The 144179-nt window shown below is 45.5% G+C and overlaps 2 protein-coding genes and 2 long non-coding RNA genes across 6 annotated transcripts; all 4 read right to left on the bottom strand.

The window, feature by feature from the left end:
• Positions 1-30407: 30407 nt before the first annotated feature.
• On the bottom strand, positions 30408-78963 carry LOC142729739 (uncharacterized). Its single transcript, XM_075849320.1, has 6 exons — positions 78819-78963; positions 55241-55305; positions 54944-54992; positions 54508-54593; positions 54145-54384; positions 30408-30530 (listed from the first exon to the last, which is right to left on the bottom strand). Exons 1-6 carry the CDS (start codon positions 78961-78963, stop codon positions 30408-30410), a joined length of 708 nt encoding a protein of 235 aa, XP_075705435.1.
• Positions 78964-79351: 388 nt separating this feature from the next.
• Positions 79352-81260, bottom strand: LOC142729740 (uncharacterized). Its single transcript, XR_012878452.1, has 3 exons — positions 80045-81260; positions 79748-79796; positions 79352-79418 (listed from the first exon to the last, which is right to left on the bottom strand). It is a non-coding gene; the product is annotated as an uncharacterized LOC142729740 (long non-coding RNA).
• A 12321-nt stretch (positions 81261-93581) lies between these two features.
• Positions 93582-99015, bottom strand: LOC142729742 (mitotic checkpoint serine/threonine-protein kinase BUB1 beta-like). Of its 3 annotated transcripts, none has more exons than XM_075849321.1 (4): positions 98951-99015; positions 96189-96334; positions 94790-94849; positions 93582-93831 (listed from the first exon to the last, which is right to left on the bottom strand). In XM_075849321.1, exons 1-4 carry the CDS (start codon positions 98978-98980, stop codon positions 93669-93671), a joined length of 399 nt encoding a protein of 132 aa, XP_075705436.1. In that variant the 5' UTR covers positions 98981-99015; the 3' UTR covers positions 93582-93668. The 3 variants fall into 3 exon arrangements, with proteins under 3 accessions (XP_075705436.1, XP_075705437.1, XP_075705438.1); XM_075849322.1 differs by lacking the exon at positions 98951-99015 and adding an exon at positions 98622-98761; XM_075849323.1 differs by lacking the exon at positions 98951-99015 and adding an exon at positions 98622-98761 and having other exon boundaries at positions 96189-96331.
• An 8572-nt stretch (positions 99016-107587) lies between these two features.
• On the bottom strand, positions 107588-108168 carry LOC142729743 (uncharacterized). The gene is made up of 2 exons (XR_012878453.1): positions 107883-108168; positions 107588-107791 (listed from the first exon to the last, which is right to left on the bottom strand). It is a non-coding gene; the product is annotated as an uncharacterized LOC142729743 (long non-coding RNA).
• Between the last annotated feature and the right edge of the window lie 36011 nt (positions 108169-144179).

Genomic DNA, 144179 nt, shown 5'->3' with positions numbered 1-144179 from the left:
TGAAATCCATGTCCCAACGGGTCAGAGCTATTATGGCAGCACGAGGAGGACTACACAAGGCAGGTGGTTTTAATGTTATGTCTGGATGGTGTATATGTTAGTAATTAATTTCTATTCATTTGTACATTGATGGAAATTAGGGTATGTTCACACGCATACTCAAAAATATCTGAAAATACAGAGCTGTTTTCAAGGTTTTCAGCGTTTTTTATGGCCGTTTTTGGAGCTGTTTTCAATATTGTCTAGGAAAAACGGCTCCAAAAGCGGCCCAAGAAGTGACTTGCACTTCTTTTGTGAACATACCCTAAAAAAAGAGTAACTTTTCTGTGCTTTTTATTTTTACAATTTATATCAATCACCCTAAATATTGTAATCTTGGGGCCTACATTGCTCCTATGTAAACATGGGAACGCCACCATTCTCACCAGTTTTAAGGCGTAATGTAAGTCTTAGGCCAAAATGTAGTAGTAGTTGAAACGCCAATCCAACCGAGATGGAATATGAAATATCCAAGATAGAAGGGAGTCCCAGGCATAAAATAAGATAAGATAACTTTATTAATCCCCGAAGGGAAATTCCAGTATCACATAAATGGATTCTGGGAAACGGCATCAGGGATCTTTTATTATTAGGTCTCTGTGCAGATTGAGATTCTGGCGTCCAAGGTGAAGATGATGAAGAAGACTAGGTGGTACTGTAGACAAAACAAAAAATAATCAGACCAGACGATAATCACTCAGCAATATACTGGTGCCGAAGCTCCAGCCATGATTTCACAAAAATACTATAGATGTCAGTGATCATACCTGTACTGCTGGTGTTTCTTCTGTACCACAGCTGTTGGTACTTATCTCCTCCTCTTTCTTTGAAAGGCATGGACGCGGCACAAGGGACAGCGTGGATTTGTCGGGATCCAATGTGCAATACAAGGCAGATGGAATATGTGAGAACATGGCAGAACGGTGACTTGCTCTCCAATCTCATAGTCCTCTAGGCATATAGTGCAGGACTGGATGTCTTCGTTTTCAGTAAAGGTTCGAGATGGGAGTCTATCAATCTGCCTGCCTCTCCTGCCTCGCCGACGTTGTCTTCTCTGCACAGGTCTGCTGTCTGTGGTCTCTGTTGTCGACTGTTGGTTGGTAAGCAGCTGACTGGTGCTTGGTGTTGGCTCCACCAGCCTGTTAGATGTTTGCTGAGGAGATCTGCTTCCTTCTCTGGATGGCTGCAGGTTTGGTAGCGGCTCACTGGTGCTGGGGTCTTGTGTTGGTTCCTCCAGCCTTTCGGATCTCTCCTGAGTAGTTGATGGAGTAGACCCAGGCTGGGATTCTCCAGGAATTCTGAGCTCGGTCTCACTATTAATACGACGGCCACTTGTCGTTTCAGACTGTTCTATTGGCTCAGGTCGTAATGGGGACCGGCTTCTGTCCGCTCCTTCTTGCTGCAACCTACGGCGCGGAGGAACTTGACCACGTCTTCGTCTCCTGTCGGGGACATTGTCATGGTCTTCATCCTGCTCCACACTCTGACGCCTTCTATGTCCAGATCTTAATCTTCCATCAGCAATGCCTAGATGTGAAACAATGTGTATAACATATATTAATTATGTACAGAAAAAATGGGAAAAAAGATCAATACCAGACAATTCCTATGGACTCGCGTGGCCTTCTTTCTAGAGGAAAGCTCCCATGTTTTTCTAATCTTGGACAACCGTTTTGATACTATGAATATATACACAGTCGAGTCACATTATTATAACTACTACTAATATCCAGAGTAACCGGCGTGTGCAGCACGGACAGCAGTAGACGGGCTGGGAGTGACTCAATAAGGTGCTGGTCAGTGGTCTCATATGTGGAGCCTCGCTGACTCCATACATCCCACATTTACTGGAGGGTGCGTGGGGGAGGATCCATAAAGCGAACAACACGATTGACGTGGTCCCACAGATGCTCAATTGGGTTCAAGTCTGGAGAAATAGGGGGCCAGGGAAGTACTTGGAAGTCTTGGTCGTGCTCTTCCAACCACTGTCGGGCATTTATAGTCGTGTGACATGTCGCATTGTCTTGCTTTAAGATTCCATTTGCTCCAGGGAAGACAATCAGCATGTATGGTGTATGTGATCTGTAACGATGGATTCATATCTAAATCGGTTCAGAGCCTTCCATATGGATGAGTGGCCCAGAGAATGCCATGGAAAAATACCCCAGACGCTGACGTCGCCGCCAGCTTTTTCCAGCAATGGTTGTAAAGTCCATCCTTTCGATGAAGCAGAAAACGTGATTTATCCGAGAAGACAACACTTTGCCAATCATCGGTGCTCTGAGACCAATACTGCCGTGCAAATTGAAGCCATTTTCTCTGATGCACCTTAGTTACATAGGAGCAGTGACCATCCGTCGGGTTCGGAGCCCCATACGCAGTCGGGTTCGCTGAACTGTTGTATTAGACACACGTCTGGTAGCCACCGTTCACCTCTCAAATACATGGCACGTGGTGCTCTGCAGTTTCCATGTCCGTTATTCCCAATGGTGCCATTTGTCCACTCACGATACACTGTCACCACAGCAGCACGCGAACAGTTCACAAACTGCGCTGTTTGAGAAATACCGCCACCCTTGGTCCGAAAGCCAATAATCATCCCTTTTTGCAACTGAAAAACGGTGCATTTTTTGCGGACGCAAAACGGACATGTTTGTGTGAAACTAGCCAAATGTATCGGATATAACAAGTTCCACTTACCTTGATTTATCCGGGAACTTTCGTCTATTGCAAGCTGCAAGAGTTCTCGGTAACTCATTGTTCCTTGTAGCAGGCGGCTTGATGTTTAAATTCAGGAACAATGGAAAAACGGGATTCCTCAAATAAGAGGGAATCTACCACGATGTTCAGAAGTTGCACTGGTGTTTAAGTGCTCTGAACAGATGATGTAGTAGTCGCTTTGTAGTACAAATTCGCTCTTTGAAAAACCAAGTGAAGTTTCAGCATCAGCATCAACTCGAGATATGGCACTGATGTGACCGCGCTTGGGGTCCTTAGAACTTCACGCCATTGTGATGTCACTGCTATAGATGCCACAACCTCCATTGTTCTGATGACATCACTGCCTGCAGTGATGTCATAATGCTTACGGTATGTCATAAACGGTCCCCTGCTCTGCATTATACCAATCACTGCAGCAAAGCCTCCAAATAAATAAATAAATATATATTAAATTTTTTTATATTTACATATTGCAGCTGAAAATCTCTATTATTTGTTTGGTAAATGTTTCTCTATAATTGTTTAGTAAATGTTGTAGCACACAATTCATCTAAGTAAAAGTCTAAGTAACAGATTACCACAATGGAGAGGTGGAAATGTAACTTTATTTTTCTAAAACGAGATGGTTCTGGAGTAAATAAGAATCCTTTATAACCTAAAGAGGTTGTCTGGTATAAGAAACCCATTGTAAATACCCTATTGGGGAATTCTAAGTTAAGAAAGGACAAGTCTCCTATTGATTTCACTGTGTAATGCTTAGTTTCTCCTGTGGTGGCGCTGCAGGGGAATTCAACACTTCTCAAGTTCCATCACAGATTAAATCTGATCGCTGGGGGTCACAATCAGCGACATTAAGCTGCACTATCTGGATGTACAAATTACACTGGATGAGGGCCATATTGTGACAGACATTTACACCAAACCAACTGACTGAAAATAACTTTTTAATTTTAGCTTTCAACCCAAATCAGCACAAAAATAAAATTTCACAAAGCCAACTACATAGTGATAGAAAATGCCGCAGAACTTCGCATATAAATGAGACGGATATGTGAGAGGCAGATAGATAGGGCGTGCTCTAGCAAAGTAAAAAATGAGCCCCCCATTACTTTATTTTTCTGATCTCAAATGCCAATATACAATCCGGTTAGTAAGCCCTAAATATACACCTCCTGCAATGAGCCATAATACAATTGTGGGGATCAGACCTTAACCACTTCCTGCCGCAGCCATTTTGAATTTTTTTATTTTTGTTCTTTCCTCCTCACCTTCCAAAAGCCACAACTTTTTTATTTTTCTGTTGATATATCCATATGAGGGCTTGATTTTTGCAGGACGAGTTGTAGTTTTTTATGGCACCATTTATTGTACTAATGAAATGGGAAACTGAAAGAACTTTCTTTGTGGGGTGAAATAGGAAAAAAACAGATTTCTCCATTGTTTTTTGGGTTTCGTTTTTATGGAGATCACCGCGCGGTTTTGTTTCGCCATTTTCTGAGAGCCATACGTTTTGTTTTCTTTCCGTCGCTGCAGCAGTGTGAGGGCTTGTTTTTTTGTGGCACGAGCTGTCGTTTTTATTGGTTCATGAGACTTTTTGATCATCTTTTATTCCATTGTTTGTGGGAGATGAGATGACCAAAAAACAGTGATTCTGCCCTTCTGTTTGTTTTAATGCATTCACCATGTGGGTTAAATAATGTTATTTTGTTATAGCTCTGACTTTTACGGACGTGGCAAAACAAGTTATGTTAATTTACTTTTTTTACATTGATTTTTTTTAAACTTTTAATATTTTAACTTTATATATATATATATATATATATATATATATATATATATATATATATATATATATATATATATAAACTTCATTTAACTGTATTCTACTTTCTTTACTTGCCCTCTAGGGGACTTAAACCAGCAATCATTGGATCGCTTGCAGGATATACTGCAATACTAATGTATTGGCGTATATCGTGTTCTTTACCTGCTCTTATCAAGCCTTGCCAGGGGTGCAAAGATGGCAGACCTGAGGGTCTACATTAGTCCTCCAAGCTGCAATGACAACCATCGGCACCACGCAATCGCAGGGGGGCAATGGGCCGTCAGAGATAGCCACCCCCATATTTCTAATGGCTTAGTTACCGCAGTAACTATTGACCTCAGCATCTAAGGGGTTAAACGAGTGGGATCGTAGTAATCTACGATTTCGCTCGTCGCAGTGAACTGTCAGTTATAACATACAACCAACACCAGCAAATTATGGAGTGAGCTCAGTCCGTGACCCCACTCCATACTTCCCTCCTGGCCTACACCGTATATATACATGTTGGTTGTCATGGAAGGGGCTAGGCAGCATTGAAGGGTTAAAAACTAATGACGTTTTGGCAACCAAAGGTGCCCACCTCAGCATCAGAGCCCCATAGCAGCTTCTATGGCTACTAGGGCTATAGTTATGTCCATGTACAGGGGGAAGATTTGACAGTAACACTACAGGTGATGTATTATCACAGTATACATCTAGTATTAGGATAAAATAGAATGACGTACCAGTCCCCAGACATTAGTAGATACGGGTCACTAAGCAAATCATGGTGGTTCCAAGTACCAGGCTCAGGACCAACACCTAGAAGAGGAGGAGAGAGAATAAGGAGGTTAAAACGTGGCCAGGTGCGGTGGATTCACTGCTTGTACACAATGCATCTTAACCCCTTAAGGACGCAGCCTAGTTTGGGCCTTAAGGCTCAGAGCCCATTTTTCAAATCTGACATATTTCACTTTATGTGGTAATAACGTCGGAATGCTTAAACCTATCCAAGCGATTCTGAGATTGTTTTCTCGTGACACTTTGGGCTTCATGTTCGTGGTAAAATTTGGTCGATATATTCAGTCTTTATTTGTGAAAAATTGCAAAATTTAGAGAAAATGTACAAAAAATAGCATTTTTCAGAATTTAAATGCATCTGCTTGAAAAACAGACGGTTATACCACCCAAAATAGTTACTAGTTCACATTTCCCATATGTCTACTTTAGATTGGCATCGTTTTTTGAACATTCTTTTATTTTTCTTGGACGTTACAAGGCTTAGAACATAAACAGCAATTTCTCATATTCTTAAGAAAATTTCAAAAGCCTTTTTTTGAAGGTGCCAGTTCAGTTCTGAAGTGGATTTGAGGGGCCTATGTATTAGAAACCCCCATAAAACACCCCATTTTAAAAACTAGACCCCTCAAAGTATTCAAAACAGCATATAGAAAGTTTTTTAACCCTTCAGGCATTTCACAGGAATTAAAGCAAAGTGGAAATTAAATTTGCAAATTTCATTTTTTCTGCTGAATTTCAATTTTATTCAATTTTTTTTTAGTAACAGAGAAGGTTTTACCAGAGAAACACTACTAAATATGTATTGTCCAGATTCTGAAGTTTTTAGAAATGTCCCACATGTGGCCCTACTGCGCTCGTGGACTAAAACACAAGCCCTAGAATCAAAGAAGCACCTAGTGCATTTTGAGGCCTCTTTTTTATTAGAATATATTTTAGGCAGCATGCCAGGTTTGAAGAGGCGTTGAGGTATCAAAACAATGGAAACCCACCAGAAGTGACCCCATTTTGGAAATTACACCCCTCAAGGAATTCATTAATGGTTTTTGTTATCATTTTGACCGCACAGTTTTTTCACAGCACCTATTTGAATTGGGCTGTGAAATGAAAAAAATGATATTTTTTCCAATAAAATGTCATTTTTGATCAAATTTTCTTATTTTCACAGGGAACAACATACCCCATTTTGTTGCCCAATTTGTCCTTAGTGCGGCAATACCCCATTTGTGGTGATAAACTGCCGTTTGGGCCCATGGGAGGGCTCAGAAGGAAAGGAGCGCTATGTGTTTGTTGGAGTCCAGATTTTGCTGGATTGGTTTTCGGGTGCCATGTCGCATTTGCAGAGCCCCAGAGGTATCAAAGCAATGGAAACCCACCAGAAGTGACCCCATTTTGGAAACTACACCCCTCAAGGAATTCATTTATGGTTTTTGTTATCATTTTGACCGCACAGGTTTTTCACAGCACCTATTTGAATTGGGCTGTGAAATGAAAAAAAATATATTTTTTCCAATAAGATGTCATTTTTGATCAAAATTTCTTATTTTCACAGGGAACAACATACCCCATTTTGTTGCCCAATTTGTCCTTAGTGCGGCAATACCCCATTTGTGGTGATAAACTGCCGTTTGGGCCCATGGGAGGGCTCAGACGGAAAGGAGCGCTATGTGTTTGTTGGAGTCCAGATTTTGCTGGATTGGTTTTCGGGTGCCATGTTGCATTTGCAGAGCCCCAGAGGTATCAAAGCAATGGAAACCCACCAGAAGTGACCCCATTTTCGAAACTACACCCCTCAAGGAATTCATTTATGGTTTTTGTTATCATTTTGACCGCACAGTTTTTTCACAGCACCTATTTGAATTGGGCTGTGAAATGAAAAAAATGATATTTTTTCCAATAAGATGTCATTTTTGATCAAAATTTCTTATTTTCACAAGGAACAACATACCCCATTTTGTTGCCCAATTTGTCCTTAGTGCGGCAATACCCCATTTGTGGTGATAAACTGCCCTTTGGGCCCATGGGAGGGCTCAGAAGGAAAGGACCACCATTTGGCCTACTGGAGCTTTTCTGGTGCTAAGTCATGTGTGCAGAAGCCCCTGAGGTACCAGTACAGTTGAAACCCCTGAGAAGTGACCCCATTTTAAAAACTACACCCCTTAAGACATTCATCTAGAGGTGTAGTGAGCATTTTGACCCCACAGGTACTGTGTAAAAGATAATGTGCAGCAGATGGTGCAGTGTGAGATTTGCAATTTTATATATGTATATGCCATTTCAGTGTCCAATATAGTGTGCCCAGCATGCGCCACCGGAGATATACACCCCTTAAATTGTAATGTGGGTTCTCCTGGGTACGACAATACCCTACATGTGGCTGTTATCAGCTGCCTGGGCATACGGCAGGGCTCAGAAGGGAAAGATGAGGGGGGTAAGCTGTGCGGAGTGCATCAGGGTAAATTGAAAATCAAGGGATGTATGATACATTTTAAAACAATCTTTTATACAGAGCCCTGGTTTTTCGGGACACGTGTCACATTGGTATATTGTGTTCTTCCTTATCCCCCTCTTATAGCAGACTCTGCACCTCTTTTGACTCTTTCCCTTTCCACCGGTTTGGGGACCTTCTCCTGGAAAGTGTTGCCCTGGTACGATGCGCCCCCCCTTCCTGGTCCCTAAAGATTAGATCTTGAAATTCCAGGAAAGTTCCCCTCTGGCCTGCACATCGACGTAGCACATACGCATTGTACAAAGCCATCTGTATGATGTGCCCGGCCAGCTTCTCATACTACACCGCATGGCGCTGTAGGGCTTCAGGACTTGATTTGACAAGTCCATCCCTCCCATGTACCTATTGTAGTCCAGGATGCAGTCTGGTTTGGGGGTGGCCTTTCCTTCATATATCCTAAACCTGTAGGTATACCCTGATGCACTCTCGCACAGCTTATACATCTTCACGCCATACCTTGCCCTCTTACCTGGCAGGTACTGGCGGAATTGAACCCTCCCTTTAAAATGTACCAGGGACTCATCAATAGAAAAACACTTCTCGGGGGTGTATGCTTGGGAAAACCGGGCACTGGAACGGTCTAATAGGGGTCTCCGTTTATACAAACGGTCAAAACTGGGGTCATCTCGGAGTGGGCACGGCTCATTATCAGTATAATGTAAGAAGCGAAGTATTGCCTCATTTATTTATTTTTTTAGGTTCCAGTTCATTTCTGAAGTTGCTTTGAGGGGCCCATATATTAGAAACCCCTATCAAACACCCCATTTTAGAAACTAGACCCCTCAAAGTATTCACAACAGCATTTAGAAAGTTTATGAACCCTTTAGGTGTTTCACAGAAATTTAGAGCAAAGTAGAGGTGAAATTTACTCTTTTTATACCATTTTTTTTATAACACAAAAGGATTTATCAGAGAAACGCAACTCAATACTTATTGCCCAGATTCTGAAGTTTAGAGAAATATCCCACATGTTGCCCTCGGGCGGTAATGGACTGAAGCACCGGCCTCCGAAGCAAAGGAGCACCTAGCGGATTTTGAGCCCTCTTTTTTATTAGGCACCATGTCCGGTTTGAAGAGGTCTTGTGGTGCCAAAACATTGGAAACCCCCCAAAAGTGACCCAATTTGGAAACTAGACCCCTTGAGGAATCCATTGTAGTTTTCATGGGGTGCATGCGGCTTTTTGATCAGTTTTTATTCCATTTTTAGGTGGCGTGGTGACTAATAAACAGCAATTCTACTATTGTTTTTGTATACTTTTTTTTTTACAGCGTTCACCGTGCGCTATAAATGATATATTAACTTTATTCTGCGGGGCGATACGATCACGGCGATACCAGATGTTTATAGTTTTTTTTTATGTCTTATGGCGTTTGCACAATAAAATACGTTTTGTAAACAATCATTCACTTTTTGTGTTACCTTATTCTAAGAGCCATAACGTTTTTATTTTTCAATCAATAAAGCCGTGCGAGGACTTATTTTTTGCGTAACGAACTGTATTTTCCATCAGTACCATTTTTAGGTACATGCGACTTTTTGATCTCTTTTTATTCCATTTTTTGGGAGGTGAAGTGACCAAACAATTGTGATTGTGGTACGGTTTATTAATATTTTTTTTTACGGCGTTCACCGTGCGGGATAAATAACAAAATAATTTTGTAGTTCAGGCCGTTACGGACGCGGCGATACCAATTATGTATAGTTTATTTGTTTGTTTATATATTTTTATTAATAATAAAGGCCTGATAAGGGAAAAAGTGGGACTTTTACTTTTATTACTTTTAAAACTTTTATTTTCTTATTTTTACACATCTTTTTTTAACTTTTTTTTTACTTTATTACTTTGTCCCACTAGGGGACATGAGGGCAGGAGGCCCTGATCGCTATTCTAATACACTGCACTACATGCGTAGTGCAGTGTATTAGAACTGTCAGCTACTCACTGACAGCAAGCATAGTGGGTCCTGACGTTGTCAGGACCCACTAGGCTTCCGTCTATGGCATAGCCGGACGCCATTGTTTGGTGTCCGGTTGCCATAGTCACCATCGCCGGCCGCTATCGCGTAGCAGGCCGGCGATGGCAGCTTAACCCCTAAAAAGCCGCGATCTCTATAGAACGCGGCTTTTAAGGGGTTAATCAGCGGGGACAAAGCGATCGGTCCCCGCTGTAGGAGCTGTGACAGCTGCTGAACAAGACAGCAGCGTCACAGCTCCTGTATGTGTCGGGAGGACGGCCGAAACGGCCGTTACTCCCGAGACGTACTATTACGGCATGGAGCGCGAACGATACAGCTGCCATGACGTAATAGTACGTCAAGGAGCGGGAAGGGGTTAAAGGGGTTATGCGGGGACTAAAAATTATTAGCAGTGTTCTCACTGAATTATGTGATGTCACGGTTTGTGGGTATGTGGACCCACCAGGCCGCACCGCCATAGCAGCGAGGCAGCTGGCCAAACAACAGGGAACCCCAGAAATACAAAGTCCCGCACAAGGGTACCAGGATAGTCCAGACAGTGGCCGCAGCTCTGGCACGGATGGAGGTAGGTAACACAGGACGTGGCGGATGACACAGGTGCAGTAGACACGACTCCAACTAGTAGGCACAGGAACAAGAACACAGTACGGGATACAGGAACGGGTAACAGGGCAAGGGTAACAACTGGAACGGGAAACAGTAAGGGACCATTTGAAAGACAGACTTGGGGTATACTAACAATGCTCAGGCAAGGATCAGATGGGTTGGGCCCTTCTTATAGTCCAGGAAATCATGTGTGTTGATGATGGCGATTTCCTACATGTGCGTGCGCTGGCCCTTTAAGAGAGGGCACGAGCGTGTGCGTGCACCCTACGGGACAGAGCAGATCATAGCAGAAGTAAGCACTGACGTCTCCTGGGAAGGAGATGGGAACCAGCGCTCACAGATCCATGGCTGCGGGCGTCAGGTGAGTGGACCCGATGGCCCTGGACGCTACAGTATCTCCCCCTCTTACGCCCCCTCTTCTTGGGACTAGAGCGAGAGAGGAACTTCTTAACAAGAGCAGAGGCATCAAGGTTCTCCTCCGGCTCCCAGGACCTCTCCTCAGGACCAAACCCTCTCCAGTCCACCAAATAGAAAGTCCTTCCTCCTACCCTTTTGCAGTCCAGGATCTCCCTCACCTCGAACACATCAGAAGAACCGCTGGGAGCAGTTGTGGAACAGGAAGTCTTGCTGTAGCAGTTCAGGACCACTGGTTTCAGGAGAGACACATGAAAGGAGTTGGGGATTCTGAGGGTAGGAGGCAGCCGCAGTTTATAGGAGACAGGGTTAATCTGTTGCCGAATCTCAAAAGGACCGAGAAACCTGGGAGCAAACTTGTATGAAGGCACCCTCAAACGAATATTCCATGAGGACAGCCAGACTTTGGTACCTGGAAGATACTGCGGCGGCTCTCTTCTTGTATCCGCTTTTCGCGTCATGCCCGGGTCTGTTGCCAGATTTACAGGAAGTCCCCAAATGCAGAGTCAGCAGCGGGTACCTGAGAAGTAGTAGACACTGGAAGAGCGACTCTAGGATGTTGACCGTATACAATGTAAAACGGAGTGGAAGTGGTGGACTCGCTTGTGTGGTTGTTGTACGAGAACTCGGCCCAAGGAAGAAGCTGTACCCAGTTATCATGCTGTAAGGAAATGAAGTGACGGAGATAATTCTCCATGATCTGGTTGATCCTCTCGACTTGCCCATTGGACCGGGGGTGATAGGCTGTGGAAAAGTCCAATATCACATCCAGGAGTTTACAGAGAGCCCTCCAGAACCTCGAGGTAAACTGAAACCCCCGATCGGACACAATGTGAAGGGTAAGCCATTCAAGCCGTATATGTGCTGGATGAAGAGATTCGCCATTCGGGGAACAGAAGGTAGGCCGGTCAGCGGGATAAATTGTGCCATCTTCGAGAACCGGTCCACCACCACCCAGACAGTGTTGCATCCTGCTGAGGGAGGAAGGTCAGTGACAAAGTCCATCACAATGTGCTGCAAGGTGGAATTGGGTATAGGCACAGGTTGATGGAGGCCAGCAGGCTTGGAGTTAGTAACCTTGTTAGAAGCACACACCGTGCAAGAAGAGACAAAGTCCACAACATCCTTGGGAAGCGTGGGCCACCAAAAGTGACGAGCAATCAGTTCTCGGGTTTTACGAACACCAGGGTGCCCAGCCAGTTTAGAACTGTGTCCCCATCGGAGAATTCTTCTCCTGCCAGCTAATCGAACAAAAGTACTCCCCGGAGGGATGTCTCTAACCTGCAAAGGATTGGCAGTGATAATGCAGGACGAGTCTATGATAGTTTGAAGAGACTCCACCGTGTCATCCGTTTCAAATGACCTGGACAGGGCAATGGCCCTCACATTCTTGTCAGCGGGACGTAGTGGAGCACAAATTGTAAACGGGTGAAGAACAGCGGCCACCTGGCTTGACAGGGATTTAGTCGTTGAGCGGACTGAAGGTAGGTGAGGTTCATGTGGTCGGTGTAGATTAGGATGGGGTGAGCTGCGCCCTCCAGCAGATGTCTCCACTTCTCCAGAGCCAATTTGATGGCCAGTAGCTCCTGATCCCCAACAGAGTAAATGCGCTCTGCAGAAGAAAAAAGTCTCGAGTAGTAGCCACATACTACTGCCTTTCCTTTGGGGCTCCTCTGGAACAGAAGTGCGCCTGCACCAACATAAGAGGCGTCCACCTCCAAAGAAAACTGTATATATACGTCAGGATGATAGAGGATTGAGGCAGAAGTAAAGGCTTTTTTGAGACTAAAAAATGTGGACTCTGCCTCTGGGGTCCACACCTTGGCGTTCACACCGTTCTTGGTAAGGGTGGAAATAGGAGATGTCAGTGATGAGACGTTTGGGATAAACTGCCGGTAGAAATTGGCAAATCCCAGGAAACGCTGTATGGACCTCAGACCTTGAGGACGTGGCCACTCCAGGACAGCTCTCACTTTCTCAGGATCCATCTTGAGACCTTGATCCGATATGATGTAGCCCAGGAAGTGCAGAGAACTCCTCTCAAAGACGCACTTCTCCAGCTTGGCGTATAAATGATTCTCCCTTAATCGTAGTAGAACTTGACGGACATGCCTCCGATGAGTCGTCGGATCTGGGGAGAAAATCAAAATATCATCGAGATAAACAACAACACAGATATAGAGGAGATCTTGGAAGATATCATTAACGAGTTCCTGAAACACTGCAGGAGCGTTACACAGTCCGAAGGGCATCACTACGTATTCGTAGTGCCCGTCACGGGTGTTAAATGCCGTCTTCCATTCGTCACCCTGGCGGACCGGAGCGGAAGTGAGATGGGGACCAGCGCTCACAGATCCATGGCTGTGGGCGTCAGGAGGTGAGTGGAACCGACGGCCCGCGGCCATAGATGCTACATGTGAGTAAACTCGCTAATATACATTCCCGTCCCCCTTGGTGCTGTTTCTGAGATTTTCATAGATTTTTATAGCGCTGATGAGGAACCGGAAGTCTAGTTGTACAGTCTTCTTTGGTGACGACACGACTCTTCGTCATGTGATCGGCCCCGCTGTACTCTATGTACTCGCTGTACTACTGCTCCTGCAGTATACGGAGCACAGCGCCGCACTCTGAGAGGTTCCTCTGAGAGGTTCCTGTTGTTTCTCCTTTGCTTTATCCAATGCTAAAAACTAATAATGATTTTTTTTTTTTTTTAAATGCAAGCCCCTCAGTTGGAGTCACTGGGACCCAACACTAGAATTTCATCTGATTTGACAGATTATGGCACAATTTTCTATGGGGAATTTATGGTGGTTATTTTGATATTCCCATACTGTTCTTTGACACAGACCACCTACCTAAACATTGCTACAGACAAATCCACCTCTTCATGGTAAAGGTATTCTCTAATGTCAGTGCTGTCTTACAGCAGGATAATGCCCCCGCCACACTGCAAAAATCGTTCAGGACTGATGTGAGGAACATGACAAAGAGTTCAAGGTGTTGACCTGGCCTCCATATTCTTAATTCAATCGATCATCTGTGAGATGTGCTGCAAAAACAAATCCAATCCATGGAGACCCCTACTCACAACTTACAGGACTTAACCCCTTAATGACGAAGCCTAGGTTGGGCCTTAAGGCTCAGAGCCCATTTGTCTAATCTGACATTATCTAAGGGGAGACATTTCCTCTACCTGTTGCAGGAAAAAAATTTTGGGCCAGTTTGTGGAAGACCCAACTAGAGGTGAAGCTCTGTTGGATCTGGTCATTTCTAATAATGCAGAGTTTGTTGGGAACGTCAATGTTCGTGAAGACCTCGGTAACAGTGATCACAATATAGTTACATTTTACCTATACTGTAAAAAACAAGACAAACGCAGGCTGGGAGGGCAAAAACATTTAATTTTAAGAAAGCCAATTTCCCCAGGATGAAGGCGGCAATTCAGGATATAGACTGGGTAGAACTAATGTCAAATAATGGGACAAATGATAAATGGGAGATTTTCAAATCTACTTTGGGTTATTATAGTGCAAAATGTATTCCTATAGGTAACAAGTATAAACGACTAAAATTTAATCCCACATGGCTTACACCTTCTGTGAAATGGGCAATACATGACAAAAAAAATCTGAGGGTACATCTGAAGCCTTTGTAAAATATAAAGAGCTTAATTAAATCTGTAAAAATGTAATAAAATTAGCAAAAATACAAAATGAAAGGCAGGTAGCCAAGGATAGTAAAACAAATCCCAAAAAATTCTTCAAGTATATAAATGCTAAAAAGCCAAGGTCTGAACATGTAGGACCCCTAGATAGTGGTAATGGGGAGTTGGTCACAGGGGATCAAGAGAAGGCAGAGTTACTAAATGGGTTCTTTAGCTCTGTATATACAACTGAAGAAAGAGCAGCTGATGTAGCCGGTGCCAGTGCTGTTAATATATCAGTTGATATATTGAATTGGATGAATGTAGATATGGTCCAAGCTAAATTAAATAAAATAAATGTGCACAAGGCCCCGGGACCAAATGGGATACACGCTAGAATTCTTAAAGAGCTTAGTTCAGTTATTTCTGTCCCCCTTTTCATAATATTCAGGGAATCTCTAGTGACTGGAATAGTGCGAAGGGACTGGCGCAGGGCAAATGTGGTGCCTATTTTCAAAAAGGGCTCTAGGTCTTCCCCGGGTAATTATAGGCCAGTAAGCTTAACATCCATTGTGGGAAAAATGTTTGAGGGGCTATTGAGGGACTATATACAGGATTATGTGACAAAAAATAGTATTATAAGTGACAGCCAGCACGGTTTTACTAAGGACAGAAGTTGTCAAACTAACCTAATGTAAAGGATCTGCCAGGCACAGCTTCGGGGTTAACGCCCATAGGTAATCAGTCTTCACCTGAGTCTATGTCTCTGAGACTGACTCCAGCTTCCACCACTCAGGCTGGCAGGCTTAGGAGTGGGAGAGCCTATCGCAGCCTGGCCAGACTCAGCTAGCTCCCGCCCTCTGTCTATTTATACCTGCCTTTCCTGTTCCTCCTTTGCTTGTGATTCTTCTCGTGTGGTTTCCTGGCCCAGCTACAGCTTCTGACTATTTGATCCTGCTCCATATTGACCCCGGCTTACTGACTACTCTCCTGCTCTGCGTTTGGTACCTCGTACACTCCTGGTTTGACTCGGCTCGTTCACCTCTCTTGTTGCTCACGGTGTTGCCGTGGGCAACTGCCCCTTTTCCCTTAGCTTTGTGTACCCTTGTCTGTTTGTCTCGTGCACTTACTGAGCGTAGGGACTGTCGCCCAGTTGTACACCATCGCCTAGGGCGGGTCGTTGCAAGTAGGCAGGGACAGAGTGGCGGGTAGATTAGGGCTCACTTGTCCGTTTCCCTACCCCTATCACTACAGGTATGCTGTGTAAAATAACCATTAGCAAGAGGAGTGGAGTCGATACCCACTACCGGGACAGGTTTAGGCAAATCAATCAAAGGCATAGCTAGAGACATAGCAAATTCCACAGACATGATATTAGCAGAAGACCCTGAATCCACGAAGGCACTGCCGGTAGCAGACCTACCACCAAAAGAGACCTGAAAGGGAAGCAAGATTTTATTACGTTTCATATTTACGGGAAATACCTGTGCGCCCAAGTGACCTCCCCGATGATCACTTAGGCGCGGAAGTTCTCCGGCTGCATTCTTACGCTTAGGACAGTTGTTCACTTGATGCTTGACATCCCCACAGTAGAAGCAGAGACCATTCTTCCTGCGGAAATCTCTACGTTGTTGGGGGGACTCGAAGGCCCCGAGTTGCATAGGTACCTCTGAGTCTTCCGGGGAGGAACGAAGCAACGGAACCTCGGGAGGCATCATGGGGGAGTCAGAGGAGAAAACATCAAGACGTTCAAGTCGTCGTTCCCTGAGACGTCGGTCAAGTCGTACCGCTAAAGCCATAACCTGGTCTAGGGAGTCAGAAGAGGGATAACTAACTAGCACATCTTTCAGGGCGTTCGACAGACCCAACCTAAACTGGCACCTTAAGGCAGGGTCATTCCACCGAGAAGCTACGCACCACTTAATAAAGTCAGAGCAATACTCCTCAACAGGTCTCTTACCCTGACGTAAGGTCACCAGCTGACTCTCGGCAAAAGCAGTCTTGTCAGTCTCGTCATAGAGGAGTCCGAGAGCAGAAAAGAAAAGATCAACGGAGGAAATTTCAGGGGCGTCAGGAGCCAAGGAGAAGGCCCATTCTTGGGACCCTTCCTGGAGCCGGGACATAATTATACCAACCCGCTGGCTCTCAGAACCTGAGGAGTGGGGCTTCAAACGAAAATAGAGCCTACAACTCTCCCGAAAGGAGAGAAAAGACTTCCGGTCCCCTGAGAACCGGTCGGGCAACTTGAGGTGGGGTTCAAGAGGTGAGGTGAGGGGGACTACCATGGTAGCATCAGGCTGGTTGACCCTCTGAGCCAGGGCCTGGACCTGTAGGGAGAGACCCTGCATTTGCTGAGCCAGGGTCTCCAGGGGGTCCATAGTGGTGTCAGGGACAAGGGTAGACTAGGTATGGCTTGTGATTATGTAATGACGGGGGTGGGGAGACAGACAAGTGAGCCCTAATCTACCCGCCACTCAGTCCCTGCCTACTTGCAACGACCCGCCCTAGGCGACGGGGTACAACTGGGCGATGGTCCTTACGCTCAATAAGTGCACGACAGACAAACAGACAAGGGTACACAGAGCTAGGGGGAGAAAGGGGCAGTTGCCCACAGCAACACCGTGAGCAACAAGAGAAGTGAACAAGCCGAGTCAAACCAGGAGAGTACGAGGTGCCAAACGCAGAGCAGAAGAGTAGTAAACAACCGGAGTCAAACCAGGAGTGTACGAGGTACCAAACGCAGAGCAGGAGAGTAGTCAGCAAGCCGGGGTCAATATGAAGCAAGGACAATAGTACAAGAAGCTGCAGCAGGGGCAGGAAACCAAACAAGAAGAATCACAAGCAAGGAGGAACAGGAAAGGCAGGTATAAATAGACAGAGGGCGGGAGCTAGCTCCGTCTGGCCAGGCTGTGATAGGTTCTCCCACTCCTAAGCCTGCCACCCTGAGTGGTGGAAGATGGAGTCAGTCTCACAGACATAGAAGCAGGTGCAGACTGATTATCTATGGGCGTTAACCCCGAAGCTGTGCCGGCAGATCCTTTACACCTTTCCAGAACACCTGCGGCATCTACAGGTCGTGTTGGAACGAATGGGAAAGTATGGACTCAAACTAAAACCCAGTAAATGCCGCCGGCAGATCAAGTACCTAGGCCATGTCGTGAATGCAGCAGGAATTGCACCTGACCCAGATAAGATCAAAGCCGTACAGGAGAGGCCCATTCCGCAGAACACCACGGAAATACGAGCTTATCTCGGATTGGTCGGTTACTATCGGAGATACATCCGAGACTTCGCAAAAATTGCGAGTCCCTTGAATCAGCTCCTCTGTGGACAACCCACACAAAAGAAGGGGAGTCGAAGCCCCAGGGTGGGGGACCATAGGCAAGAGCCACAACAAGCGGCATTCGAAGCGTTGAAGACTCGGCTGGTGACAGCACCCATCCTCGCGTTTGCAGACTTCACCCAGCCATTCCGACTGTACACTGACGCAAGTCTAAAGGGACTGGGAGCGGTCTTGGCCCAGCAGCAAGGAGATGTGGGGCGCGTTATCGCCTATGGTAGCCGTAGTTTGCGACTGTCAGAACGCAATCCGACCAATTACAGCTCATTCAGGCTCAAGTTGTTGGCCATCATGTGGCCTGTTACCGAACGGTTTGCCGAATACCTGGTCGGGACTCCAGTGGAAATCTACACGGATAACAATCCTCTGGCATATCTTGGCACGGCAAAACTGGGGGCGATGGAACAACGATGGATGGCCCGACTGGCTCGATTCAACTATACCATTCGTTACAAACCCGGTAAGAACCATACCAACGCCGATGCACTCTCCCGACAGCCGTGTGAGACCCCGGGCGGAGAGGTGGACGATGAACGGGTGGAAGTAGAGATACCCCCACTACGCGTGGTTCATCCCCCAGTGCAGCAGCAACCGGTAGTGACAGCCATACAAGGGATTGGAGATTTGACTGAAATGTATGGTAGGGCCAAGTGGAAGAAGCGGCAACATCAAGATCCAGACATCCAACTAGTCGATGAGTGGGTGTGTCGACCGGGAAGGCCTACGGCAGCAGAGCGAAGCAGGTTGTCAGCACCAGCTAAAGCATTGGTTCGGCAGTTGGAACGACTAAAACACCATGATGGAGTGTTGTATAGAAGAGTGTGGGCCCCATGGGAACATCGTGACATATGGCAATTGGTCTTACCCATAGCAGACGTGAAGCCAGTGTGTAAGTGGATGCACTAGAACCAAGGTCATTTTGCAGTGGAAAAGACTGTACAGATCATCAGGAATCACTTCTATGTTCCAAACCTGGAATAAGTAATGAGAGATGTCTACAAGGAATGCACCGAGTGCGTCCTACACAAGGCAACAGTACAGTCGGAGAGACCCATGACCATTGTGACGGGTGAGCCACTAGAACTACTGACGGTAGACTTCTTAACAGTCCAGGAAGTTACCTCGGGGCACGGATATGCGTTAGTATGCTTGGACCATTTTCAAAATTTGCCGTGGTGATACCTACGTGGGATCAGACCGCTCCGATGACCGCAGCTGTGTTCTGGAAGCATGTTATCCGTCCGTATAGGTGCCCCAGACGCATCTTGTCAGATCAAGGACCGAATTTTGAGTCGGATCTCTTCCGTGAGCTGTGTATTTTACACGGAATTCGAAAATCCAGAACGACTCCGTATCACCCACAAGGGAATGGGGCTTGTGAGCGGTTCAATCGCACCTTGCTCGGACTATTAAAGACCATGGGGGACGAACGGCAAGAACGGTGGCCTGAATATGTAGACGACCTGGTATGGGCCTATAACAACACTGTGCATAGAGCTACCGGGTATACACCATATAAATTGATGTTCGGCCGACCCAGCTGGGTTCCTTTGGATCTTTTGTTAGAGACGCCGGAGGTGGAAGTCAACCGTTCCCCATCGCAATGGGTACAGGAACACCAACGGCGGTTGAGTGCAGCGAAGGGCGTCATGGAAAGAGCTAGGCCCACGGAGAGCCTGCCCCCTATGGAAGAACGCCAGCGAGCATTTCATACTGGGGACCGAGTGTTGGTGCGGAATCGCAGGGCAGTACTTGGCTGTAAGCTGGAGCCCCAATGTGAGAGGGAACCATATGTGGTGATAAACCGCGTCGATCCCGGGCTTCCTGTGTATGAAGCGCAACCAGAGAGTGACCAGGGACCGAGCCGGAGGCTGCATCGCAACCTGTTGCGGCCATGTACCTTTCTGACACCAGAAGCAGTTATGTCAGCAAGACAAGAAGACCCGCAGAATACGCCACCGACAGATACTGACGGAGATTGGTGGTTGATGGTTCCATCCAACGGCCCTAGTGTAATCTGCGAACCACTACCGACAGAGACAGGCCGTCCAACGGAGTGGGCGGAGATCCCTGCAACGGAAGTGAATCGTGAATTGCGTTACCCTCAGAGGTGTAACCGCAACCGACAACCGGACTATTTGCAAGACTATGAAGTTTAGTGCAGAGAAATGCACTTGATAACCAGGGGGGAAGTGTAAGGGTGCACCTGTACTTACCTCTCCCCGGGGGCCAAAGCAGGGACACGGGCTTGCCAGGTGGCTCGGGAGTTTGGCTCCGGAGCGGACGAGCGTCTTGGGCGTCATGGCGACGGCCGCACTGCCGACAGCCATGACGCATGCGCCCAGCAGTGAAGCAGGGCGAAGTCTCGCGATGCCGGGACTTGGGGAGGAGGAGGAGACCGGATGAAGAGAGAGGACGGGAGAGGCGAGCGGAAGTTAGGGAGCGCGGCTGGAGAGAGTGTGGAGGAAGGAGCAGGGGAAGCCAGAGCGAGAACGCTAAAAGGGGGAAAGTAAGGTCAGGTGACCGACCCCAGCCGAACGAGCAGAGGGGAACCCACAGCGTGGATACAAGAGGCAGAACCACAGAGGGCTGCCGGATCAGCGACAGCAAGGAGGGAAATCAGTGTGGCAGCAGCAGAGGACCGACAGGAGGAACGTGTAAACAACTGTAACATTTGCATGGAACTGTTGTTGATGAATCACCGCCTGTTACATTTGCATGGAACTGTTGTTGATGAATCTTGTTGGATCAGAAGCAGACAGAAGGAACGATCGGGTTAACGGGACTTTATTGGACTATTAGCTGGACTTTGTGAAACCTTAGCGTCAACCCGCAGGTACAGTTGCGTCCTAGGGGGTCCACCGTTTGGACCGCCGACTGAGGAGAGAGAGGGTTTGTCGCGAAAGGTAGCGGATAGCTCCGCAAGCACCCGTGACGGTGCCAGTAGGTACGGGTAGTACACTGATTCCCACAACGCGACCCATGGGCCGGGGGTGTGACTCTTACCCTGGTAGCTCCCACCGTGACTGACAGCGGCGTGACCGTAGCCAAGCCTGGCAACGTGGGGTCAGGCACAACCTCTCTCCGGGGGACTTCCAGCGGGATCGAAAGTCCTCAACCTCAGGATTCCTGTCTGCTCCATACAAGAGAAATTCCTGTTACCTGTTCATTGCAGTAAAGAAGTTGAACAAAAGAAGTTGTGTCTCTTGCATTGCGTACCGACAGTGGTAATTCCTCCTACGCGTGTCCCAAAAGAGGGATAACGCAGAAAAAAAGAGAGTCTCCAGGGGCGCTGCTGCACTAAAGAACGTAAATAGGCATGGAATGCAAATGGTATAATGGATGATTTATTAGGTACAAGAGGCTACGCGTTTCAATGCCGCACCGGCATCTTCATCAGGCCATTGAAACGCGTAGCCTCTTGTACCTAATAAATCATCCATTATACCATTTGCATTCCAAGCCTATTTACGTTCTTTAGTGCAGCAGCGCCCCTGGAGACTCTCTTTTTTTCTGCATCATCAGCACACCTTCTGCGGTTTTCCCTGGAATACCGGCGCAGAGTCCTGGCAGCAGCAGCAACCATTCTCTCAACTGTTTGTCGTCCACATACCCTAGGTGAGCACCAATTTGGACATTTGGTATTTTGCACCTCTGTTGCCCGGTTAATCTACACTATGTGGTGCTGTGTTTTCTATCTCCTATCTGCAAAAGAGGGATAAGAAAGGACACCATCTATCAGTGAGACACATGCCCGAAAATACCTGACCTGTCCATAAAGGATTCCGTCATAGCGTACCACACACATCTATGTATTATCCTGGTGCTGATAGCGTGCCACTGCCTTCTAAAATAGACATCATGGACCGCTTGTTAAAAAGCCATTGCTTTTTCCGATACTATCGTGTGTGTATAAACACCGTCAGGCATCACCGCCAAAAAGGGATCATTTTTGGACCGTTTTATTTAAGTTTAAAAAGCATAAAATATATGACAGTACAATGTTTTAAAACAGGCTGTTATTACCACCGGCTACCAGTCATTTACCCATAGCCATATACTGTGTGTTGCTGTCACATTGATGTCACTAATGCTGCCTTGGCATTGAACAGCTCGATAGAGGTTGGATATGATCCTAATTGACCTTTCAGAGAAATCGTGGCACAATCGATTTGAGACAAATTTATTCTGATCTAATCGAATCTGACGGCCAGTTTGATACGGGAAATTCACTCATTACCGCTCACAAGTTTTGACTAAATAACAGCCCTCGTATGCAGACATGCAAAATATATATAAGAAAAAATTATATATTTTATAGCAGCCAAAATAAAAAAAAATTACGTTGATGTAAGACAATTTTAAAGTTTTGCAATTTAACAAACAAAAAACAAGAGTATTTTGCAATATTATTCTGAAAAAAAATGGACTACTGATGGCAGTTGTCAGAAGGCTCATATCAGCAAATTTTTAATTGCTTAATCTTTTAGTCTCTTGCACAAGGTTTGTTGACAATGCATTTCTGAAATCTACAGAATTTCATTAAATTTTACATAATCTAAATTTTTTGCAATGAGGAAAAGCAGACACTATAAAGGAAATCTATATAAAAAGGGAAGAACATACAAACTCAGTGGGGGTTAAATGGGTTGTCTCTGGATTTGACGCCTCATTTTCAAATAACGGCGCGTAAAAAGAAGCCCCGTAAAAAGAAGTGTATGTCACTTCTTGAGCCGTTTTGTTTGTTTGTGTAGCATACCCACAGAAGCAGCACAGACAACATCATACAGCAGTAATGAGCAGTGTAGCTGTGAATAAAACAGGGGGAGGGTAAAAGTGGCTCATAAGTGCAGAAAGAGGCAGTTTTCCCTAATAAGACATATTACAAAGTCTCTAATATTTGCTTGTACTATTGATTTATGCAAACATTGTTCATACTACAGTGACCATCTAAATCAGAATTTTACATTTTTGTAGATGAAAAAACAAGTAATTTCAACACTAAACACAATTTTTGGGAATTAAAGTGGTTTTCCTCGCATTTAAATAAATAACCCCTTAATGACATGCCACGTACATGTACGTGACAGCCGTTAAAGGGAAGTATGGAGCGGGCTCACGGGCTGAACGCGCTCTATACTTAACAGGTGAAGGCTGTGTAATACAGCCGAAACCTCACTGCAACGGGCGGAGTCAAAGATCACTATGATTTTGCCCGTTTAACATCTTATGTGGGACACGGTCAATCGCAACCACAGCATTTAAATAGATAGATTCACAGGGGCGTCTCCCTCCAACATGCCATCGCCCCGCCCCCCGCATGATGCATGTTATGGCAGCCTGGGGGCCCCCTGCTCTGCCATCTTTTTACTCCTTTGAAGCCCTGCCTCTTGCAGGGCTTTAAAGGAGACTGTCAGTATAGCGATATACTGCAATACATTAGTATTGCAGTATATCATGCAAGCGATCCAATGATTGCTGGTTTAAGTCCTCTAGGGGGACTAATAAAAAAAATAAAAAAAAGTTTTTCTTAATGTTGCAAAAAAAAAAATGTTTAATGTTCAAACACTCCCTTTTTCCCATTTTTTCCATAAAGCAATGTTAAAAAAAATTAAAGTTAACATAACTAGTGTCGCCGCGTCCGTAAAAAGTCTAATATAGCAGTAAATAAATATTCGGCACACAATGTGATGATTTTAGCTAATCTTTCGGTTTTATTTTATCAAAACTTAATGCCAGAGGTTTAGTGTGACGTTTCGGTCGTATATTAGACCTTCATCAGGCGCTTGTACTTCCTGGTGTCTGGTTCATCCAGTCGTTGGCGCTGCGTATATTAGTAGCAGTTTACTGCTTTCTTATGGCTCTACTAATATACGCAGCGCCAACGACTGGATGAACCAGACACCAGGAGGTACAAGTGCCTGATGAAGGTCTAATATACAACCGAAATGTCACACTAAACCTCTGGCATCAAGTTTTGATAAAATAAAACCGAAAGATTTGCTAAAATCATCACCTTGTGTGCCGAATATTTCTTTACTACGTAATTGGGTTGGGACCCTATTCGTGCACCTACCGGATCTTGTGCGCTCGGAACCACTACATATCATAATATAGCGTTGGTGAAAGCAGTAAAAAAAATATATATATACAAATATATAAAATATAAAAAGCAAATTGCTGTTTTTTGGTCACCTTAGCGCTCCAAACAAATAGAATAAAAAGTGATCAAAAAGTCGCTTGCACCCCAAAATGGTATAGGTGAAAACTACAGCTCGCCCCACAAAATGTAAGCCCTCACACCGGTATAGTGACGGAAAAATAAAAAAAGTTATGGCTCTCAGAATAAGGTGACAGAAAACATTATTTTTCTTTAGCAAATAGTTTTATTTTTTCTAAAAGTGGTAAAACATAAAACAAAACATAACAATGTGGTATCGCTGTAATCGTATCAACCTGTAGAATAAGTTAAACATGTAGTTTTTTACCGCCTGATGGACGCCGTTAAAACAAAACCCCCCAAAAAATGGCGTAATTGATGTTTTTTGCCTATTTGACATCAGAAATAATTTTTGATTCAGCTTCCCAGTATATTATGCTGTAGAATAAATGGTGCCATGAAAAACTACAACTTGTCCCGCAAAACACAAGCCCTCATATGGCTACGTCGACGAAAAAATACCAAAAAAGTTATGGCTTTTGGAAGGCGGGAAGGAAAAGGCTAAAATGAAAAAACTCAAATTGGTCGTGTTCTTAAGGGGTAAAAGTTTATTCAGTAGGGGGCGGAGCTTGCCGAGCAAGGTGATGGACGTGTAATCCCGGCGCTCCACACTACATCCACCGATTCCTCAGGTTATTGCCCACTTTTTCTGCTACAATGGTGAAGACAGGTCGGGACAAGACTAAGGACCATACAGGTACCCCCAGATCCCATAAACAGTCGTCCGACATGGACAAATACTACGGCAAAAAGCTGACGCCTGTAGAGGGCAGATCCAAGATGGCGCCGGCATCCTCTCACTGTGAGCAGGGAGAGGACCCAGACAGCTCATGTGCGCCTTCAGACTCGGCGGGGGATGCAGACTCTGTACCGATATCTAGGGCTTATCTGAAGAAAACACTGCTCCAGGCACTTATGCCTGTGATGAAGGACTTATCGGACATCAAATCCGATATGCATCACATTGGCCACAGAGTAATGGCGCTGGAGGAAGCTCACATTTCTACTGTTAAATTTGGCGCTTCAGTTCATCAGGAGCTCTCTGCTCATCACATGCATTTGAATAATCTATATCTTCACATGGAAGATCAAGAAAACCGTAGTAGACGGAGGAATGTCTGCCTACGGGGTATTCCCGAAACGATTGACCATGATGCCTTACCTGCTGTGGTGGAATCTATTTTTCGCTCATTAGTGGGATCCGAGCTGGCTTTGGATATCACAGTTGAAAGGGTGCATCGAGCCCTTCGTCCCAGGCCTGGGGATGGTGAACCTCCGCGTGACGTCATTTGTGGGATTTTGAGCTATGTCCACACGGCGGCCATTTTAAGAGCTGCAAGAGATGCTCCGGAAGTAGTGTATGAAGGGACTAAGATCTTACTCTTCCAAGACCTGGCTGCGAGCACATTGGCCAAACGCCGTATTCTGAAGCCGGTTACAGAGGCTCTTCGTGCTAAGAAATTACCTGTTCGTTGGCTTTACCCATTTGGCCTTGCTACGATGAAAGATGGTCGGCAGATCACCATCCGCACACCTGAAGATCTGGATACCGCATGGAATAAGCTTGGGATAGAGCCTATAGAGATTCCGTCCTGGATGCCAGTGTCGCTGGATCTGGAAATGCCTTCAGTGCAGGAACCGTGGCACCCTACTCCCAAGCCCAAGTCTCCGAGAGGCAAGAAGACGCGTATGGCAGAGGACACTTGAATGATGTCTTAAAGTTATTTATATAAGTTTCAATTTCTTCACAGAAATGTTGCGATCGTTTGTACATGTTGGGGCATTATATTTTCTTCATGTAAACCCAATACATTGTGGCAAACTCACCGTGATAAGGGGGAGGAAGGTGGGTTATTGTTATATTGAGGGGTTGGAAAAGATTGTTATATAGTGGGTAGGTGAATAATTTTGGCCATTACTTATACCCCCTATGTACAGTGAAGGAAATAAGTATTTGATCCCTTGCTGATTTTGTAAGTTTGCCCACTGTCAAAGACATGAACAGTCTAGAATTTTTAGGCTAGGTTAATTTTACCAGTGAGAGATAGATTATATTTAAAAAAAAACTGAAAATCACATTGTCAAAATTATATATATTTATTTGCATTGTGCACAGAGAAATAAGTATTTGATCCCTTTGGCAAACAAGACTTAATACTTGGTGGCAAAACCCTTGTTGGCAAGTACAGCAGTCAGACGTTTTTTGTAGTTGATGATGAAGTTTGCACACATGTTAGATGGAATTTTGGCCCACTCCGCTTTGCAGATCATCTGTAAATCATTAAGATTTCGAGGCTGTCGCTTGGCAACTCGGATCTTCAGCTCCCTCCTTAAGTTTTCGATGGTATTAAGGTCTGGAGACTGGCTAGGCCACTCCATGACCTTAATATGCTTCTTTTTGAGCCATTCCTTTGTTGCCTTGGCTGTATGTTTCGGGTCATTGTCGTGCTGGAAGACCCAACCACGAGCCATTTTTAATGTCCTGGTGGAGGGAAGGAGGTTGTCACTCAGGATTTGACGGTACATGGCTCCATCCATTCTCCCATTGATGCGGTGAAGTAGTCCTGTGCCCTTAGCAGAAAAAACACCCCCAAAACATAATGTTTCCACCTCCATGCTTGACAGTGGGGACGGTGTTCTTTGGTTCATAGGCAGCATTTCGCTTCCTCCAAACACGGCGAGTTGAGTAAATGCCAAAGAGCTCAATTTTAGTCTCATCTAACCACAGCACCTTCTCCCAATCACTCTCAGAATCATCCAGATGTTCATTTGCAAACTTCAGACGGGCCTGTACATGTGCCTTCTTGAGCAAGGGGACCTTGCTGGCACTGCAGGATTTTAATCCATTACGGCGTAATGTGTTACCATTGGTTTTCTTGGTGACTGTGGTCCCAGCTGCCTTGAGATCATTAACAAGTTCCCCCGTGTAGTTTTCGGCTGAGCTCTCACCTTCCTCAGGATCAAGGATACCCCACGAGGTGAGATTTTGCATGGAGCCCCAGATCGATGTCGATTAACAGTCATTTTGTATGTCTTCCATTTTCTTACTATTGCACCAACAGTTGTCTCCTTCTCACCCAGCGTCTTACTTTTGGTTTTGTAGCCCATTCCAGCCTTGTGCAGGTCTATGATCTTGTCCCTGACATCCTTAGAAAGCTCTTTGGTCTTGCCCATGTTGTAGAGGTTAGAGTCAGACTGATTAAATGAGTCTGTGGACAGGAGTCTTTTATACAGGTGACCATATTAGACAGCTGTCTTTAATGCAGGCACCAAGTTGATTTGGAGCGTGTAACTGATCTGGAGGAGGCTGAACTCTTAATGGTTGGTAGGGGATCAAATACTTATTTCTCTGTGCACAATGCAAATAAATATATATAATTTTGACTATGTGATTTTCTTTTTTTTTATATAATCTATCTCTCACTGGTAAAATTAACCTAGCCTAAAAATTCTAGACTGTTCATGACTTTGACAGTGGGCAAACTTACAAAATCAGCAAGGGATCAAATACTTATTTCCTTCACTGTATATGTATTTCTCCCAACTCTCTAATATATCCATGAGGTGACTCAGTTTAGTATTAATATGTGGATCAGTATTGGGTTTATGTCTTACGAGTTATGAAGAATTGGTGCGATGTTTTGTACAAAATGGCAATTTTCTTCTCCCCCCCCCCTCTGGCAGGGGATCTGTTGGATGCTTAGTTGCATCATGATAGCACCTCCTATTTCCGGGATAATATGGAGGTTTGCTTTTGATACCATTGCTTATTGTTTTGTTACTAGTCGTTTTATTGTTAATTTTGTCTTATCTCCCTGGTGGTGGCACTTAGCAAACGTACCTGCGGTCCGATTGGTTCTAAATGTAAAATATCATGGGTAGACTACGTATTTGTTCCTTCAATGTGAAGGGGTTGAATTCTCCCCAAAAGAGGTCTCGTATTTTTAATTCCTTAAGGTTTAATACTCCAGATGTCTTAATGTTGCAAGAAACTAATTTCAGGCCTACACATATTCCAAACTTGTCTACACAACCATATACACAATGGTTTCATAGCACTTACTCCTCTAAATCGAGGGGGGTTTCTATTGCTATACACAAAGACACTCCATTTAGAGTAGAAGCTTCTTTGCTAGATCCTATGGGAAGGTATGTTTTCTTGAAGGGACACATCTCCAACACAAAGTTTACGATTGCAGCTGTATACGCACCTAATGTTGGACAATTGACGTCGTTGCGTAAAACTCTTTGCTCTCTTAAAATGTTTAGTGAGGGATATCTTGTTTTTGGGGGAGACCTTAATGTATCTTTGGACTTCGCTTTGGATTCTACCTCTTCTAGTACGAGGTTTTCCATATCTGCTATGCGTCGCCTTAAACTTATCTTGTCACAACTAGGTATAGTAGATGCCTGGCGTGTTAAGAATCCGTCCTTAAAAGACTTTACTTTTTACTGTAAACCACACGAGACATCATAGAATTGACTATATATTCATTCCTATGGTCCTTGTTCCCTCATTACTTCAAGCGGATATAGGAAGTATTACAGTTTCAGACTATGCTCCGATCTCGCTTTCCTTAGAATTGTTTAATTTACCTCGTAGGGAATGGACCTGGAGATTGAACGATACCATTATTGCATAGTCAAGCACTTGCCCTAAAACTAGAGGAATTCTATGGCTTTAATGATAATCCGCAAATTTCTAGACCCATTCTCTAGGAGACGCAAAAAGCCTTTATGAGAGGAGAACTTATTGCCCTGTCCTCGCGAGTTAAAAAACAAAGGAATGCTCAAATTCTAGACTTACTCCATAAAATAACCCAAATGGAATTATCGCATAAAAACTCTAACTTGACTGAGGATTATAGGGAATTATGTCAGTTACGGCAGGAACTTAAGGACCATATGAATGTAAAAGCGGCTAAGGCTTTTTTGGCTGCTCAAAGTCACATGTATCTTCATGGAGACAAAGGCTCTAAATTGATGACCCGTCTGATCCGACAAAAACAGTCCAAAACATTTATAGAGACCATAAAAGATGACAAAGGGGCAAGGGTGACTACCACCCCGCTTATAGCAAAGACCTTTCAATCCTTTTATTCTTCTCTATATCATTTGGGTGACTCGGTGGGGAATTTGGGGTTGACGCCTCAGGAGAAGACGAGCAAAATAGGGAGTTTTTTAGATTCTATCTCGGTACCTGGCCTTTCTGAGTTGGACTGTGGAGTGCTCCTGGCGCCTATCACTAAAGAGGAGGTTGAGAAAGTATTGCATTCAATACCGTCTGGGAAGAGCCCGGGGCCGGATGGTCTCCCTATTTCGTTCTATAAAAAATTTAGTCAGCAATTAATACCGAAGTTTGTGGAAGTATGCAATTCTCTGATGAAGGGTGCTTTATTACCTAAGCAAGCATTGGAAGCTTTTATAACTATTCTTCCTAAAGAGGGGAAGGATCTGGAATGCTGTGGGAGCTATAGGCCTATCTCGCTTTTGAATTGTTATGTGAAGTGGTGGGCTAAAATTCTGTCTCTCCGCATTCAACCACTATTGCCGAAACTAATAAATGAAGAGCAGGTGGGATTTGTGAAGGGACGGGAAGGTAGGCACAATGTGAGTAGGGTATTGCATGCTATATGTCAAATAAGGCGCCGGGGGCATTCTATGATCCTCCTTGGTACTGATGCAGAGAAGGCGTTTGATAGGGTCTGTTGGGAGTACATGAGAGCTAAGTTTAATTTTCCTCCTGTGTTTATTAATGCTATATTTTCTCTGTATACCTCCCCATCTGCTAGAATTCAAGTGAATGGTTCTTTGTCAGATTACTTTTCTATTACAAATGGAACTCGTCAAGGTTGCCCTTTGTCCCCGTCTCTGTTTTGTATGGTGATGGAGACATTACTTGCGAAATTACGACAGACCGTTGAGATTGAAGGACTGAGGATGGGGAGTTATACTCATAAGCTGGCAGCCTTTGCAGATGATTTGCTATTGATGGTTACGAATCCACTTGAGGCCTTTCCAAAAATAATAGACGTCTTTAATAAATTTGGAGAGATATCTAATTTTAAAATTAATTATGATAAGTCGGAGGCCTTAGGCATTAATGTACCGGTTGGTCAGCTTTTGTTTTTTAAATCTATGTCGCCCTTTAAATGGCCTTCGCATGCTATTAAGTACTTGGGGATAATGATTTCAGCTGATGTGTCCCAGCTTTTCGTACTTAATTTTAAACCCCTCCTCTCCAAGATTCATAGATATATATCCCAATTGAACATACCTTATGTCTCTTGGATAGGACGGAAAAATTTATTGGCGACTTATGTGCTCCCACAGATCCTATACATGCTGCAGAGTCTGCCTATTGAGCTGCCAAATAGCTTTTTCAACAGTTTCAAGAGCCTTTTTGTTAAGTTCTTGTGGAAGGAGAAGCATTCCCGGTTGGCTTATCGGCTCCTTACTCTTAAAAAAGCGCAAGGAGGGATGGCATTACCTGATTTAAAGACATATTATGAAGCGGTCCAACTGTCTCACTGGTCACAATTAGCCAATTTGTCTATGGGGGCTCTTCATCTGGATATGGAAAGAGCGTTCCTCTCGGAGGACTTAGCTCACTTGTTGTGGGTGAAATTACCATTACCTCCGCCAAAGGCATTAATTAGTGTACTGACTAGGGAAATGCTTAAAGTTTGTCAGAAATCGGGCGCTCTGGCCATGTCTAGTGGAAATCTCTCTTCATTGGCTCCGCTGGCTGTTCTACCACATTATGTCAATAAAATGCTAACTGTGAGTTCTTCGATGTGGCAGACACTTAAAACATATAAGGTAGCGGAGATATTAGATTCAGCAGCTCTACCTGATTTGGAGGCTCTTAGGACAAGACTTAGCGGAATTGCTCCGAACGCTTCTCTTCATAAGGTTAGGGTCTCCTTTCTACATCAATTTAATTTTAAATTAGTATGTCGTAAATTTTTGTCGGCTAATCCAAGCTCGTATCCGGACCCCACGTGGCTTGAAAATTATTCTCTTTTACCCAGTACCCCAACTAAGCCTCTGTCTAAGATACATTCTGGTCTCCTCCTACAACGAGCTCCATCTAAACCACACTTCATTAGAGAATGGGAAGTTGAGCTGGGCTCTACCTTTTCGCAGACAGAGATTGATCTGATACTATATCACTCTCATGGGTTCTCTAGATGTGTGCAGTACCAGGAAAATTTGTACAAATTGGTGACAAGATGGTATAGGACACCTGCTTATCTTTATAGAATACATCTAGTTAGCACAGACGTTTGTTGGAGATGTGGCCTAGAGACAGGGACGCTCGCACACATATGGTGGTTTTGCCCTAAAATTAAGAATTTCTGGAGGGAGGTGGAAATAGCAATAGGCAAGATCACAGGAAATAATATCCGGTTGACCCCGGAGCTGGTTTTGTTGTGGTTACCAGTGAAAGATTTTACGCCTTCGAAAAAGAATTTGATTACTTTCCTGGTGTCCACTGCAAAACTTCTAATTCCCTTGTATTGGAGGAAAACAGATCCCCCTACGATAGAGGTTTGGTGGTCTAAAATGCATCAACTATATAGACTTGAGGAGTTGGTGGGCTGGAATACTTTCACAAGGGACAGCTTTCTTAAAACATGGCAACTTTGGAAACAATATTTAGAACAATTATCCAGTAACAATATATTGACAGGGGACTAGCTAGAGATAGGCATATCTCAAGAAGCCCTTTCTAAATTAGGTAAACTAGTATCTAGGGGATTAGGGTATGAATAATTTCTATCTCATGACACTTGATTTATTTTGAAGGACGAGATCAGGGACGTTATAAGGTGCTGACATTCCATACTTTCCCACCACCAGGGAGACTGTATCTTTTGTACTGTATCTACCCTTTTATGTAATTATTATTTTCTTTCCTTCCCTTTGTGTTCTTTTACGAATACAGTAGGTTACTGATATTTGATCCTCGATGAGAGGGTTTTCGTTCATCAGGTTATAATATAGGGAAGTGAACCCCCTGGCCCACTCTCTGTAATGCATGTCTTTATTTTTCTTTCACACTTTATTTCATGCCGTTATGTCGGGATTTATCCCATTCGCTCTTAGACAAATTTTCTAAGGACATTTGATTTACGTAGCCTGCTGATACATTGTAAGAACGTTATTACGATGGATGTAAGTTTTGTTTTTCTTGTTGTTTTGTATGTTAAAACCTTTAATAAAAGAGAATTTATAAAATATAAAAATAAAAATAAAAAGTTTATTCAGTATACAGTAAACATTTCTACAACTTTCTAATATACTTTGTGTTTCATTGTTCGGTCATTTAGAGGCTAAAAATCTGTGACAGGATCCATCAGGCCGTCGTGGGAACGGGTAAGGTGAGTTTTCTTTTTACTGGTGCAAAGGGGGCCTAACTTATCTATGGTAAAACACAGGGGGCCTAACTTATCTATGGTAAAACACAGGGCGCCTAACTTATCTATGGTAAAACACAGGGGCCTAACTTATCTATGGTAAAACACAAGGGGCCTAACTTCTCTATGGTAAAACACAGGGTGCCTTACTTATCTATGGTAAAACACAGGGGACCTAACTTATCTATAGTAAAACACAGGGGCCTAACTTATCTATGGTAAAACACAGGGGGGCCTAACTTATCTATGGTAAAACACAGGGGGGCCTAACTTATCTATGGTAAAACACAGGGGGCCTAATTTATCTATGGTAAAACACAGGGGGCCTAACCAGGGCCGGCCCTAGGATAGATGGCGCCCTTTGCAAAATGATCTTTCGGCGCCCCACCCCATGCACCAGTCCTCTGGAATGCGCTACCCCAATCAGATTAATTCCCAATATCCACAGTTTTAAATGTGCCCTGAAAACACATCTATTTAGACTGGCCTATAACATTCCCTAATCTGACTCCTTTCCATGGCCCTCCTTTTAGATTAGTCATCAGAATAAGATTCCCTCACACTCCTTCTCTTCATGTCAGTCATACACGGAGACTGGCTGGTGACAGGCTCATGCAGCTTTATGTTACCACCCCATGTGTATAAAAATGGCCGGACTATTGTACAGAACAAACTGTTAAACGTTGTGTCTCCTTTATTTCCTCATAGATTGTAAGCTCTTGCGAGCAGGGTCCTCACTCCTCAGGTTTGAATTGTAAATTAACTTTGTCACTATGTAATGTCTGATATTGTTTGTTTCATGTTCCCTCTAAATTGTAAAGTGCTGCGTAATATGTTGGCGCTACATAAATAAAGATTATTATTTATTATTATTATTATTATTATTAATTATTATTATTATTATTATTATTATCATTAAAAATGCCCCATAAAAAAAATTATAATGCCCCTTTAGTGCCCCCAGACAGTATAATACTAATAATATTTAACAATATAATATATTACAACCCCTTCAAGGACACAGTATTTTGTCCTCTAATTGTGCCCACAGTATTTTGCCCCCTGTAGTACCTCTACACAGTATAATGTCCGCGTAGTGGCCCTACACAGTATAGTGCCCCCCCCCCCTGTAGATTTTGCCATATAGCCTCCCTCTAGACAGTGCCATAATCCCCCACCGCCTTTTTGCTTTTTGTAGATCGTGCCATACAGCCCCCCACCTCCCCCTTGTAGACAGTGCCAGACAGTCCCCCACCTCCCCCTTGTAGACCGTGTCCCCAAACAAAAACAAAAATTGTACTCACCTAGGCCCCGTTCCCATGATGTACTGAGCTGCTCCACGATGGGATCCTGTGGCCTAGTACAGAGTTTCTCAACCTTTTCGGACTCGAGGCAGCACTGGAAAAATAAAATTTCCTCAGGGCCCCCCTACCAAAAATTGTTTTGAGAAAGACAGAAAAAAGGCTGAGAACAAGCACTACACTCGTAGGGTTTGTTCACACACGTTTTTTGTAAGGCAAAAAAATCTGCCTCAAAATTTCTTCAGGAACTAACAGCGTTGTTTGACCTTGTTTTTGTGTTTTTTCTTAAGCTGTTGAAGCGAATGCAAAAAACGCAGAAAAAAAGCTCCAAACGAGCGCCGCAGGTATTTTCTGCCTCCTATTAATTTCAAAAAGAAACCACTTGAAGACCATCAGTCCCCCACTCACAGTAAAATGACCATCAGCCCCCCACTCACAGATTACCCCTGTAGGTAGCGCCACACAGCCCCTTGTAGGTAGCGCCACACAGCCCCTTGTGGGTAGCGCCACACAGCCCCTTGTGGGTTGCACCACACAGCCCCTTGTAGGAAAGACCACGCAGCCCCCTTGTGGGTAGCGCCACACAGCCCCTTGTGGGTAGCGCCACACAGCCCCTTGTGGGTAGCGCCACACAGCCCCTTGTGGGTAGCGCCACACAGCCCCTTGTAGATAGCACCACACAGCCCCCTTGTGGGTAGCGCCACACAGCCCCTTGTGGGTAGCGCCACACAGCCCCTTGTGGGTAGCGCCACACAGCCCCTTGTGGGTAGCGCCACACAGCTCCTTGTAGATAGCGCTACACAGCCCCCTGTAGGGAGTGCCACACAGCCCCCTGTAGGGAGTGCCGCACAGCCCCCTGTAGGGAGTGCCGCACAGCCCCCTGTAGGGAGTGCCGCACAGCCCCCTGGTAGGAAGTTCCGCACAGCCCCCTGGTAGGAAGTGCCGCACAGCCCCCTGCTAAGGAGTGCCGCACAGCCCCCCTGCTAGGGAGTGCCGCACAGCCCCCTGCTAGGGAGTGCCGCACAGCCCCCTGGTAGGGAGTGCCACACAGCCCCCTGGTAGGTAGTGCCACACTGCCCACAGCCCCCCTGTAAGTAGTGCAAGGACTACGAAATGACCCTGATAGCTGGCGGGCAATAGACATTCAAAAAAGGACAACTGTGCAGGAGCACACAAAATACCCAGCATTCCCAGCTATCAAATAAATGTGTGGAAATAAAAGAAGATATAACTTTTATTTAGTCTAGCTAAAGGATTAATCCTTTTAGCTAGATTAGATAATAGTTATATCTTAGTTTATTTCCACAGATTTATTTGATAGCCGGGAAAGCTGGGTATTTTGTGTGCTCCCGCACAGTTGTCCTTTTTTGTAGGTAGTGCCACACAGCCCACAGCCCCCCTGTAGATAGCAACCCCCCCCCCCACTTTCCAGTATAGATAGCGCCACAGTAGTTCCCTGAAGGAGCGGAATCCCTGTGTGGCTGGGGATTCCGCTCCTGGAGCGCTGCTTGGTGCTTCTGTCCATATATGGACAGTGACATCAGGGGAAACTCCTGAAGCGGAATCCCCGGTCACAGCATGGCTCACGCTGTGACCGTCGATTCCACTCCAGGAGAAGCTCCTGTCGTCTGTGTCCATGACGTCATTGGCTTCTCCTGGAGTGGAATAACTGGTCATAACGTCTGCAACGCTGTGACCGGGGATTCCGTTTCAGGAGTTTCCCCTGATGTCACTTTCCATATATGGACAGAGACTTCAAGCAGCACTCCAGGTGCGGAATCCCCAGCAGAAGGGGGATTCCGCTCCTTCAGGGAGTTACAGTGGCACAAGTAGATAGCAGAGCAGGGAGATACCTCCCTGCTCTGCTATAGTGCCGTCGCTACCGCTATAGCAGCCGCAGCAGCTGCTAGCGACGCCACCACCCTCATGCCGCTATGGCTGATACAGCGGTAGCGACGGCCACTAAGTGAAGAAGCGCCCGGGTGGAAAGGCGACTGTAGTGAGTGTGTGTATCCCCACTGCTAGTTGCAACGGCGCGTGGATACACACACCTGCTGGCGCCCCTCTTGCAGTGTGGCGGCTAGCGCCCTGTGCGACCTCCCTGGTCGAACGTATCTAAGGCCGGCCATGGGCCTAACTTACCTATGGTAAAACACAGGGTGCCTAACTTATCTATGATAAAACGCAAGGGGCCTAACTTATCTATGGTAAAACACAGGGGGCCTAACTTATCTATGGTAAAAAACAGGGGGCCTTACTTATCTATGCTAAAACACAGGGGGCCTAATTTATCTATGGTAAAACACAGGGGACATAACTTATCAATGGTAAAACAAAGGGGGCCTAACTTATCTATGGTAAAACACAGGGGGCCTAACTTATCTATGGTAAAACACAGGGGCCTAACTTTTTCTTTTTGGTGTCTAGTTTCTTCCATTTTACTGCTGCTGCCGCCGAGTAAGTTGCACCGCAAAAGGGGTCACTAAGACCATGTTCACACAGTGGATTTTCTGCAGTCAGCCAAAATATTCCTACTCCCATTCACCTCAGATCGGGCAGGACGCTTTTTTTATCCGCTAGCTGAAAAAATCAGCTAGCGGTAAAAAGAAGCATCCGCCTCCCACTGAAATAGAGATCTGTAGAACATTGCTCTCTCCTCTCTACCGCCTGACAGATACATAGTGATATATTCTGCAAATTATTATACAACTGATCTCTCTAGAGATCTGCAGATCATTACTCTGTCCTCTCTACCTCCTGACAGATACATAGTGATATATTCTGCAGATTATTACACCACTGACCTCTCCAGAGATCTGCAGAACATTGCTCCTCTAACACCTGACAGATACATAGTGATATATTCTGCAGATTATTACACCACTGACCTCTCTGGAGATCTGCAGAACATTGCTTTGTCCTCTCTACCTCCTGACATACATAGTGATATATTCTGCAGATTATTACACCACTGACCTCTCTGGTGAGCTGCAGAACATCGCTCCTCTACCTCCTGACAGATACATAGTGATATATTCTGCAGATTATTACACCACTGACCTCTCTATAGATCTGCAGAACATTGCTCCTCTACCCCCTGACAGATACATAGTGATATATGCTGCAGATTATTACACCACTGACCTCTCTATAGATCTGCAGTACATTGCTCCTCTACCTCCTGACAGATACATAGTGATATATTCTGCAGATTATTACACCACTGACCTCTCTAGAGATCTGCAGAACATTGCTCCTCTACCTCCTGACAGATACATAGTGATATAGTCTGCAGTTTATTACACCAATGACTTCTCTAGAGAACTGCAGAACATTGCTCTGTTCTCTCTACCTCCTAACAGATATATAGTGATATATTCTGCAGATTATTACACCACTGACCTCTCTATAGATCTGCAGTACATTGCTCCTCTACCTCCTGACAGATACATAGTGATATATTCTGCAGATTATTACACCACTGACCTCTCTAGAGATCTGCAGAACATTGCTCCTCTACCTCCTGACAGATACATAGTGATATAGTCTGCAGTTTATTACACCAATGACTTCTCTAGAGAACTGCAGAACATTGCTCTGTTCTCTCTACCTCCTAACAGATATATAGTGATATATTCTGCAGATTATTACACCACTGACCTCTCTAGAGATCTGCAGAACATTGCTCCTCTACCTCCTGACAGATACATAGTGATATATTCTGCAGATTATTACACCACTGACCTCTCTGGAGATTTGCAGAACATTGCTTCTCTACCTCCTGACAGATACATAGTGATATATTCTGCAGATTATTACACCACTGACCTCTCTGGAGATCTGCAGAACATTACTCCTCTACCTCCTGACAGATACATAGTGATATATTCTGCAGATTATTACACCTCTGACCTCTCTGGAGATCTGCAGAACATTGCTCTCTCCTCTTTACTGCCTGACAGATACATAGTTATATATTCTGCAGATTATTACACCACTGACCTCTCTAGAGATCTGCAGAACATTGCTCCTCTACCTCCTGACATATACATAGTGATATATTCTGCAGATTATTACACCACTGACCTCTCTGGAGATCTGCAGAATATTGCTCTGTCCTCTCTACCTCCTGATAGATACTTATTAATATATTCTGCAGATTATTACACCTATGACTTTTCCACACCCTTATGATCCCTGTAGATAAAAGGCTCCCGGGATAAATTCCCCAATATATATATGAAAACACTGAAAATTGTAAAGAAAATATATGTTTATTCCAGAATCCAGTAGAATTGCTGTGCGGTTTTCTCCGGCCCTTTAACATGTGATGATCTGTGAAATGAAGAAGAGGAGGGTCCTTCTTCACACGTGGATATGGCCGCCAGTCCACCCTTACACAGCTCAGTCCTGGATCATAAGAGAGCGTAAAACATTTTTCTATTTTTTCACAGTTGTATCCTAGAAAAGACAAAAAATCTGAATTAGCCCAAAAATTCACAAAACCTTCACCACAAGGAGATGAAGACGGAGCAGAAGACGTCGGACTTACCGGATCTCGCTTCTGTTCTGCGCGTCACTGGTTCTCAGCGCTGGGGAGTCTTCATGGCAAATTCAGATGGTTTAGGTGGTAAAGACCACCATGTTGGGGCGACAAAAGATGGTGAATGGGCCCCGAGTGACAGATGGAACTGAACAGGTCTCTTTCTCTCCCGGGGGTTCGGGGCCCTGATGGTAAATGGGCCCCGAGTGGCAGATGGAATTAAAATGGCCACTTTCTCTTCCGGGGGTTTGAGGCCCTGGTGGTAACAGTAACCCCTGAAAGGTCCTCCATCTCCACATCCTCTGGAAGTTGGCGTCCGCGAACTTCCTTTTTGTTTTTCTCATCCTCCATATCCTCCATCTCTATATCATCAGGAAACTGGCGTCCGCCAACCTCCATTTTCTCGTCCTCCTCCACGTCCTCCATCTCTACATCATCGGGAAATTGACGTCCGCCAACCTCCATTTTCTCTACAATCCTCATCTTGAAAAAAGTCTTCACTATCCTCCTCTTCTTCAAAGACACCTTCATGATGAGAGCCAGCAAGAGAAACCGACACCGTGGTCAATGTGTGACCCCAATTTATAGACTTGATGATGTCATAAGATGTTTACACATCCAGATTAAGAAGTGTAGAGAAATAGAATTTGCCCATATTCTAGATGACATCACAAGAAGCGTATCTCAGTGATCCGGTGGCCATATAAAACGTAATATGGTACAAGAATACAGACAGTAGGGTCAGACTACACCCTCTGGGGAAGTTTCTATCATCTCAAAGAATTCTCAAATCAATGTGGTCAATTCCACTGGCTTTCTTAAATGTTATCGCACACATAAAACGTACAACACGGGCATTTACATATACAGTAAAAATGAAACAAAACCATTTTTTTCATAAAAAGTGGGTTTTATTTTGTACAAGTGGGAAAAAAAATACACATATATGGTATCACCACGATCGTAACGACCAGAGCAATAAAGTTAACACATTATTTAAACAGCATGGTGAAGACCGTAAAAAATAAAAAATAAATAAAAAAAACATGGCAAAAGAGTTTTTTTTTTACCCCCCACAAAAAATATAATAAAAGTTAATCAATATATCATATGTACCCAAAAATGGTGCCATTAAAGAAAATAACAAGTCTGGCAAAAAAAAAAGCCCTTATACAGCGATATTGACGGAACAATTAAAAAATTACGGCTTTTGGAAAGCGGAGATGCAAAAACCAATTATTTTTGTTTCAAAATATTTTTAATGTGCAACTAAAATTTATATTCACCCAACCCGGTGAATTGCACAACAAGCAGAGCAGATGAGGCCTCTTTTAGCCTTTAAGATTAACGGGCAGGAGCGGCGGCGTGATACAGTGATTGTAAGTCAGTATCCTACAAAACAGAGAACGGCAGGGGTCTCTGTCATAGGTTTCAACTAGAACCGCCTCCTGATAGGCCGTATAACCCCTAAGTCGACAAAGTCAATAGCGAGTGCAGCATCTAAGTGGTTGAGAGAAGGAGGGGGCATCATCTGTACAATAGCAGGCGATCGCGGGGGTGCCAATGGTTGCTATTGCAACTGGAGGCCTAACAATGGTCTCCTGGCCTGCCATGTACAGAAGCCTATTAGGCCCTGCCAGAATGCAGTGTATTATACCAGCTAAGAGGTGATCGGATCCTCAAGTCCCCTAGTGGGACAAAAAACGAAAAAAAATGCTTTAAAAAAAAATAAAAAAAAATTGCCACTCTCTCTTTATAAAGTCATTATTAAAAAAATATATAAACCTATACACAACTGGTATTGCCACATCCATAAATACACAAAAATAATCACATCATTTATCCTGCGCGGTAAACTTTGTAAGAAAAATATTTTAAAAAAATACAGATATTCTGTTTTTTGGTCACATCTTCTCCAAAACATTGGAATATAAAGCTACCAAAAAAATGTACCCCAAGATAGGTGCAGGCCACAAATTCTAGCTTAGGGGGGCAAGCACACAGCACTGGACCAAGAGTAGTGGCCCGTCCTTAACCTGTTTACCTCCACCTATGCTATAAAGGCGGCAGAGGTAACTGGGCTTTAAATTGTTAAAAGACGGCAGCTGGTTGTGTTTTCAGGTTGGGATTGTACACGCAAACTAATCCCGCTTCAGGCCTGTTCACACCTGCGTCAGTGTTTATGTTGAGGACTAGAACCACAAAATTACCGTCTGGTTTCCGTCATGGTGTCCGTGGTTATACCAAAAACAAAAGCGCAGCAGGCTGCGCTATGGTTTCCGGTATTTTCGTCCAGATCTTTCACAGAGCCTCCAACGCAGATGTGAATAGGCTCTTACCTGCATAGTTACTCAATACTTCCGCCACACAATGACCACATAGTGACTGAATAATATTACCATACTGTTACTGAATCAAAACCACTGAACAAAAACCAATATCACCACCTTATAGTGACCATATAGTCATAGATGCCGATCCTAAACAGGGGCTCTACAGACCATATAAGTGATTACAGTACAATGACATCCAGTGACCATATAGTGGTAGATACCAGTCCTACACAGGAACTCTACAGACCATATAAGAGATTAGAGAACAGTGACATCCAGTGACCATATAGTGGTAAATACCAGTCCTACACAGGAGGGTTGTAGACCATATACAGCACAGAGACATCCAGTGACTCACAGGTGGCGTTGTAAAGGTTCTGCCAGGCACAGCTTCTTTATCAACACCCATAGGTAATCAGTCTGCACCTGCTTCTAGGTCTGTGAGACTGACTCCATCTTCCACCACTCAGGATGGCAGGCTTAGGAGTGGGAGAGCCTATCGCAGCCTGGCCAGACGGAGCTAGCTCCCGCCCTCTGTCTATTTATACCTGCCTTTCCTGTTCCTCCTTGCTTGTGAATCTTCTCTGTTGGTTTCCTGGCCCTGCTGCAGCTTCTTGTACTATTTATCCCTGCTTCGTATTGACCCTGGCTTACGGACTACTCTCCTGCTCTGCGTTTGGTACCTCGTGCTCTCCTGGTTTGACTCGGCTCGTTCACTACTCTCCTGCTCTGCGTTTGGTACCTCGTGCTCTCCTGGTTTGACTCGGCTTGTTCACTACTCTCCTGGTCTGCGTTTGGCACCTCATACTCTCCTGGTTTGACTCGGCTCGTTTACTACTCTTGTTGCTCACGGTGTTGCCTTGGGCAACTGCCCCGTTTCCCTTAGGTTCTGTGTTCCCTTGTCTGTTTGTCTGTCATGCATTTATTGAGTGTCGGGACCGTCGCCCAGTTGTACCCCTGTCGCCTAGGGCGGGTCGTTGCAAGTAGGTAGGGACTGAGTGGCGGGTAGATTAGGGCTCACTTGTCTGTTTCCCTACCCCCATCATTACATATTCACAAGTCTATATACCTAGTCTACCCTGGTCCCTGACACTACTATGGACCCCCTTGAGACCCTGGCTCAGCAAATGCAGGGTCTCTCCCTACAGGTCCAGGCCCTGGCTCAGAGGGTCAACCAGCCTGATGCTACCATGGTAGTGCCCCTCACCTCACCTCTTGAACCCCACCTCAAGTTGCCCGACCGGTTCTCAGGGGACCGGAAGACTTTTCTCTCCTTTCGGGAGAGTTGTAGGCTCTATTTTGGCTTAAAGCCCCACTCCTCAGGTACTGAGAGCCAGCGGGTGGGTATAATTATGTCCCGGCTCCTGGAGGGGCCCCAAGAATGGGCCTTCTCCTTGGCTCCCGACGCCCCTGAACTTTCCTCTGTTGATCTTTTCTTTTCTGCTCTCAGACTCATTTATGACGAGACTGACAAGACTGCCTTTGCCGAGAGTCAGCTGGTGACCTTACGTCAGGGTAAGAGACCTGTTGAGGAGTATTGTTCTGACTTTAGGAAGTGGTGCGTAGCTTCTCGGTGGAATAACCCTGCCTTAAGGTGCCAGTTTAGGTTGGGCCTGTCGAACGCCCTGAAAGACCTGCTAGTTAGATACCCCTCTTCTGACTACCTAGACCAGGTTATGGCTTTAGCGGTACGACTTGACCGACGTCTCAGGGAACGACGACTTGAACATCTTGGTGTTTTCTCCTCTGACTCCCCCATGATGCCTCCCGAGGTTCCGTTGCTTCGTTCTTCCACGGAAGACTCGGAGGTACCTATGCAACTCGGGGCCTCCGTGTCCCCCCAACAACGTAGAGAGTTCCGCAGGTAGAATGGTCTCTGCTTCTACTGTGGGGATGACAAGCATCAAGTGAACAACTGTCCTGGCCGTAAGAATAAGCTCCTAAGTGATCATCGGGGAGGCCACTTGGGCGCACAGGTATTTCCCGTAAATATGAAACGTAATAAAATCTTGCTTCCCTTTCAGGTCTCTTTTGGTGGTAGATCTGCTACTGGCAGTGCCTTCGTGGATTCAGGGTCTTCTGCTAATATCATGTCTGTGGAATTTGCTATGTCTCTAGCTATGCCTTTGATTGATTTGCCTAAACCTGTCCCGGTAGTGGGTATCGACTCCACTCCTCTTGCTAATGGTTATTTTACACAGCATACCCCTGTTTTTGAACCCATTGTTGGCTCCATGCATTTGGAGCAGTGCTCTGTACTGTTAATGCAGGGATTATCGTACGATTTGGTTTTAGGCCTTCCCTGGTTGCAGTTGCATAATCCCACGTTTGACTGGAATACTGGGGATCTTACCAAATGGGGTAATGAATGCTTGACGTCATGTTTTTCTGTCAATTCTATTTTCTCCCCCTGAGGAGGTGAACACGCTACCTGAGTTTGTTCAGGACTTCGCTGATGTTTTCTCTAAGGAGGCCTCCGAAGTGTTACCCCCTCATAGAGAATACGATTGCGCTATCGATTTGGTACCAGGAGCTAAGCTCCCTAAGGGTAGGATATTTAATCTCTCTTGTCCCGAACGTGAAGCCATGAGAAAGTATATCCAGGAATGCCTGGCCAAGGGTTACATTCGCCCCTCTACTTCTCCGTTAGGTGCTGGCTTCTTCTTCGTTGGGAAGAAGGATGGTGGTCTTAGGCCATGCATTGACAACCGAAACTTGAATAAGGTCACTGTGAGGAACCAGTATCCCCTTCCTTTGATTCCTGATCTCTTTAATCAGGTTCACGGGGCCCAATGGTTCTCTAAGTTTGATCTACGGGGGGCTTATAACCTTATCCGCATCAAAGAGGAGGATGAGTGGAAGACTGCGTTTAACACGCCCGAAGGTCATTTCGAATACCTCGTCATGCCCTTTGGGTTGTGTAATGCTCCCGTGGTCTTCCAGAATTTCATAAATGAGATTTTAAGAGACTATCTGGGGGTATTTCTTGTAGTGTACCTTGATGACATACTTGTGTTTTCCAAGGACTGGTCCTCCCACATTGAGCATGTCAGGAAGGTGCTCCAGGTCCTTCGGGAAAACAAACTGTTTGCGAAGACCGAAAAATGTGTGTTTGGGGTGCAGGAGATACCATTTTGGGGTCAAATCCTCACTCCTCATGAATTCCGCATGGACCCCGCCAAGGTCCAGGCTGTGGCGGAATGGGTCCAACCTGCCTCCCTGAAGGCGTTACAGTGCTTCTTGGGGTTCGCTAATTATTACCGGAGATTTATTGCTAACTTCTCGGTCATCGCTAAGCCTCTTACGGATCTCACTCGCAAAGGTGCTGATCTCCTCCACTGGCCTCCTGAAGCTGTCCAGGCTTTTGAGGTCCTTAAGAAGTGCTTTATCTCGGCCCCGGTGCTGGTTCAGCCCAACCAAATGGAGCCATTTATCGTGGAAGTTGACGCATCCGAGGTGGGAGTGGGGGCTGTCTTTTCCCAGGGTACCAGGTCCCTCACCCATCTCCGTCCCTGTGCCTACTTCTCCAGGAAGTTTTCGCCCACTGAGAGTAACTATGATATTGGCAACCGCGAACTCTTAGCCATTAAATGGGCATTTGAAGAGTGGCGCCACTTCCTGGAGGGGGCTAGGCACCAGGTAATGGTCCTTACCGACCACAAGAATCTGGTGTTCCTAGAATCTGCCCGGAGGCTAAACCCGAGACAAGCTCGATGGGCGCTATTTTTTACCAGATTCAACTTTTTGGTTACCTATAGGGCTGGGTCTAAAAATATTAAGGCCGATGCACTGTCGCGTAGCTTCATGGCCAGCCCCCCTTCGGAGGAAGATCCTGCTTGTATTCTGCCTCCTGGTATAATCATTTCTTCTATTGATTCTGATTTAGTCTCAGAAATCGCGGCTGATCAAGGTTCAGCTCCCGGGAACCTTCCTGAGGACAAGCTGTTTGTTCCCCTGCAATTTCGGCTAAGCGTACTTAGGGAAAACTATGACTCCGCACTATCTGGTCATCCAGGCGTCCTGGGTACCAAACACCTCATTGCCAGAAACTATTGGTGGCCTGGGTTGCCTAAAGACGTTAAGGCCTACGTCGCCGCTTGTGAGGTTTGTGCTAGGTCCAAGACTCCCAGGTTCCGACCAGCGGGCTTACTACGTTCTTTGCCCATTCCCCAGAGACCTTGGACCCATATCTCCATGGATTTTATCACCGATTTGCCTCCATCTCAAGGCAAGTCGGTGGTGTGGGTTGTAGTAGACCGCTTTAGTAAGATGTGCCACTTTGTGCCCCTCAAGAACCTACCCAATGCCAAGACGTTAGCTACCTTGTTTGTCAAACACATCCTGCGTCTCCATGGGGTCCCTGTCAATATTGTTTCGAACAGAGGGGTACAATTTGTTTCATTGTTTTGGAGAGCCTTCTGGAAAAATTTGGAGATTGATCTGTCCTTCTCCTCTGCCTTCCATCCTGAAACTAATGGCCAAACTGAGAGGACTAATCAATCTCTAGAACAATATTTAAGGTGTTTTATCTCTAACTGTCAATATGATTGGGTCTCATTCATTCCCCTCGCCGAATTTTCCCTCAATAACCGGGTAAGTAACTCGTCAGGGGTCTCCCCCTTTTTCTGTAATTTTGGGTTTAATCCACGGTTCTCCTCCGTTTCACCTGGTAGTTCCAACAATCCCGAGGTAGAGGTCGTTCATCGGGTACTGTGCACAGTCTGGGCCCAGGTTCAGAAGAACCTAGTGGCGTCCCAGAGCGTACAAAAAACTCAGGCTGATAGAAGACGTTCTGCTAACCCCTTGTTTATGGTCGGGGATCTGGTATGGTTATCGTCTAGGAACTTGCGCCTTAAGGTCCCGTCCAAGAAATTTGCTCCCCGGTTTATTGGGCCGTATAAGGTCATTGAAGTCCTCAATCCTGTCTCCTTCCGACTGGAGTTGCCCCCATCTTTTCGAATACACGACGTGTTTCATGCCTCCCTCCTTAAACGCTGCTCCCCGTCCTTAGCTCCCTCGAGGAGACATCCTGTTCCCGTTCTCACCCCTGAGGGGGTGGAATTCGAGGTGGCCAAGATTGTGGACAGCAAGATGGTCCAAGGCTCCCTCCAGTACCTGGTCCATTGGAGAGGATACGGGCCTGAGGAGAGGACTTGGGTACCCGCCCGGGATGTTCACACTGGGGTATTGGTCAGGAAGTTCCACCTTCATTTCCCCAATAAACCAGGTCCACTTAGAAAGGGTCCGGTGGCCCCTCATAAAAGGGGGGTACTGTAAAAGATCTGCCAGGCACAGCGGGGTTAACGCCCATAGGTAATCAGTCGGCACCTGAGTCTATGCCTCTGAGTCTGACTCCAGCTTCCACCACTCAGGCTGGCAGGCTTAGGAGTGGGAGAGCCTATCGCTGCCTGGCCAGACTCAGCTAGCTCCCGCCCTCTGTCTATTTATACCTGCCTTTCCTGTTCCTCCAGTGCTTGTGATTCTTCTCGTGTGGTTTCCTGGCCCAGCTACAGCTCATGACTTTTTGATCCTGCTCCATACTGACCCTGGCTTACTGACTACTCTTCTGCTCTGCGTTTGGTACCTCGTACACTCCTGGTTTTACTCGGCTCGTTCACCTCTCTTGTTGCTCACGGTGTTGCCGTGGGCAACTGCCCCATTTCCCTTAGCTTTGTGTACCCTTGTCTGTTTGTCCGTGGGGACCGCCGCCCAGTTGTACCCCGTCGCCTAGGGCGGGTCGTTGCAAGTAGGCAGGGACAGAGTGGCGGGTAGATTAGAGCTCACTTGTCCGTTTCCCTACCCCTATCATTACAGCAGCCTCCTGAATACAGCTGGGGTCGAAAAAAAAAATTACGACCCCCAGCTGTTTAACCCTTTGATCGCTGGGGCATGAACAAAGGGGACTCCCCTCTGCGATTGAAGACTGCGTAATCCGTCTGCAGTCAGCCGTGGGGACCTACAGAGGACCCCACGGCGGTCTGTTCAGTTTGCCTGCTGTTGTGGCACATTATGTGATGCCCTAACAGCAGCCTGTGTCATAGTGACACCGAAGATCATGTATTAGCATATAAGAGTATGCTAATACATTATAAGTGAATAATATAAATAAAGTTATCCCTTAATGGGATTAAAACAAAATATTTAACAAAAAATAAACATATTAAAAAATCTCAAAAAAAAGTCATTATTTTGCCTAAAATAAATGTTATTGCCCATACATAACATAAAAACAAAAAATCCTACCCTTATTCGGTATCTACACGACCATAAAAACTTGAAGAATTAATTTAACAGGTTATTTAGCGTGAAACATGAACGGGATAAAAAATAAACAAAAAAGACAATGCCGAAAATCAATTTTTTCCTACATTCACGCCGTAAAAATAAATTATAGAACTTACACAGTGATTGTTTTTTACCCCCAAACTGCGCAGAAAAAAACAAAAACAATTTCCCGCATAAAACAAGGCCACCTACAGCCACGTCAATGAAAAAATATAAAAGAGTTATGGCTGCTGAAAAGCAGAGAGGCAAAGACGGAAAAATTTAGCTGGTCATTAAGGCCTTTTCAGGCCCGGGTATTGAGGGGTTAATAGGTCCACTATCTGATGATTTCATCATCTGTAAACTGCTATGTTTCTCACCAGAGAAGTGGATCCTCAAATCAGTTTGGACCTGGCAAAACTAGGGTGCAGAGTCCAAGGTATCCTCCTGTTCCTACACCCTTAACCCCCACAAGGAGATATAGACCTTCATGGTCGGGATCCCAGTTTGCGATACCGAGAATAGTCACCGATTGGCGGCAGGAGCAATGATACAACTTTAGCCTATTTAGGAAGGGGTCATAGCCAGGGGTCATCACCAGGATAGTGGTCAGAATACGACAACCAGAGAATGAGACAGAGACATAGTTAGAGTACAGGCCAAAGGTTAAAATCAGGAGTAGAATAACCGGTACCAGGTGACAAATCCATGGGATGACACAGAAGCGAAATCCGGAAAGCCAAGGTCAGGATCAGAGTCAATAGCAAAGGATATACGTTAATAGAGAATCTGAGACGTCACCGGTGAGTCACTTAATGTAAATGTTTATTCTGCCTCTAATCAGCACTGTAGTCACTGTATGATCTGCAGCGAGATGATGGGTGGTATGATTATGATAGGATTTATTTTTTGTGAAACGGCATCTCCCAGCATATCCTTATCATTGTTTGGGCCATGCTGGGAGCTGTAGTTTTACGCCGTACACACCTATACGGCAGGAGTTGCACTAAATTGAGCTGTATTTGTGCTGGTGTTGTATATATGTAGTGAGCTTGGTTCTGGTGTTGTGTATAGAACCATATTGCTTGCAAAATGTACAAATGTTTTTATGCTCGCGTTACATAAAAATAAATGACACGTCGATTGGTAGAGAAAACAAACACGGTGAGGGGGAAGGAGATGTCGGGAAAGAGGCTGGTGTTGGGGGGGGGGGGCGCCAAACTGAATCTTTGCCCCGGGTGCTGGAGAACCTAGCTACGCCTCTGCATTATCTGTAAACTGCTATGTTTCTCCCCGGAGAAGTGGATCCTCTAATCAGTTTGGACATGGCAAAACTAGGGTGCAGAGTCCAAAGAATCTTCCTGTTCCTACACGCTTAACCCCCACAAGGAGATATAGACCTTCATGGTCGGGATCCCAGTTTGCGATACCGAGAATAGTCACCGATTGGCGGCAGGAGCAATGATACAACTTTAGCCTATTTAGGAAGGGGTCATAGCCAGGGGTCATCACCAGGATAGCGGTCAGAATGCGACAACCAGAGAATGAGACAGAGACATAGTTAGAGTACAGGCCAAAGGTTAAAATCAGGAGGAGAATAACCGGTACCAGGTAACAAATCCAAGGGATGACACAGAAGCGAAGGCCAAGGTCAGCATCAGAGTCAATAGCAAAGGATATACGTTAAAAAAAAGACAAGGCTTTGAGGCTAGAGTCCGCTTTAAATAAGCTACCAGAGTGATGTCATCTAGGAGGGTTCGGTTGCCATGGCCCGCCAGAACTGCCAGCAGGAGGCATCGCCGGAGGGGGGAGAAGTCATTCAGTTTGCAAGGTAACTTGATGCAGCCTGTGGCTAGAGCCACGGCTGCCACTGGGGACCCGCTGCTGGAACAGGGTAAGGCCTCATGCACACGAACGTATTTTTTTACATCCAGGGAGGCCGTACTGGAGGAAGAAGTAGGGAGTTCTGGGTAAGTATGAACTTCTATTTTTTTTACATGTTGATCTATATTGTGATCGGAATTCATTGTCCAGGGTGCTGAAAGAGTTACTGCCGATCGTTTAACTCTTTCAGCACCCTGGACAGTGACTATCCCCTGACGTCGCCTAGCAACGCTCCCGTAATTACAGGTGCACACACGTAGTCACCAGTATTTACGGAAGCCCCATAGGCTTCTATGGGCCTGCCCGTGCCATTATTACGGCCTGAAATAGGACATATAAATAACATATCTATATATAGCAGGTGGGTATTACCCCTAGGTAGTCACTCAGGTTATTTTTAAGATCACAACTGGATATCTGCTTTTACCATATTGATCTAGAATGAGATGCGGTGAAACCAAACCTTTTTCTATTGATTACATGAATCCTTACATATGATATAGGGCTTTTCAGACCTTCATATTACAGCTCCATGTGGGGTCAGACGCCGATCAGCCAGAACATTAAAACCACCTGCCTAATATTTTGTAGTTAATCTCATACTGTCAAAGCATGTCATGCATGGACACCAAAAAGACATCTGAAGGCGTCCTGTAGTATCTGGCAGCAAGACGTAAGATACACTATATGGACAAAAGTATTGGGACACACCTCTTATTAATTAAATTTAAGTCGGTCCCATTGCTACAAGTGTATAAAATCCAGCACTCGCCATGGAGTCGCCTTTACAGCCATTTGTGATAGAACGGGTCGTTGTAAAGACATCACTGAATCCCTGCGCGGTCCTGTAATAGGATGTCACCGATGTAACGAGTCAGTTCATGAAATTTCATCCGTCCAAGTTATTCTACCATCACCTGGGAGCGATATTATTGTAAAGTGGAAGCGTATAGGAACCACAGCAACTCAGCCACGAAGTGGGGACCACGTAAAGTTACAGAGCCGAGGGCTGAGGCACATAGTGCATAAAAGTCACCAACGCTCTGATGACTCAATAACTGCAGAGCTCCAAACCTCCTCTGGCATTAATATCCACACAAAAACTGCCCCGGGAGCTTCATGGCACGGGGGCCGAGCAGCTGTATGCCAGTCTTACATCACCAAGCACATGCCAAGCGTCAGATGGAGTGGTGTAAAGCCGCCGCCACTGGACTCTGGAGCGGTGGAAACGTGTTCTGTGGAGTGATGGATCACGATTCTCTATCTGGAGTCTGATGGACGAGTCTGGGTTTGGTTAATGCCAGGAGAACGTTACCCACCTGTCTGCATTGTGCCAGATGTAATGTTTGGTGGAAGAGGATAATGCTATGGGGATGTTTTTCAGGTGTCGGCCTCTTCGTTTCTGTGAAAGGAAATCTTAATCCTTCAGCACACAAGACATTTATGATAATTGTAGCTTCCAACTTTGTTGGAAAAGATTATTAAAGAGAAGGCTTAAGGCCCCAGGCATTTTGCATCTACAGGCTCCTATGTCCCATACAAATTTACTTCTTTTTTTTCTGCAGAGTTTACTAAAGGAACCTTCTATTGACTGTAACCCTGGGTGGTCCGCTAATTTATTGCAGACCCAAATCAGGCCACTTTAAAGCCCCTTTAAATTGTACCTCTAGTTATACTGACTCATGTACTGACTGCAGGTGACCGTGGGTAGTTTTAGCAGCTGGATATCCAGGGGATATATTTACAAAGGGGGCTGTTTTGTTGAATTACCCTTAAAGTGGTTGTCCACTACCAGACAGCCTATCCAATGGATAGGTCATCAGTATATAATCTGTGGGGGTCTGACACCCAGACGCCGCACCGATCAGCTTCTCCGACTGCCTGCGGGCACCGGACGTCCATGCCGGAAGCAGATGGCTCCGGTCACGAAATAGCGGCCGATTCAAGTGAATAGGAGCAGAGCTGCAGCTCGGCCCCTATGCAATGTATGGAGCCAACTGCTTCCAGCCCCGTACATTGCATACTGTGCAATGACATCTGATGCCTGCAGGCAGACTGAGCAGCTGATCGGTCCGGGGCCCAGGTGTCAGACCCCCACAGATCATATACTGATGACCTATCCGGTGGATAGGTCATCAGTTGTCCGGTAGTGGACAACCCCTTTAATGTAATTAAATTCTAGCTGCCTAAAGTCACCACTAGAGGGAGCATATTTTGCACTTATTTATATGGAGGTGTGTAAAGGATCTGCCAGGCACAGCTTCGGGGTTAACTCCCATAATTAATCAGTCAGCACCTGAATCTACATCCCTGAGACTGACTCCAGCTTCCACCACTCAGGCTGGCAGGCTTAGGAGTGGGAGAGCCTATCGCAACCTGGCCAGACTCAGCTAGCTCCCGCCCTCGGTCTATTTAAGCCTGCCCTTCCTGTCCCTCGGTGCTTGTAACTCTTTTCGTGTGGTTTCCTGGCCCAGCTACAGCTCCTTCTATTTTGATCCTGCTCCATACAGACCCTGGCTTACTGACTACTCTTCTGCTCTTCGTTTGGTACCTTGCACACTCCTGGCTTGACTCGGCTCGTTCACCACCCTGGTTGCTCACGGTGTTGCCGTGGGCAACTGCCCCTTTCCCTTGCTTGTATTTCCTTGTATGTTTGTCGTGTACTTACTGAGCGCAGGGACCGCCGCCCAGTTGTACCCCGTCGCCTAGGGCGGGTCGTTGCAAGTAGGCAGGGACAGAGTGGCGGGTAGACTAGGGCTCACTTGTCCGTTTCCCTACCCCCCGTCATTACAAGGTGTATACATTTGTATATGGTAAGACCCTAGTGGTGGCTGAAGAATTGCATTATTGACCTCTAGAACTATATGTATGGAGCTCTGTATAAAAAAAACAAAGCTGCATCCTCTATAAACATATTTTATTTCATAATTCTTTATAGAAGTTTGATGCCCTAAAAATTAAATGTTTAAAGCTAAAACTAGAACTAATGAATATTAGGATTATAATAAATATGCAGATATTTTGAGTTTAAAGGCTATGTACACCTTCACCATCATTTTTTGTATTGTCCCAAAGCATCTAAAATGTAAAGTGAAGCAAATTTGCAAATAGTCCTGATTCAAAATTTTGTTTTATGTCAGGCATGTGTCTCCATGGTAACAGACTACAAGTAAACCCTATGTAGTCTGATCTCGCAGCTATGCTATCTAACATCTGTCCCCAACCTATTGCTAGCCTACCACAGGCAACTTTTCTTTATTCATTACGGGGGGGAAAAGAGCAAGCTGTCTCTATAGAACCACCTATAGGTGACTACCCAGTAAGTCAATGTCTAACCAAGGAGTATCTGTACCTTCCCAGATCTGCATTAAAGGAATCTCACACAATTGTGCTGTCTAAAATAGGGTATCTCTAGTTTGGCTATTAACCCAAATCTTGTTTCAAGTCTCTAGAAAGTTTCGGGCATTAGGTTACAGAATAGTCACCTATAGGTGGCACTAGACAGACAGTTTTCCTCCTTCTGGAGTACCGTCATTTTGTATACATTTTCCCAGGTAACATTGCCTTTAAGACTCCCTGCCAGCAAGTAGAATCAGTACTTTCCAAGAGAAAAAAAAGGAGAAGACTCAAAGTTATGTTTATAAATTGTAATTTATTTCCTACCATTATTACCCTATAATTATTAATATAATATTACTAGGATTATATTACTGCTATCATTATTACCCTAACACTATGAGATCCCTATTCCTAAAGCTGTTGATCCAGAAGAAGGCGAAAAACCCTGGACAATTTGAGCCAATTCATGTCACAGGGGGAAAATTCCTTCTTGACCCCGGGAAAAGGCGATCAGTCCGAGAACCCTGGATCAAAGCTGCTAATTCCTATTACAGTTTACTAATTATTACAGTTAATTAACCTAAATTATAATGAAATTTAATTATTATATTGTTAGTATTACTTTTTTTGTTGTTAATAATAATAATATAATGATACTACTATTGCTATCCCTAATATCTAAGTCCCTATTCCTAAAGCTGTTGATCCAGAAGAAGGCGAAAACCCTGGACACATTCAGCCAATTCGTGCCACAGGGGGAAAATTCCTTCTTGACCCCGGCAAAAGGCGATCAGTTCGAGGACCCTGGATCAAACTCGCTGCTAAATATTATAGTTTACTTTATTTTATAGTTAATTTCCCTAAATATGTTATTATTATATTAATTTGTTATTATTAGATTATTATTATTATTATTACTATTATTATTATTATTATAGTGATATTTCCATTACACATTTTTTAATAAGACTATACTATAATTATTAGTTTATTGAGACTATTCTATTTTTTATATCATCTTATTACTACTATATAACTACTAATATTACTAACATTTTTATTGTTATTTTCTTATTTATATTTATTATATCCCTAATCCTAAGCTGTTGATCCAGAAGAAGGCGAAAAACCCTGGACAATTTGAGCCAATTCATGCCACAAGGGGAAAATTCCTTCTTGACCCCGGGAAAAGGCGATCAGCCCGAGAACCCTGGATCAAAGCTGCTAATTCCTATTACAGTTTACTAATTATTACAGTTAATTAACCTAAATTATAATGAAATTTAATTCTTATATTGTTAGTATTACTTTGGTGTTGTTAATAATAATATAATGATACTACTATTGCTATCACTAATATCTAAGTCCCTATTCCTAAAGCTGTTGGTCCAGAAGAAGGCGAAAACCCTGGACACATTCAGCCAATTCGTTTCACAGGGGGAAAATTCCTTCTTGACCCCGGGAAAAGGCGATCAGTCCGAGAACCCTGGATCAAAGCTGCTGCTATTATTATATAATTATTTATGTTATTACTCTCTTATTATTATACTATTTCTAATATTACTGCACTCTTGCTACCAATATTAATATGACTGACCTTTTTAATCTAACAATTATTAATATTATTATTATTATCATATTATTAATATTACTGTTGTTGCTGTTGATGTAATAACAGTTAAGATGTTTCCATACAAGTCTTCATCTTCTCATTGGTCTAACGAGGATGGTCCAGATGATGTTCCTCTTCCCTCTGATGTTCTTCATCATATCATGGAGGAAGGAATGCTGGCGGATTTCCTTTCTTCTTCCTGTCTGACACTGAATTCTTCTCATCGCCATGCTGACTTCTTCCTTGGTTTCTTCTTGCTCTTTAACCGTTTTCTCTTCCTCCTCCTCCTCTTTCTCTTCAACCACACTCTCTTCTTCTTCATCCTCGTTGTCTGATTTCTCATCAACCTCCATGTCTTCCACTTCATTGTCTACCTCCTCCTTGTCTTTCTCCTCCATGTCTTCCACTTCATTGTCTTCCTCCTCCTTGTCTTCCTCCTCATGGTCTTCTTGCACTTGTTCCTCCTCGCGCTCTTCTGCCTCTCCTTCCTCCTTCTTGACCTCCTCTTCCTTCAGATCCTCACACAGATGGCTTGATGTAGGTTTGGGCTCTTCTTCATCCCACGGCCATGGCAGATATTTCCTCTGAGCTTCGCGGTTCGTTGGCATGAGGCGCTAAGAAGATAAAATATTCAGTCAATTGTCTATTGAAACGTTCCAATAACATTTTTCCATCTATAGAAAGAACATGGATAAATCTGTTATAGAGAGACCATAATAACCAGTATGATCACTGACCTCCATCTTGAAGATTGGGGATGGTAAGAATTTCGTGCAGTAGATCAGGCGCTGTAGATCTCTCTCCTCCGTGGTGCTGGGGTAAGCTGAAGAGAGAAACAACCAGATAATGGGATCAGTCATAAAACGACACCATTAACCATAAGATAACATTACAAAAATATTCCTTTAATCTGTCATCAATGGAACATGACAGGTGCTTTATTTTAAAATATTCTGGATTATTGGACGGGCATAGAAAAGTAGAGAAATCTTAGTTTCAATCTTCAATTTCCTTACTGGTTCTCTCTGCGCAGTCTTCCACATTATAGTACAGTTCTGTGCTAAATGACCACATTTTCGGGATTATCAGATACAAAGGAATTTTACTGTATTTTGAGATCATCTATTAATCACTTTCTTGTGGTAAAGTCTAATTATTTAAAAAAAACCTCACTTATGAAGGGTCTAAGTCCAAAAGCGGATTCCTGCTGCCGATAGATGTCCTAAAGAGAAGAGAATCCAGTAAGTGACCACTTATCCCTCCTCAGGAATGGACAGAAGGACAAGGGGTCAGTTTTACAAAAGAGCAGCCGGTGATTTGTGGACTTGTTACCTGTCCGGGGCTCGTACTCAATAAGCCGCTACTTGTCTGAGTGGACAGCCGGCCACATGGACCTCTCCTGCTGGATCCAAGTCTCCTGCTACATGTCCATCACAGGGAAGGAAAAAACAGGACAATGAAGCCACTGACCTCCAGAGATCTGCTGCCCGCTGCCATCCTGTACCCGTCCTGAACTGTAGAATTCAAATCACAATCTGAAACACAAAAAAGAGATGTATTCCCCGATCTGATAAAGACCCAAAATCCTGCAACTTTCCACACGTATTAATAGTGAATGTCCAAAAATATATATATATTTTTTTTTAATCTAAAACGATACAAAATTCTGAGTTGAATAATTAATTGTTTGGGACGCCAATTGCATACGGTACCTTCAAGTTTGTGGCCTGTGATTGGTGCCTCATGTCACATGATCTATGACCCATAAGGAATAGCAGTGCACAAGTACAGACCGCGCAGTGCCATAATCTGGGCAGTGCAGCGCTTGGCGGTCCTATAGCTCCCATAGATCTTGTATGAGGTGTCAGTGTGCGGCTGCATCTTTTCTAACAATCTCCTCCACACTGCGGTCGTCCGGTTGTGGAGGAGAGCAGGGGCGTAGCTATAGGGGTGCAGAGGTAGCAGTAGTACCCAGACCCTGATGCCTGAGGGGACCAGAGGCTAAAAAAGAAGACACCAGTATGACAAACATCACATAGTAGATGGGGGCCCTGTTATAAATATCACACTGGGCCCCAGGAGTTTCACAATATGCCTCTGGAGAAACGGATACTGGGGACCCCAGTACTATTGATCGTGGGGGTCCCGGCAGTGATTAAACATGTATGGCCCCTCCGGTGTATAGGTGAGAAATGTTTCTGGTGGGAGAATCTCTTTATCATGAGCGATCATCGTTTTCTGCGCTGTTTATTTCTTACATCTTGACATTATAGAACATTTATCTCTGGAAATCTTCATGTAACATTCTCCACGGTGGATTTTACTGTATTTTGGGCTTTGTACTCTCATATATATATATATACAGACAGTGATAATACATTGGAGTGTGGCCTGTACTGGTATTTGTAGCCGTATAGGAGGAGGAATATAGGTAATACTGGACACAAATACATATGCTATATGGGATTTCATTGCTGCCCTATAAAGATATATGTATAATATTTTGTCTATGTTAATTCCATTCACAAGTACAGAATACACCCCAAAACATCAACCAAAGAGTCCCCATTTACAGCGTCATAAGAGTGACCCTATAAACAGTTCCAGCAGACCGCCCTCATTAAAAATAATGGCAGCAATGCCCCCACATAATGCCAGCAGAGTGTCCCTAATAAACATTACTACTGGCAGCAGAGAGTCCCTAATAAACATTACTGGCAGCAGAGAGTCCCTAATAAACATTACTGGCAGCAGAGAATCCCTAATAAACATTACTGGCAGCAGAGAGCCCCTAATAAATATTACTGGCAGCAGAGAGTCCCTAAGAAATATTACTGGCAGCAGAGAATCCCTAATAAACATTACTGGCAGCAGAGAGCCCCTAATAAATATTACTGGCAGCAGAGAGTCCCTAAGAAATATTACTGGCAGCAGAGAATCCCTAATAAACATTACTGGCAGCAGAGAGTCCTTAATAAACATTACTGGCAGCAGAGTACCTAATAAATATTACTGGCAGCAGAGAGTCCCTAATAAACATTACTGGCAGCAGAGAATCCCTAATAAACATTACTGGCAGCAGAGAGTCCCTAATAAACATTACTGGCAGAAGAGAGTCCCTAATAAACATTACTGGCAGCAGAGAGTCCCTAATAAACATTACTGGCAGCAGAGAGTCCCTAATAAACATTACTGACAGCAGAGAGTCCCTAATAAATAGTACTGGCAGCAGAGAGTCCCTAATAAACATTACTGGCAGCAGAGCGTCCCTTATAAACATTACTGACAGCAGAGAGTCCCTAATAAATATTACTGGCAGCAGAGGGTCCCTAATAAATATTACTGGCAGCAGAGGGTCCCTAATAAATATTACTGGCAGCAGAGAGTCCCTAATAAACATTACTGGCAGCAGAGAATCCCTAATAAACATTACTGGCAGCAGAGAGTCCCTAAGAAACATTACTGGCAGCAGAGAATCCCTAATAAACATTACTGGCAGCAGAGAGTCCCTAATAAACATTACTGGCAGCAGAGGGTCCCTAATAAATATTACTGGCAGCAGAGGGTCCCTAATAAACATTACTGGCAGCAGAGAGTCCCTAATAAACATTACTGGCAGCAGAGGGTCCCTAATAAATATTACTGGCAGCAGAGAGCCCCTAATAAACATTACTGGCAGCAGAGAGTCCCTAATAAATATTACTGACAGCAGAGAGTCCCTAATAAACATTACTGGCAGCAGAGAGTCCCTAATAAACATTACTGACAGCAGAGAGTCCCTAATAAATATTACTGGCAGAAGAGAGTCCCTAATAAACATTTCTGGTAGCAGAGAGTCCCTAATAAACATTACTGGCAGCAGAGCGTCCCTAATAAACTTTACTGACAGCAGAGAGTCCCTAATAAATATTACTGGTAGCAGAGAGTCCCTAATAAACATTAATGGCAGCAGAGAGTCCCTAATAAACATTACTGGCAGCAGAGGGTCCGTATTAAACATTACTGACAGCAGAGAGTCTCTAATAAATATTACTGGCAGCAGAGGGTCCCTAATAAATATTACTGGCAGCAGAGGGTCCCTAATAAATATTACTGGAAGCAGAGAGTCCCTAATAAACATTACTGGCAGCAGAGAGTACATAATAAACATTACTGGCAGCAGAGAGTCCCTAATAAACATTACTGGTAGCAGAAAGTCCCTAATAAACATTACTGGCAGCAGAGAGTCCCTAACAAACATTACTGGCAGCAGAAAGTCCCTAATAAACATTACTGGCAGCAGAGGGTCCCTAATAAACATTACTGACAGCAGAGAGTCCATAATAAACATTACTGGCAGCAGAGAGTCCCTAATAAACATTACTGACAGCAGAGAGTCCCTAATAAATATTATTGGCAGCAGAGAGTCCCTAATAAACATTACTGGCAGCATAGAGTCCCTTATAAACATTACTAGCAGCAGAGTCCCTAATAAACATTACTGGCAGCAGAGGGTCCCTTATAAACATTACTGGCAGCAGAGAGTCCCTAATAAACGTTACTGGCAGCAGAGGGTCCCTAATAAACATTACTGGCAGCAGAGAGTCCCTAATAAACATTACTGACAGCAGAGAGTCCCTAATAAACATTACTGGCAGCAGAGGGTCCCTAATAAACATTACTGGCAGCAGAGAGTCCCTAATAAACATTACTGGCAGCAGAGGGGCCCTAATAAACATTACTGGCAGCAGAGGGTCCTATATAACCAGTTCCAGCAGACGCTTCCCATCACACAGCCATAGAATAAATGATAAAATGCTGGTTGCCTGCGGCCACCACTAGGGGGAGCTCACAATTTCCATTTTTATACAGGTTATATAGAAGTTATTGGGGGTAATTTAAATACAATGTGACAGCTCCCCCTCGTGGTGGTTTCCAGCACACTTTGTGGGGGCCTTGTCTGCTGTGTCAGGAGATCTCCCCTATTTCTGGAAACTCACAGACAATCCGGGATTTGGGGTAAATGATAAATTCCTAATAACATGAATGAAGCATCATGGGAGATGAGATAAATGGGGGTCAGTTATATCACATTATGGGGGAACTCACCGACGTCCAACTTCACTCGCCGTTGTCCTGTAACACACTGAGGACCACTGAGCGGTTGTTGTTTCAAATCCAGCGATCCCATTGGCTGCTGCTCAGTGATGTATGTAACAGTAAATTTAAAGGGACATGACTCTTATTTCACGAGACTGCATTTATGATATGTTTGCTATAATTCTGCTTATAACATGAAGCTGTGGAGATAATCTGCAGGGACGGGTTATATTTCTCTTAATATTGGGATTGGGATTAGAGTTTATATCATTTTCTATACTGTATCAGGACATTTCTTTTATAATTTGACATATTATTAACTATCAATGTGCCATGAAGGAACTGATATCTGAAATCACAGTTGTTTAATGGACGTTGCAGTTTAACCCCTTCCTGAGCAGGTTATTTGGGGTGATCAGATCTCGGGGTTTCCATCTCTTTATCATTCCAGTGTTTGGTTTATTTCTATCATTTTATTGTAAATGATAATGGAAGTCGGATGACGGCAAATAAGCAGCGAGACCCTCTGTGCTAAGTGGTCAGGGGTGTCATGGTCTCATCCAGCATCAGAAGGGGGCGCTGTTTTTCTCTTTGCTATGAGGCCCCATAAATTCTTACAGAAACATTTGTGCTGCCGATCAGAGAGATTTACCATTCAGGAACATAATAAATCTGGGTGACAAGTCCTATGTGCGCTGTAATGGCAGCTGTACTGGTTGTCACCCAGCTTTCCCAGTCTCCTGAATGACAAGTCTGCCTAATTATACAGTGACCCTGCCCCTGCTGTTATACTGCTGCATTATTAGGTAGGTTTACCCTTCAGGGGTCTAGGCAAGTTGGGTAACAACCCTTATGGAGGCCGTCGTTCTCACCCAGCTTTTCCAGAAACAGAAAAAAACAAAAACATAAGGCCTCGAGCCGCCCACAAATCGCGGCCGTGCACATGGCCACGGCCATTATTTTCTATGAGCCTGGACCGCAGAAGACGGCCGTAATAAGACATGCCCGTTCTTTCTGCGGTCCGGGCTCCTGGGCCATGTACGGACCGTGGAAACTATGGTTGTGTGCATGGCCCCATAGCAATGAATAGGGCCGCAATTCTCCCGTGGATTTTCAGGGGAACTGCGGCCGCAAAAGCACGTTCGTGTGCATGGGGCCTAAGGAAAGCAGAGAGAAAGGGCAAGCCTTATTACGGCCTGTTCTGCGGTCTGGGCTCATTAAAAATAATGGCCGCGGCCATGTTCACGGCCCGCGATATGCGGGCGGCTCGCAGCTGTCACTCCGTGGCCGACCCGAAAATCGCGGCCGTGCACATGGCTACAGTCGTCTACATGAGGCCTAATATAAACATTGTACCAAAAACATGTAAAAAACAATGTAATGAGGATCCCGGGGTGTGATGTGATGGGGCAGATCAGAAGCGTGTAAGTGATTGTTGTAAAAGGCTGAGCCAACATAATGCTCCGTCTATTAAATAATTAGGACATTGCCAGCGGGCAGGGAGTGGGCATGTAAGGGGCAGGTGCCACACAGGGATAACTCCTTGGCAGAACGCCACTTATTAGGGATAATTGTAAAGTACAGAAGCCAAAACAAATAAGACTGGATAATATCTGTGTACAATCCTAATATATATATATAATGTACCGGCCGCTGGAGTCACATATTATATCTATCTATCTATCTATCTATCTATCTATCTATCTATCTATCTATCTATCTATCTATCTCATATCTATCTATCTATCTATCTATCTATCTATCTATCTATCTATCTATCTATCTATCTATCTATCTATCTATCTATCTATCTATCTATCTATCTGTCTATCTATCTATCTATCTATCTATCTATTCATTCATCTATCTATCTATCAATTCAATTCAAAGAAGCTTTATTGGCAGGACCAAATACATATTAGCATTGCCAAAGCAAGTAAGAAGTAAGGGAATGAGGGATAGGGACTGAGGGATAGGGACACATCTAGGGTCGGGGTTATACAAGTCCATGGCATATCATGTCTCTCTCAGTCTATGGCATGCAGTGACATATTGTGCCGCTTTGCCCACTGTGGTTTCCTCTTCACCCAGCAGGATGTAGAGTTTCTCTTCCTCTTCCATGGAGCTGAAGTCCGGTAAGAGATCAGAGAGTCTCCTGAAGTGAGTGTCCCTCACTGCTGAGTATTTGAACCAGTGCAGCAGGAAGTGGGCCTCATCCTCCACGGCCTCCTGGTGGCACTGTTGGCACAGTCGGCTCTCCCTGGGCTTGTACGTCTGTCTGTGGCGATCGGATTCGATGAGCAGGTTGTGGGCGCTCAGTCTGTAGCGGCTCAGGATCTGTCTGTCTCTGGGGTTTGGCAGTTTCTCCAGATATGGCGCCAGTTTATATTCTCGCTGTAGACTCCGGTATATTGTCAGTTTCTGGGATGTATTTATGTCGTTCCTCCAGTCACTGATATACTCCTCTTGGCCTTTGTTTATTGTCTCCTTGATTTCGGCTTTTGTGAGGCCGCGCTGAGTGACATTTTCTTCAGGCCGGGTCAGGGTGAGATGTTCTGGGGGGCCTGGTTTACCTGCGACCCCTTGGTGTAGCAAGGCTTTATGGTGATAGGAACTTTGCCTGCTGCTGTGTAGATGGGCCCAGAATGATAGCGCCCTCTTCTGGATTGTGAGGTGTAGTGGGAATCTGCCCAGTTCTGCCCGACAGGCACTATTTGTGGTGCTCCGATGGACTTGGAGAAGGTGTTTACAGAATTCTAGGTGGAAAATTTCTGTTGGGCTGGAATCCCACCTTGACCAGTTTGGGTATGTGTCCGGACCCCAGACTTCACTGGCATACAGGAGGATTGGGGAGATGATGGAGTCAAAGATTTTCAGCCAGACCGTTACTGGTGGTTTGAGGTGATAGAGTTTTCTTCTGATGGCATAGAAGGTTTTGCACGCCTTGTCTTTCAGAATCTCGATGGCTTGTTTAAAGCTTCCTGATTGGTTGATTTCTAGGCCCAGGTAGGTATACCTGTCTGTCGCTGTGAGTGTGGCGTTATTTAGTGTGAAGGTCGGGTTCCTGGGGGACTTTGAGTTTCTCTTCTGGAACACCATGATGTTGGTTTTCTTTGCATTGATGGGTAGTGCCCACGTGGAGCTGAATTTTTCAAGGATTTGCAGGTTGTCTTGGAGACCTTTCTCGGTTGGCGATAGCAACAGAAGGTCATCTGCATACAACAGAAATGTCACCTGGGTGTCATGGAGGGTGAGACCTGGTGCTGAGGAGGATTCCAGAGCTGTGGCCAGTTCATTGATGTAGATGTTGAAGAGCGTTGGGCTGAGGCTGCAGCCCTGTCTGACTCCTCGGCTCTGCTGGAAATCAGCCGTTCTTCTCCCGTTCACCTTCACGCTGCATCTGTTCTCTGTGTAGGAGCTTCTGATGACGTCATAGGTTTTACCTCCTATTCCGCTCTCCAGCAGTTTCAGGAATAGGCCCGGGTGCCACACTGAGTCGAAGGCCTTCTTAAAGTCCACAAAACAGGCGTAAATCTTCCCATGCTTTGTATTGTGGACGTGGCTCTTGATGAGGCTGCGCAGGGTGTAGATGTGGTCAGTGGTGCGGTGGTTTGGCATGAACCCAGCTTGGCTTTGGTGGAGGACATTGTGCTGGGTGAGGAAGCTGAGGATTCTCTTATTCATGATGGTGTTGAACAGTTTCCCCAGGTTGCTGCTGACACATATCACTCGGTAGTTGGCTGGGTCGTACCTGTCCCCACTCTTGTGGATTGGTGTTATAAGGCCTTGGTTCCAGATTTGAGGGAAGTAGCCGGCATTCAGCACCATATTAAATAGTTTTACTATTGCGGCCTGTATTTCTGGCGAGCTGTGTTTTATAATTTCTGGTGAAATTCCGTCTAGGCCGCTGGATTTTTTACACCTTATGTCTGCGGTTCTCTCTGTTACTTCTTGCAGTGTTATTGGTGCGTCCAGGGGGTTTTGAGAATCTTTCAGTGTTTCCTCCATCGCCTTCAATTTTGATATTATTTGTTTTTGTTCTTGGCTTTGTTCTTCTTTCGGGATATCTTTGTAGAGGTCCTTGAAATATTGGAGCCAGATGTTGCCATTTTGAATATGAAGGTTGTTTTTCTTGCAATTTTTGCCCATGTGTTTCCATAATTCCCAGAACGAGTTCTCATGGAGGGCATCTTGGAGTTGGGTAAGTTTGATGGAGATGTGCCTTTGTTTTTTCTTTCGGAGGATGGTCTTGTATTGCCTCTGTATGTTGCTGTAGGCCTCCTTCAGACCGGTGTTGTTTGGGTCTCAGTGTTTCTTATTTGAGGCATTTCTTAGGGTTTTCCGTACTTCTTTGCACTCACGGTCAAACCAACCGTTAGGATGTATTTCTTGTGGCCTCTTGTAGTCACATCTTTTCAGGTCGGACTTCTCTGCCATGGTATAGAATATATTATTGAGGTAATTTAAGGCCTGATTTACCCCTCCTGGGCTGGTCTCATACAACTTGTTGTAGAGGTTGTGAAGCATCTCCTGCATTTCTAGTCTGTTGATTGTCTCTTTATATTTTATAGTTGACGTTTTGGACCATTTAAAAGATGGCGGCAGGTTGAAGAGGCCGGTTTGATGTGGTTTTTGTGAAGATGGTTTGTTTGTGGATTTGATGTATAGAAGTAATTGGTTGTGATCTGACAGGTGCGTTTGTGGAGTGACTATGAGTGCGCCAATGTTGGCAGGGTCCATGTCCGTGATGGCATAGTCTACTACAATGCTGCCTACATGGAAGTTTAGTGTATACCTTCCTAAAGAGTCTCCCTTGGTGCGGCCATTCAGTATGTGGAGACCTAAGCTTCGACATAGATTCAGTAGTTTTTTCCCGCTTTTGTTGACGGTGCTGTCATAGCTGTTTTTCTCTTTCTGTAGGGAGTTATGACAGTCGGCCTCTGCTCCAAAGATCAAGATGTTTCCATCATTGGTCAGGTAGTCTTTATCTCTCCCCGTTCTTGCATTGAGGAGTCCGTAGATGAGAATGCTGCCCAGGGTCTGGAAATGGGCGGCTTCCCTTTGTATAATCTCAAAGCTGTCTGGGTTGGAGTACGGGGACTCTGGCGGTGCGATGTACGTTGCGCAGAGGTATATGTCAGACTGAGAGGTGAGGATGGAGCTGCCTATTCTTATCCAGATGTGGCTGTCTCCTCGCTTCACGGCTTTGATCTGCTCATGGAGCTCCTCTTTGTACCAGACTAATATTCCTCCTGAACACCGGCCCTGCTTGATGTTTTTATTTTTCAGGGCGGGGACAGAGATTTCCCTGTATCCAGTGGGCACCAGGGACTCATTCTCTGTCCTAGTCCATGTTTGCAGGAGGATTTGTATATCAATATTTTTCAGTCTTTGGTTGAAGTCTGGGATCGTTAGTTTTGCATCCAAAGGCTGAGGCGTTGAGGCCTTGAATATTCCAGCTGCTAATTATAAAGGACGTCATTGTGTGTCCATATACCTTGTAATGAGCGGCACTGTGTAGGACGGGCTGGAGATGTGACTGCTGGATGTGTTGTAGATGTTCTCGTGTTGTACAGTCACATTAGTTTTCTACATAGAGTGCTGAGCAGGGTCTTTATCTCCTCCATGTCTCTGCTCTGCGTGTCTCTGTGTGAGGCAGGGGGTTTCCTCCATGTCTCTGCTCTGCGTGTCTCTGTGTGAGGCAGGGGGTTACCTCCATGTCTCTGCTCTGCGTGTCTCTGTGTGAGGCAGGGGGTTTCCTCCATGTCTCTCCCCTGCATGTCTCTGTGTGAAGCAGGGGGTTTCCTCCATGGCTTTTGCCTCTGTTGGTCTGACCTTGGGTAAAGGGGTTTTTCTCCTGGGTGTAGTGAGGTGTGTGGGGTTTGAGGTCTTTTCATTGTTAGTGATGTCTATCTATCTATCTATCTATCTATCTATCTATCTATCTATCTATCTATCTATCTATCTATCTATCTATCTACAGTGGAGGAAATAAGTATTTGATCCCTTGCTGATTTTGTACGTTTGCCCACTGTCAAAGTCATGAACAGTCTAGAATTTTTAGGCTAGGTTAATTTTACCAGTGAGAGATAGATTATATAAAAAAAAATAAAGAAAATCACATAGTCAAAATTATATATATTTATTTGCATTGTGCACAGAGAAATAAGTATTTGATCCCCTACCAACCATTAAGAGTTCAGCCTCCTCCAGATCAGTTACACGCTCCAAACCAACTTGGTGCCTGCATTATAGACAGCTCTTACATGGTCACCTGTATAAAAGACTCCTGTCCACAGACTCAATGAATCAGTCTGACTCTAACCTCTACAACATGGGCAAGATCAAAGAGCTTTCTAAGGATGTCAGGGACAAGATCATAGACCTGCACAAGGCTGGAATGGGCTACAAAACCATAAGTAAGATGCTGGGTGAGAAGGAGACAACTGTTGGTGCAATAGTAAGAAAATGTAAGACATACAAAATCTGATCTGGGGCTCCATGCAAAATCTCACCTCGTGGGGTATCCTTGATCCTGAGGAAGGTGAGAGCTCAGCCGAAAACTACACGGGGGGAACTTGTTAATGATCTCAAGGCAGCTGGGACCACAGTCACCAAGAAAACCATTGGTAACACATTACGCCGTAATTGATTAAAATCCTGCAGTGCCCAAAAGGTCCCCCTGCTCAAGAAGGCACATGTACAGGCCCGTCTGAAGTTTGCAAATGAACATCTGGATGATTCTGAGAGTGATTGGGAGAAGGTGCTGTGGTCAGATGAGACTAAAATTGAGCTCTTTGGCATTAACTCAACTCGCCGTGTTTGGAGGAAGAGAAATGCTGCCTATGACCCAAAGAACACCGTCCCCACTGTCAAGCAAGGAGGTGGAAAAATTATGTTTTGGGGGTGTTTCTCTGCTAAGGGCACAGGACTACTTCACCGCATCAATGGGAGAATGGATGGAGCCATGTACCGTCAAATCCTGAGTGACAACCTCCTTCCCTCCACCAGGACATTAAAAATGGCTCGTGGCTGGGTCTTCCAGCACGACAATGACCCGAAACATACAGCCAAGGCAACAAAGGAGTGGCTCAAAAAGAAGCACATTAAGGTCATGGAGTGGCCTAGCCAGTCTCCAGACCTTAATCCCATCGAAAACTTATGGAGGGAGCTGAAGATCCGAGTTGCCAAGCGACAGCCTCGAAATCTTAATGATTTACAGATGATCTGCAAAGAGGAGTGGGCCAAAATTCCATCTAACATGTGTGCAAACCTCACCATCAACTACTAAAAACGTCTGACTGCTGTGCTTGCCAACAAGGGTTTTGCCACCAAGTATTAAGTCTTGTTTGCCAAAGGCATCAAATACTTATTTCTCTGTGCACAATGCAAATAAATATATATCATTTTAACAATGTAAAGTATAGAAAAAAAGGGGACCGATGCAAGGCGCTGCTAATATCAATAAGGATGTTTATTAACGATGGGAAAATGGTAGGCTACGCGTTTCGACGCAGGAATTGCGTCTTCATCAGGCCATGAACCTACGTTCACCGGCCCTTGGACCTTGGCAGCAGCTACAGATCGCATTTGGCTGGACACACCTTGGGTGTGTCTCCTGACTTCGCATCTCTATAGCAGTGTGCTCCCTGGAGATCGTTCCACACCCTCCAACAGTGTTATGCCTGGTCAGCATAACCCAACTAGGTGAGTGCAAATCACCCTAGCATCTATTGTTGTTTTTTGACCTCCGGATAATTGCACTATGTGGCGCCGTGTGTTTTTTCTTCTTTTCTAGTATTTTAACAATGTGATTTTCTTTTTTGTTTTTATATAATCTATCTCTCACTGGTAAAATTAACCTAGCCTAAAAATTCTAGACTGTTCATGTCTTTGACAGTGGGCAAACTTACAAAATAAGCAAGGGATCAAATACTTATTTCCTTCATTGTATCTATCCATCCATCCATCCATCCATCCATCCATCCATCCATCCATCTAGTGGCGTAACTACCGCTGTAGCAGCCGTAGCAGCTGCTACAGGGCCCGTGGCATGAGGGGGCCCGTGTCGCCCGCCGGCACGGGCCCCCACCATTGCCGCAGCCTCCGCTAGCAGCCGCTATGGCTGCTACAGCGGGACGCCACTGAATACTACGGCAGAGCAGGGAGGTATCTCCCCGCTCTGCCATTAACAAAATACATGTATCCCCTATCCACAGGATAGGGGATACATGTGTGATCGCTGGCACTGATAGGGAGAACGGGGGACTGAAAGTTCCCTGAAGTTCTCTATCACAAACCTCGGACTTCCGGGTTCTGTGTCGGCAGCTCCGTGGAAATGAATGGAGCGCCGGTCGCGCTTGTGCGCATGCGTGACCAGCGCTCCTTTCATTTTTATTGAGCTGCCGACACAGACACCGTAAGTCAGAGGTTAGTCATGGAGAACTTGGGGGGACTTTCAGTCCCCCGTTCTCCCTATCAATGCCAGCGATCGCACATGTATCCCCTATCCTGTGGATATGGGATGCATGTTATTTGTAGGACACAACAACACTGTAGGACACATTTTTTGTGGGGGGGTTGAGGACGCTGTATGGCGTTCCCTGCAGGGGGGGGGCACTGTATGGCGTTTCCTGCAGGGGGGGTGGCGCTGTATGGCTTTCCCTGCAGGGGGGGTGCTGTATGGCGTTCCTTGCAGGAGGGGCTGTATGGCGTTCTCTACAGTGGGGGCTGTATGGTGTCCTCTACAGTGGGGGCTGTATGGCGTTAGCGCCATACAGCCCCCTCTGTAGAGAACGCCACACACTCCCCCTGTAGATAACGCCACACAGTCCCCCCTGTAGATAACGCCACACAGTCCCCCTGTAGATAACGCCACACAGATAACGCCACACAGTCCCCCTGTAGATAACGTCACACAGACCCCCCTGTAGATAACGCCATACAGCCCTCTCCCTGTAGATAACGCCACACATCCCCCTGTACATAACGCCACACAGTCCCCCCTGTAGATAACGCCATACAGTCCCCCCTGTAGATAACGCCATAGAGTCCCTCCTGTAGATAACGCCATAGAGTCCCTCCTGTAGATAACGACACACAGTCCCCCCTGTAGATAACGCCACAGTTCCCCCTGTAGATAACGCCACACAGTCCCCCCTGTAGATAACGCCATACAGTCCCCCCTGTAGATAACGCCACACAGTCCAACCTGTAGATAACGCCACACAGTCCCCCCTGTAGATAACCCCACACAGTCCCCCCTGTAGATAACGCCACACAGCCCCCCTGTAGATAACGCCACAGTCCCCCCTGTAGATAACACCACACAGTCCCCCCTGTAGATAACGCCACACAGTCCCCCCTGTAGATAACTCCACACAGTCCCCCCTGTAGAAAACGCCATACAGTCCCCCCTGTAGATAACGCCATACAGTCCCCACTGTAGATATCTACAAAGGGGGCTGTATGGCGTTATCTACAGGGGGGGCTGTATGGCGTTATCTACAGGGGGTCTGTATGGCGTTATCTACAGGGGGGGCTGTAAAAAAGGCACTATCTACAAGGCGGGGGGTTGTGTGACTCCTAGGGGAGGGGGGGCCCCAGTCAAAAGTTTGCTATGGGGCCCAGTCTTTCCTAGTTACGCCCCTGTATCTAACTATCTATCTATCTATCTTATATCTCATATCTATCTATCTATCTATCTATCTATCTATCTATCTATCTATCTATCTATCTAGCAGATATAAAAAAATGGCGACAGCACCCTGCAACACTAATGCCACCTAAACCACTAAATATAAATAGATATGCACTAAAGCTAAATCTACCTACAAATAGGGAGGTTCTTAGTGCACATTTTGATCAAAAAGTGTTAGCCCACCTGCCACGACAAGGCGACCTCTGTAAGGTGGGAACCTACGCTGCACATACACCCAGAACTGGGACTAAGCCTACATATATACCTGGGGATGGTAGGATCCAGCATTGAACTGATTAAAATCACCCAGGGCAGAGTGGGAGGAGTGCAAGAACAACAAGTCTATCTATCTATCTATCTATCTATCTATCTATCTATCTATCTATCTATCTATCTATCTATCTATCTATCTATCTATCTATCTATCTCTTTTCCCATTACATACTTTTATGGCTTATTGATTCGATTTATCACCAAAAAAATTGCCGCTCCAGTGTTGCTCCAGGCATTGGGAACCCAAACAAAACCTGTTTCCTTATCGCTCATTAACTCCCATCAACAAGATTGTTGGAGGTCCGGGTGGTCAGACCCCGCTGAGCAGTTTTATTTTATATCCTGTATAATCAATATGGTCTGTCATGGGAAAAATATCCTTGAAATGTCCCTGGAGGACCCATGACAATTTGATAATCCAAAACCAAAACCATGAAAAATCCAGTAATCTAGATTTTATAGGTGTTGAGAATATCAAAAAAGAAATAAAAATACCTCTGGCTGCCCAAACACATACAATGGCTGTCGGTCGATACCCCCATACACATTAGATAGTCGTCAGACTTTTTTATGTTATGTGTTTGGGAACCTTTAGGACATGTTCACACAGCTTTTTTTTTTGAGCATTACTTCCCATCCCAAGTAATGAAATCATAAATCTGATTCTCGGCATAGAAGTAATGACGGATAATATAGATGATATCAGTGGTGAGTAATGGAAGGCGAATTACCAATAAATCGTATTTTTGGAATTCATCTCTAACATGTATATTTTGAGTCTACATCAAATATGTAATCGGAGGTTCACTATATGGACAAAAATTGGGACCCAGCTCTTAATCATTGAATTCCGGTGTTTCCTTCAGTCCCTCAGGTGTATAAATCCAGAACCCGCCGTGCAGTCGCCATTACAGACATCTGTGATAGAATGGGTCATTGTAAAGACATCACTGAATCCCAGCGCGGTCCTGTAATAGGACGTCATCGATGTAACAAGTCAGTACGTGATATTTCTTCCCTCCTAGATATTCCACCATCAGCTGAGAGTGATATTATTGTAAAGTGGAAGCTTCTAGGAACCACAGCAACACAACCACGAAGTGCAGACCACGTAAAGTTACAGAGCCGGGCGCCGAGTGTTGAGGCGTATAGTGTATAAAAGTCGCCAACGCTCTGCTGACTCAATAACTGCAGAGTACGAAACCTCCTCTGGCATTAATATCTGCACAAGCACTACGCCCCAGGAGCTTCATGGCACGGGGTCCGAGCAGCTACAAAGTCTAAAGTGTTTTACTTTATTTTAGCTTCTAAGTGAAATTCGCGGGAAAATCTGCAGCGGCTAATGCACACTGTTTTGGGTAGCAAATTCGCACCAGGATTTTCTGGATATGCGACGGGTGTGGATTTAGTCTAACACAGTCTATCAGTGTTGTCTGAAGTGTTCCCTTAAAGGGGCTGTCCAAGATTAGAAAAAGGGTCTGGATTTTTTCCAGATACGGCGCCCCTCTTGTCTAATGGTTTTATCCGGTAATACGTTCTTTTGGATGGGAATAAGCTGTAATACCAGACACAGCCCAGAAACAGCGCCACTTTTGTTCATGGTCTGTATCTAGTATTACACTTCAGTTCCATTTACTTTAATGGGAATGGGCTGTAATACCATATACCGCTTCTGGACAGGAGTTATAGGTTTAGGTTATAGTTCTGTGATAAGGAGAAAGATCTCCAAGTTATACAAGTGTATGCTGGATTTTTATGTTTGTAAAGAGTAAAACGCTAACATCTATATGTATAGTAGATGGGGATTACAGTTGTAATGGCCGCCGCTCCCACTGTTCCCCGTCGTCATATACTGACCTCTCCATGGCATCCTCTAGCTCTTGGTGGAGACCACGTTCCTGCCTCACTCTTTTCTAATTGCGGCATCCCATGCTGCTCTCTCCTTCTGTGTTTCATACACTACCTACTGCGTGCGCTTGCTGACTCCGCCGGTCTTTAGGGCCAGCGTGCACCTACTACTTAATTCTCCCAGGGTATAAAAGGAACCTCCCCCTGTCCACCATTGCTTGAGCAATTTGGATCCTCCTAGCTTGCTAGTGATATCTGATCAATTATTTGTTTTTCCTGTGTCTGACCTCAGCTTTTACCTTGACTCTCCTTGCCTGCTGCCTGTCCTGACCTTCCTAGTGACCCGTGGCGTACCTCTGCCGCCTGCCCTGACCTTTGGCTTTACCAACCGTGCTCGTCTGCCGGTCTATGCTATACCTAACCCGGCATTCGTCTGCTGTTCCTTTACCATAACGACGGCCATCGCTAAGGGAGACTTCTCTGGGATGTAGTGAATACCTGGGGTTCCCTTAGATTCCGCTATCTGGTTTAGCCCCATGTGACCCTTGATGACACAGTGGGTTCCCACCATCCTCTGTAGGCCCTATGACAGTCTCTCTATCCACAGGCCCCGTTACAACATTCAATAGATAAATGTTACAGATACATTATGAATTGGTTATTGTACTACTTTACTGTTACACTAGGCTCTATTGCCACATGCAGGGTCATTTTAACAACTTTGTGGGACCCGTGGCAAAGATTTAAAAGGCAAATCGGCCCACACCCAGAAGATGTTCATACCACCCCTGTTATCCCACAAAACAGCTCTCAAGGGTTTATGCAATTGTGACCCAAAATAGGCGTTTATGGGAGGGTCTGTGGGTGTTCCTGGGTGGATCGAGGTAGGGCTTAAAATTTCCCTGGAATGGTGATTCAAATTTTAGGAGATCTCCACCCAGGACAACAGGCTCAAAAGCTCCATGTAGTTCCTCAGACACCGGCATAGACCGCCCCCCAGAGTGCCTGCCACTGATCGCCCACCAGAGTGCTTGTTACAGATCCTTACCCAAGCGGCTCCCTTCAGATAAGTGTATACCGCAATCAGACAGTAGATACAGCGGTCAGATAACATCACATAGCCCCAACATACATATTACACACACTGCCCAGGTGAATAGTGCCATACAGCAGAGGCGTAGCTAGGTTCTCAAGCACCCGGGGCAAAGATTCAGTTTGGCGCCCCCCCCCCCTCAACCTCTTTCCCGATATCTCCTTCCCCCTCGCCGTGTTTGTTTTCTCTACCAATCAACGAGTCATTTCTTTTTATGTAACGCGAGCATAAAATTATTTGTACATTTCACAAGCAATATGGTTCTATACACAACACCAGAACCAAGCTCAGTACATATATACAACACCAGCACAAATACAGCTCAATTCAGTGCAACCCCTGCCGTACAGGTGTGTACGGCGTAAAACTACAGCTCCCAGCATGGCCAGAACAATGGTGAGGATATGCTGGGAGATGCTGTTTCACAAAAAATAAATCCTATCATAATCACACCACCATCATCTCGCTGCAGATCATACAGTGACTACAGTGCTGATTAGAGGCAGAGTGAACATTTACATTAGGTGACTCACCGGTGACGTCTCAGATTCTAGTTCTTTTTCTCCATCCGGTCCAGACCTCTATGATGACTTCTCCCGGTCACTGCCCATTTCTGCAGTTTGCCGCTCACATGTCTTCAGCTTCTCACTTTTCCAACATTTCTGCACCTATAAATAAATATAAAGTTATCATTATACCACACACTACACCCCTAAATATAATAGCGCCAAACACTGCACCTCTAATTATAATAGCACCATACACCGTGTCCCACACACACACTGTGCCCCCTGTAGATAGTGCCTGCCATAGAGCCCCCTGTAGATAGTGCCTGCCATAGAGCCCCCTGTAGATAGTGCCTGCCATAGAGCCCCCTGTAGATAGTGCCCCCATATAGACCACCCCTGTATATAGTGTCCCACAAATAACTTCCCCTATAGTGCTCTACAGATAGCCCACCCCTGTATATAGCCCCCTGTAGATATAGCCCACCCCTGTATATAGAGCTCTACAGATAGCCCAACCATGTATGTAGCCCCCCTGTAGATATAGCCCACCCCTGTATATAGTGCTCCGCATATAGTCCCCCCCTGTATATAGTGTTTCACAGATAGCCCACCCCTGTATATAGACCCCCTTGTACATATAGTCCACCCCTGTATATAGTGCTCCACTAGATAGTCCACCCCTGTATATAGTGCTCCACAGATAGCCCACCCCTGTATATACTATATACAAGGGTGGGCTATCTGTGGAGCACTATATACAGTGGTTGACTATATGTACAAGGGGGCTATATACAGGGGTGGGCTTTCTGTGGAGCACTATTGGGGGAGCTATTTGTGGGATACTATATACAGGGGTGGGCTATATCTACAGGGGGACTATATACAGGGGTGGGCTATATCTACAGGGGGACCATATCTACAGGGAGACCATATCTACAGGGGGACCATATCTACAGGGCTGGGCTATACACAGGGCTGGGATATACACAGGGGGGCTATATCTACAGGGGTGGGCTATACACAGGGGAGCTATATCTACAGAGGGGGGCTATATACAGGGGTGGGCTATACACAGGGGGGCTATATCTACAGGGGTGGGCTATACACAGGGGGGCTATATACAGGGGTGGGCTATATACAGGGGTGGGCTATATACAGGGGGAATATATCTACAGGGCTGGGCTATATCTACAGGGCTGGGCTATATCTACAGGGGGGCTATATACTGGGCTGGGCTATCTATGGAGCACCATATACAGGGGTGGGCTATATCTACAGGGGGCTATATACTATATAGCCCACCCCTGTATATGGTGCTCTATAGACAGCCCACTCCAGTATATAGCCCCCCTGTAGATATAGTCCCCCTGTATATAGCCCAGCCCTGTAGATATAGTCCCCCTGTATATAGCCCACCCCCTGTAGATATAGTCCCCCTGTATATAGCCCACCCCCTGTAGATATAGTCCCCCTGTATATAGCCCAGCCCTGTAGATATAGTCCCCCTGTATATAGCCCAGCCCTGTAGATATTGTCCCCCTGTATATAGCCCAGCCCTGTAGATATAGTACCCCTGTAGATAGACACCCCCCGTAGATAAAGTCCCCTGTGTAGACAAAGTCCCCCCCCCCCACAGATACAGCCACACTTCTATTACAATTAAAAAAAAAAAAAAAACATTTCAAACTCACCTTATTCCCGCTCCCACGCCGTCCGGCAGCCATGGAGATCTGCTCTCTCCTGCACAGGTCTCCAGGGGGTTGAACGCAGCGTTTATGAAAGGCGCTGATTGGCTGGGCAGGATGACTTTCCCTGTCAGTCAGTCAGCGCCTTTCATCGACGGAAGCGTCACTGGTACAAAAGGACACCAGTTTTCCACCCGTATTTATGGGCACGTTTTCGCTTCAAAATTGCACTAATCGGCAGCCCCTTCTCTCTAGCAGTGCAGGGTAGAGAGAAGGGGCAGCCCTTTCCATAGTAAAAGTAAAAGAAATTCATACTTACCCGGCCGTTGTCTTGGTGACACGTCCCTCTTTCGACATGCAGCCCGACCTCCCTGGATGACGCGGCAGACCATGTGACCGCTGCAGCCTGTAATTGGCTTGTGATTGGCTGCAGCGGTCACATGAGCTGAATCGTCATCCCGGGAGGCCGGACTGCAGGAAGAAGCAGGGAGTTCTGGGTAAGTATGACCGTCTATTTTTTTTACAGGTTGATCTATATTGGGATCGGAAGTCACTGTCCAGGGTGCTGAAACAGTTACTGCCGAATGTTTAACTCTTTCAGCACTCTGGACAGTGACTATCCCCTGACGTCACCTGACGTCACACGTAATTACGGAAGCCCCATAGACTTCTATGGGCCTGCCCGTGCCGTTATTACGGCCTGAAATAGGACATGTTCTATATTTTTCAATGGCCCGGGCACCTTCCCGTACGCATACCCGTGGCCAATAGAAGTCTATGGGCCCGTAATTATGGGCCGTAATTACGGGCCATAATTGAAGGCTTTTTTATGTTCGTGTGCATGGGGCCTATGGGAAAATATTGAAATTCAACATCAGGAAGAATGGCAGCCAGTAGAACCAAGTGACTATGGGGATTCCAGGAGAGCTAGAAGCTCCATACATATAAATAACATATCTATATATAGCAGGTGGGTATTACCCCTAGGTAGTCACTCAGGTTATTTTTCAGATCACAACTGGATATCTGCTTTTACCATATTGATCTAGAATGAGATGCGGTGAAACCAAACCTTTTTCTATTGATTACATGAATCCTTACATATGATAAAGGGCTTTTCAGACCTTCATATTACAGCTCCATGTGGGGTCAGACGCCGATCAGCCAGAACATTAAAACCACCTGCCGAATATTGTGTAATTCCTCTCATACTGCCAAAGCATGTCATGCATGGACACCAAAAATACATCTGAAGGCGTCCTGTAGTATCTGGCAGCAAGACGTAAGATACACTATATGGACAAAAGTATTGGGACACACCTCTTATTAATTAAATTCAAATCGGTCCCATTGCTACAAGTGTATAAAATCCAGCACTCGCCATGGAGTCGTCTTTACAGACATTTGTGATAGAACGGGTCGTTGTAAAGAGATCACTGAATCCCAGCGCGGTCCCGCAATAGGACGTCAGCGATGTAACAAGTCAGTTCATGAAATTTCATCCGTCCAAGTTATTCCACCATCACCTGTGAGTGATATTATTGTAAAGTGGAAGCTTATAGGAACCACAGCAAATCAGCCACGAAGTGGGGACCACGTAATGTTACAGAGCCGAGGGCTGAGGCACATAGTGCATGAAAGTCACCAACGCTCTGCTGACTCAATAACTGCAGAGCTCCAAACCTCCTCTGGCATTAATATCCACACAAAAACTGCCCCGGGAGCTTCATGGCACGGGGGCCGAGCAGCTGCATGCCAGTCTTACATCACCAAGCACAACACCAAGCGTCAGATCGAGTGGTGTAAAGCCGCCGCCACTGGACTCTGGAGAAGAGGAAACCTGTTCTGTGGAGTGATGGATCACGATTCTCTATCTGGAGTCTGATGGACGAGTCTGGGTTTGGTTAATGCCAGGAGAACGTTACCCGCCTGACCGCATTGTGCCAGCTGTAATGTTTGGTGGAGGAGGATAATGATATAGGGTTGTTTTTCAGGTGTCGGCCTCTTCGTTCCTGTGAAGCGAAATCTTAATCCTTCAGCACACAAGACATTTATGACAATTGTAGCTTCCAACTTTGTTGGAAAAGATTATTAAAGAGAAGGCTTAAGGCCCCAGGCATTTTGCATCTACAGGCTCCTATGTCCCATACAAATTTACTTCTTTTTTTTCTGCAGAGTTTACTAAAGGAACCTTCTATAGACTGTAACCCTGGGTGGTCCGCTAATTTATTGCAGACCCAAATCAGGCCACTTTAAAAGCCCCTTTAAATTGTACCTCTAGTTATACTGACTCATGTACTGACTGTAGGTGACCGTGGGTAGTTTAAGCAGCTGGATATCCAGGGGATACATTTACAAAGGGGGCTGTTTTGTTGAATTACCCTTAAAGGGGTTGTCCACTACCAGACAGATTATCCAATGGATAGGTCATCAGTATATGATCTGTGGGGGTCTGACACCCAGACCCCGCACCGATCAGCTGCTACGGCTGCCTGCGGGCACCGGACGTCCATGCCGGAAGCAGATGGCTCCGGTCACGAAATAGCGGCAGATTCAAGTGAATAGGAGCAGAGCTGCAGCTCGGCCACTATGCAATGTATGGAGCCAACTGCTTCCAGCCCCATACATTGCATACTGTGCAATGACATCTGATGCCTGCATGCAGCCGGAGCAGCTGATCGGTCTGGGGCCCGGGTGTCAGACCCCCACAGATCATATACTGATGACCGGTAGTGGACAACCCCTTTAATGTGATTAAATTCTAGCTGCCTAAAGTCACCACTAGAGGGAGCATATTTTGCACTTATTTATTTGGAGGTGTATACATTTGTATATGGTAAGACCCTAGTGGTGGCTGAAGAATTGCATTATTGACCTCTAGAACTATATGTATGGAGCTCTGTATCAAAAAAAACAAAGCTGCATCCTCTATAAAAATATTTTATTTAATAATTCTTTATAGAAGTTTGATGCCCTAAAAATTAAATGTTTAAAGCTAAAACTAGAACTAATAAATATTAGGATTATAATAAATATGCGGATATTTTGAGTTTAAAGGCTATGTACACCTTTACCACTATTTTTTGTACTGTCCCAAAGCATCTAAAATGTAAAATTAAGCAACTTTGCAAATAGTCCTGATTAAGAATGTCGTTTTATGTCAGGCCTGTGTCTCCATGGTAACAGACTACAAGTAAACACTATGTAGTCTGATCTTGCAGCTATGCTATCTAACATCTGTCCCCAACCTATTGCTAACCTACCACAGGTAACTTTTTTTTATTCATTACGGGGGAAAAAAGGGCAAGCTGTCTCTATAGGACCACCTATAGGTACCTTCCCAGAGCTGCTTTAAAGGAATCTCACTCAATTGTGCTGTCTACAATAGGGTGACTCTAGTTTGGCTATTAACCCAAATCTTGTTTCAAGTCTCTAGAAACTTTCGGGCATTAGGTTACAGAATAGTCACCTATAGGTGGCACTAGACAGACAGTTTTCCTCCTTCTGGAGTACCGTCATTTTGTATACATTTTCCCAGGTAACATTGCCTTTAAGACTCCCTGCCAGCAAGTAGAATCAGTACTTTCCAAGAGAAAAAAAAGGAGAAGACTCAAAGTTATGTTTATAAATTGTAATTTATTTCCTACCATTATTACCCTATAATTACTAATATAATATTACTAGGATTATATTACTGCTATCATTATTACCCTAACACTATGAGATCCCTATTCCTAAAGCTGTTGATCCAGAAGAAGGCGAAAACCCTGGACACATTCGGCCAATTTATGCCACAAGGGGAAAATTCCTTCTTGATCCCGGGAAAAGGCGATCAGTTCGAGAACCCTGGATCAAACTCGCTGCTAAATATTATAGTTTACTTTATTTTATAGTTAATTTACCTAAATATGTTATTATTATATTAATTTGTTATTATTAGATTATTATTATTATTATTATTATTATTATTATTATTGTGATATTTCTATTGCACATTTTTAATAAGACTATACTATAATTATTTTTTTAATGAGTTTATTCTATTTTTTATATAATCTTATTACTACTATATAACTACTAATATTACTAACATTTTTATTGTTATTTTCTTATTTATATTTATTATATCCCTATTCCTAAAGCTGTTGATCCAGAAGAAGGCGAAAAACCCTGGACAATTTGAGCCAATTCATGTCACAGGGGGAAAATTCCTTCTTGACCCCGGGAAAAGGCGATCAGTCCGAGAACCCTGGATCAAAGCTGCTAATTCCTATTACAGTTTACTAATTATTATAGGTAATTAACCTAAATTATAATGAAATTACATTTAATTCTTATATTGTTAGTATTACTTTGGTGTTGTTAATAATAATATAATGATACTACTATTGCTATCACTAATATCTAAGTCCCTATTCCTAAAGCTGTTGATCCAGAAGAAGGCGAAATCCCTGGGCACATTCAGCCAATTCGTGTCACAGGGGGAAAATTCCTTCTTGACCCCGGGAAAAGGCGATCAGTCCGAGAACCCTGGATCAAAGCTGCTGCTATTATTATATAATTATTTTTGTTATTACTCTCTTATTATTATACTATTTCTAATATTAGTACACTCTTGCTACCAATATTAATATGACTGACCTTTTTAATCTAACAATTATTAATATTATTATTGTCATATTATTAATATTACTGTCGTTGCTGTTGATGTAATAACAGTTAAGATGTTTCCATACAAGTCTTCATCTTCTCATTGGTCTGAGGAGGATGGTCCAGATGATGTTCCTCTTCCCTCTGATGTTCTTCATCATATCACGGAGGAAGGAATGCTGGCGGTTTTTCTTTCTTCTTCCTGTCTGACACTGAATTCTTCTCATCGCCATGCTGACTTCTTCCTTGGTTTCTTCTTGCTCTTTAACCGTTTTCTCTACCTCCTCCTCCTCTTTCTCTTCAACCACACTCTCTTCTTCCTCATCCTCGTTGTCTGATTTCTCATCAACCTCCATGTCTTCCACTTCATTGTCTTCCTCCTCCTTGTCTTCCTCCTCCTTGTCTTCCTCCTCCTTGTCTTCCTCCTCATGGTCTTCGTGCACTTGCTCCTCCTTGCGCTCTTCTGCCTCTCCTTCCTCCTTCTTGACCTCCTCTTCCTTCAGATCCTCACACAGATGGCTTGATGTAGGTTTGGGCTCTTCTTCATCCCACGGCCATGGCAGATATTTCCTCTGAGCTTCGCGGTTCGTTGGCATGAGGCGCTAAGAAGATAAAATATTCAGTCAATTGTCTATTGAAACGTTCCAATAACATTTTTCCATCTATAGAAAGAATATGGACAAATCTGTTATAGAGAGAACATAATAACCAGTATGATCACTGACCTCCATCTTGAAGATTGGGGATGGTAAGAATTTCGTGCAGTAGATGAGGCGCTGTAGATCTCTCTCCTCCGTGGTGCTGGGGTAAGCTGAAGAGAGAAAACAACCAGATAATGGGATCAGTCATAACATAACATAACAAAAATATTCCTTTAATCTGTCATCAATGGGACATGAAAGGTGCTTTATTTTAAAATATTCTGGATTATTGGACGGGCATAGAAAAGTATAGAAATCTTAGTTTCAATCTTCAATTTCCTTACTGGATCTCTCTCTTCAGTCTTCCACATTATAGTACAGTTTTGTGCTAAATTACCAAATTTTCGGGATTATCAGATACAAAGGAATTTTACTGTATTTTGAGATCATCTATCAATCACTTTCTTGTGGTAAAGTCTAATTATTAAAAAAAACTCACTTATGAAGGGTCCAAGTCCAAAAGCGGATTCCTGCTGCCGATAGATGTCCTAAAGAGAAGAGAATCCAGTAAGTGACCTCTTATCCCTCCTCAGGAATGGACAGTAGGACAAGTAGTCAGTTTTACAAATGAGCAGCCGGTGATTTGTGGAATTGTTACCTGTCCGGGGCTCTTACTCAATAAGCCGCTACTTGTCTGAGTGGACAGCCGGCCACATGGACCTCTCCTGCTGGATCCAAGTCTCCTGCTACATGTCCATCACAGGGAAGGAAAAAACAGGACAATGAAGCCACTGACCTCCAGAGATCTGCTGCCCGCTGCCATCCTGTACCCGTCCTGAACTGTAGAATGCAAATCACAATCTGAAACACAAAAAAGAGATGTATTCCCCGATCTGATAAAGACCCAAAATCCTGCAACTTTCCATACGTATTAATAGTGAATGTCCAAAAATATATATATTTTTTTAAATCTAAAAAGATCCAAAATTCTGAGTTGAATAATTAACTGTTCGGGACGCCAATTGCATACGGTACCTTCAAGTTTGTGGCCTGTGATTGGTGCCTCAGGTCACATGATCTATAACCCATAAGGAATAACAGTGCACAAGTACAGACCATGCAGAGCCATAATCTGGGCAGTGCAGCGCTTGGCGGTCCTATAGCTCCCATAGATCTTGTATGAGGTGTCAGTGTGCGGCTGTATCTCTTCTTACAATCTGTGATACTGTCTGCTGAGCTGTGTATCTAATCCTATCATGTTTGATACTTCCTTCTGAGCCACTGTATCTACTCCTATCATGTGTGATACTGTCTGCTGAGCTGTGTATCTAATCCAATCATGTGTGATACTGTCTGCTGAGCCACTGTATCTAATCCTATCATGTGTGATACTGTCTGCTCAGCCACTGTATCTAATCCTATCATGTGTGATACTGTCTGCTGAGCCACTGTATCTAATCCTATCATGTGTGATACTGTCTGCTGGGCCCTATCTCTAATCCTATCATGTGTGATACTGTCTGCTGAGTCATTGTATCTAATCCTATCATGTGAGATACTGTCTGCTGAGTCATTGTATCTAATCCTATCATGTGTGATACTGTCTGCTGAGTCATTGTATCTAATCCTATCATGTGTGATACTGTCTGCTGAGTCATTGTATCTAATCCTATCATGTGTGATACTGTCTGATTTATCTCTCACAAAGGCGTCAGAGTGTGGAGCAGGATGAAGACCATGACAATGTCCCCGACAGGAGACGAAGACGTGGTCAAGTTCCACCGCGCCGTAGGTTGCAGCAAGAAGGAGCGGACAGAAGCCGGTCCCCATTACGACCTGAGCCAATAGAACAGTCTGAAACGACAAGTGGCCATCGTATTAATAGTGAGACCGAGCTCAGAATTCCTGGAGAATTCCAGCCTGGGTCTACTCCATCAGCTACTCAGGAGAGATCCGAAAGGCTGGAGGAACCAACACAAGACCCCAGCACCAGTGAGCCGCTACCAAACCTGCAGCCGTCCAGAGAAGGAATCAGATCTCCTCAGCAAACATCTAACAGGCTGGTGGAGCCAACACCAAGCACCAGTCAGCTGCTTCCCAACCAACAGTCGACAACAGAGACCACAGACAGCAGACCTGTGCAGAGAAGACAACGTCGGCGAGGCAGGAGAGGCAGGCAGATTGATAGACTCCCATCTCGAACCTTTACTGAAAACGAAGACATCCAGTCCTGCACTATATGCCTAGAGGACTATGAGATTGGAGAGCAAGTCACCGTTCTGCCATGTTCTCACATATTCCATCTGCCTTGTATTGCACATTGGATCCCGACAAATCCACGCTGTCCCTTGTGCCGCGTCCATGCCTTTCAAAGAAAGAGGAGGAGAGAAGTACCAACAGCTGTGGTACAGAAGAAACACCAGCAGTACAGGTATGATCACTGACATCTATAGTATTTTTGTGAAATCATGGCTGGAGCTTCGGCACCAGTATATTGCTGAGTGATTATCGTCTGGTCTGATTATTTTTTGTTTTGTCTACAGTACCACCTAGTCTTCTTCATCATCTTCACCTTGGACGCCAGAATCTAAATCTGCACAGAGACCTAATAATAAAATATCCCTGATGCCGTTTCCCAGAATCCATTTATGTGATACTGGCATTTCCCTTCGGGGATTAATAAAGTTATCTTATCTTATTTTATGCCTGGGACTCCCTTCTATCTTGGATATTTCATATTCCATCTCGGTTGGATTGGCGTTTCGACTACTACTACGTTTTGGCCTAAGACTTACATTACGCCTTAAAACTGGTGAGAATGGTGGCGTTCCCATGTTTACATAGGAGCAATGTAGGCCCCAAGATTACAATATTTAGGGTGATTGATATAAATTGTAAAAATAAAAAGCACAGAAAAGTTACTCTTTTTTTAGGGTATGTTCACAAAAGAAGTGCAAGTCACTTCTTGGGCCGCTTTTGGAGCCGTTTTTCCTAGACAATATTAAAAACAGCTCCAAAAACGGCCGTAAAAACGCTGAAAACCTTGAAAACAGCTCTGTATTTTCAGATATTTTTGAGTTTGCGTGTGAACATACCCTAATTTCCATCAATGTACAAATGAATAGAAATTAATTACTAACATATACACCATCCAGACATAACATTAAAACCACCTGCCTTGTGTAGTCCTCCTCGTGCTGCCATAATAGCTCTGACCCGTTGGGACATGGATTTCAGAAGATCTTTAACCCCTTAGTGACCACTAATACGCCTTTTTACGTCGGTCACTAATGGGCTTTAGGCTAGGCTGACGCCTTTTCACGTCAGCCTAGTCTAAGTCCTGCACGGGTCTCCCGTGCAGGCAGGAGCCGGGGCTCTGCTGTCTAATGACAGCTGAGCTCCTGCTCCAATGCCCGCGATCGAAGTTTACTTCGATCGCGGCCGTTTAACCCGTTAAATGCCGCCGTCAATAGCGACCGCGGCATTTAACTTTGTTTACAGAGGGAGTACGCTCCCTCTGTCACCCATCGGCGGCCCGCGAATGAAATCGCGGGTCTCCGATGGGGTGTCATGGCAGCCGGGGGCCTGATAAAAGCCCCCAGGTCTGCCCTGGACATATGCCTGTTAGGACGCGCCGGAGGCACGTCCTAACAGATTGCCTGTCAGATTTACACTGACAGGCAATAATGCTCTTGTATACGAAGTATACCAGAGCATTATAGCAGCGATCGGAATATCGCACAGTAAAGTCCCCTAGTGGGACTAATAAAATAAGTAATCAAAGTGAAATAAAGATTATTAATAAAAAGTACAGTAAAAAAATAAATAAAATCATTTTTTTCCATAAAAAGTGGTTTTATTTAGTAAAAGTGTAAAAAAAAAAAAAAAGTACACATATGTGGTATCGCCGCGACCGTAATGACTCCATTAATAATGTAAATATGTAATTTAAACCGCAAAGTGAACAGCGTAAAAAAAAAACCGCAAAAAACCATGGCGAAATTGCATTTTTTTTCCATTGCCCCCCAAAAAAGTCATAATAAAAATGAATCAATAAGTCCCATGCACCCCAAAACAGTACCATTCAAAACTACGTCTTGTCCTGCAGAAAACAAGCCCAAAAAATCACTACATTGATGGAAAAATAAAAAAATTACGGCTCTTGGAAAGCGACGATGCAAAAGCAAATAATTTTAGTTCAAAAGTGTTTTTATTGTGCAAAAGTCGTAAAACATAAAAAAACCTCTACATATGTGGTATCGCCGTAATCGTACCGACCCATAGAATAAAGGTAACAAGTTATTTACGTCGCACAGTGAACGGCGTCAATTTAAAAACGCATAGAACAATGGCGGAATTTCAGTTTTTTTTTATAATCCCCCCCAAAAGGGTTAATAAAAGTTAATATAAAAATTATATCTACCCAAAAATGGTGCTATTAAAAAGCACAACTAATCCCGCAAAAAACAAGTCCTCAAACAGCTATGTAGACGAAAAAATAAAAACGTTATAGCTCTTTGAATGCGACTATAGAAAAACGAATAAAATAGCTTGGTCATTAGGGCCTAAAATGGGCTGGTCACTAAGGGGTTAAAAGTGTCCTGTGGTATCTGGCACCAAGACGTTAGCAGATCCTTTAACCCCTTCCTGCTCCTTGACGTTCTATTCCATCATGTTACTGCAACAGGAGGCCTAACAATGGCCTCCGGGTTTGTCATCTACGGAAGCCTAGTTTGTCCTGCCTTAGGTTTGCTGTCAGTGAGTAACTGACAGCACTTTTACACTGGACTACGCATGTAGTGCAGTGTATTAGAATAGCGATCAGGGATTCCTGACTTCAAGTCACCTAGTGAGACAAAAAAAAAAACAGTTGTATAAAAAACCTTTTTTCAATATTAAATCCTTTATTTAAAAAAACAAATTGTTAATTAATAACTATTTTGTGTGGTATAAACATATGCCTTACACCACATTTTCTGTAATTTTTTCTGTTTTTCACTGAATGTATCAACCAAATTTTACCACTAACATAAAGTTCAATGTGTCACCAGAAAACAGTCTCAGAATCACTTGGATAAATAAAGGCATTCCAAAGTTATTACCACATAAAGTGACACATGTCAGAATAGACAAATGGGCTCTGATCCTTAAGGCCCAACCTAGGCTTCGTCATTAAGGGGTTAAGTCCTGTAAGTTGTGAGTAGGGGTCTATATGGATTGGATTTGTTTTTCCAGCACATCTCACAGATGATCGATTGAATTAAGAATATGGAGGCCAGGTCAACACCTTGAACTCTTTGTCATGTTCCTCACATCAGTCCTGAACGATTTTTGCAGTGTGGCGGGGGCATTATCCTGCTGTAAGACAGCACTGGCATTAGAGAATACCTTTACCATGAAGAGGTGGATTTGTCTGTAGCAATGTTTAGATAGGTGGTCTGTGTCAAAAAACAGTATGGGAATACCAAAATAACCACCTTAAGTTCCCCATAGAAAATGGTGCCATAATCTGTCAAATCAGATTAAATTCTAGTGTTGGGTCCCAGTGACTCCAACTGAGGGGCTTGCATTTAAAAAAAAAAAAACATTATTCGTTTTTAGCATTGGATAAAGCAAAGGAGAAACAACAGGAACCTCTCAGAGGAACCTCTCAGAGAGCGGCGCTGTGCTCCGTATACTGCAGGAGCAGTAGTACAGCGAGTACATAGAGTACAGCGGGGCCGATCACATGACGAAGAGTCGTGTCGTCACCAAAGAAGACTGTACAACTAGACTTCCGGTTCCTCATCAGCGCTATAAAAATCTATGAAAATCTCAGAAACAGCACCAAGGGGGACGGGAATGTATATTAGCGAGTTTACTCACATGTAGCATCTATGGCCGCGGGCCGTCGGTTCCACTCACCTCCTGACGCCCACAGCCATGGATCTGTGAGCGCTGGTCCCCATCTCACTTCCGCTCCGGTCCGCCAGGGTGACGACGAATGGAAGACGGCATTTAACACCCGTGACGGGCACTACGAATACGTAGTGATGCCCTTCGGACTGTGTAACGCTCCTGCAGTGTTTCAGGAACTCGTTAATGATATCTTCCGAGATCTCCTCTATATCTGTGTTGTTGTTTATCTCGATGATATTTTGATTTTCTCCCCAGATCCGACGACTCATCGGAGGCATGTCCGTCAAGTTCTACTACGATTAAGGGAGAAACATTTATACGCCAAGCTGGAGTAGTGCGTCTTTGAGAGGAGTTCTCTGCACTTCCTGGGCTACATCATATAGGATCAAGGTCTCAAGATGGATCCTGAGAAAGTGAGAGCTGTCCTGGAGTGGCCACGTCCTCAAGGTCTGAGGTCCATACAGCGTTTCCTGGGATTTGCCAATTTCTACCGGCAGTTTATCTCAAACGTCTCATCACTGACATCTCCTATTTCCACCCTTACCAAGAACGGTGTGAACGCCAAGGTGTGGACCCCAGAGGCAGAGTCCACATTTTTTAGTCTCAAAAAAGCCTTTACTTCTGCCTCAATCCTCTATAATCCTGACTTATATATACAGTTTTCTTTGGAGGTGGACGCCTCTTATGTTGGTGCAGGCGCACTTCTGTTCCAGAGGAGCCCCAAAGGAAAGGCAGTAGTATGTGGCTACTACTCGAGACTTTTTTCTTCTGCAGAGCGCATTTACTCTGTTGGGGATCAGGAGCTACTGGCCATCAAATTGGCTCTGGAGAAGTGGAGACATCTGCTGGAGGGCGCAGCTCACCACATCCTAATCTACACCGACCACATGAACCTCACCTACCTTCAGTCCGCTCAACAACTAAATCCCTTTCAAGCCAGGTGGCCGCTGTTCTTCACCCGTTTACAATTTGTGCTCCACTATGTCCCGCTGACAAGAATGTGAGGGCCGATGCCCTGTCCAGGTCATTTGAAACGGATGACACGGTGGAGTCTCTTCAAACTATCATAGACCCGTCCTGCATTATCACTGCCAATCCTTTGCAGGTTAGAGACATCCCTCCGGGGAGGACTTTTGTTCGATGAGCAGGCAGGAGAAGAATTCTCCGATGGGGACACAGTTCTAAACTGGCTGGGCACCCTGGTGTTCGTAAAACCCGAGACCTGATTGCTCGTCACTTTTGGTGGCCCATGCTGCCCAAGGATGTTGTGGACTTTGTCTCTTCTTGCACGGTGTGTGCTTCTAACAAGGTTACTAACTCCAAGCCTGCCGGCCTCCATCAACCTGTGCCTATACCCAATGCCACCTTGCAGCACATTGTGATGGACTTTGTCACTGACCTTCCTCCCTCAGCAGGATGCAACACTGTCTGGGTGGTGGTGGACCGGTTCTCGAAGATGGCACAATTTATCCCGCTGACCGGCCTACCTTCTGTTCCCCGAATGGCGAATCTCTTCATCCAGCACATCTACCGCTTGCATGGCTTGCCCTTCACATTGTGTCCGATCGGGGGTTTCAGTTTACCTCGAGGTTCTGGAGGGCTCTCTGTAAACTCCTGGATGTGATATTGGACTTTTCCACAGTCTATCACCCCCAGTCCAATGGACAAGTCGAGAGGATCAACCAGATCATGGAGAATTATCTCCGTCACTTCATTTCCTTACAGCATGATAACTGGGTACAACTTCTTCCATGGGCCGAGTTCTCGTACAACAACCACACAAGCGAGTCCACCACTTCCACTCCGTTTTACATTGTATACGGTCAACATCCTAGAGTCCCTCTTCCAGTGTCTACTACTTCTCAGATACCCGCTGCTGACTCTGCATTTGGGGACTTCCTGTAAATCTGGCAACAGACCCGGGCATGAAGCGAAAAGCGGATACAAGAAGAGAGCCGCCGCAGTATCTTCCAGGTACCAAAGTCTCGCTGTCCTCATGGAACATTCGTTTGAGGGTGCCTTCATACAAGTTTGCTCCCAGGTTTCTCGGTCCTTTTGAGATTCGGCAACAGATTAACCATGTCTCCTATAAACTGCGGCTGCCTCCTACCTTCAGAATCCCCAACTCCTTTCATGTGTCCCTCCTGAAACCAGTGGTCCTGAACTGCTACAGCAAGACTTCCTGTTCCACAACTGCTCCCAGCAGTTCTTCTGATGTGTTCGAGGTGAGGGAGATCCTGGACTGCAAGAGGGTAGGAGGAAGGACTTTCTATTTGGTAGACTGGAGCGGGTTTGGTCCTGAGGAGAGGTCCTGGGAGCCGGAGGAGAACCTTGATGCCTCTGCTCTTGTTAAGAAGTTCCTCTCTCGCTCTAGTCCCAAGAAGAGGGGGCGTAAGAGGGGGGGATACTGTAGCGTCCAGGGCCATCGGGTCCACTCACCTGACGCCCGCAGCCATGGATCTGAATCTGGATCCCAGGAGACGCCAGCGCTCACTTCTGCTACGATCTGCTCTGTCCCGTAGGGTGCGCGCGCACGCTCGTGCCCTCTCTTAAAGGGCCAGTGCACGCACATGTAGGAAATCACCATCATCAACACACATGATTTCCTGGACTATAAGAAGGGCCCAACCCATCTGATCCTTGCCTGAGCATTGTTAGTATACCCCAAGTCTGTCTTTCAAATGGTCCCTTACTGTTTCCCGTTCCAGTTGTTACCCGTGCCCTGTTACCCGTTCCTGTATCCCGTACTGTGTTCTTGTTCCTGTGCCTACTAGTTGGAGTCGTGTCTACTGCACCTGTGTCATCCGCCACGTCCTGTGTTACCTACCTCCATCCGTGCCAGAGCTGCGGCCACTGTCTGGACTATCCTGGTACCCTTGTGCGGGACTTTTCTATTTCTGGGGTTCCCTGTTATTTTGCCAGCTGCCTCGCTGCTATGGCGGTGCGGCCTGGTGGGTCCACATACCCACAAACTGTGACATCACATAATGCAGTGAGAACACTGCTAATAATTTTTAGTCCCCGCATAAACCCTTTAAGATGCATTGTGTACAAGCAGTGAATCCACCGCACCTGGCCACGTTTTAACCTCCTTATTCTCTCTCCTCCTCTTCTAGGTGTTGGTCCTGAGCCTGGTACTTGGAACCACCATGATTTGCTTAGTGACCCGTATATACTAATGTCTGGGGACTGGTAGGTCATTCTATTTTATCCAAATACTAGATGTATACTGTGATAATACATCACCTGTAGTGTTACTGTCAAATCTTCCCCCTGTACATGGACATAACTATAGCCCTAGTAGCCATAGAAGCTGCTATGGGGCTCTGATGCTGAGGGGGGCACCTTTGGTTGCCAAAACGTCATTAGTTTTTGTAAGGGAAGATCTGCTTTATTGCAGCATAACCCTTCCACGACAACCAACGTGTATATATACGGTGTAGGCCAGGAGGGAAGTATGGAGTGGGGTCACGGACTGAGCTCACTCCATAATTTGCTGGTGTTGGTTGTATGTTACAACTGACAGTTCACTGCGACGAGCGAAATCGTAGATTACTACGATCCCACTCGTTTAACCCCTTAGATGCTGAGGTCAATAGTAACTGCGGTAACTAAGCCATTAGAAAGATGGGGGTGGCCATCTCTGACGGCCCATTGCCCCCCTGCGATTGTGGGGTGCCAATGGTCGTCATTGCAGCTTGGAGGACTAATGTAGGCCCTCAGGTCTGCATCTTTGCACCCCTGGCAAGGCTTAATAAGAGCAAGTAAAGAACACGATCAGGGGCGTAACTAGGAAAGACTGGGACCCATAGCAAACTTTTGACTGGGGCCCCCCCTCTCCTGGGTGTCACACAACCCCCCCCTCTTGTAGATAGTGCCTTTTTTACAGCCCCCCCTGTAGATAACGCCATACAGCCCCCCCTTTGTAGATAGCGCCATACATCCCCCTGTAGAGAACGCCATACAGCCCCCCTGTAGATAATGCCATACAGCCCCCTTTAGATAACGCCATACAGCCCCCCTGCAGAAAACGCCATACAGCCCCCCCTGTAGGGAACGCCATACAGCCCCCTTTGTAGAGAACGCCATACAGCCCCCCCCTGTAGAGAACGCCATACAGCCCCCCTGTAGGGAACGCCATACAGCTCCCCCCCTGTAGGGAACGCCATACAGCCACCCCCCCCCCCTGTAGGGAACGCCATACAGCGTTCCCCCCCCCCTGTAGGGAACGCCATACAGCGTCCCCCCTCCCAAAAAAATGCGACCTACAGTGTGTCCTACAAAATACATGTATCCCCTCTCCACAGGATCTCCACAGGATAGGGGATACAAGAGTGATCGCTGACAGCGATAGGGAGAACGGGGGACTGAAAGTCCCCTGAACTTCTCCATGAAAAACCTTTGACTTCCGGCGTCTGCGCAGCTCAATAAAAATGAAAGGAGCGCTGGTCACGCATGCGCACAAGCGCGACCGGCGCTCCATTTATTTCTACGGAGCTGCCGACACAGAACCCGGAAGTCCGAGGTTTGTGATGGAGAACTTCAGCGGACTTTCAGTCCCCCGTTCTCCCTATCAATTCCAGCGATAACACATGTATCCCCTATCCTGTGGATAGGGGATACATGTCTTTTGCTCTATTTTGCGCCTTCAGGACCAGACACCGTTTAGCCCTTTTTAGCACGTGTTCGTTAAATGGCTATAACTTTTTTATTTGTTTTTGCGAACGACGTGATTTTTGCGATGTTTTTTCCATAGACAATGCAGGTTTAATTTTTATCGTTTTTATACACACCTTTTTTGCTATTTTAGAATTTTTATTCATAAAGTTTGAAAATAATAGTAAAAAAATAAGCTTTTTTACATTTCAGCTATTTTTTTTTTGGTAATAACATAGTTTTACCCTAAAATAGACCTTTTATTTGTGATCGTCATTGTCTACCGTAAATTTTAATATATTACATGTCTATATTAGGTTAATTGGGTCAGCGCTAGCGTTACAGCAATGATGGGCGGGGGGGAACTGTTTTTTTTTTTGGGTGGGTATTTTATGTGTATTTATTATTTACATTTTTTTTGCACTTTACTTTATTATTTTTTTATTACTATGGTCTGTCCCCCAATGGTCAAAGAAGACCTTTGGGGAACTTTACATATTTTTTTTCTTTCTTTTACACCATGTTTTTCCACTGTAACTGGAGCTGCACAGCAGCCCCAGTTACAGGGGAAATCAGCCCTCTCATAGTGACGATTGTCACTAATAGGGCTGTGCTCGGTCTAGTAAGACCCAGCAGCAGTCTGCCACTAACGGCACCCGGCGATCATGTGACCAGTCACATGATCACCGGGAGGAATAGAGACAGCGGCGCTGCTGCTGTCTCTATTCCTGTACACAGCACGCATTCAGCGCTGTGTACAAGTGATCAGAGAAGACAGAAGGAGCGAAAGCTGCTTCTATCCTCTCCTCAGGGTCCCCGGCAGTCACTGACAGCCGGAGACCCGACATTCAGCTGCCCGATCGCGCGGGCAGCAAGTTAAAACCCGAGCCGTAGAAAGTCTATGGCTCGGGTTTTAAGGACCCTGACCGCTGGCCGTAAAAATACAGCCAGCGGTCGGGAACCAGTTAATGGCAGAGCGGGGAGATACCTCCCTGCTCTGCCGTAGTGTTCAGTGGCGTCCCGCTGTAGCAGCCACAGCGGCTGCTAGCGGAGCCTCCGGCCATGGTGGGGGACCGTGCCGGCGGGCGACACGGGCCCCCTCATGCCGCGGGCCCCGTAGCAGCCACTACTGCTGCTACGGCGGTAGTTACGCCACTGGCCTCTGGCTTCATACTCTTCTGCCCAGGTGATATAGAGTTGTGCGTGTAGAGTACCAATACCTTGGCTGTGTAACTAGCTGTACAAGTCTACAGGCTCTGTACAAAAACGTGTATATATTATATATTTTATGAGAAGGATGTAAAATCTTGTACATTAGGTTTACGTTTACTACACCCATCATCTCAGGTTTACAAGTATAAATGAAATTTTACAGCCTGATGTCCGACAAAAGTTAACATTGAAGGGGTTATCGGACTTCAATAAAAAAAAACCTGCATTAGACTAAAAAATACTCACATGTTCCTCACGAGTAGTTTTCTGTGAAAGTTTCTGCAAATAATGGTAATTCCCACTGGGCCATTGTTTACATTCCCTGTTACTCTGAATTAGGTGGTCCCTCAGTTTCCCATGATTCCCCATCATCTGCTATTCCCTCCCCCGTCTGAGTTTTCACCGACCCCTGCCGTTTTGTAAATATCCCTTCCTCTGCTGGCTTTTCATCTGAGCACAAACTTTATTTGCCTGCATCCTAAAGGCTACTCCTCCTGTGACTTCTTGTGGACGATGCGTCACATGACCTGTGACATTCGCATAAGGGAGCGTTCCTGAAAGAGCCACAGAAGACACAAGAGAAAGGACATATCGTTCTAGGGGCGGATAGAAGAGGAAGTGTCACGTTAACAGTGATTTTTCGTTTTCTCGGTGCACTCTGAAAAAAATTTTTTTTTTCCTATCCTCCGTTATTTAGATATTGGTGGCATTATATTTGGCACCCGATTTTTAAATAACCCCCTGAACTGTCAATTGGGTGTGTAATTGGCAAGGGGGCGTGTAACATCGCTGTGACACTGTCCAATCAGCTACGGACAGTGCCATAGCAAGAGCTGGAGAGAGGAGTGTGCGAGCGCACGCACGCAGCTCCGTGCTAAGCACACTCGCTCACGGCAGACAAGAGATCAGTCTTGTCGTTTGTCTGGCGAGAACTTTAAGAGAGAGTGTGAAAGTGTGCATGCACGCACACATGTACGCGCGCTCTATCCTCACTCCAGCTCTTGCTGTGGCACGGTCCGTAGCGGCAACGTTACACGCCCCCTTGCCAAATACACGCCCCATTGACCATTCAGGGGGTTATTTAAATATAAATGGTACCAATATCTAAATAACAGAGGAGGAAAGGAAAAAAATGTAAAGTGCCCCAGGGTTTGCGCACCCCTTCCCATTACATGCTGCACCTGTATGGGCAGGTGACAGGTTCTCTTTACGTCAGGAGCTTACCCAGGGCTAGAGTACTTATTTGGGCAATGTCACTTGCACAAAACCGCTCTGTGCAGTGGCTCTCTGCTCTGGCTCCTAGTGGAGGGGCCTGACCGGGAGTCCCATCTCAATGACATCCATATGCCCGAATAAACACGGAATTCTGATCTAGGCTTTCAATTAAAGGCTTTGGACACCTTTGCAATGAAATTTTATAATTGATTTGCTTCCTAGATAAAAAATTAAACAACTCTCAAAAGAGTCCGTTAAAAACCCTACCATTTTGCTGCTGTAGAGTCTGTTTAACTCCTTTACATAGCTGGTTGTCCTGCTGCTTATTCATGTATTTTATTCATTTGTATAGCGCCAACTTATTCTACAGTGTTGTATATAGTAATCACTCACATCGGTCCCGGTCCTCATTGGAGCTTACAATCTACATTCCAAATAAGCCTAATGATTTTGAAGTGTGGGAGGAAACGGGAGTGCCTGGAGGAAACCCACGCAAACACGGGAAGAACATACAAACTCCATGCAAATGTTGTCCTTGGTCGGATTCAAACCTATAAACCCAGCGCAGTAAGGCAAAAGTTATTGCGGACGGGTGCTGACACCTGCTTTCTTTGCTCTACACCCTCACTTTTCTTAGTGTTAGATATAACAGTAGGGAGGAGGAGGAGAAGAAGGTTGTACATGGCAGATCAGAGTGTAGAGAGTGAGGAAAGTATCCAGGAAGGGCAGATCACACAGGCTGTTCGTATAGGGTGAAAATAAAGAGCACACATGGCAGTCTGCAGGGAGTGAAGCACACAGGCTGTAAATCAGTATATAAAAGAACCCACGGCAGAGTCTGCTGGGGAAGGTAGGGGGAAAATCAACCTCCTCAGCATCAGTGCTGGTCAGCACAAGGGAGAAGAGATCCCTCATGAGCTGTAGAAAGAGAAAGCAGTACAGAAATGAACCTGTGCTGATACATGAGATAGTGAATGCTGCAGCATCCTGGAATCAGACCTCAACATCCAGCATGTAATCCTGGGAGGGACATGAAAAAAAAAAAAAAAAGTGAATATCAGGGGTGTGAAAGTGAATGAAGGATTGAGGATTACAGCTTGCAACTTTTTATTTTTATTTTTATTTAACTCCAGGTAACCACTAACCTGTAAAAATATAATATATTTTTTTTTACATAAAAGGTGTCTGTATTCTATTAGGCTATATTCACACATTAGGAATTCGTGAAACAGCATCTGTTTTCGGTTTTGCTTTGCTGGTGTGTGTGTGTGTGTGGGGGGGGGGGGTCTTTTTTATAGAACAAAGAAAAACTGATATGCTTAAAAAGGGATGGAAATTGATGTGCATCCATGTTAATTCACTGTAATTTAATCCAATTGCACATATGCCGTTAAATGGATTACATGGTGTCAACATAGCCTTACAAAGAAAATGAGAAATTATTTTGCTGAACTTACAAACTTGAGGCAAATATTGAGATAGCGCAGATCTCCATAATACTTCTGCTCTTGGTGGAATATCCTGACCGCTCTCTCTAGCAGTGGAGACAAGTTGCTCTCTTTACCTCCCTGGGGATATGCTTGTTCTGCCCATTTTATATACCTACAACATAGAATAAGTTCAAGTATGAGAACGGTTTTTAACAATCCGATAGCTAGCACAGGGATTGCACAGGATCATAAAAACATGGCGGCTTTCTTCCAAAAAACACTGCTAGAGCCGCCCACAGGTTGTGTGTGGTACTGCAGCTCAGCGCCATGTTGAGCAGCCATGATTTCCTTATCCTGTACAACCACTTTAAAATGAAAACCTCTATGAATAAAATAAAAAAAATGATAGAGTTATACTAGTGGGCACAATGACCTCCACTAAACACCCAAAGTGCCAATAAGAGGGACTGAAAAGCAAGAACTTCCTGGTTATGTGATCACATGATCCCTCTTAGCCAGTCAGCAGTTAAGAAAAGGATCATATGATGGAGTTTGAGAAGTCCTGCTCACATGGGTTTAGGGTAATGGTTTCCACTTTCTCGGCATAAAACAGATGCATAAAACCTTTTCCAGGTCACTCATCTATGAAGTCTTCTAAAAAAAAATAAAAAAAATGGCACTTTTCTGGAGCTCCGTCCTACCCATTCACAAATCAAAGGTTTAAAGATTATGACATTCTTGACAGAAAAAGCAGTCCCCACAGAGGGGCCACAATATTCTCAAATAAGGACAGCAATGTAATGATTATGCTTTACAGGATTTCATCCCCCATGGCTGCTCCACCAAGTCATGCTGTAAACCCCCTCCTTTATCCTTCTTCCATAATCCCCATATGCTTAGTAATGACTCTTGTAACTCGACCTCATACAAATAAGTGCAATATGACGGTCAATGAAAACAACTTTCTTTTAGGTGATTTTTTTTCTGTAAAATTGAAATGAAACAAAATAAAAACTTCTCTCCATACAAGCACCCCATCTATCCTGTGCTCACTTACAATGCACCAACAAACTATTAGCCAACCTAAATATCATTACTGTTATAGAAGAGTCCATCAACAATTGACATACCGGTCCCAAACATCCAAAGGATCATCTCCAGTGTAAAAGTGAAGTTCCAATTCAAAGGCCCTTAAAAAAAAAAAGAACTAAATGAATAAAGAACCAAAACATTATCCCTCCATGTTTTGGCAATACAAATATTGGTTACACATCTCAGCTTTTTTAGGCGCTTATTTCATGTCACTATAGATCCTTCATCCACTGATCCCCCTATATAATCATATACTACAAAGACGTGGAGGATCTCGTTGTAAGACGGCTTCAGATGGAAACAATTTTTTTTTTGTTGCATTTGTGACCATTTTAGTTTTGTTAGTAAATTTTTAAACGGAGGAGCCCATGGCACCTAAGCACATGGCCGAGGAACATTCTGGTGAATAGGCACTTACAGCTCCCGCACATGTTGCATAAATGCTGCAGAAATTGACCCGCGGCGCAGATTCTCAATTTGCAGCATTTCAACTTATCTTGCGTAAAACGCTGCAGACTTTCGGTACGGAGATTCTACAGGAGCTCTAAGGCGGAGGTCTCCAACCGGTGACACTACAGCCGTTGTGGGACTACAAGGCCTTACATGTCACTCAGAGCACGTGGGTAAGTCACATGCGGACTTGAGTATGTTCACACTAGTGTCAGGGATCATTACCATGTATATTGTTTGCAAAAATATTATCCTCACACATATGTATATACATTTCAGTTCTTTGTGTAATATACTGATATATATATAACAAGTTCTTTGTTCATGACGGACACACCTATGGAAGACACCGCCCCCTGGAATGCAAGAAGAGTGTACAGAAGAACTTGCAGCTGAGAAGCCGGTGGGGGCTTGGGCACTCCCACATCCCTAGGGAGGGAGCATGTGTCTTTTCCTGTGTTTCTTTGTTCTGAATAAAGTTAGTTCGCTTCCTGTCCTATCTGAGGAAAGCTGTGTACCAACATCTCTTTGGCTGGTTTACTTCTTTCCAGGCATGCCTTCAGCTTTCAATTTACAGAGGTGGTTATTCGGTGTGGAATAACAGGGAGAAGGAAGCTACCCTGAAATTCGGACTTGACACTAGTATCATGGCTTACATTTTATGTGAACGATGATGGAAATGATGAATCCGTTTTGCAAAGGATCCGGATAGATCCAATTAACTCACGATGGGTCCATCAGATTTTACGGTTTACTATGCTATCCGGGTTGTCACGGAGAACAGGAAAATAAATTATTGAAGTGTGAACATAGCCTAACTCATGTTATTTTACCCTCCCCAGAACATACATATTTATTGCCAGTGGAGAAGTAACTGGAGGAACGGTTTGTAACATGCTGATACAATATACAGGTGTATACACGGTAATGACTCCTCCTTGGACTCTCCTGATGTAGTAGTTATTGTCTGTTTAGTGAATTACTCACTGTTTCCTTTGCAGGATGGCATTATGGTTGGCATGGACTTGCTGGGAGAGAACCTCCTGCAGAGTCGACATATCCCTCCCATGTCGAAGAGGTTGAACATTTTCCTTACTGAGTTCCCACTCATCTCCGTCCTGTGCCATACTCTGCTGTACAAACGGATACAAAATATTGTAAAGATAACAGGTATATCAGCAATGACCAATATCTTCCCTATGATACATCTGCATCGGAGGCATCATTCAGGGCCGCTGTCGCAGATTCCGTAAAATTTGACAGGGAAAACGGTGCAGCATGCTGCACTATATTCTCCTATCAAAAAAAGACACCTTGGCGGAACTCACTGTAAGTCAATGGGGTCTGTCAGGCATGTTGGTATTTGCGGTGTGACGGATCCTGAACGCTTTGAAAACCGAAACACCAACGCAGATGTTTACAAAGACTAAAGCTGAGAAGCTCGCTGTGAAATACTGGGGATGAGCATGTATTACATGATGGCCCATAGATTTTAGTGGCCACTGAGTAACACTAAATTTCTTCAGCTAATTTTAGTATCCCCATGGTCACGTGGCTGCACCTATTCCTTTCATTTGTACACATAACTGAATGACTATAGGAGAAAGAGAAAGAGAGAGAGGGGGGGGGAGAAAGAGAGAGAGGGGGGGAGGAGAAAGAGAGAGGAGAGAGAGAGAGAGAGGGGGAGGAGAGAGAGAGAGAGAGAGGGGGAGGAGAGAGAGAGAGAGAGAGGGGGGAGGAGAGAGAGAGAGGGGGGAGGAGAGAGAGAGAGAGAGAGAGAGGGAGAGAGAGAGAGAGAGAGGGGGAGGGAGAGAGAGAGAGGGGGGAGAGAGAGGGGAGGAGAGAGAGAGGGGGGGAGAGAGAGAGGGGGGGAGGAGAGAGAGAGAGAGAGGGTGGGAGGAGAGAGAGAGGGAGAGATAGAGAGAGAGGGGGGAGGAGAGAGAGGGAGAGAGAGAGAGAGGGAGAGAGAGAGAGGGAGAGAGAGGGAGAGAGAAGATTGCGCCTGTCGAGGGAGACTGTCCGCTACGGGAGAGAGGTAAGGTGTTAGCTCATTGGTCCAGTGTCCATGTGCAGAATACCAAGGAACTGATATCCAATGAACTGAAATTAATTCATCTCTGTAGACGGCTGTGAATGCAATGGCCCCACACGTAGCAATTGTGTGTCAGTTGTGATTTTTTTTTGGGGATGTTTGTGGAGTTTGAAACGGAAGCTGTGGTTTCACTTTCAATTTCCGTTGCGGGGTTCACCCGATGGAAACCACAGACGGAACCCCGGAACAGAAAGCGAACGGTGATGTGAACAGGCCCTTACATTGACACCAGTGATAAAGAACCATCCATTACACATCCATTTTTTTGAATAGAGAAATTACGGCACGTTTTTATGGGCCCATGGACTTCTATTGGCCACGTGTACCTCCCCGTATGCTTACGGGAAGGTGCCGGGCCGTTGAAAAATTATAGAACATGTCCTATTTCAGGCCGTAATTACGGCACGGGCAGCCCATAGGAGTCTATGGGGCTCCCGTAATTACGGGTGACTACGTGTGTGCACCCGTAATTACAGGAGCGTTGCTAGGCGACAACAGTAAATAGTCACTGTCCAGGGTGCTGAAAGCGTTAAACGATCGGCAGTAACTCTCAGCACCCGGGACAGAAACTACCGATCAAATATAGATAAAGCTGTAAAAAAAAAAAAAAAAAAAAAAAGACATTCATATTTACCCAGAACTCCCTGCTTCTTCCTCAAGTCCGGCCTCCTGGGATGACGTTACAGCCAATCACAGGCCAATCACTGGTTGCAGCGGTCACATGGACTGCCGCGTCATCCAGGGAGGTCGGGCTGGATGTGAAGAGAGGGGTTATGAATTTCTTTTACTTTTATTACCGTAAGGGCTGTCCCTTCTCTCTATTCTGCACTGATAGAGAGAAGGGGCTGCCGATTAGCGCAGCGCAATTTTGCAGAGAAAACGTGCCCGGAAATACGGGTGCAATACGGGTCGCATACGTGTGACCAAGGACCCGTATTTACGGGTGGACAAAAATACGTTCGTGTGCATGGGGCCTAAGAGATTATACAACGAAAGTGTGAATTTAGCCTTACATTTTAGGCCAGTCTGCTGGGGACGTGCAGATGCAACGGTTATAAATGTTGTAGATTAGAAAAAATGTGCTACAGCCAAAGCTGTGCCCATGACCCCGCGCCTCCGCGAATAAAATAAGCCTGTTCTTAAAAATGCACATGTGCCCATCGCAGAGATAAGGATATACACACATATATACCACACACGGTGTATACCCTCCACAACGCCCCTCCCCAAAGTCACTGTCTCCCAAGATCAGCCCGTTGGTAGAGAATTGAAAGGCAATTATACATTATATACACTCCGTTGTATAAGTACTGATAACACCTACTCACATATTGCTTATAAACCCTCCCCCCAGGTTACAGTGCACATAATCTACGACATGGAGGGCAAACTGTGGCAGCGCCGCTACAGGGTCCAGCGGGGGGCGGCGCACACCACGAGCTGCCCTCCATCACTAGCGATATATTCCACCGGCACATCACGTCACTCACCGCCCGTGCAGTTATTTCCGCAACTCAAGGAGTCTACGCCGCTACACAAACCAGATTTGAAATAAAGTAACTGTTGTCTGATTGGTCTACTACGAGACCTGTCACGTGACGCGCCTGCCCACCGCAGCGTCTTCTCGAGTACCTTGAGATGATTTGCTAAAACATACCACGTGATTGTAAAGGAAGCACAAAAGCATCTTGGGAGATGTAGTCTTTCGTTTAGCTGTTCGGCGGCGCGCGCTGCTCCATGGAGTTCCCTGGAGAGGAATAATTATGTCAGTTTTCCTGTAGGATGAAATAATTCCTTCATATTTTACACTTTTATGCATGGGCCCGACCTTTAGTAATGGAAGCAGCCGAATGGTTTAGCTAATTTGGTGGTGCATTTTAGGTACACTGAGCATGTGACTACAGCCAACGCTGGAAAACGACTTCCAAGACCGTGTGGCCTAAATAATACGGCGCGGCCCCATGCACACGTCCGTATTTTTCATCCGTTATTACGGACCCATTCATTTCAATGGCCTATGGACACCTTTGCATATTTTTAGGGATGGGTGTCCATGCCCCATGGCGGATCATCATAGGGTGTTTTGGATGGCCGCCCGGGGCCCGAGACTCCCAGGGGGCCCATAGCCACCCAAAGTACAATGTCGTTTTTGGCACTATTTGCAGCGAATTGCGGCAAAAAACGCGACGAAACAGCATTGTATTTGTCCTGCAAAAAGACCTTTAGACATAAGGTCACATGACCGCAGCTCTGTCACCCCATTATAAGTGCCCTATATTCTACATAATGTGATCGCCGCTGTAATGTAGATAACAACAGTGATTTTTATTTACACCGCGTTCCAAATTATTATGCAAATGTTATTTTTCGCTGATTTTACGAAATAGTCGATGCAAATGACGGTCAGTATAATCTTCACGCCATCAACCGTTGGAGTATAATGCAAATTTTATTGAACAAATCTCCTAATGATAACAGATTTTTTTTTTTAGAAGTAAAAAACTCAAAATGCAAATTATTATGCACAACAGATATCAATTTTTTTTAACCCCTGCAGGACTGAGCCTTTATGTGGTAATAACTCCGGAATGCTTTTACCTATCCAAGCGATTCTGAGATTGTTTTCTCGTGACATGTTGTACTTTATGTTAGGGAAAAAATTTGGTCGATAAATTCAATATTTATTTCTAAAAAACACCAAGATTGAGAAAATTTGCAAAAATTTGCATTTTTCTAAATTTAAATGTATCTACTTTTAAAACAGATAGTAATACTACACAAAATAGTTACTAGTTAACATTTCCCATATGTCTACTTTATGTTTGCATCGTTTTTTGAACATTCTATTATTTTTCTAGGACGTTACAAGGCTTAGAACTTTAGCAGCAATTTCTCATATTTTCAAGAAAATGTCAAAAGGCGATTTTTAAAAAGGACCAGTTCAGTTGAGAAGTGGCTTTGAGGGCCTTATATATTAGATAGTCCCCATAAATAACCCCATTTTGAAAACGGCACCCCTCAAAGTATTCAAAACAGCATTCAGAAAGTTTTTTAACCCTTTAGGCGTTTCACAGGAATTAAAGCAAAGTAGAGGTGAAAGTTACACATTTCATTTTTTTTTTACAAAATTCATTTGCAATACTTTTTTTTTCTATACCACAGAAGGTTTTACCCGAGAAATGTAACTTATTATTTATTGCCCAGATTCTGCAGTTTAGAAATATCCCACATGTGGCCCATGTACGCTAATTTACTGAAACACCGGCCTCAGAAGCAAAGGAGCACCTAGTGGATTTTGGGGCCTCCTTTTTTTTTAGCATATATTTTAGGCAGCATGTCAGGTTTGAAGAGGTCTTGTGGGGCCAAAACAATAAAGACCCCCAAAAGTGACCTCATTTTGGAAACTACACCCCTCACGGAAATTATCTAGGGGTATAGTTAGCATTTTGAACCCACAGTTTTTTTGCTAAATTTATTTGAATTAGTATGTGAAAATGAAAATCTACTTTTTTCTGAAAAAACTTAGAAATTGTTAATTTTTGCAAGGAATAAAAGAGAAAAAACACCCCAACATATGTAAAGCAATTTCTCCCGATTATAGCAATATCCCATATGTGGTAATAAACTGCTGTTTGGACCCACAGCAGGACTCAGAAGGGAAGGAGCAACATTTGGATTTTGAAATTCTGATTTTGCTGGAATAGTTTTCAGTGCCGTGTCGCGTTTGCAATGCCCTGGAGCGAACAAAATAGTGGAAACCCCCGGAAAGTGACCCCATTTTGGAAACTACACTCATCAAGGAATTTTTCTAGGGGAGTAAAGTTAGCATTTTGACCCCACAGTTGTTTTGCTGAATTCATTGGAATTATTCTGTAAAGGTAAAAATCTACTTTTTTTCTGAAAAAAGGTAGCCATTTTTAATTTTTACAAGGAATAAAGGAGAAAAAGCACCCCAACATTTGTAAAGAATTTCTCCCGATTACGGAAATATGCCATATGTGGTAATAAACTGCTGTTTGGACCCACAGCAAGGCTCAGAAGGGAAGGAGCGTTATTTGGCTTTTGGAGTTCAAATTTAGCTGAAATGGTTTTTGGGTGCCATGTCGCATTTGCAAAGCCCCTGAGAGGCCAAAACAGTGGAGACCCCCCAAAAGTGGAAATTACACCACTTAAAGAATCTATCTAGGGATATAGTGGGCATTTAGACCCCACAAGTCTTTTGCAGGATTTATTAGAATTAGGCCGTGAAAATGAATATCAACATTTCTTCCACTAAAATTGTGCATTTTTTCAATTTCACAAAGGATAAAGGAGAAAATGCACCCCAACATTTGTAAAGCAATTTCTCCCGAGTACGGCTATACCCCACGTGTGATCATAAATGGTTTTTCTGGAGCTGCCCCCATCCTTTCGCATACATGACGTCTTCCATGCCTCCCTCCTTAAACGCTGCTCCCCGTCCTGGTCCCCCTCGAGGAAACCTCCTGTTCCCGTTCTCACCCCTGAGGGGGTGGAATTCGAGGTGGCCAAGATTATGGACAGTAGGATGGTCCAGGGCTCCCTCCAGTACCTGGTCCATTGGAGAGGATACGGGCCGGAGGAGAGGACTTGGGTACCTGCCCGTGATGTTCATGCTGGGGTATTGATCAGGAGGTTCCACCTTCTCTTCCCTACTAAACCGGGTCCTCTTAGTAAGGGTCCGGTGGCCCCTCATAAAAGGGGGAGTACTGTTAGGGATCTGCCAGGTACTACGTCTAGGTATACTCCTGTGATTAATCAATCCACACCTGAGGCCAGACCTGTTCGACTGACACCATCTCCCACCAACCAGGGTGGCAGGCTCAGGAGTGGGAGAGCCTATCGCGGCCTGGTCAGTCGGAGTTAGCTCCGCCCCCTGTCCTTTATTACCTGCCGTGCTCTCTTCCTCAGTGCTTGTAATTCTTCTGGATTCCTGGCCTCACTGCTGCTTGCTCCAGCCTGCTTCTGCCGTGCTTCTGCCTTGCTGCAGTTCCGCTTAACCTGCTTTGCTTTGCCCCTGGCTTGCTTCCTTCTCCGTGCTCACTTTGGTATACTCCACTTCATCCTGGTCCTGACTACTCATTCACCGCTCCGTTTCCTCGCGGCGTTCCGTGGCTACTGCCCCTTCCCTTGCGTGTTCTCTGTTTGTTCTCCCGTGCACTTAGACAGCGTAGGGACCGCCGCCCAGTTGTACCCCGTCGCCTAGGGCGGGTCGTTGCAAGTAGACAGGGACAGTGCGGTGGGTAGATTAGGGCTCACTTTCCCTTCACCACTTTCCTGCCACTACAAACAGGAAACAGGTTGCTGTATATTGTGTTCGGCATTCACTGTCGAGGGTGCTGAAAGAGTTACTGCCGATCAGTTAGCTCTTTCAGCACCTTGGACAGTGACGGGCGTCGACTAGCCTCATCTCTATGATGGCGGCTGCGCGAAAATCACGCAGCCGCGCATCATACACGGATGACACACGCAGCTGTCAAATGTTTTTTGCGCGCGCAAAACGCTGTGTTGTTTGCGCGCGCAAAAACGCAACATCCGTCTGTATCTGCCCTTAGGCAAATAGTTTTATTTTTTCTAAAAGTGGTAAAACATAAAACAAAACATAACAATGTGGTATCGCCGTAATCGTATCAACCTGTAGAATAAGGTAGACATGTCGTTTTTTTTACCGCCTGATGGACGCCGTTAAAACAAAACCCCCCAAAAAATGGCGTAACTTGTCCCGCAAAACACAAGCCCTCATAAGGCTGCGTCGACGAAAAAATATAAAAAAAGTTATGGCTTTTGGAAGGCAGGAAAGGAAAAGGATAAAATGAAAAAACTCAAATTGGCCGTGTACTTAAGGGGTTAAAGTTTATTCAGTATACAGTAAGCATTTCTACAACTTTCTAATATACTTTGTGTTTCATTATTCCGTCATTTAGAGACTAAAAATCTGTTACAGGGCCCATCAGGGTAAGGTGAGTTTTCTTTTTATTGGTGCAAAGGGGGCCTAACTTATCTATGGTAAAACACAGGGGCCTAACTTATCTATGGTAAAACACAGGGCGCCAAACTTATCTATGGTAAAACACAGGGGCCTAACTTATCTATGGTAAAACACAGGGGGCCTAACTTATCTATGGTAAAACACAGGGGGCCTAACTTATCTATGGTAAAACACAGGGGCCTAACTTATCTATGGTAAAACATAGGCGGCCTAACTTATCTATGGTAAAACACAGGGGCCTAATTTATCTATGGTAAAACACAGGGGGCCTAACTTATCTATGGTAAAACACAGGGGCCTAACTTATCTATGGTAAAACACAGGGGGCCTAACTTATCTATGGTAAAACACAGGGGGCCTAACTTATCTATGGTAAAACACAGGGGGCCTAACTTATCTATGGTAAAACACAGGGGCCTAACTTATCTATGGTAAAACACAGGGGGCCTAACTTATCTATGGTAAAACACAGGGGACCTAACTTATCTATGGTAAAACACAGGGGGCCTAACTTATCTATGGTAAAACACAGGGGGCCTAACTTATCTATGGTAAAACACAGGGGGCCTAACTTATCTATGGTAAAACACAGGGGGCCTAACTTATCTATGGTAAAACACAGGGGACCTAACTTATCTATGGTAAAACACAGGGACCTAACTTATCTATGGTAAAACACAGGGGCCTAACTTATCTATGGTAAAACACAAGGGGCCTAACTTATCTATGGTAAAACACAGCGGGCCTAACTTTTTATTTTGGGTGTCTAGTTTCTTCCATTTTACTGCCGCTGCTGCCGAGTAAGTTGCACCGCAAAGGGGTCACTAAGACCATGTTCACACGGTGGATTTTGCTTGGTGGGTCCCGCTGCAAAATCGGACGCAGAATTATTCCTGCCGTCAACCAAAAGATTCCTACTCCCATTCACTTCAGATCGGGCAGGACGCTTCTTTTGCCCGCTAGTTGAAAAAATCAGCTAGCGGTAAAAAGAGGCATCCGCCTCCCACTGAAATAGAGATCTGCAGAACATTGCTCTCTCCTCTCTACCTCCTGACAGATACATAGTGATATATTCTGCAGATTATTGTCCAACTGACTACTCTAGAGATCTGCAGAACATTGCTCCTCTACCTCCTGACAGATACATAGTGATATATTCTGCAGATTATTACACCACTGACTTCTCTAGAGATCTGCAGAACATTGCTCCTCTAACTCCTGACAGATACATAGTGATATATTCTGCAGATTATTACACAACTGACCTCTCTGGAGATCTGCAGCACATTGCTCCTCTACCTCCTGACAGATACATAGTGATATATTCTGCAGATTATTACACCACTGACTTCTCTAGAGATCTGCAGAACATTGCTCCTCTAACTCCTGACAGATACATAGTGATATATTCTGCAGATTATTACACCACTGACCTCTCTAGAGATCTGCAGAACATCGCTCCTCTAACGACTGACAGATACATAGTGATATATTCTGCAGATTATTACACCACTGACCTCTCTAGAGATCTGCAAGACATTGCTCCTCTACCCCTGACAGATACATAGTGATATATTCTGCAGATTATTACACCACTGACTTCTCTAGAGATCTGCAGAACATCGCTCCTCTAACTCCTGACAGATACATAGTGATATATTCTGCAGATTATTACACCACTGACCTCTCCGGAGATCTTCAGAACATTGCTCCTCTACTTCATGACATACATAGTGATATATTCTGCAGATTATTACACCACTGAACTCTCAAGAGATCTGCAGAACATCGCTCCTCTAACTCCTGACAGATACATAGTGATATATTCTGCAGATTATTACACCACTGACCTCTCTAGAGATCTGCAGGACATTGCTCCTCTACCCCTGACAGATACATAGTGATATATTCTGCAGATTATTACACCACTGACCTCTCTAGAGATCTGCAGAACATTGCTCCTCTTCCTCCTGACAGATACATAGTGATATATTCTGCAGATTATTATACCACTGACCTCTCTAGAGATCTGCAGAACATTGCTCCTCTACCTCCTGACAGATACATACTGATATATTCTGCAGATTATTACACCACTGACCTCTCTGGAGATCTGCAGAACATTGCTCCTCTACCTCCTGACAGATAAATAGTTTTATATTCTGCAGATTATTACACCACTGACCTCTCTAGAGATCTGCAGAACATTGCTCCTCTACCTCCTGACAGATACATAGTGATATATTCTGCAGATTATTACACCGCTGACCTCTCTAGAGATCTGCAGAACATTGCTCCTCTACCTCCTGACAGATACATAGTGATATATTCTGCAGATTATTACACCACTGACCTCTCCGGAGATCTGCAGAACATTGCTCCTCTACCGCCTGACAGATACATAGTGATATATTCTGCAGATTATTACACCACTGACTTCTCTAGAGATCTGCAGAACATTGCTCCTCTAACTCCTGACAGATACATAGTGATATATTCTGCAGATTATTACACAACTGACCTCTCTGGAGATCTGCAGCACATTGCTCCTCTACCTCCTGACAGATACATAGTGATATATTCTGCAGATTATTACACCACTGACTTCTCTAGAGATCTGCAGAACATTGCTCCTCTAACTCCTGACAGATACATAGTGATATATTCTGCAGATTATTACACCACTGACCTCTCTAGAGATCTGCAGAACATCGCTCCTCTAACGACTGACAGATACATAGTGATATATTCTGCAGATTATTACACCACTGACCTCTCTAGAGATCTGCAGGACATTGCTCCTCTACCCCTGACAGATACATAGTGATATATTCTGCAGATTATTACACCACTGAACTCTCAAGAGATCTGCAGAACATCGCTCCTCTAACTCCTGACAGATACATAGTGATATATTCTGCAGATTATTACACCACTGACCTCTCTAGAGATCTGCAGGACATTATTGCTCCTCTACCCCTGACAGATACATAGTGATATATTCTGCAGATTATTACACCACTGACCTCTCTAGAGATCTGCAGAACATTGCTCCTCTTCCTCCTGACAGATACATAGTGATATATTCTGCAGATTATTATACCACTGACCTCTCTAGAGATCTGCAGAACATTGCTCCTCTACCTCCTGACAGATACATACTGATATATTCTGCAGATTATTACACCACTGACCTCTCTGGAGATCTGCAGAACATTGCTCCTCTACCTCCTGACAGATACATAGTGATATATTCTGCAGATTATTACACCACTGACCTCTCTAGACATCTGCAGAACATTGCTCTCTACCTCCTGACAGATACATAATGATATATTCTACAGATTATTACACCACTGACTTCTCTAGAGATCTGCAGAACATCGCTCCTCTAACTCCTGACAGATACATAGTGATATATTCTGCAGATTATTACACCACTGACCACTCTAGAGATCTGCAGAACATTGCTCCTCTACCTCCTGACAGATACATAGTGATATATTCTGCAGATTATTACACCACTGACCTCTCCGGAGATCTGCAGAACATTACTCCTCAACCTCCTGACAGATACATAGTGATATATTCTGCAGATTATTATACCACTGACCTCTCTAGAGATCTGCAGAACATTGCTCCTCTAACTCCTGACAGATACATAGTGATATATTCTGCAGATTATTACACAACTGACCTCTCTGGAGATCTGCAGCACATTGCTCCTCTATCTCCTGACAGATACATAGTGATATATTCTGCAGATTATTACACCACTGACTTCTCTAGAGATCTGCAGAGCATTGCTCCTCTAACTCCTGACAGATACATAGTGATATATTCTGCAGATTATTACACCACTGACCTCTCTGGAGATCTGCAGAACATCGCTCCTCTAACTCCTGACAGATACATAGTGATATATTCTGCAGATTATTACACCACTGACCTCTCTAGAGATCTGCAGGACATTGCTCCTCTACCCCTGACAGATACATAGTGATATATGCAGCAGATTATTACACCACTGACTTCTCTAGAGATCTGCAGAACATTGCTCCTCTAACTCCTGACAGATACATAGTGATATATTCTGCAGATTATTACACCACTGACTTCTCTGGAGATCTGCAGAATATTGCTCTGTCCTCTCTACCTGCTGATAGATACTTATTGATATATTCTGCAGATTATTGCACCTATGACTTTTCCACACCCTTATGATCCCTGTAGATAAAAGGCTCCCTGGATAAATTCCCCAATATATATATGAAAACACTGAAAATTGTAAAGAAAATATATGTTTATTCCAGAATCCAGTAGAATTGCTGTGCGGTTTCCTCCGGCCCTTTAACATGTGATGATCTGTGACATGAAGAAGAGGAGGGTCCTTCTTCACACGTGAATATGGCCGCCAGTCCACCCTTACACAGCTCAGTCCTGGATCATAAGAGAGCGTAAAACATTTTTCTATTTTTTCACAGTTGTATCCTAGAAAAGACAAAATAACTGAATTAGCCCAAAAATTCACAAAACTTTCACCACAAGGAGATGAAGACGGAGCAGAAGACGTCGGACTTACCGGATCTCGCTTCTGTTCTGCACATCACTGGTTCTCAGCGCTGGAGGAGTATTCATGACAATTTCAGATGGTTTAGGTGGTAAAGACCACCATGTTGGGGTGACAAAAGATGGCGAATGGGCCCCGAGCGACAGATGGAACAAAACAGATTCCTTTCTCTCCCGGGGGTTCGGGGCCCTGATGGTAAATGGGCCCCGAGTGGCAGATGGAATTAAAATTCCCACTTTCTCTTCCGGGGGTTTGAGGCCCTGGTGGTAACGGTAACCCCCGAAATGTCCTCCATCTCCACATCCTCTGGAAGTTGGCGTCCGCGAACTTCCTTTTTGTCTTTCTTATCCTCCATATCCTCCATCTCTATATCATCTGGAAATTGGCGTCCGCCAACCTCCATTTTCTCGTCCTCCTCCACGTCCTCCATCTCTACATCATCGGGAAATTGACGTCCGCCAACCTCCATTTTCTCTACAATCCTCATCTTGAAAAACATCTTCACTATCCTCCTCTTCATCAAAGACACCTTCATGATGAGAGCCAGCAAGAGAAACCGACACCGTGGTCAATGTGTGACCCCAATTTATAGACTTGATGATGTCATAAGATGTTTACACATCCAGATTAAGAGGTGTAGAGAAATAGAATCTGCCCACATTCTAGATGACATCACAAGAAGCGTATCTCAGTGAACCGGTGACCATATAAAACGTAATATGGTACAAGAATACAGACAGTAGGGTCTCACTACACCCTCTGGGGAAGTCTCTATCATCTCAAAGAATTCTCAAATCAATGTGGTCAATTCCACTGGGTTCCTAAAACGTAATCGCACACATAAAACGTACAACACGGGCATTTACATATACAGTGAAAATGAAACAAAACCATTTTTTTCATAAAAAGTGTTTTTTTTTTTTGTACAAGTGGGAAAAAAAATACACATATGTGGTATCACCACAATAGTAACGACCAGAGCAATAAAGTTAACATAGTATTTAAACAGCATGGTGAAGACCGTAAAAAAATAAAAAAAATAAAAAAAACATGGCAAAAGTGTTTTTTTTTTACCCCCCACAAAAAATATAATAAAAGTTAATCAATATATCATATGTACCCAAAAATGGTGCCATTAAAGAAAATAACTCGTTTGGCAAAAAAAAAAAAAGCCCTTATACAGCGTTATTGACGGAACAATACAAAAATTACGGCTCTTGGAAAGCGGAGATGTAAAAACAAATTATTTATGTTTAAAAATATTTTTAATGTGCAACTAAAATTTATATTCACCAAACCCGGTGAATTGCACAACAAGCAGAGCAGATGAGGCCTCTTTTAGCCTTTAAGGTTAACGGGCAGGAGCGGCGGCGTGATACAGTGATTGAAAGTCTGTATCCTACAAAACAGAGAATGGCAGGGGTCTCTGTCATAGATTTCAACTAGAACCGCCTACTGATAGGCCGTATAACCCCTAAGTCCACAAAGTCAATAGCGAGCGCAGCATCTAAGTGGTTGACAGAGGGAGGGGCTTCTTCTGTACAATAGAAGGCGATCGCGGGGGTGCCAATGGTTGCTATGGCAACTGGAGGCCTAACAATGGCCTCGTGGCCTGCCATGTACTGAAGCCTATTAGGCCCTGCCAGAATGCAGTGTATTATACCAGCCATGTGGTGATCGGATCCTCAATTCCCCTAGTGGAACAAAAAACTAAAAAGAATGCTCTAGAAAAATAAAAAAACAAAAATTGCCACTCTCTCTTTATAAAGTCATTATTAAAAAAAATATATGAAACTATACACAACTGGTATTGCCACATCCAGAAATACTCAAAAATAATCACATCATTTATCCTGCGCGGTAAACGCTGTAAGAAAAATATAAAAAAAAATTACAGATATTCTGTTTTTGGTCACATCACCTCCAAAACATTGGAATATAAAGCTACCAAAAAAAGCCCTCACAGCTCTGCAGATGGAAAAAGTTATGGCTCTCAGAATATGGCGACTTTATGTAAGGCTATGTTCACACTGAGTTTTTTTACAAGTTTTTTGACGCGGAAACCGCGCCGGAAAACTCGTCAAAAACGGCCCGAAAATGCCTCCCGTTTATTTCTCGCGGGACAAAGAAGGGACATGCCCTATTTTCGGGCGTTTACGCCTCTGACCTCCCATTGACTTCAATGGGAGGCAGAGAAAGCGTATTTTGCGGCGTTTTATGCCCGCGGTGCTCAAAGGCCGCGGGCAAAAACGCTGCGAAAAATGCCGCGAAAATCGGCGTGCAGGGAGAGGAAAATCTGCCTCAAACTTACAAACGAAATTTTGAGGCAGAAATTCCGCCTGCAAAAAAACTCTGTGTGAACATAGCCTTAGTGTTTTTATTGTGAAAAAGTAGTGAAACATAAAAAAAAGAATATAAACTTAGTATGGCCGTAATCATAGTTAACCGCCGAATAAAGTTAACAGGTCGTCTATGCCATGAATAGAGATGAGCGAACCGGGACAACCGAACCCGGTTTCGGTCCGAACACCGGGAAAAGTTCGGTTCGCAGCGAATCCGAACTTCACCGGGTTCGGCCGAACACGTTTTGACCGAACCTGGTCAAAAATATTATACAAATCGGCAGCCACTTATTTCTATCAATCACTGATAGAGAAAAGAGGCTGCTGATTAAAAATAAAATAAAAAGCATTTCATACGTACCCGGTCGTTGTCTTGGTGACGAGTCCCTCTTCTTCCTCCAGTCCGACCTTCTTTCCTGACGCGGCAGCCTGTGATTGGCTGCAGAGGCCGCTGCAGCCTGTGATTGGCTGCAGAGGCCGCGGCAGCCTGTGATTGGCTGCAGCGGTCACATGGGCTGTAACGTCATCCAGGAATGTCGGGCCGGATGTCGAGAGGGACGCATCACCAAGGCAACGGCCGGGAGACCGGACTGGAGGAAGCAGAAAGTTCTCGGTAAGTATGAACGTCTTTTTTTTTACAGGTTACTCTATATTCTGATCGGAATTCACTGTCCAGGGTGCTGAAAGAGTTACTGCCGATCAGTTAACTCTTTCAGCACCCTGGACAGTGACTATTTACTGACGTCGCCTAGCAACGCTGCCGTAATGACGGGTGCACACATGTAGCCACCCGTCATTACGGGGCCTCATGCACCCGACCGTAAAAACACTCGTTATTACGGGTCGTAATTACGACCCGAAATAGCGGGCCCATAGACTTCTGTTAGCCACGGGTACCTTCCCGTTTTCTCACGGGAAGGTGCCCGTGCCGTTAAAAAGATAGAACATGTTCTATTTTTTTTTTTACGGGCCGTGCTCCTATACTTTATAATGGGAGCACGGCTCGGAAAAACGACCGGCTGCGCGTGGCCGGCCGTGCCCGGCCGTGCTCATCTCCTGAAATACTCTGTGCCGCCTTAAACTCTGTGGACAGGTCAGGATCCTGTTTCTTTTAAATGCTGCTGGGGAACCCGCTCGATCCACTATATAAGGCTGCGCTACAGTGCTTGGGAATAAGTGACTGGGGCAGAAGAGGATGGAGGCGCAGCCTTATATAGTGGATCGAGCGGGTTCCCCAGCAGCATTTAAAAGAAATAGGATCCTGACCTGTCCACAGAGTTTAAGGCAGCACAGAGTATTTCAGGAGATGAGCGTGCGGATCTTGTGCGGGGTGGTGACTTGACAATCATGTGAAGGTGTTATTGAGGACAGGAGTGGAGGAGAGGTAACAGACTGAGAGCTACGTAATGGTAAGAGCAGAGTTCACAGCAGCACTGAATCTGCACGCTCCTCTCCTGAAATATTCTGTGCTGCCTTAGGCCTCATTTACACGAGCGTAATATACGCGCGTGCGATGCGCGTGCTTTTCACGCGTGTCGTACGCACCTATATTACTCTATGGGGCAGTTTAGACGATGCGTGAATTTTGCGCAGCGTGAGTGCGTTGCGTAAAACTCACGACATGTTCTATAATCGTGCGTTTTTCGCGCATCACGCACCCATTGAAGTCAATGGGTGCGTGAAAACCACGCATGCCGCACGGAAGCACTTCCGTGCGAACTGCGTGATTCGCGCAAGAGCTGTCAAAAGGATGAATGTAAACAGAAAAGCACCACGTGCTTTTCTGTTTACAAAAATCCAAACGGAGTGTCAAATTAGAGATGAGCGCACCGAACTTCACCGGGTTCGGCCAAACTCGTTTTGACCGAACCCGGCAAAAAATTTTCCGGTACGCGACGTCGGGAGACAGTCACTGTCCACGGTGCTGAAAGAGTTAAACTGGTTCAGCACCATGGACAGTGACTTCCGATCACAATATACATGTACGTGTAAGAAAAAAACAGAAGTTCTGACTTACCGAGAACTCCCGGGTTCTTCCTCCAGTCTGACCTCCCGGGATGACAATTCTGTCCAAGTGACAGCTGCAGCCAATCACAGGCCAAGCACAGGCTGCAGCCAATCACAGGCTGCAGCGGTCACTTGGACTGCCGCGTCATCCTGGGAGGTGGGGCCGGATGACAAGAGAGGGACGCGTCACCAAGGCAACGGCCGGGAGACCGGACTGGAGGAAGCAGGACGTTCTTGGTAAGTATGAACGTCTTTTTTTTATTCACAGATTGGTGTATATTTTGATCGGCATTCACTGTCGAGGGTGCTGAAAGAGTTACTGCCGATCAGTTAGCTCTTTCAGCACCCTGGACAGTGACGGACGTCGACTGGCCTCATCTCTATGATGGCGGCTGCGCGAAAATCATGCAGCCGCGCATCATACACGGATGACACACGGAGCTGTCAAGTGCCTTTTGCGCGCGCAAAACGCTGCGTTTTTTGCGCGCGCAAAACGCACACGCTCGTGTAAATCAGGCCTTAAACTCTGTGGACAGGTCGCTTTAAAAAAAATAAAAAATTCCTGTTTTATGATCACCTCTCATCCCAAGAAATTGTATAAAAAAATATCCTGATGTGCAGGCCACAAATTTTAGCTTAGGGGGACAAGCACACAGCACTGGACCAATAGTAGCTGCCCGTCCTTAACCTGTTTACCTCCACCTACGGTATAAAGGCGGCAGAGGTAAATGGGCTTTAAATTGTTAAAAGATGGCAGCTGGTTGTGTTTTCAGGTTGGGATCGTACACGCAAACTAATCCCGCTTAGGGCTTGTTCACACCTGCATCAGTGTTTATGTGGAGGCCTAAAACCACAAAATTACCGTCTGGTTTCCGTCATGGTATCCGTGATTATGCCAAAAACAAAAGCGCAGCAGGCTGCGCTATGGTTTCCGGTATTTTCGTCCAGATCTTTCACAGAGCCTCCAACGCAGATGTGAATAGGCTCTTACCTGCATAGTTACTCAATACTTCCGCTACACAATGACCACATAGTGACTGAATAATATTACCATACTGTTACTGAATCAAAACCACTGAACAAAAAACAATATCACCACCTTATAGTGACCATATAATCATAGATTCCGGTCCTACACAGGGGCTCTACAGACCATATAAGTGATTACAGTACAGTGACATGCATTGACCATATAGTGTTAGATACCGGTCCTACACAGGAACTCTACAGACCATATAAGTGATTACAGTACAATGACATCCAGTGACCATATAGTGGTAAATACTGGTCCTACACAGGAGGGTTGTAGACCATATACAGCACAGTGACTCACAGGTGACGTCTTCTCAGATTAGATTTGTTCACTTTCCCTTTTCTTCTCCATCCTGCCCAGAAACCTAAAACGACTTCTACCCATGAATCCCCTCTGCAGAATTTAAAATACAGACAAGTTGGTTTCCTGCTTTTCTTGCATTCATCCCACCTATACCCCATCCTCTAAACAAACTCGTCATCTACAGTGCGCCAGATAGTAGTAATGCCACCCACTTGGTGCCCCACACCATAATAGCGCCCCCTTTGTGCACCCATACAGTAATAGTGCCCCCTTTATGCCCCCATATACTAATGTTGCCATTAACAGGCCCGCTTCTCTTCCAGGCCCAGTTGTGATTGTAGTGGTTGCTACCTGACCCAGATGGGAGACGGACCCACTGATAACAGTGGGCTGATATTTTTATCCTCAGACAGGAGACCCTGTGGGGATGGTGGCCCTGGGCATTTGCCCAGTTTGACCCCCATCCTAACACCAACCCTGTAGAAAAGTGTTCTAACAGACGCACAGGTGTAGCGCGGCCACGGGGGTGGTCATGGGAATGATGGTGTCACGTACTCTAAGCCTACGGCTCCCTCGGTCTCCAGGACATTGAGAGTTACTCGTTAGGGTGTCTCCCGGCCTGCCAGACTGAGGCAATTATTTAGTTCAGCCTGGGATAGTTGACCTTTGTCTGTAATTAGAGTTTCCTTGCCTGGTGATTTCCCTTGTCTTGAGACTCCCCTGAGCGACTTGCTTTTTGACTTTTTGTGACCTCTGACTCCTGGACTCCTGACTTGTCATTGCCTTCTGACTTTTGTTTTTCCGTACTTTCCCGGTTTGACCCTGCCTGCCTTTTGCATCCGAAAGACGAGGGGCTCCGACCCTGTATCGACTACCATCAGCTTAACAATATTACTATAAAGAACCAACACAGCTCATCCCCGATCTATTTAATCAGGTTCAGGGGGCCAAATGGTTCTCTAAGTTTGGCATGCGGGGGGGGGGGGGGGGCTTATGACCTGATTAGAGTTTATAAGGGGGATGAGTGGAAGACTGCCTTTAACACCCCCAAAGGGCACTTTAAGTACATGGTGATGCCCTTCGGTCTATGTAATGTGCCGGCTGTGTTCCAGACTTTCATAAATTATATTTTTAGAGACTATCTGGGGCTCTTCTTGGTGGTATACTTAGATGACATTTTGGTGTTTTCCAAAGACTGGGACCCGCACGTCAAACATGTCAGGACTGTCCTCCACATTCTCAGGGCCAATAATTTGTTCGCTAAATTTGAAAAATGTAGTTTTGGTATTCAAGAGATGCCTTTCATGGGACGCATCCTTAGCCCTGAGGATTTCCGCATGGATCCTGCCAGGCTCCAGGCGGTATCTGACTGGGTTCGGCCTGTTCCCTGAAAGCCCTCCAAAGGTTTTTAGGGTTCGCTAATTATTACAGACGTTTTATCGAAAAATTTTCAGTAATTGCCAAACCCCTTACTGACCTCACCCGTAAAAGTGCGTATCTCCTCCACTGGTCTCTGTAGGCGGTCCGAGCCTTCGAGCTCCTTAAGGGGTGCTGTTCCTCTGCCCCAGTACTAATCCAACCGGATTATACTCAACCCTTTATTGTGGAGGTGGATGCTTCCGAGGTGGGTGTGGGAGCAGTATTGTCTCAGGGTCCTACTTCTCACTCACCTCCGACCCTGTGCCTTCTTTTCCCATAAGTTCTTTCCCTCTGAGCAAAATTATGATGTGGGTAATCTGGAACTGCTGGCCATCAAATGGGCCTTGGAGGGATGGCATAATTTTCTCGAAGGGGCAAGACATCGGGTCACAGTCCTCACTGACCATAAAAATTTAGTCTTTCTAGATTCAGCCAAGAGACTCAAACCCAGAAAGACTAGATGGGCTCTATTTTTTACCAGGTTCAATTTTGTTCTTACCTACAGGCCTGGTTCAAAGAATATTAAAGCGGATACTTTGTTCCGTAGTTTTCTGGCCACCCCTCCGCCTGAGACCAAACCCGAAGGAGTATTGCTTCCTGGTGCGGTACTGGCAACCGTAGACTCTGACCTGACCACAGAGATCACGGCCAGCCAGGACTCTGCCCCTTCCAGAGGGCAAATTGTTTGTACCCCTAGACCTCCGGCTTAGGCTCCTCCAGGAGTGTCATGACTCAGTCCAGTCAGGTCACCAGGGACCTTGTCATCCGTGGTTTCTGGTGGCCAGGGCTGCTACGGGATGTCCGAGTCTACGTGGTCTCATGTGAGACCTGCGCCCGGTCTAAAACTCCCAGATCCCGACCTGCAGGCTTGCTGTGTCCTTTGCCGGTGCCCGAAGGACCCTGGACCCATCTAGCCATGGATTTTATCACCGATCTGCCTTCATTCCAGGGCAGGTCGGTGATCTGGGTAGTTGTAGACCGGTTTAGTAAAATGGCTCACTTCATTCCCCTGAAGAAATTGCCCAATGCTAAAGAGTTAACCTCTTTATTAAACATATTTTACGTTTGCACGGGGTACCTGTTAACATCGTCTCTGACAGGGGGGTCCAATTTGTATCATTGTTTTGGAGGGCGTCCTGCAAGCAGTTTGGACTAGACTTGTCCTTTTCATCGGGCTTTCATCCAGAAACTAATGGCCAGACTGAGAGGACCAATCAGTCTCTGGAACAGTATCTCAGATGTTTCGTGGCCGACGCTCAGGATAAATGGTTCAGGTTTTTGGTGCTTGGGTAACTTGCCCTCAATAATCACATCAGCACATCGCCAGGAGTTTCTTTGCTAATTATGGTTTTAATCCCCGGTTTTCTTCATTTTCCCCATGTGTATCAGATAACCCTGAAGTGGAGCTTCTCACTGGGAAATTGAGGGTCATCTGGGACCACGTCCAGAGTAATCTCAGGGCAGCCCAGGACCACCAGCGGCTTCAAGCCAATAAAAGGCGTTCGGCTAATCCTGATTTCTCGGTGGGAGATCCGGTTTGGTTATCTTCCAAGAACCTCTGCCTGAGGGTACCCTCCTGAAAGTTCACCCCCAGGTACATCGGTCCTTATGAAGTCATGGAGAGGATCAACCCCGTCTCCTTACGCTTAAAATTACCCCCCCACCTTCTTCGCATCCACGATATGTTTCATTCCTCCCTTCTGAAAAGATTTGTCCCCCCCCATCCTTCCCATAGGGAAACCGCCATCCCAGTTTTAACATCCGAGGGACAGGAGTTTGAGGTGGCCAGGTTGCTGGACAGTAGAAAGGTTCAGGGGTCTATCCAGTACCTGGTCCATTGAAAAGGATATGGTCCAGTGGAAAGGACTTGGGTCCCAGTCCGAGATTTCCACGCTCGGACCCTTATAAATAACTTTCATAAAAAGTTTCCGAATAGACCTGGTACGGGGGTTGAGGGTCCAGTGGCCCCTCGTAAAAGGGGGGTACTGTCACGTACTCTCCAGGACATCGAGAGTTACTTGCTCGGGCGTCGCCCGGCCTGGCAGACTGAGGCAGTCTGCAGCCAATAGGAGCTCATGAGCGTCAGGCCAATCAAAGCCTGGCTGATGTTCCTGAGCTCCCGTCCTCACCTTAATTAGTTCAGCCTGGGATAGTAGGCCTTTGTCTGTAATTAGAGTTTCCTTGCCTGGTGCTTTCCCTTGTTTTCAGACTCCCCTTGCTTTTTGACATCTTGTGACCTGACCTCGGCTGGTCTCTTGATGTAAAGGATCTGCCAGACACAGCTTCTGTGTCGACCCCCGTGGTTAATCAGTCTGCACCTGCTCCTAGGTCTGATAGAGTGACTCGATCTGGGCTCCTATATGACAAGGTAGATGTCGTTCATCGGGAACTGTGCATAGTATGGGCCCAGGTTCAGAAGAACCTAGAGGTGTCCCAGAGCTTACAAAAGACTCAGGCAAATAGAAGACGTTCTGCTAATCCCTTGTTTGTGGGCGGGGTTCTGGTGTGGCTGTCTTCAAAAAATTTGCGCCTTAAAGTCACGTCCAAAAAATTTGCTCCCCGGTATATAGGGCCGTACAAGGTCATTGAGGTCCTTAACCCTGTCTCCTTCCGACTGGAGTTACCCCCGTCTTTTCGAATATACAACATGTTTCATGCCTCCCTCCTGAAACGCTGCTCCCCATCCTTGGCTACCTCGAGGAAATCTCTGGTCCCTGTTCTCACCCCTGAAGGGGTAGAATTCGAGGTGGCCAAGATTGTGGACAGCAGGATAGTCCAAGGCTCCCTCCATTGGAGAGGATACGGGCCTGAGGAGAGGACTTGGGTACCTGCCCGGGATGTTCACGCTGGGGTATTGCTCAGGAGGTCCCATCTTCGGTTCCCCAAAAAGCCAGGTCCACCTAGAAAGGGTCCAGTGGCCCCTCATAAAAGGGGGGGTACTGTAAGGAACCAGTATCCCCTTCCTTTGATTCCTGATCTCTTCAATCAGGTTCAGGGGGCCCAATGATTCTTTAAGTTTGATCTTCGTGGGGCTTATAACCTTATCCGCATCAGAGAGGGGGATGAGTGGAAGACTGCGTTTAACACGCCCGAAGGTCATTTCGAATACCTCGTCATGCCCTTTGGGTTGTGTAATGCTCCCGCGGTCTTCCAGAATTTCATAAATGAGATTTTAAGAGACTACCTGGGGATATTTCTTGTAGTGTACCTTGATAACATACTTGTGCTTTCCAAGGACTGGTCCTCCCACATTGAGCATGTCAGGAAGGTGCTCCAGGCACTTTGGGAAAACAAACTCTTTGCTAAAACCGAAAAATGTGTTTTTGGGGTGCAGGAGATACAATTTTTGGGTCAAATCCTCACTCCTAATGAATTCCGCATGGACCCTGCCAAGGTTCAGGCTGTGGCTGAATGGGTCCAACCTGCCTCCTTGAAGGCGTTAGAGTGCTTCCTGGGGTTTGCTAATTATTACAGGAGATTTATTGCTAACTTCTCGGTCATCGCTAAGCCTCTTATGGATCTTACTCGCAAAGGTGCTGATCTCCTCCACTCGCCTCCGGAGGCGGTTCAGGCTTTTGAGGTCCTTAAGAAGTGCTTTATCTCGGCCCCACTGCTGAATCAGCCTAACCAAATGGAGCCATTCATCGTGGAGGTTGACGCCTCCGAGATGGGAGTGTGTACTGTCTTGTCCCAGGGTACCAGGTCCCTCACCCATCTTCGTCCCTGCGCCTACTTCTCCAGGAAGTTCTCGCACACTGAGAGTAACTATGACATTGGCAACCGCGAACCCTTAGCCATTAAATTGGCATTTGAAGAGTGGCGCCACTTCCTGGAGGGGGCTAGGCACCAGGTAACGGTCCTTACCGACCACAAGAATCTGGTTTTCCTAGAATCTGACCGGAAGCTAAACCCGAGGCAAGCTCGATGGGCGTTGTTTTTTACTAGATTAAACTTTTTGGTCACCTATAGGGCTGGGTCTAAAAATATTAAAGCTGATGCACTGTCGCGTAGCTTCATGGCCAGCCCTCCTTCAGAGGAAGATCCTGCTTGTGTTTTGACCCCAGGTATAATCATTTCCTCTGTTGCTTCTCACTTAGTCTCCGAAATTGCGGCTGATCAAGGTTCATCTCCCGGGAATCTTCCTGAGAACAAGCTGTTTGTTCCCCTGCAATTCCGGCTAAGGGTACTCAGGGAAATTTATGACTCTGCACTATTTGGCCATCCAGGCATCCTGGGTACCAAGCACCTCATTGCCAGAAACTATTGGTGGCCTGGGTTGCCTTAAGATGTTAAGGCCTACGTCGCCGCTTGTGAAATTTATGCTAGGTCCAAGACTCCCAGGTCCCGACCAGCGGGCTTACTATGTTCTTTGTCCATTCCCCAGAGACCTTGGACCCATATCTCCATGGATTTTATCACCGATCTGCCTCCATCTCAAGGCAAGTCGGTGGTGTGGGTTGTAGTAGACCGCTTCAGAAAGATGTGCCACTTTGTGCCCCTTAAGAAACTACCCAATGCTAAGACGTTAGCTACCTTATTTGTCAAACACATCCTGCGTCTCCATGGGGTTCCTGTAAATATTGTTTCTGACAGAGGGGTACAATTTGTTTCATTGTTTTGGAGAGCTTTCTGTAAAAAGTTGGAGATTGATCTGTCCTTCTCCTCGGCCTTCCATCCTGAAACTAATGGCCAAACCGAGAGGACTAATCAGTCTCTAGAACAATATTTAAGGTGTTTTATCTCTGACTGTCAATATGATTGGGTCTCCTTAATTTCCCTTACCGAATTTTCCCTTAATAACCGGGTCAGTAACTCGTCAGGGGTCTCCCCCTTTTTCTGTAATTTTGGGTTTAATCCACGGTTCTCCTCCGTTTCACCAGGTGGTTCCAACAATCCCAAGGTAGATGTCGTTCATCGGGAACTGTGCACAATCTGGGCCCAGGTTCAGAAGAACCTAGAGGTGTCCCAGAGCATACAAAAGACTCAGGCAGATAAAAGACGTTCTGCTAACCCCTTGTTTGTGGTCGGGGATCTGATGTGGCTGTCTTCAAAAAATTTGTGCATTAAAGTCCCGTCCAAAAAATGTTCTCCCCGGTATATAGGGCCGTACAAGGTCATTGAGGTCCTTAACCCTGTCTCCTTCCGACTGGAGTTACCCCAGTCTTTTCGAATACACAACGTGTTTCATGCCTCCCTCCTGAAACGCTGCTCCCCGTCCTTGGCTACCTCGAGGAAATCTCTGGTCCCTGTTCTCACCCCTGAAGGGGTAGAATTCGAGGTGGCCAAGATTGTGGACAGCAGGATGGTCCAAGGCTCCCTCCAGTACCTGGTCCAATGGAGAGGATACAGGCCTGAGGAGAGGACTTGGGTACCCGCCCGGGATGTTCACGCTGGGGTATTGCTCAGGAGGTTCCATCTTCGGTTCCCCAATAAGCCAGGTCCACCTAGAAAGAGTCCAGTGGCCCCTCATAAAAGGCGGGGTGCTGTAAAGGATCTGCCAGACACAGCTTCTGTGTCGACGCTCACGGTTAATCAGTCTGCACCTGCTCCTAGGTCTGATAGAGTGACTCGATCTGCTAACACTCAGGCTGGTAGGCTCAGGAGTGGGAGAACCTATCACAGCCTGGTCAGACGGTTCTAGCTCCCGCCCTCGGTCTGTTTATACCTTCACTTCCTGCTTGACTTTGCCTGTGATTCTTTCCTGTTTCCTGGCTCTGCTGCTCCTTCTATTATCATTATTGACCTTGCTTCATTTTGACCCTGGCTTTTCTGACTACGCTCCTGTTTGGTACCTCTTACACTCCTGGTTTGACTCAGCTCGTTCACTACTCCTGTTGCTCACGGTGTTGCCGTGGGCAACTGCCCCATTTCCCTTAGCTTCTGTGTACCCTTGTCTGTTTGTCTGTCGTGCACATATTGAGCGTAGGGACCGTCGCCCAGGTGTACGCCGTTGCCTAAGACGGGCCGTGCAAGTAGGCAGGGACTGAGTGGCGGGTAGATTAGGGCTCACCTGTCTGTCTCCCTACCCCATCATTACACCTGACTTTTCTTTGCCTTCTGACTTTTGTTTTTCCGCATTCTCCCGGTTTGACCCTGCCTGCCTGACTCCGCCTTTTGTGCCCGGACTTGTCCGCGGCGCAATTACCCTGCCTCTCCCTACGTGTACTTCCCAGGTGACCCTTTGTTATTTCGCACTGTCTCTGTCTTATTTCTTTGTCAGTTTCACTTTTACTAGTATAGAGAACGCCGCCCAGTTGTGCGCTGTCGTTTAGGTCGGGTCGTACAAGTAGGTAGGGAAAAAGGTTTGAGAAAAACAGGGACCTCACTGTTCACTGTTCACGCCGTTAAAACAAAACCCCCCAAAATATGGCGTAATTGCTGTTTTTTTGCCTATTTCACATCACAAAAATGTTTTGATTCAGCTTCCCAGTATATTATGCTGTAGAATAAATGGTGCTATGAAAAACTACAACTTGTCCCGCAAAACACAAGCTCTCATATGGCTATGTCGACGAAAAAATACAAAAAAAGCTATGGCTTTCGGAAGACGGGAAGGAAAAGGCTAAAATGAAAACACTCAAATTGGCCGTGTCCTTAAGAGCTTAAAGTTTATTCAATATACAGTAAAAATGTCTACAACTTTCTAATATACTTATACTTTGTGTTTCATTGTTCGGTCATTTAGAGACTAAAAATCTGTGACAGGACCCATCAGGCCGTCGTGGGAATGGGTAAGGTGAGTTTTATTTTTATTGGTGCAAAGGGGGCCTAACTTATCTATGGTAAAACACAGGGGGCCTAACGTATCTATGGTAAAACACATGGGCCTAACTTATCTATGGTAAAACACAGGGGGCCTAACTTATTTATGGTAAAAAACAGGGGGCCTAACTTATCCATGATAAAACACAGGGGGCCTGACTTATCTATGGTAAAACACAGGGGCCTAACTTATTTATGGTAAAAAACAGGGGGCCTAACTTATCCATGATAAAACACAGGGGGCCTGACTTATCTATGGTAAAACACAGGGGCCTAACTTATCTATGGTAAAACACAGGGGGCCTAACTTATCTATGGTAAAACACAGGGGGTCTAACTTATCTATGGTAAAACACAGGGGGCCTAACTTATCTATGGTAAAACACAGGGGGGCTTAACTTATCTATGGTAAAACACAGGGGGCCTAACTTATCTATGGTAAAACACAGGGGGGCCTAACTTATCTATGGTAAAACACAGGGGCCTATCTTATCTATGGTAAAACACAGGGGGCCTAACTTATCTATGGTAAAACACAGGGGGCCTAACTTATCTATGGTAAAACACAGGGGGCCTAACTTATCTATGGTAAAACACAGGGGCCTAACTTATCTATGGTAAAACACAGGGGGCCTAACTTATCTATGGTAAAACACAGGGGCCTAACTTATCTATGGTAAAACACAGGGGGCCTAACTTATCTATGGTAAAACACAGGGGCCTAACTTATCTATGGTAAAATACAGGGGCCTAACTTATCTATGGTAAAACACAGGGGCCTAACTTATCTATGGTAAAACACAGGGGGGCCTAACTTATCTATGGTAAAACACAGGGGCCTAACTTATCTATGGTAAAACACAGGGGGCCTAACTTATCTATGGTAAAACACAGGGGGCCTAACTTATTTATGGTAAAAAACAGGGGGCCTAACTTATCCATGATAAAACACAGGGTGCCTGACTTATCTATGGTAAAACACAGGGGCCTAACTTATCTATGGTAAAACACAGGGGGCCTAACTTATCTATGGTAAAACACAGGGGGTCTAACTTATCTATGGTAAAACACAGGGGGCCTAACTTATCTATGGTAAAACACAGGGGGCCTAACTTATCTATGGTGAAACACAGGGGCCTAACTTATCTATGGTAAAACACAGGGGGCCTAACTTATCTATGGTAAAACACAGGGGGGCCTAACTTATCTATGGTAAAATACAGGGGGGCCTAACTTATCTATGGTAAAACACAGGGGCCTAACTTATCTATGGTAAAACACAGGAGGCCTAACTTATCTATGGTAAAACACAGGGGCCTAACCAGGGCCGGCCCTAGGATAGATGGCGCCCATTGCGAAATGATCTTTCGGCGCCCCACCCCATCATTAAAAAAAAAATGCCCCATAAAAACAATTATAATGCCCCTTTAGTGCCCCTAGACAGTATAATAATAATATTTAACAATATAATATATTACAACCCCTTCAAGGACACAGTATATTGTCCTCTAATTGTGCCCACAGTATTATGCCCCCTGTAGTACCCCTACACAGTATAATGTCCGCTTAGTGGCCCCCACACAGTATAGTGCCCCCTGTAGATTTTGCCATATAGCCTCCCTCTAGACAGTGCCATAATCCCCCACCTCCTTTTTGTAGATCGTGCCATACAGCCCCCCCACCTCCCCCTTGTAGACAGTGCCATACAGTCCCCCACCTCCCCCTTGTAGACCGTGTCCCCAAACAAAAACAAAAATTTTACTCACCTAGACCCATGACGAACTGAGCTGCTCCACGATGGGATCCTGTGGCCTAGTACAGAGTTTCCCAACCTTTTCGGACCCGAGGCAGGACTGGAAAATTAAAATTTCCTCAGGGTCCCCCTACCAAAAATAGTTCTGAGAAAGACAGAAAAAAGGCTGAGAACAAGCACTACACTCGTAGGGTTTGTTCACACACATTTTTTTAAGGCAAAAAAATCTGCCCCAAAATTCCTTCAGGAACTGACAGCGTTGTTTGACCTTTTTTTTGTGTTTTTTCTTAAGCTGTTGAAGCGAATGCAAAAGACGCAGGAAAAAAAAGCTCCAAACGAGCGCCGCAGGTATTTTCTGCCTCCTAAAAAAAAAAAAAAAAGACGACTAAGGGGGGACATGATTAACTTATATAAATATATTAATGGCACACACAAAAAATATGGTGAAATCCTGTTCCTTGTAAAACCCCCTCAAAAAACAAGGGGGCACTCCCTCCGTCTGGAGAAAAAAAGGTTTAACCTGCAGAGGCGACAAGCCTTCTTTACCGTGAGAACTGTGAATCTATGGAATAGCCTACAGCAGGAGCTGGTCACAGCAGGGACAGTAGATGGCTTTAAAAAAGGGTTAGATAATTTCCTAGAACAAAAAAGTATTAACTCCTATGTGTAGAAATTTTTCCTTCCCTTTTCCCGTCCCTTGGTTGAACTTGATGGACATGTGTCTTTTTTCAGCCGTACTAACTATGTAACTATGTAACTATGTAACTATTAATTTCAATTGGAGGTCAGAGTCGGAAACCACTTGAAGACCATCAGCCCCCCACTCACAGTAAAATGACCATCAGCTCCCCACTCACAGTAAAATGACCATCATCCCACCACTAACAGTAAAATGACCATCAGCCCACCACTCACAGATTCCCCCTGAAGGTAGCGCCACACAGCCCCTTGTAGGTAGCGCCACACAGCCTCTTGTGGGTAGCGCCACACAGCCCCTTGTGGGTAGCGCCACACAGCCCCTTGTGGGTAGTGCCACACAGCCCCTTGTGGGTAGCATCACACAGCCCCTTGTAGGTAGCACCACACAGCCCCCTTGTGGGTAGCGCCACAAAGCCCCCTTGAGGGTAGCGCCACACAGCCCCTTGTAGATAGCGCCACACAGCCCCCTTGTAGGGAGCACCACACAGCCCCCTGTAGGGAGTGCCGCACAGCCCCATGTAGGGAGTGCCGCACAGCCCCCTGGTAGGAAGTGCCGCACAGCCCCCTGGTAGGAAGTGCCGCAGAGCCCCCCTGCTAGAGAGTGCCGCACAGCCCCCTGCTAGGTAGTGCCACACAGCCCACAGCCCCCCTGTACGTAGTGCAAGGACTACGAAATGACCCTGATAGCTGGCGGGCAATAGACATTCAAAAAAGGACAACTGTGCAGGAGCACACAAAATACCCAGCTTTCCCAGCTAACAAATAAATGTGTGGAAATAAAATAAGATATAACTTTTATTTAGTCTAGGTAAAGGATTAATCCTCTTAGCTAGATTAAATAAAAATTATATCTTAGTTTATTTCCACACATTTATTTGATAGCTGGGAAAGCTGGGTATTTTGTGTGCTCCTGCACAGTTGTCCTTTTTTGTAGGTAGTGCCACTCAGCCCACACCCCCCTGTAGATTGAAACCCCCCCCTTCCAGTATAGATAGCGCCACTGTAGCTCCCTGAAGGAGCGGAATCCCCATGTGGCCAGGGATACTGCTCCTGCAGCGCTGCTTGATGTCTCTGTTCATATATGGACAGTGACATCAGGGGAAACTCCTGAAGCGGAATCCTCGTCCACAGCGTTGCTGACGCTGTGACCTTCGCTTCCACTCCAGGAGAAGCTCCTGTCGTCTGTGTCCATGACGTCATTAGCTTCTCATGGAGTGGAATCCCCGGTCATAGCGTCTGCAACGCTGTGACCAGGGATTCCACTTCAGGAGTTTCCCCTGATGTCACTGTCCATATATGGACAGAGACATCAAGCAGCGCTCCAGGAACGGAATACACGGGGATTCCGTTCCTTCAGAGAGCTACAGTGGCGCTAGTAGATAGCAGAGCAGGGAGATACCTCTCCGCTCTGCTATAGTGCCGTCGCTACCGCTATAGCAGCCGCAGCAGCTGCTAGCGGCGCCACCGCCCTCATGCCCGGTGTCACCGCTAGCAGCTGCTATGGCTGATACAGCGGTAGCCACTAAGTGAAGAAGCGCCCGGGTGGAAAGGCGACTGTAGTCAGTGTGTGTATCCGCGCTGCTAGTTGCAACGGCGCAGGGATACACACACCCGCTGGCGCCCCCCTTGCAGTGTGGCGGCTGGCGCCCTGTGCGACCGCTCTGGTCGAACGGATATAAGGTCGGCCATGGGCCTAACTTATCTATGGTAAAACACAGGGGGTCTAACTTATCTATGATAAAACACAGGGGGCCTAACTTATCTATGGTAAAACACAGGGGGCTTAACTTTTTATTTTTGGTGTCTAGTTTCTTCCATTTTACTGCCGCCGAGTAAGTTGCACCACAAAAGGGGTCACTAAGACCATGTTCACATGGTGGATTTTGCTTGGTGGGTCCTGCTGCAAAATCGGCCGAAGAATTATTCCTGCCGTCAGCCAAAAGATTCCTACTCCCATTCACTTCAGATCGCTTCTTTTGTCCACTAGTTGAAAAAATCAGCTAGTGGTAAAAAGAAGCATCCGCCTCCCACTGAAATAGAGATCTGCAGAACATTGCTCTCTCCTCTCTACCGCCTGACAGATACATAGTGATATATTCTGCAGATTATTATACCACTGATCTCTCTAGAGATCTACAGCAGAGGCTGGACGGCAGCACCGAGGGCTCAACGGGAAGCCTCCATGATTGCCGTAGGAGGGAGGGTTCAACCAATAGGAAGGACAGGTTAGGTGAGGGAGGAGGGGGAGATGCGAGGAGCCGGGGTGTGTTAACTGTTCCTCCCGCTGTTTTCGGCATTGAGCCGGAGGCAGCGGGAGGAGAAACAAGCAAAAAACTTAGGTCAGGTTAGATAGTGCTACTTTCCTGTTATGGCGTCTCCGGCCTTGCTGCTCGATCAGCTGCGGGCAGAAGCTGCTTATCACGATCCGGGCTGGCTGGAGGAGACTGTGGCATCGCTGGCCCGGATCCCTCAGGCGGGCCCGTCGTCTTGGTCGGCAGCCCGCGCTGATGCGCTCCCTTCCCCCGCCCCCCTCTCAGACGCTGGGGATATGGCGGTGGGGGGAGAGCTGTTAATGTCGGCCCCTGCTGTAATAAAGCAGAGGGCTTCGGCGGGAGCGGCGGTTGCCCAGGCTAAGTCACCCCGCCGCTCCCATAGGACTCGCCAACCAGAGCGTCTTAGTCCAGACGTGGCCCCGCGGGCCCTGCGTCGCAGGGGGAGCCCTTCTAATGACGCTGCAGGCCAGGCTGCTCGGACGGGTGCCTCTTCCTAGGGCCTGCGTCCTGGCAGGAATCCCCAGCCGCGACGGGGCTCGGCGGTTAACTGGGAGTCGCAGGCCGGGCTCCCTGTCACACCCCCGCCTTCAGAGGCTGTGTTCGGAGGGCAGTATACGGCCGCCCCGCATGGTGATGTTCCGGCCAGGGGGCAGGCTTCCTCGAGAGCATCGGTGAGGACGCCAAGATCAGCGACGACGACGAGGCAACAGGTCCGGTCGGAAGTCTGGGTCCCTGCGGTCGGGCGGCAGGTTGTCGGCCCACCTGTCAGCGTGCCGGGATCCCCGTGTCGAAGATGTCGGTGCGAGTACCAGTCGGCGGCGAGAGAGGATTTGGAAGATGGAGAGCTGGATGAGTCGCAACGTGGTCAGGATTTTCCGGCTGGCGGGAATACAGCGCCTGGGCAGTCTGGTGAGTGTGTAACTCCTACGTTACCGTATCCAGCAATTTTCATGTCGGGTGTTGGGGATGGGTCAGCGAGCGGGGTAGCGGCTGTCGGTAGTGGCGTTGCCGGGCGCGATGGCTTGACAGATTTAGTGGGTTGTTTGCGCGAGCTAGTCCGGCGCTTAGATAGGGCAGCGGCGCCTGTAGTGCCGGCGGGGTCTCCGGTTGTGGTATGGGAAGGTCCTCGTGATGTACAGTCGCGGTCCATGGTGGGGGAGGTTCCGGGGGTGGCAAAAGAAGTGGTAGCAGTGTCTGTCCAAACCGAGGCGCAGAAGGATGGGGATAGGATTCGGCTTGATGATCGCGCTCGGGGCGAGGTTTACGTCTGTTTTGAGGGCCCTTTAGGGGCTCACCTTAAGCAAGAGGTACGTGAACGGATTTGGAAGGATGAATACGTGGAGATATTTTCTCTTCTGCCGCTTGCGAAATTCAAATTGGATAAGGGCAAGCGGGATGAGAGTAAGAAAGAGGAGGAAGAACGTCGGCGGTATAGGCTTATCCCGCAGACGTTCGCCAACTGGTCGCAAGCTTTCGCTATTTTGGCAAGCGTGATCGGGGAAAAGGCGCCGGAAAATTGCTCGGCGTTGTTTTGTTATTTTGATGCCATCGGGGAGGCCTATTGTGCGTACGGGGGCCAGGCGTGTTTGCGGTACGACGAGCAATTTCGCCAGCGGAAGGCGGTCCGGACGGCGATCCGATGGGATCAAAAGGACATTGCATTGTGGTTGCGGGTTACGGCGCCGGTTAAGCAGTCCTTTCCCGGGAGCGTTGGCCAAGGGGGCCAGTCTAGTCAATCCGGGCCTTTTGCCGAGCCGCCGATTGAGAATTTAGTGGTATCACCCTTGGGAGTTGTGCCAAAGCGGGAGCCTCACAAATTCCGTTTGATCCAGCATTTGTCGTTTCCCAGGAGAGCGTCGGTGAATGATGGGATAGATCACGACTTATGTTCGGTTGTTTACACGTCATTTGACAAAGCGGTGGCGTTAGTGCGGGAGGCAGGGCCCGGTGCGTTGTTGGCAAAGACTGACATTGAGGCGGCCTTTCGCTTGCTGCCGGTACATCCAGAAAGCCAACGGCTGTTGGGTTGCTTCTGGAGCGGGGAATTTTATGTGGATAGGTGCCTTCCAATGGGTTGCTCCCTTTCTTGCGCATACTTCGAGGCGTTTAGTAGTTTCATGGAATGGGTGACGAAGGGTGTAGCTGGAGTCGATTCCTTAATACATTATCTTGATGATTTTTTGTGCGTAGGCCCTAGCGGTTCCCCGGTTTGCGGTAATTTATTGTATTCCTTGCAGAAGGTTGCGACGGATTTTGGAATCCCTTTGACGCCTGGATAAACAGAGGGCCCGGTATCTACGATCAGTTTTTTGGGGATGCAAATTGATTCGGTGGCAATGGAGTGCAGGCTTCCTGAGGATAAATTATTGCCACTACGGCAGGTCAGGCGGGCTTGCCAATTGAAGAAGATCACTTTTCGGGATCTTCAGTCGCTGCTTGGAAAGTTGAACTTTGCCTGTCGAATTATGCCAACGGGTAGAATTTTTAGTAGGAGGTTGGCGTCAGCGACGGCGTGTATCCGGGCGCCCCATCATTTTGTGAGGATTGGTGGGGATCACAGGGCGGATCTGCAGGTTTGGGACGAGTTCCTCGGGCAGTATAATGGTAGATCGTTGTGGATGTCGCAGGTACAGGAGATGGGCGAGTTGGAGCTGTTTACTGACGCGGCAGGGTCTGGTGGTTTTGGCGCGTATGCAGGAGGACAATGGTGTGCGGGGAACTGGCCGGACAGCTGGGTGACTGGTGGTCTTACGCGAAATCTGGCCCTGCTCGAGCTGTTTCCCATCGTGGTGGCGGTGACCATTTGGGGGGATAGGCTCAGGGATAAAAAGGTTCGTGTCCACTGCGATAACATGGGGGTGGTGTTAGCAATTAACAACTTATCAGCATCTTCTCCACCGGTGGTTCAGTTGTTGCGTCACCTAGTTTTGGTGTGCTTGTCTTTAAACACGTGGGTGGTTGCGGTGCATGTACCTGGGGTTTCCAATTGTATTGCTGATGCTCTTTCTCGCTCGCAGTGGGATCGTTTTCGTCAAATGGCACCGGGAGCGGAGCTGGTCGGTTTGGCTTGCCCGGAACATCTCTGGGGTCTGGTTTCGGTCCCGTGGAACGGTTGATTGAAAGGTCATTGGCTAGCGAGACTTGGAGCGCTTATTCGGCGTGTTGGCAGCAGTGGGAGGAGTGGGTAAGAGTGTTGGGTAACGTCAGCACGGCGCAAGACAGGTTGGTGCCATTATTGTACTGGTTGGGGGATGCTTGGGAGGCGGGGTTTTCCCCGGCAAAAGTGAATCGTTTTGTTGCTGGTTTGGCGTTTGAATTCAAATTACGGGGTTTTCAGGATGTGTCCAAACATTTTTTAGTAAGGCAAGCTCTAAAAGGTTTGCGTCGGGGCAGGGCGGTAGCAGATCAGAGGCAACCCGTTCTTTTTCCCTCCTTGGGTCGTTGGGAGCATCGCTGGGGGCTGTTTGTAATTCGCCTGATGAGGTAGTCTTGTTCCGTTTGGCTTTTTCCCTCGCGTTTTTCGGAGCACTCAGAATTGGGGAGTTGGTTTCTCCTAGTGCGGCTAGTGCTGGGGGATTGCGGCAGGCGGACATGGGGCTATATGAGGATAGACTCGAGTTGTTTTTGCGGCGGTCCAAGACTGATCAAGCGGGTCGGGGTAAGCGGATAGTGTTGTTTGCCCTCCCAGGGTCGGCGATGTGTCCAGTTGCTTGTATGGTGGCTTTTAAGCCACTGGTTGGGGTGCCGGAGTCGCCATTGCTCCGTCATGAGAATGGCTCGTTTTTGTCCAGGTATCAATTTGGTGTGGTGTTTAAGAAATGCTTGGCTGCGGTTGGCGTGGGGCAGGGGTATTACTCGTCTCACTCGTTTAGGATCGGCGCTGCTACTGAGGCGGGGCGTTGGGGGTTGGACGACGAGGGTGTGCGGCGCATCGGTCGGTGGGAGTCCAACAGGTTTCGGACTTATGTGCGCCCTCATTTGTTGTGAGTCGGTAAGGTAGCTTTGATTGTTTGACATGTGCGGTTTTGTTCTTTCCTTTCAGATCACCACCCTTGCTTAGTGTGGATTTTAGGACTTTCTTTTGTGCACTGGGGGGCATTGCGGGTGGACGTTCGCCCAGATGGCCGCCAGCTTCGCATTCTGCGGCACGATGCGGTTTTACACTGGCTGGGCTTCCGAGGTATGTTGTGGAGCCGGGTACTTGCTGAGTTTCAGACATACTCTCAGTTAGATAGGGTTCCGGAGGTTCTGGTGTTACATGCGGGTGGGGAATGATCTGGGGGTGCGCCCGTTTCGCGAGTTAGTGCGGGATATTAAACACGATCTGTTGTGTTTATGGGCATCTTATCCTCACCTGGTGATTGTTTGGTCGGACATCGTTCCGAGGAAGTTTTGGCGTTTGGCAAGATCGGTTGAGAGGGTCAATAAAGCCCGTATTAAGGTAAACCGGGCGGTGTCGCATTTTGTTGCTAGGAACGGGGGCATTTGTGTTCGACACAAGGATCTGGAGTCAGGAGTCGGTAATTATTGGAGGAGTGATGGAGTACATTTGACCCAGGTTGGAATTGATATGTGGAGCCTGGCTTTAGCAGAAGGAATTGAGAGGGCGGTGGTGGTTTGGAGGGACTCACAGGCTTAAGGTGGTCAAGGCCTGTTTCGCTGTGGCGGGGGGAGTCCTTGAGGTTGGTCAGTACAAAATGGTGGGGGGGTCGCATCGGGGGTATGCGTCCCCCAAAAAATGGTAGATCATTTGAAGACTTCATAGGGTGTTATCCCTTTGAAGTGGTCTTCTGGTGGTTGGAGCCATCTGCAGGGGTGAGCGGTGCTTCCGAGCTGGTTTACGGCTGGAGGTAAATAGTTGGTGGTGGTTTGCAGATGGCTAATTTAAAGGAAATCGGAAAAATGGCTTCAAGGACTTCCCCTGCTCTGTTTAGTGTTAATTGACCCATGTTGGGTCATGTGAATTATAGTAGGAATTCTCTGGTCGAATTCCTAAAAGAGTTATCCGAATGTTTCGGATTAAATTGCATTTAATTAATGTTAAATAAATAAACGGCTGCTGTGGCCATTTCACATCCAACCTCGGTTGTCACGTGTCTTTATTGGGAAGGCGAAAGAAGGGGAATAAAGGTAAAATGGTTACTCAGCACATGACTCTACTTAGGCTAGTCAAGATGGCTCTGTCCTCTCTACCTCCTGACAGATACACAAAGATATATTCTGCAGATTATTACACCACTGACCTCTCTGGAGATCTGCAGAACATTGCTCCTCTACCTCCTGACAGATACAGAGTGATATATTCTGCAGATTACTACACCACTGACCTCTCTGGAGATCTGCAGAACATTGCTCTGTCCTCTCTATCTCCTGACACATAAATAGTGATATATTCTGCAGATCATTACACCACTGACCTCTCTGGAGATTTGCAGAACATTGCTCCTCTACCTCCTGACAGATACATAGTGATATATTCTGAAGATCATTACACCACTGACCTCTCTGGAGATTTGCAGAACATTGCTCTGTCCTCTCTACCTGTTGATAGATACATAGTGATATATTCTGCAGATTATTACACCACTGACCTCTCTGGAGATCTGCAGAACATTGCTACTCTACCTCCTGACAGATACATAGTGATATATTCTGCAGATTAATACACCACTGACCTCTCTATAGATCTGCAGAACATTGCTCCTCTACTTCCTGACAGATACATAGTGATATATTCCGCAGATTATTACACCACTGACCTCTCTGGAGATCTGCAGAACATTGCTCCTCTACCTCCTGACAGATACATAGTGATATATTCCGCAGATTATTACACCACTGACCTCTCTGGAGATCTGCAGAACATTGCTCCTCTACCTCCTGACAGATACATAGTGATATATTCTGCAGATTATTACACCACTGACCTCTCTGGAGATCTGCAGAACATTGCTCCTCTACCTCCTGACAGATAAATAGTTTTATATTCTGCAGATTATTACACCACTGACTTCCCTAGAGATCTGCAGAACATTTCTCCTCTACCTCCTGACAGATACATAGTGATATATTCTGCAGATTATTACACCACTGACTTCTCCAGAGATTTGCAGAACATTGCTCTTCTACCTCCTGACAGATACATAGTGATATATTCTGCAGATTATTACACCACTGACCTCTCTAGAGATCTGCAGAACATTGCTCCTCTACCTCCTGACAGATACATAGTCATATATTCTGCAGATTATTATTCCACTGACTTCTCTAGAGATCTGCAGAACATTGCTCCTCTACCTTCTTACAGATACATAGTGATATATTCTGCAGATTATTACACCACGGATTTCTCTAGAGATCTGCAGAACATTTCTCCTCTACCTCCTGACAGATACAGAGTGATATATTCTGCAGATTATTACACCACTGACCACTCTAGAGATCTGCAGAACATTGCTCTGTCCTCTCTACCTGCTGATAGATACATAGTAATATATTCTGCAGATTATTACACCACTGACCTCTCTGGAGATCTGCAGAACATTGCTCCTCTACCTCCTGACAGATACATAGTGATATATTCTGCAGATTATTACACCACTAACCTCTCTAGAGATCTGCAGAACATTGCTCCTCTACCTCCTGACAGATACATAGTGATATATTCTGCAGATTATTACACCACTGACCTCGCTGGAGATCTGCAGAACATTGCTCCTCTACCTCCTGACAGATACATAGTGATATATTCTGCAGATTATTACACCACTGACCTCTCTAGAGAATCGCAGAACATTGCTCCTCTACCTTCTGACAGATACATAGTGATATATTCTGCAGATTATTACACCACTGACTTCTCTGGAGATCTGCAGAATATTGCTCTCTCCTCTCTACCGCCTGACAGATACATAGTGATATATTCTGCAGATTATTACACCACTGAAATAGAGATCTGCAGAACATTGCTCCTCTACCTCCTGACAGATACATAGTGATATATTCTGCAGATTATTACACCACTGACCTCTCTGGAGATCTGCAGAACATTGCTCCTCTACCTCCTGACAGATACATAGTGATATATTCTGCAGATTATTACACCACTGACCTCTATGGAGATCTGCAGAACATTGCTCCTCTACCTCCTGACAGATACATAGTGATATATTCTGCAGATTATTTCACCACTGACCTCTCTGGAGATCTGCAGAATATTGCTCCTCTACCTCCTGACAGATACATAGTGATATATTCTGCAGATTATTACACCTCTGACTACTCTAGAGATCTGCAGAACATTGCTCCTCTAACTCCTGACAGATACATAGTGATATATTCTGCAGATTATTACACCACTGACCTCTCTGGAGATCTGCAGAACATTGCTCCTCTACCTCCTGACAGATACATAGTGATATATTCTGCAGATTATTACACCACTGACCTCTATGGAGATCTGCAGAACATTGCTCCTCTACCTCCTGACAGATACATAGTGATATATTCTGCAGATTATTACACCACTGACCTCTCTGGAGATCTGCAGAATATTGCTCTGTCCTCTCTACCTGCTGATAGATACTTATTGATATATCCTGCAGATTATTACACCTGACTTTTCCACAACCTTATGATCCCTGTAGATAAAAGGCTCCCTGGATAAATTCCCCAATATATATATGAAAACACTAAAAATTGTAAAGAAAATATATGTTTATTCCAGAATCCAGTAGAATTGCTGTGCGGTTTTCTCCGGCCCTTTAACATGTGATGATCTGTGACATGAAGAAGAGGAGGGTCCTTCTTCACACGTGGATATGGCCGCCAGTCCACCCTTACACAGCTCAGTCCTGGATCATAAGAGAGCGTAAAACATTTTTCTATTTTTTCACAGTTGTATCCTAGAAAAGACAAAAAATCTGAATTAGCCCAAAAATTCACAAAACCTTCACCACAAGGAGATGAAGACGGAGCAGAAGACGTCGGACTTACCGGATCTCGCTTCTGTTCTGCACATCACTGGTTCTCAGCGCTGGAGGAGTCTTCATGACAATTTCAGATGGTTTAGGTGGTAAAGACCACCATGTTGGGGTGACAAAAGATGGTGAATGGGCCCCGAGCGACAGATGGAACAGAACAGGCCTCTTTCTCTCCCGGGGGTTCGGGGCCCTGATGGTAAATGGGCCCCGAGTGTCAGATGAATTAAAATGCCCACTTTCTCTTCCGGGGGTTTGAGGCCCTGGTGGTAACGGTAACCCCCGAAAGGTCCTCCATCTCCACATCCTCTGGAAGTTTGCGTCCGCGAACTTCCTTTTTGTCTTTCTTATCCTCCATATCCTCCATCTCTATATCATCAGGAAATTGGCGTCCGCCAACCTCCATTTTCTCGTCCTCCTCCAAGTCCTCCATCTCTACATCATCAGGAAATTGACGTCCGCCAACCTCCATTTTCTCTACAATCCTCATCTTGAAAAACATCTTCACTATCCTCCTCTTCATCAAAGACACCTTCATGATGAGAGCCAGCAAGAGAAACCGACACCGTGGTCAATGTGTGACCCCAATTTATAGACTTGATGATGTCATAAGATGTTTACACATCCAGATTAAGAGGTGTAGAGAAAAAGAATCTGCTCGCATTCTAGATGACATCACAAGAAGCGTATCTCAGTGAACCGGTGGCCATATAAAACGTAATATGGTACAAGAATACAGACAGTAGGGTCTCACTACACCCTCTGGGGAAGTTTCTATCATCTCAAAGAATTCTCAAATCAATGTGGTCAATTCCACTGGCTTTCTTAAACGTAATCGCACCCATAAAACGTACAACACGGGCATTTACATATACAGTAAAAATGAAACAAAACCATTTTTTTCATAAAAAGTGGGTTTTATTTTGTACAAGTGGGAAAAAAAATACACATATGTGGTATCGCCACGATAGTAACGACCAGAGCAATAAAGTTAACATAGTATTTAAACAGCATGGTGAAGACCGTAATAAAAATAAAAAAAATACCCCCCACAAAAAATATAATAAAAGTTAATCAATATATCATATGTACCCAAAAATGGTGCCATTAAAGAAAATAACTTGTCTGGCAAAAAAAAAAAGCCCTTATACAGCGATATTGACGAAACAATACAAAAATTACCGCTCTTGGAAAGCGGAGATGCAAAAACAAATTATTTTTAATGTGCAACTAAAATTTATATTCACCAAACCCGGTGAATTGCACAACAAGCAGAGCAGATGAGCCCTCTTTTAGCCTTTAAGGTTAATGGCCAGGAGCGGCGGCGTGATACAGTGATTGAAAGTCTGAATCCTACAAAACAGAGAACGGCAGGGGTCTCTGTCTTAGAGTTCAACTAGATCCGCGTCCTGATAGGCCGTATAAGCCCTAAGTCGACAAAGTCAATAGCGAGCGCAGCATCTAAGTGGTTGACAGAGGGAGGGGGCTTCTTCTATACAATAGCAGGTTATCGCGGGGGTGCCAACGGTTGCGATGGCAACTGGAGGCCTAACAATGGCCTCCTGGTCTGCCATGTACTGAAGCCTATTAGGCCCTGCCAGAATGCAGTATATTATACCAGCTAAGAGGTGATCGGATCCTCAAGTCCCCTAGTGGAACAAAAAACTAAAAAAAATGCTTTAGAAAAATAAATAAACAAAAACTGCCACTCTCTCTTTATAAAGTCATTATTAAAAAAATATATAAAACTATACACAACTGGTATTGCCACATCCATAAAGACACAAAAATAATCACATCATTTATCCTGCGCGGTAAACGCTGTAAGAAAAATATAAAAAAAAATTACAGATATTCTGTTTTTGGTCACATCTTCTCCAAAACATTGGAATATAAAGCTACCAAAAAATGTACCCCAAGATGGTACCAATAAAAACTACAGCATGTCCCGCAAAAAAACGCCCTCACAGCTTTGCAGATGGAAAAAGTTATGGCTCTCAGAATATGGCGACTTTATGTAAGTGTTTTTATCGTGAAAAAGAAGTAAAACATAAAAAAAACTATATAAATTTGGAATGGCCGTAATCGCAGTGATCCGCCGAATAAAGTTAATATGTTGTTTATACCACCCGGTGAACGCTGTAAAAAAGACAATGCCCCAATGGCTGTTTTATGATCACCTTGAATCTCGAGAAATTGAATAAAAAAAACATCCTGATATGCAGGCCACAGGGGCTGGCTGGCACATTTTAGCCTGGGGTGCAAGCCCACAGCACTGGACCAAGAGTAGCGGCCCATCCTTAACCTGTTTACCTCCACCTTCGCTATAAAGGCGGCAGAGGAAACTGGGCTTTAAATTGTTAAAAGACGGCAGCTGATTGTGTTTTCATGTTGGGATTGCACACGCAAACTAATCCCGCTTAGGGCCTGTTCACACCTGCGTCAGTGTTTCCGTTGAGCAGCAGAACAACAAAAATATCGTCTGGTTTCAAGTCATGGTGTCCGTGGTCATACCAAAAACAAAAGCGCAGCAGGCTGCGCTATTGTTTCCGGTATTTTTACCCAGATCTGTGATAGAACCTCCAAAGCAGATGTGAATCTGCTCTTACCGGCATATTGTTTCTGAATACTTCCGCCACACAATGATCATATAGTGAATAATATTACCATACTGTTACTGAATAAAAACACTGAACAAAACCAGGGGCGTAGCTAGGAAAGACTGGGCCCCATAGCAAACTTTTGACTGCCCCCCCCCCCTCCCCTGAGTGTCACACAACCCCCCCTTGTAGATAGTGCCTTTTTTACAGCCCCCCCTGTAGATAACGCCATACAGCCCCCACTGTAGAGAACGCCATACAGCCCCCCTGTAGATAGCGCCTTACAGCCCCCCTGTAGATAACGCCATACATCCCCCTGTAGATAACGCCATACAGCCCCCCTGTAGAGAACGCCATACAGCCACCTGTAGAGAACGCCATACAGCCCCCCTGTAGATAACGCCATACAGCCCCCCTGTAGATAACGCCATACAGCCCCCCCTGTAGATAACGCCATACAGCCCCCCTGTAGATAACGCCATACAGCCCTCTCCTGTAGATAACGCCATACAGCCCCCTGTAGATAACACCATACAGCCCCCCTGTAGATAACGCCATACAGCCCCACTGTAGAGAACGCCATACAGCCCCCCTGTAGATAGCATCATACATCCCCCTGTAGATAACGCCATACAGCCCCCCCTGTAGATAACGCCATACAGCCCCCCTGTAGATAACGCCATACAGCCCCCCTGTAGATAACGCCATACAGCCCCCTGTAGATAACGCAATAGAGCCCCCCTGTAGAGAACGCCATACAGCCCCCTGTAGGTAACGCCATACAGCCCCCCCTGTAGGTAACGCTACACGGCCCCACTGTAGGTAACGCTATACAGCCCCCCACTTTAGGTAATGCCATACAGCTCCCCCCCTTGTAGGTAAGGCCATACAGCCCACCTCCTTTTAGGTAACGCCATACAGCCCCCCAATGTAGGTAACACCATACAGCCCCCCCTGTAGGTAACACCATACAGCCCCCCCTGTAGGTAATGCCATACAGCCCCCCCTGTAGGTAACGCCATACAGCCCCCCCTGTAGGTAACGCCATACAGCCCCAAACCCCCAAAAATATCTGACCTATAGTGTGTCCTACAAAAGACATGTATCCCCTATCCACAGGATAGGGGATACATGTGTGATCGCTGGCAGCGATAGGGAGAACGGGGGACCGAAAGTCCCCCAAGTTCTCCATGACTAACCTCAGACTTCAGGAGTCTGCGCAGCTCAATAGAAATGAAAGGAGCGCTGGTCACGCATGCGCACCAGCGCGACCGGCGCTCCATTCATTTCTACGGAGCTGCCGACACAGACCCCGGAAGTCCGAGGTTTGTGATGGAGAACTTCAGGGGACTTTCGGTCCCCCGTTCTCCCTATGGCTGCAAGCGATCACACATGTATCCCCTATCCTGTGGATAGGGGATACATGTCTTTTGTAGGAACAACCCCTTTAATGGCAGAGCGGGGAGATACCTTCCTGCTCTGCCATAGTGTTTAGTGGCGTCGCGCTGTAGTAGCCATAGCGGCAGCTAGCGGAGCCTCCGGCCATGGTGGGGGCCCGTACCGGCGGGCGACACGGGCCCCCTCATGCCGCGTGCCCCGTAGCAGCTGCTACGGCCGCTACGGCGGTAGTTACGCCACTGCATATAGTCATAGATGCCGGTCCTACACAGGGGCTCTGTGTAGGACCAGTATAAGTAATTACAGCACAGTGACATCCAGTGACGATATAGGGGTAGATACCAGTCCTATACAGGAGCCCTACAGACCATATAAGTGATTACAGTACAATGACCATATAGTGGTAGACACCGGTTCTACACAGGGGCTCTACAGGCAATATAAGTGATTAAAGTATAGTGACATCCAGTGACCATATAGTGGTAAATACTGTTCCTACACAGGTCTGTAGACCATATACAGCACAGTGACATCCAGTGACTCAGAGGTGATGTCTTCTCAGATTAGATTTGTTCATTTTCCCTTTTCTTCTCCATCCTGCCCAGAGCGCTATGACGACTTCTTCTAGCCACGATCGCCTCTGCAGAATTTAAAATACAGACAAGTTGGTTTCCTGCTTTTCTAGCATTCATCCCACCTATGCCGCATCCTCTAAACAAACTCGTCACCCACAGTGCCCCAGATAGTAATAATGATACCCACTTTGTGCTCCACACAATAATAGTGCCCCCTTTGTGCAATCATATAGTAAACGTGCCTCCTTTATGCCCCCCATACAGTAATGCTGCCATTAACAGGCCCCCTTCTCCTCCTGGCCCAGTTGTGATTGTAGTTGTTGCTACCAGACCCAGATGGGAAAGGGAACCCCAGATAACAGTGGGCTGATATTTTTATCCTCTGACAGGAGACCCTGTGGGGATGGTGGCCCTAGGCATTTGCCCAGTTTGACCCCCTCCTAACACCAGCCCAGTAGAAAAGTGTTCTAACAGGCGTCACAGGTGTAGCGCAGCCATGGGGGTGGTCATGAGAATGATGGGGTCCTAAAAATCTACTGGTGGACCTGCCCAGCCCAGCTCACCCCTCGCAGGCCAGAGGGAAACATTACATTAGTTTCATGAGGTCATTATGAAGGCCCTAATATTTGGGAACCAGGTAGGGGAGGGCCCGACCACATCTGCCCGAAGCGAGGGCACCCGGTTTATACTAGCACAATATTTTCCCAGCAACGTTTTCTAAACTGTAAAGAAAGAAAGGATCTAAAAAGAAGCAGAGCGTGTCAGAAAAGAGGGATAAGAAAGGACACCATCTATCAGTGAAACACCTGCCCCATAATACCTGGCTTGTTCACACAGAATTGCATCATAGCTTGCCACACATCTATGTATTATATATATTATTAAAGGCCCCCTAATAAAGGCCCCCTGGTCAGCCATCTTTGTACTCCTTTGAAGCCCTGCCAGAATGATGCATGTTATGGCAGCCTGGGGGCCTCTTGCAGGGCTTTAAAGGATACTGTCAGTTTAGCGATATACTGCAATACATTAGTATTGCAGTATATCATGTAAGCGATCCAATGATCGCTGGTTCAAGTCCTCTAGGGGGACTAATAAGAAAAAAAAACAGTTAAAGTTTTTCTTAAGGTTCCAAAAAAAAAATGGTTCAAGTTCAAACACCCCTTTTTCCCATTTTTATTCCATAAAGCAATGTTAAAAAAAAGAATTAACGTTAACATAACTAGTGTTGCCGCGTCCATAAAAGTCTGAACTATCATAATATAGCGTTATTTAACTCGCTTGGTGAAAGCTGTAAACAAAAAAAATATATATATATATATATATAAAATGTAAAAAGCAAATTGCTGGGGCGTGGCTTAGCGCGCAGCGAGAGCGGTCGCATGTTCTAGGAGCTCCGCAGTGAACCCGCGCCAATGTTATCCTGCAGACATCCTGAGGCCTCCTAAGGCTTTAAAAATACCGTCCAAACGATCTAGATGGTCGAGGGTGACTACCGGAGCCAGTATGAGCCCCACCAGAGGTCAGTCGGCCGCGGAGAAGCTGCAAGGCTTTGCACGGGGTGAGGGGCAAGATGGCGGCCGCCCTCCTCTGCCTCAGCGCTCTAAAGGAGGAGAAGCATGCTAAAACACGATTTTACGCCTGACACGCAGGCTACCGGAAATTACTTATAATGGGGCAAAAGTCTCTATATTCCCTGACCTCGGCTGACTTGCAAAAGAGACGTGCGACATTTCTTGCTGTTAAGAGGCGCCTGAGAGATCTGGGTATTCCATACTCCATGTCATATCCAGCTAGGTTGCAAATTGTGGATGGAGAAAGATCCGTTTTTTTTCAACTCCCCGCAGGATGCTGATGAATGGGTGAGAAACAAGCGCCCACCTCGACGGAACTAATTCTGCCTGATAACACAGATGGAGTTTCGTGTAAGGATGACTGATGATGTTGGGCTATACTGAATCACCGGACTTCCATGACTAATCGTAGGATTTCGGGAACATTCCATTCTGATGGTGATCTGGACTGGGTCTGACAGAGATCGGTTAGACCTACTGCCTGGCTAGTGCGACTTTTTGTGTCCTTGGATTTGTGGGGCGCCATACCTGAGGAGGCTGCCGCACGTCCCCTTAATGGTGGAAGCTTAACTAAGTTGCTGTTTGGCGCGGGTATTACCCCCGTATACTTAAATGCCACGTTTTTGGGCACGCTCCGGCAATGTAACATGCATCTACATGCATTGTCGGTATTGTTCTACTATTTACAATCTGTTCTTTTGGGTTCTAGGTTGGAATGTGCCTTGGGTGCGGGCAGTTATGATACTACTCATGTACAAATGTAAACGCATAAGGGATGCACCGAATAATTATCAGCTGCTTCTGAGAAAGGCGGGATTGTTGATGTATTTCAGGCATTGTGGATCTCTCCTACATGTGAGAAGTATATTTTATGAATGTCTTCTTTAACCCTTTCACGACCAAGGACGAAAATGCACGTCCTGGTCGGCTGCTAGTTCCCGCTCCAGGACGTGCATTTTCGTCCGCATTTCAAACTGTCACTCTGTGTAAACACAGAGTGACAGACCCGCGATGACAGCTGTCCTAGACAGCTGAAACATCAGTCTTGCCGGACAGCGGACCATCGCCGCTGCTTTCGGCAGTTAACCCCTTAAGTGCGGCGACGGATTGCCGTCGCCGCATTTAAGTGGTTTGAAGCACATCGGCAGCCCCCACGAAGTGATCGTGGGGGCTACCGATGCTTGTCACGGCAATCGGAGGTCAGATAATGACCTCCGGGTTGCCATGCACGGAAGCCTCGGAGGAACAGCCTCCGGCCGTTCCTCCTCTGCTTCCTGTCAGTGTGACTGTCACGTCACAATGACAGTTAGAGTACATCACACTACGTGTGTAGTGTAATGTACTCTAGCAGCGATCAAAGCTGCAAGACTAAGTGTCCCCTAGTGGGACAAGTTAAAAAAGTAAAAAAAAGTAATAAAAATGTTTAAAAAAAAGTGTAAAAATAAAAGTTATAAGTTCTATAAACAGAAAATGCTTTTTTTTCCTATAATAAGACTTTTATTATAGAAAAAAAATGAACACGTTAAAAAAGTACACATATTTGGTATCCCCGCGTTCGTAACGACCCCAACTATAAAACTATAATGTTATTTTTCCCGCACAATGAACACCCCAAAAAAAATCAATAAAAAACTAAGACAGAATCGCAATTTTTTTGGTCACCACCCCTCCCAAAATAAAGAATAAGGGCATGACCACACATGGCGGAATTCCTCCGCAACTGTCCGCATCGATGCCGCACAGAATCTGCGTTGCAGATTCTGCAGCGGATCTGCACAAAATGTGCAGTACATTGATGCGGACTAGCTGCTGCAGACTGCGGGAAAAGTGCTTCCCTTCTCCCTATCAGTGCAGGATAGAGAGAAGGGACAGCACTTTCCCTAGTGAAAGTAAACGATTTTCATACTTACCGGCCGTTGTCTTGGTGACGCGTCCCTCTTTCGGCATCCAGCCCGACCTCCCTGGATGACGCACCAGTCCATGTGACCGCTGCAGCCTGTGCTTGGCCTGTGATTGGCTGCAGCCGTCACTTACACTGAAACGTCATCCTGGGAGGCCGGACTGTAGACAGACGAAGGGAGTTCTCGGTAAGTATGAACTTATATGTTTTTTTACAGATACATGTATATTGGGATCGGTAGTCACTGTCCCGGGTGCAGAAACAGTTACTGCCGATCGCTTAACTCTTTCAGCACCCTGGACAGTGACTATTTACAGACGTCTCCTAGCAACGCTCCCGTCATTACGGGAGCCCCATTGACTTCCTCAGTCTGGCTGTAGACCTAGAAATACCTAGGTCCAGCCAGAATGAAGAAATGTCAAGTTAAAAAAGCAAGACGCATCCGCAGCACACATGACATGTGCATGACAGCTGCGGACTTCATTGCGGAACTTAGAATCTCCATTGAAGTCAATGGAGAAATTCCGCCATGAGTCCGCCACTGCTCCGCAACAGACAGAGCATGCTGCGGACACCAAATTCCGCTCCGCAGCCTATGCTCCGCAGCGGAATTGTACGCATCGTGTAAACGAACACTGCTAAATTAAAGTGAAAGTCAATGGAGAAACGGCTCCGCTGCGGATTAACGCTGCGGAGTGTCCGCAGCGGAATTTAAGTGGAATTCCGCCATGTGTGAACCCGCCCTAAAAAGTGATCAAAAAGTCGCATGTTCCCAAAAATAGTACCAATAAAAACTTCTATCCATCCCGTAAAAAACAAGCCCTTACACAGCTTTTTTGACTAAAAAATAGAAAAATTACGGCTCTCAGAATATGGTGACACAGAATTTTTTTTTTTTATAAATAAGTCATTTTATTGTGCAAACGCTAAAAAAAAGGACCAAACCTATATACATATGGTATCGCCGTAATCGCACCGACCCGCAGAATAAAGTAAAAATGTCATTTATAGCGTACGGTGAGCGCCGCAAAAAGAAAACCTAAAAAACGGTGTCAGAATTCCTGTTTTTTGCTCAGGATTGCAAAAAAATTGAACAAAAAGTGATAAAAAAAAAAATCACACGTACCCCAAAATGGTACCAATGAAAACTACAGATTGTCCTGCAACAAATAAGCCCTCGCAGCTCCGGTGGTGAAAAAATAAAAAAGTTCTGGCTTTCAGAATATGGCGATGCAAAATGTTCCAAAAGTGGATAAGATCGGGCGCCATTTATCAGTGCGACACCAGTCACATATCTATGAATTATTATTTATTTACCCCATTATTGTACCCTCTTATTATGCCCTGATGTACACCGCACAGATTACATATGTCCCCACATTATAAACTGAAATACCAGCGAAACCCAAAACAGAAAAACTACCAAGCAAAATCTGCGCTCCAAAAGCAAAATGGCGCTCCCTCCCTTCTGAGCCCTGCAGCGTCCCCAAGCAGCAGTTTGCGCCTACACATACGGCGTCGCCATACCCGAGAGAACCCGCTTAATGTTTTATGAGGTATTTGTCTTCTGTGGCACACACTGGGCACAACATATAATGCACTAAAATGGCATATCAGTGGAAAATTGCAATTTTCACTTTGAACCATCCGCTGCGCATTAACCCCTTTGCGCACTATGACTTAATTGCCCGTCAT

The sequence above is a fragment of the Rhinoderma darwinii genome, unplaced genomic scaffold (genome assembly GCF_050947455.1).
Source record: "Rhinoderma darwinii isolate aRhiDar2 unplaced genomic scaffold, aRhiDar2.hap1 Scaffold_734, whole genome shotgun sequence".
Lineage (NCBI taxonomy): Eukaryota > Metazoa > Chordata > Amphibia > Anura > Rhinodermatidae > Rhinoderma > Rhinoderma darwinii.
Note: the sequence above shows the minus strand (reverse complement) of the source record. Positions and strands in the feature narration are given on the sequence as shown.

What these genes read in the sequence shown, in the direction of transcription:
- LOC142729742 (XM_075849321.1), bottom strand. Translation starts at nt 98,980, where the DNA reads ATGCTTTTGTGCTTCCTTTACAATCACGTG. An exon ending in GCTTCCTTTACAATCACGTG is followed by an intron (nt 96,335 to 98,950) that starts GTATGTTTTAGC and finishes CCGTTTGTACAG; the next exon opens with CAGAGTATGGCACAGGACGG. An exon ending in GCCATCCTGCAAAGGAAACA is followed by an intron (nt 94,850 to 96,188) that starts GTGAGTAATTCA and finishes TTTTTTTTTAAG; the next exon opens with GGCCTTTGAATTGGAACTTC.
- LOC142729739 (XM_075849320.1), bottom strand. Translation starts at nt 78,963, where the DNA reads ATGGAGGTTGATGAGAAATCAGACAACGAGGATGAGGAAGAAGAGAGT. An exon ending in GGCGATGAGAAGAATTCAGT is followed by an intron (nt 55,306 to 78,818) that starts GTCAGACAGGAA and finishes TTTGTGTTTCAG; the next exon opens with ATTGTGATTTGAATTCTACA. An exon ending in AGGAGAAAGACAAGGAGGAG is followed by an intron (nt 30,531 to 54,144) that starts GTAGACAATGAA and finishes CGCTTTTTTAAG; the next exon opens with AGTAAGGAGCCGATAAGCCA.